Consider the following 141,989-nt stretch of genomic DNA (forward strand, 5'->3'; position numbering starts at 1 on the left):
CCTTCAATGCCTGGAGCACTGACGATAGCGCTGGATCACCGTTCCGGAGCGCCCGTTAACAGTTACGCTAAACGACCGAAGCTTCAAACGAAGTTGTTCGAAAATTGCTGATCAATTTTTCGATTTCGTGTGACCATGATTTCTTCAGTATCTTAGCACTCTCTGCGGAATCTAAAATAATTTCCATTAACTTTGATTCGAACTAAAACTGCAGGCAGATTTTTTTGAAAACTGAATGCTTCGTATAAAAGAGTATGCTTTCCTCGCTTAGTAATGATATCGCCAGGGCCTTTTCATACTTGCTGGTTTACCCTCTTTTATGCTGCAAACAGCACTCCACCTGCATGATGCGACAACTTACATGAAGCCAAGTACTGTTTCTCATCGGCTTCGTTTTTCCAGCAACTTCTCACTTCAGCGTCATCTCCAGAACGTGGCATCGGCAGTCGCTTCTGCACAAATTATTTTGGTTAATGGAACGACGGCCTTTCATTCCACCGCATCGAAGCATATGATGTTACGCAAACACTTGTGCGTGTTTTTGTGTGCGAATATGATTTCGCGCTTCAATGCTTTCAGCTTTGCTGCCTTCAAGCTGCAGAGTTAGCTGCCTTCAACACATTTTGACAACTCTGCTGATACGGCGCTCAAAGGCAGGTTCTTTGTACTCCTCAATAAGACAGAATTAGGTAATCAGCGGATGTTACGCAAGGTAACTGGGCAAGGATCTTTTGGTGCCGAGATAAAGGATCCCACTTATTAGATTAGCAGCTCAGGTGTTCAAGATTAAATCTGCTTGGTATGCGCAGCGCATTAATTACTGGGAACAAAATCACCAGAAAAGGTACGGAGCATATTTGTACAATTAACGGAGAGAAAGCAGAAGAGGTTTTGTCGAAGCGTGTGACGCTATTAAAGCATAAGGTGCTTACCCTCGAGAGAGTGGTTCTGAGCGCTGCAACGTGGAACGAATGCATGAAAGCTTTAAAAATATAGGTCTTTCCAATGACGGACTCGCAAGGCAAGGTGGCTGAAAAATTTGATCCCTTTGAGCCAACACCCGGAAAATCCAAGTTGCCAGCAGCGCAATCCTGGCGACAGATTTATGTCTTCCGCTCAACTGAACGTACTAAACAGCGCTTTTCTTAAAATCCCCACATTTCAGCAATGGCACCACCAAAGGCAAAAGGCACCAATGCTCGGCGTTCTCGCGCGGGCTAACGATTTGTCCGCGGAAGGTCATAAATCTCTGGCCCGTTTCCGCCGCGGTGCAGCAAATTGTGTTCTGTGATGCGATTGTTGTTGCACCGTTGCTAGTGGTCACTGGAGGGACCGACCACTGCCACCAACAACCTCGTTACCCGATTTGCGTGCGATGCTCTCCATTGCTGATTACCGAACCGTTTATGGTGGCGAAGAAAAATCGGAAACAATAATGGTTACTCTTTAAATTATGAGCTTACAAATGGGTTGTTTTCGCAGCACCTCTCACACCGAGCATAAATTCGCAATTCATTGTTTTTTAAACATTATGCTTGAGTTTGAAACATTGCTTCGAAGAATTGAGTGAACTGCCCCTTTTGAAAACATCGCAGTTTTTTAAAAGATTTTACCGTAAATACTAGGTCTGATTAAATTACAAGAAGTGTCCGTGACAGTAAGGTAACCCCGCCTTGCGTTCGGATTTTAGTTTTGTGGCACAAACAAAACTAATTAGGAATTAAATTAAAAAGGGATTCAATGTGTAGTTATGTTTCCATCAGTGCTGTAAGCCGTACGCTGGGGTTCACTTTTGCTATCCTGCCGAATCACCTGCACTACATACGCCAGCAACGGTGATGCTGTTGGTGCAATTGCTGAAAACAGATCCCGTTCGAGCTGAACCATCGAACGATGCCAGACGCCGTGGTTCAGTATCCTGCACACTATCCCAAATGAAAACTATTCCCGCTTTTGACGGTTCCGGCCACCCTGTCCAATACTGGTCGATGCCGGTAACATGTTTCGTTCGTTTCGAAGCGAAACTCCAACAGCAATGATCGCAATGCAATCTTCATCAATCACGTTTGTCTAGACAATGAACCATTTTAAACACGTTTTCGCTCCTCCATGCCACGATCCCGTGAAAGAAACATCATTCTTCATCCTTCAGCCGGCTTGCCGGGTCGATTGTGGTCACACATATGGGATGTTAGGTTAGGGTTTGATTCTGTTTTAATCGAATCGACGGACGCAATGTTTCATTAACTCGAGTCTCGAGTGTACAGAAAGTTCGATAATGTAAAGTCAATCCGGGAATTCTAATTAAAGGATAAACAGTACGGTTTTGGTTTCTCCTCCGCTATGTTACAACGACGGATTGCCTCTTGTGAATTGTCGAAAAAGAATCGGAATTCAACCGTACGAATACCACACGACCGGAACGATAGAACTGCCAAAGCGGAAAATTGAATTCCCTAATCCGGTGCGCTGGTTAACCGAGATTTTTTGTAAATCAATAGTTTTCTTTTTGTTGCATGCCGGTAACGTGCAAGAACTATTTAAATCGGGTGAGTGGTTAACTTCAAAGGCAGTGAATGATTTTATCTGCTGCGATTTGTTCCGTGCCTTTTCATTACTTGAAATGCATTTGCATTTCTTGGCATGTTATTGATTTATGCCCCAGTTGTGGTTTTGATCGCATTTATTTCGAAAACTGTCCTTTAAATAAAATAAATTCTTAAATTATTGCTTCCTTATATAAAATTAATAACATACTTGATAATACTCAGAAAAATCATCATTAAGCGTAGGCATCATTATAAGAACTACGAGAAAAGTATGTTTCAATCAACAAATGTCGTATTTCAATCGTTGTTTCGAAACCACAATAAAATACTAACAAATGATGCCCAATGGCAGCAAAAAAAAACAGGCAACACGATTCAACAATACACAATGAATTGAACGTGTTTGTGATGCGGCAGCCAAACTTTGGGCAAAGTTATGGCAATAAAACCGAAGCTCCATCTAGAGCACAGACACTCAACGCTCAACCGAACATCCTCCACTGTTTACTCAGGTTTTCCTTCGAAGGAACTTGAAGAGGCCGTAAAACCAAATGACCGGTAACAGGCCAAATTTCGCACCAAAGTGGTCTGATCTTTTATACTCTGTCGTTCTGTAAGTTGCGCACCTCGTGGCCCCAATATTGTGGCGACCGGGCAGCAAATGTCAACGATGGTTTTGATAACCCTGTTTGCCAAAGTTTGCAGTCTGTCGAATTAAAAGTAATGAATATAATTTTACTTTATTGTGTGCACAAAGTTTGGTCATTTATAAGAAAGAACCTAGTGTCCAATTGTTAATAATTAAAGTATTTGTGTTTTGGATGTTTTTTATCAAATAATTTACCATTCTCATGATTGAATGACTGTATAAACACAATTCTTACTGCCTCAGATATTTCATGTTCTTCAAAATATATTATTGAATCATGCCCATTAAATTGCAGAACTGTTGACGTGTTACGATTGACAAACAGCTTTTACTTACCGATCGGTTGTTTGTGGATTTTTGGCGAAACGGAGGCTGCAAAAGAGCATGAATCACCGATACTCTTTTATTCTTTTCCACTCGGTTGGGGTTGCCACATAAACAACAAAACATCACATTCTATGTCACTGTTATTTTTAATTCAATTCCTTTTTGCCTCCCTTTTTTCTGGGTGGCTTTCCATCAGCACAAATGATTCATTTGCGCTCTCGTCGTTGCAGCACAAAATATATTTTAATAACACCTAACGTGACGTGTCCGTGGATGGGTGGTGCTCCAGTGGGGTAATAAAATAAATGGCTTTTGATACGAAATTCGTTATTGTGTTCAGCATTTTGGGTTGGGTGTGGCTTCTTCCGAGTTTTTGGCACTTCTTCTATACCTCTGCAGCAATCGTGCATGTTTCAGATTTGGTTACTTTACTGTTTTGCTCGTTGCGTTGGGACGTCGTAAGACACCGAGCAGGTGGCGAAAAGTTGTGGTGTCGTTTTCTGCGACAGCATTTTCTCGGCAGCACCGAAAGATTGAAATTGACGGAGCCCCCGGTCCGAGGTCACTACCGAGGGTCGTAGTTGTTTCTGCTGAGCTGTGACCATCTGTCTACGGCACACTAAAAACAGTATCCCCAGCAGCATCCCGACATACGGGGATGGACCGTAAATGCACGACCGCATACGTTTATTTGATGAAAATATGGATCATGCAATGATTCTCCCGATTCTCCTTCTTTAGCCGAGTGGTATTGTGAGCCTTGCCAACAAAAAATCCTTGCATGCTTTTATGCATGGTTTGGTGCATTCGGTCAGTTGGCTGGATAGAGTTTTGATGTTTCCCGGAACATGGTCGCTCGAAATAATTGATACTAACGAACAAAAACTCGACTCACTGCTGGAATGGAAACTGTAGCACTTCTTCTCAGTTAACTGAAAAACATAAAGCACGAATTTATGGGCGTGAAATTTACTTGTATTATTTTGTACGGTAATATTTATGCCGGTTTCCAATACGTGTCATTTATTCGTAGCTTAAACATTTTCAGTAAGAGAAACGGCTTGTTAAAAAGCAATTAAAAATTTTACAAAATAGCACTGCTGAACAGTTATGAGAAAACATGTTATGGATAAAATGCAGACGATTCGCCTAAAAACCTGGTAAGAGTTGCTAGCTACGATTTTCGTTCAAAACGTGTTGAATGAAAAGCTCGAAGCACCGAACTGCGCAATCTCGGGCTCAGGTTGCCCCTTCGTAACGAACACCGAACAAGACTTAAATGGCACAGGAGAAATTCTCGAGCTCGAATGCTGTCAGTTATACCTTTGCGAGGCCGACCAAACCGAGGAGCTGTTCCCAGTAGTTGGCTGCAACCAGTCGATGGAGGCGCATGGTACCGCTTATTTCAATCGTTGGCATGCGTCATACAATACGCCAGGTGTTGTGGAGAAAAAGCAAACCCAAACGTTTCGGTGAACCCAATGACCAAGGCCAGTGTAGCGGATCCAAAGATATTTCCACACGGTTTCAAGGGTCGACTTGATCTGTTTACTTACAATTTTGTTCAATGGTCGTTCAGCAAGCAGCAAGCAGCAAGACTCTGTGAGAGGATGGCTTACGCTGCAAAAACGCTGGAAGGTGAACATAAATAGCACGGACCCCAAAAAGGTTCATGCCGCCTTAAGCTCCTGAAAGATGTGTGTCTTGTGGCTACTTTGGCACATCCCTTGGCATTACAGCTTAAATATCATATCCTGTTTTCAACGTGAGACCCTCTCAACGGTGTCGTTTCGAGTTGGTTGGTGACTTTTCCGTTTTCAGCGTTCAAACATAAAGCACACAACATTATGATTGGACCCCCCGTTCAAAGCACGGGCAGCACTTTCAACAATAACCTCGCAACAAAAGCCGGACGTCGATCGTCGGTACTTCCAAGAAGAAATCTTTCGAGAAACCGGATGATGCGAAGGGATTATCGTGAAGACTAAAGCACGCAATAATTATACGACGAGTTTGATGATGCTTTACAAGACCAAACATCCTTTCGGAAGTTCGGAAGCTGTCCAAACGACAAGCGACGGTGCAGGCTTTCACCTTCCTGCTCGTGTTAACCCAGCACCACAAAGGGCGTAGCGCTCGGATGACCAGGCCTAGCCAGGGTACTAGGGTCTAGCGTTTAAATTGCCTCACCACCGCCACGACTCATTCGGTTACTTGATGATGGAAATTAATGTTGGCCCCTTTATGTGCGAGTGAATTCATGGGCCCCGTTTGCAATGAAGTATCGAGCAACCCTCATAATTCCCGGCCGGCAACAGCGGCAATGGGTGCAACTTATTGCTTCATAAGTGCCACCCCGGAATGGGGTGGATAATTAGTTTCACAGAAGAAATATAACTATCCTCCCAATGATGTTTCGCAAACCACCGAAACGTCACCGAACAGCAGCAGCAGCACGGGTCCCGGCCATGCTTCGTTAGCTCAATTTATTCAATGGCGTGCACCCTTTGCTTGCTGGCACTATAATAACACTCCCGGCGACCATGCCCAGCCGCTCCACTTCGGCTCCGTGGCTGTATGACAAAATAACATTATTTCCGCACTTTCTATGCCGGTCAGGGGGGCAGCATAAACTCGGCCAGTCCTGTGCCACAGCATGTCTGCAGCGCACAGCTGGCCTGGCAACAAGTTTCACAGCCATCTTTCCAGCGTGTAGTGTGCCTTTTGCAGAGAGCGCAGTTCGGCCAGCTTGCCCAAGAATTGCCAACCGGCGAAAACGGCCCCTCCACGGACTGCCCTGAACCTGCTGAGCGTTGGGAGTGCACTCTCAAGGACACAAAGTCACATTTTCACCAGCCTTCCATAATGTGCACCCAGCGCAGCGGTTTTACTCACACTTCACTTTCGATGCTGCAGACCAGGTCAAACAGTGGCGCCTCGTACGGTCGCTTATGGCCATCGCAAGGAGCCCTGGCTAAAAAGCGAAGAAAAGAGAAACTTATTGCAAAATCATTCGCCGCTTCGGCATCGCCGTCGGTCGCTAACGCAGTCGCCAGTACTTTTTCCTTTGTCCGTCGGAGAAAGTTTTCCAAGAAAGCGATGGGGTTCCGCCCGACGTTCCGATGCCAGCAGACGACATCAAAGTTCAACGACGCCCATTTCCACCTTTATATGCGTCCAGCCGAAGTGTGCTTGCTGTGGATTCCTTAGACGTGCTTCGCCCGGCACGGCGGCGGTGGTCGAAAAGAATGGAGCTGCTTTATGAGCAGCATAGCCGAACTGGCATTGTTGAGAGTTGCATGCTGGAAAATTCATTTACAAAAGTGTGGCTTCAATAGAATACATAAATACCAACATCTCCGGGACGGTCCTTAATACCCGGTCCTCTTTTCGATGTCCCGCTTTATCCGAATTCGTTCTGGACCCAGTCCCAGAAAGGAGCTTTGAAAAGGGAATTTTATAGTCAACTCACGGAACTGACCGGACCGGTGCTGTCGGATGATGGAGAAAGCATAAGCTTCGTGTAAAGTGCAACCGTAGCGTGCCCGACACTGTTGTATTAAGCTGCTTCCGAAGACTGCACCGTTCGTTGGAAGAGATTTGATTAATAATAAATGAAAATAACATCATGCAGGATTACGGTGCGACTTTCCTGGCAAGAAAAGCCAACTACACGATTTCACCATCATGACCTACGGTAAGCAGAGAATCGAAATTGTCGATCGTTGTCGTTTCAGAGATACAGTGTCCACTCAAGTTTAGGCGAACCTCGGTTTAACATTTGAAAGGTAAACATTGGCGAACAAGAACTGAAAGCATTGTAGTAATGAAGAACCGTATAAAAGGGTGGATGTGTGTTGGCTTCTATTTCTTCGTTAGTCTGGCTTTTTGAAGTATTATGGCTCTTAACCTGACAGAATAGTTGTTCCCTATTAAAGTTGCTAGACTTTGGCAATCAAAATGTGAGAAAAAATTATGGCGGACTACCGTATCAGACGAAATTAACGAATTAACAAATGAAAGTGGTTATCGACATTTAATGGGTCCACGACCCATATTTTGATTCGTAGAACAATCTGTGGCCTCGTTAAAAAATTGTGTAAACAAAGAAAATATTTCAAATATTTTAAACTCAAGGACGTCATTTGTTGAATATGTTGTCAAAACTTTAATAAATAAATAATAAACCACTTTTTACCAATTAAATGGCTGTTGTGGAGTTGGCATTTTTAAGTAATAATCTTTAGCTATATCCCAACAAAGCGTTGAACAGTCTCATTATTTGCTTCACAGTCTGCCACACCGTTCCGAACCCAATAAATGTCATCGCTTCGCCAGACATTCGCACCATTTACGGAAAAGCGTGCGAAAGTCTCGGAAAAGTCTCGAATGTCCAACGAGCACTCGAGGCAACTGAAGAAAAGCCACTCACCAGCAGAGCAGTAAATAAAGTCCGTTTATGAAAATTTTATGAACCTTGAAAATGCGCCCAAAATGAAGAATCCCAACTAAACGGAACGAAAGCGGGCCGAAAGTTTATTCATGCGAAACGGACATCGTTTATTCAAACGGCGTTGCATTGGTTGAAATTCGGTGCTTCGATAGCAACTGCAAGTGGCCGCTTCCTTAACCCATCGAGCTACGGTTGAACCGTTTTTCAGAAAAGTTTTGCGAAAAGTATTTCGGCGATGCTTCATGCTCTTGAACACCACTCATGCCCAATATCCTTGCGTCGATTGGTACGGTATCGGCACTCGGTGTTCAGTGTTTGGATTGTCAACTTTTGGGAAAAACTTTTATCCTGCCTAATGACCTAACAACCTTTCCTGTAATATTTTGTGTAACGATGTAGTTAAATTTTGTGAAATACTTTCAATCGTCTGCAGCCTGCAAATTGTGCAACGATTCGAAATTGCTTGGCCATTTTGACAAATTTGCTAATAGACATTGACACCTCCCACATTGGTGGCTTACCTTTATGATTCCCATTTAGCTGTCATCCGACCTTCTTGTTCGGATGCAACTGATTGATTATGACAAAATCGTACATCTTCTGCCCCGCGACCATTAGGGTATTGCTTTACAGTGCTCTCGTCCGTTGGCCTTCAGTGAAACTAAGCAGAAAGCTTGCTGACAAATTGGAAATTTCCCACCAGCCCCACGTAGCTGCCGGCCGTGTGGGAAGGAACGTGGGGTGGCAAAGGATTGGGGGGAGGGGCGTTTATGGAAAAACACCGATTTGCTTATGTCACGGCTCGTTGCCACTGCCCTGTTTCTGTGCGATTGTTTTTTTGCGTTTCTGCGCCACATTCCAAATCCTTCTTGTGGCGGTTTCGTTTGGCGCAAACTTTTTGAACAAGATTTATGAATCTCTCATTACGGCGAAGAATTTTCCGACCCACCCCGGAATGCCCCGACAATGGTCCAATGTCTGCTGCTGCTAAAAAATTAATGATTCGGCAGATTCTCCATTCACGGGCCGGCCGAAAATGTCGCCAGGCGAAGTGAAGGCCGTTGGCACGGGAATCACGGGCCTTCGGGAAGCGTGCGACACACCACAATAAAGAAAACTGAAATCGGCACGAGGTGTCCCTGCCGTGTAATGTTTTATCTTATTTAGTGAAACGACGAAGCGGCCGAAGAGGAGTTTTTTCTTTGCATTTTTGTCAAATTTACAGCCAGACCGAAGCCGGTTGGCCGGACCGAACGGATGGATGGTGGTGGCTCTGCATGAACGCCACCGGCTAGCAAAATATCATTTCAACGGACAGCATGAAAAATGGACGGCAATTAGGAAGTTTTCGTTATCTGGAATTATTTCTGGCCGGGCCGCTGCCACAGCCATTTTCAGTGACCAGTTCCACACGGCGGATCCAAGTCGGTGGGCGTCGGTTCAGTTGGAAAAGCATTCCCCAAGTGGTTAAACAATATTCAAAAGTGGTTTTGGTGTAGGAAATTGAATCGAATTCTCGGTCTCTTTAAGCTGTGTTAGTCCGCCGAGTGTCGTTTAATTAGAATTATGAAGGTGGCCGCTTATTTTGACATGCTTTGTTCGTCCTTGTTGGCAGACTTTTCATTAGCTTATTGACACTTTTCTCGGGATTTTGTCAATTCTTAATTTATTAACCTTTCATTGCTTATTGATCGATGAATTTGATCCAATTACAGGATTCTTTGTCATTTATTTCACTCATGCCTTGAACCCACATGTCAACGAAAGAATTTCGATGGAATCTGTTCGTCCCATTGCGATTTTTCAGGTTTCGGTGAGATCAACTTACTTCGTCTCATTGTGTTGCTTTCAGTGGCCAAATGTTAGGACGCCATACTGACCTCAAACGAGGACAGCTAATCGGGCGAGCATATCAAATTGCCAGCATTGCCCGTCATGTAGATAGCACTTAATCCCTCAAGAAGCTAAAGTATAACAACTGGTTGGAAATACACTGTACGTTGCAGAAAGCTTCCAGACAGTTCCCCTGTTAATGTTATCAGAGCCAACCTACATGTATAGAAGAGCGGTTGCAACAGCCCTCAAAACGACAAAATATGTCTTTTTTCATGTTTTTTAAAACAAGTTACATTTAAAGCAAAACGAACTGAGCAAATCCCAACATCCAAACTGCGCACCGGCGGCGAAGGCTGTTGATTGCCAATTTTTGGGAGTAGCTTCCGTTTTGTCGTTGTTGGTTCATCCAATATTTACAACCACCGTGCCGAAGTCGCTCCAACTATCAACGGTGGTGACCTGTGTGCGGTCAGCATTAGATCATACATGTCACATTGCGGTTGTACTATAACACGGTACCGTGCCACAGTGTCACCGACGGACCGCTGTTATGGTGTTATTTTTTTTTTCAAACTATCAACCCCATCGTTCGAAGAATTGCTTTTGCAACCGACGGGATTTTGTAAATAATTCACACACTACATCCTTGCGGGCGTTGCATGCGAAGGGCAAACTCATCAGCTTAGTTTGCGGTGTAAAAAAGGCGCGATAGTAGAACGGCATTCGCATAAATTTACATTTTCAAACTGTTACTGTACATAGCCAAGCTTTATATTATTTTAGGGAAAGATCCAATAGTTATTTGGAAAATGTCGGTACATTGCCGGTTTGTTGAACCAAAAATTGTTGCTGAAAGTTATGAGTAGAAATAGACTTTTGTAAAAAAACAGTGCTTGTTGTAAAACTGTGCGTCTGTCGTAAATATTATTATTCGTATGTCCCCAACATCGACAATTCAAAGGCTTTATTTTCAAACCACAACTTTGATTAGCCTAATTTATTGCGAAATTGAATTAAGAGCTGTTTCCATCAATTGCATTAAATGCACTACAGAAATATTGCTCATGGCTACAGCGGTGACAGCTGTTTAGTCCTTTTTGCGCTATAATTAAAAAATCACATCACCGTCCCAACCGATGGGATGAACATTAAGTGAAGCTGGCAAACGTTCTACGTAAACGGCGCGAAAGGCGAATTCTATTAGAACGTACCCTAGCACCAACAACACTCATTCGGGAAATGAGATCATGAAACTCCGTATGGTTGGTTAGCATTACAGCTCAATCATTAGTTGTAATCGATTGCCGTTATATCAATAGAAGCTTACCGCTCATAACTTTATGTTAATTTTGTTGCAACTCACTGGTTGCGCGATAAGCTAAGGTTGCACTTTTTTTTAAATTTAAAACAAATACAGAGCTGTTTACCGTAGTAGTGCAGTTGTTGCATTGACCAAATAATTTGTATAACCCTTAGTGTAAAGCAGTGCCGCACCAGGGATCCGACTAAATTATTTCTAAATGGCACACACTGAGGATCGGTTAGCCAAGCAAACAGTTACGTCGCTTGGGACCAATTATAGTAGTTCGGGGGTACAGTTTGCCACTTAATAAGTTTTTGATAAAGCGCTTTTTGAAAGCGCTCTAGCTACAATTTATCGCACTCGCTGGAACACCATGTTGGTAAATATGCTTAACGGATTACAGTTTATGCAACAATCTGCTTTGCGGCTACTTTAAATCAATGAACCAACAGAGAGAAGTTCAAGCTGTTCAACTTTAGTGATGTAACGCTCCTCTAAGATTAAATACTTTAATGATGTACTTTTCGATTGTTGAGAACTAATGTAGTTTATTAGCGATGATGATGTTAATTAGGGAGAGAAGTAGAATATTTTATTGACATAAATTTGTTAATATTACTTGTAGGCATAACGAATGCATTAAAAACTCATCTGGTATCGACGACACACTATTTTTTTATTACAATAAAGTTACAAAAAGCAAAACAAAAAAAGAGAAACATTTACAACACAAATATAGCTATGCAAACGCAACTCAATGCATGCGCAGGTTTCAAAAACAGTTGAAGGAGCTCAGCATGAATTCAGCGAATTGATGATGTATCATTTCATAATCTGATTATCATCCGTCGTACACTTGCACTGGCCTTCATCATTATTCTGTGTAACAAAGCTTTTTTATCATCGAAATGAGATTTTTGTATCATCAATCAACGCAGCATTCACTAATGTGATTATTTTATTACTTTGTACCACTTCGAGAATACGTCTTCGCTGCATCCAGTAAGACCTTGCCCATTTTTACGCACCGTCTGTCAGCTGGAAATAATTTCGATCGATAATGTCCATTAAACGTCTTTTGTAGTCGTAAGTAAATTTTTGTGTCACCATTGTAAAATCGTCCTGCATCGGGCGGCCCGGAATTTTCAATCAGAATTGGAAAGTGTTTTTTCCCCCATAACCGCGCCGTTGTGTCGTTCGTGTGGCGCGACCGCGTGGTAAAATAAAAAATGCTGATCGATCGACGTACTCGCGAAAGTATGGCGAAGTCAACAATATTTATAACCCTCCATTTTTCTGCCATCCTTACGTATTTCGTTTTTGTATCCTAGCGGCCGTATCGTAGCATGAAGAACCCTTTGGCCAAAAGCATTGTTGTAGCATATTATAAAAGCAACAGTTGGACCGTGATCAAAATAAACTTGATTTTAATAATTTCAAAAATATTACGAACGTAGTTGGTTTTAGGCAGTTTTCATCTTGAACATTGAATCTATTGTCAGCAGTGATTTAAGTATTCATGAGTAATAAAATGTTGAGTCTCAAAAATTTAAGTAATTAATTTTTGAAACTCAACATAATGTGTACACGAATCTCTTTAGGTAGATAAAATGATTGTAAAGGCCAATAAATGTACATATGTGTATTCGTGTGCATGAAACAAAACAAATTTGCATAACGATTTATAGTTGAATTTAACGTTATGTTGCATTTTAATTGTCATTGCCAAATTGTCAAAAAATTGTCACATCGGCTTTCATTTAGAATGTATACAATTATCTACAACATTTTAATACTATTTATTCAATCAGTAACCAAAAACATTTGCTTTTGCATTGGTCATCGCAACTGAAAGTCTGGCGTTTTGCAATTCAAATACATCCGCTATATGACAAAACGATTCTACCGGGGAAAAAACATAAAATGAAAACTATCTAGCAAATTGTGCTGCAAATCATCCAACTTCAAACATTGCAAGTTTACCACATGGTTCATTTGAACGCATGCCAACATGAGAGAAATATGAAAATAGCTATTGCTATGTCATCGTAAAAGCGCAAATTTTCTAATGGTAAAAAAATCTCTCGTTTGAACTGATCGTTTCAAAAACAACTCTTAAATTTCGTGCCAAACAATTCCACCCTCGCAAAAACGGCCGGCAATGCAAATACTGGTCGAGGCATAAACATATCGCTTGCAGGGAAAAATGTCCTTTTCTCATATTATTAATTGACTACTACTTTCACCCGTGCAACGGTAAGCTTATGCCGCAAAAATTTCGGAACGGTAGTGAATAGAGCAAAAAATAATATTAATGTTTAGTCACAAAACAGTGAAATTAATATCAGTTCAGCAACAAAACGCACTAGAAAACCTTCCACGAATTCAATTTGAATCTTGTATTATTGCAATCTGTCCATGCTACCCGAATGCAGTAAACGTTTAAACATTTAAAAAAATTTGGCAACAGCAAAATATGTATGAGATGTATTTACTACATTTGCTAAAGGTTACTATGTACTGAATAATTAAAAAATAAGAATATGATATAAACCAATAGAAATGTATACATTTAGTTTTCTAAAATACTAAAATTCTTAGAATCGGCATAAATTTAACTTTGACTGAATAAAATCTCAGTACCTTGACCGACACGTTGGCAAGAACTTTTGGACACACGAATTCAGTTTTAGTTGGACACCCTACGAGATACGTTGCCTTATCCCTGACCAATCCCGTACGTTCTATTGGGGAGCATCCTTTCGTACTACCCCAAAACTAGGGACCTAGGGGGACCCTGGATCTAGGGTCTGGATGTGGCACTGACGAAAGTTTCGTAATTAACATCGACAAACTTTCTTTCAGTCGTTCATTTAGCCAACACCTAGCCCACCATTTATCCGACTGCTCGCTTGGTCCTACCTTGACTTTCCCCACGCTACCCATTTTTCCGACCGTGTCCTACATCTTTCATCAAACTACATAGCGTCTGTGGCAGCAGTTTCGTTTGTTCGACTCAATTATCCTACATTCAATCCGTACCCTATCCAGTTCTTCCGAAATTTTAGAGCAGAGCAGAGCAGAGCAAACAGTGGTCTTTTGGAATTGAATTGATTATTGTTAGCAAGACTTACCCTTACCGTTACCAAAGGTGTGTCGTTCCCCAAATCCAGCATACTGACAATAAAATTAAAAGATGTACATTCAATCTATGAATAACTGCTGCAGGCAAAAGAACCTCTACTCAAGTAACGCTGATCCCTTCAAAAGTCACAGTGGTAAAGCAGTGCCTAAACATCTATATAAGAAAAGAAATAAATCTTCGTATAGCTTTTCTAGACTTTTGGCTAAATATTCATTTACATTTCTTTAACATTTTTTTCATAATGATCCAAATATTCAATCTACGGACACCAATATTTGGCATAGTAAAAGGTGTCTAAACAAATCTTTTAAACACCATTTCTCGGAATGCTCGTGACCCAACCGGATGTAGCTAGGATTCCGCTTCAATTGGCACCCTGTAAAATGCAATCATTTGATGGCACGGCAGCGACAAAAAAACTAGAAATAATTGTAGCAAAATGAAATATTTGCCACTGCGCTATGAATCGCTTCCCGGACAAGCACTTCCGCCTCACGGGCAAGACGGAATGTTCCGGGATGGTCCTGTTGCGCTAAACATTTCAACCGGTTGCCGGATCTGACTGCAAAGCGGTTGCTGCTGGTGAGCGCAAAAACGTGTAACGATCCTGAGATACCTCTTTGCGCTACGACAACCCTCGGCACCGGCACCGTCAAAGGAGAGAAAGAGAGAAAGATTGAGCGGCAGATTGAGACAGTATAACGCCGACCGTGCAGCGTCGCCTGGGCCCCCGAGATGCCACGGATGCTCTGGAGCATTTTTCCCGTCGCTGCATAAAATGTAAATATTATTTTTATAACCCGGAGCAATCAATTTGCTTCACGTACGAAAGTGGGAATGCTCGGGAAAGTAACTTTGTTGATCCCACGTTGTCGGTTTAAGCGTTGTCAGGCGCTGTCGCTTCAACTGCAGCCACCCCTACCGAAGCAGTTGACAATCCCCGCTCAAAACGTGTGCGCTCTGGTCTCAGTCTTCCAGCTCCCAATCGCTGGAGCACAATTTCTTACCCTTGATATCAATCGAATTGCAACTGTCACAAAGTGTTTACACCGCAATTGCACCAGATCCATGCAATCTGCAATCTTGCTCCGATGAAATCCGCCGTACACCTAGGTAATGTTTGATCTTCAGGGAAATTGTGATCCGTGTCCAGGGACAAGGAAGGCAATGGGAATCGATATTGCCTCCCCTGGCATCCGTTTGAGCTACCGATATTGAAGCATGGTCGTGACATTACCGTTGCGATCACTTGTTGATACATCTTACAGAGGAGGAAGGCCTTACAAAATGTCTTTGTTGGTACGTTGCATGGAATCCTCCCCAATAAGTCTAACGAATGTTACGAATGACATAGGTTCATACGTGAACAGGCACGCCGGTTAATTGGTGACATCAAACGAAATATTGACAATGAAAACAAATGATGTGTGTCATTTGATGCGCGTATTCCGCTGCTTCCGCTTAGATTAATGGGCTTTAATGGACCAAGGCAATTATGGCTGAACAGGGAAAAATCGATGCACAACTGTCCGTGGCGTACCGTTAGCCTATTAACCATTTAAATGAATAAAAAGCCAAATAAAACAGGGTCGCGAAAGCAATTAACTAACAGGTCAAACCTACCGTTCTATAATCATGTGCGCTCTACAGCCCAGAACGATGTCATGTTGGCGCCACCTGGCAATATACTGAGCTTTATATGCAACTTCACCAACGCTATCACCTAGTGGCATTGTTTTGGCGGCAACCGTCGATGAAACCCACATCAAAATTGATTTTCGATGGCGACACAAAGGTCCATAGCCTTTGTGAACGAAACCTATTCTATTGCCCACAGTGGCTAGTTACGCGTCAAAATTAATGATGCAGAAGTCGTACACCTCCACGCGATTCGATTTGGAACTGCGCGATGGTGCAACTCTGAGCACAAGCGTCCCGAAACCACGCGAGTTATCCATTAAAAGCTGTCCACTGGTTTGACGTGCGAATTAATTTTTATACCAAACCTTGCCCAAACATTTCATAAAATGTGATGCAAATGTTCATCGATCAAAATTGCGAAACTCAGGGATTTCTGATCAATCAAGATTATGACTGAACTGCCAGTGACGTATAAAATGATCAAAGAAAATAGCTTACAAACCGATGCGAGTGACCAATTTAGGTACACCTTACACGATGGGACCATTTTCATATTTCTATGCAAATGATATGTTTTATGCTGAAATGCACATTGTTGCGTACCATTGACCATTGCCGATGTTGCAGCAACAATCTTCATAAAATGCGATTTTCCGTACTTTATCTAAATTGAAATTGATTCCATAAAAATATGTTGCCGATACAAAAATTTCCTCAATCCAAATATGCTTCACGTATCCACCATTTGGTCTCGTTGCATAAGGCTGGCAACAAACCTGACCGTTGCTGATCGATCGTAATCAAAAGATTGATTGATTATCAAACATTATACACCTATTTTTTTTAAATCATTCATATCATTTGCTTTATTCTCAAACGATGAGTGACGTATAACGATCCGTGCATCACCATCCGTGAACTGTTGAAATATATCGCTCTGAGAAATGCTTTTTTGCATATTTCCTTGTGGCTGAGTTCCATTTTTTGTTGCCCATATGCTGGTTCATATGCGAAAATGATTGGTCCCAAATAATTTATATCATTTCGGAAAGCGATGCAAACCGTGCGAATAATGAGTATGGCAAAATGTGTTTGCTGTTAGTGGCAGCTCACCGTAAACCGAATCGCGGATAAAACTTTTCGAGACGAATAATGACGAAAACGAACTACGATGAATCTGCTCTATCTGAATTGGACACTAACTAATAAAGTTCTCGTCGGAAACACATTCGCTTCCACATGCAATTTCAATTGCCAATCACTCCAAATGTGCCATTTCGCGACATGACACAAATCAGAAACGAAATTGGCAGACATTAACGTGGCACGAAGAATCAAATGGTACGTCGAGCCCGGTGAAAGACGGTTCTCGCAGAGACTCCGTTCACACATTTTGTAAATCACGGCCCAAGGGCTGTGGCTCACCGATTGCTGGAGATAAATAATTTATTCAAAACCACGCGATACGTGATGGGAATCACGGTAGCGTTTCGTCGGATTTCGACCAATGGTTTTCCCGCTTACATTTCCTTCGTCAGGAGTGCTAAAGGGGGTAATTTATCGGAAGCGTAGGTGAACTGGCCCTTCATTTAGCGCAAAATAAGCAGTGAAACGAGTTGAAAGCTGTTGACTAGCTTCACCTGGCACTCAGTTTTTAGATTCCTTTAAATAATCACTAAAAAATACCTTCTCGAGGCCTTTTCATAACAAAATTGCAATTAATAATAAATGCACTTATAAAACATAAAGTCCGTTAAAAGCCATTCTTCTACATTTTTTATAATAATGAGTGCATATCCGTGCGTTTGGTGCAGTCTGAAGAATACAGGGTTGTCAAAAGTTTGCTCACTTTTCGTAAGCATTTATTTTTTTACTCGTAATGGTTACTTATCCCTTACTCGATTTCTCGATTTCTGTAATTTCGGATTTCTGGCTTACTCGATTTCTGTAAGACCCGCATTAAATGTTTCGATTACACTTATGGACTCGGTGGAAAACTTTCTATTTTGGACATAAAAGTTTAAAACCTCTTCCATCAATACAAACACCACCATATGCCTGGTCATGTAAGCTAGAGAGCGTCCATTTTATTTTACATCCACATACAAGGCCACCCGGTTTTTCGTTTTTTGGGATCCCAAATATGCCAACAATTGCTGAAAATCATGACTTCCGTTTTGTCTTAATCAACCAATGCCGGCACTTTCCGACTATCAAACGATTTAGTCAATCGGAGCGAGAATGTTTCCGTCGACGAGGCTTGACGAAATGAATTGCTGGTTGGCGGGATTTGGGAATTTGGAAATAAAAAAATCATCCACCTAATGGATTTATGATTTCCAACATTTTCCCCCTTCGTGCGTCTGCCGATTTCCTGCTCGTCATCATTTCCCGGATAGCTCGGAAATGTTGTCATTGAGCACGGCTTGGGCATACGTGAAGCTCGGTGGAGCCACTTGATAAGGCCTGGAAGAGGCACTGCAACATATTGAATGCAGTAGAAATGAATAGTTGTGCAAGTCGCTGTTCAATAAATTTGAACAGTTACAGTTCTTTTAATATGGCTTTTAAAAATTCTTCACATTGAATGGCGCATGAGTAGTGAAAGGAATGTTGTACTTTGCGGAGCAGAGAGCATGACAAATATAATAAAACATGAGTAAAATACACATGAATTAACTACTCTTTTTTTAAGGTTGAGCACACACTAAATGAGTCTTTCGCGTAGTGAAAACCTTAAAGCTATTTCTCACCAACAGCACTCGCTAATATGAGACGTGTAAGACATTTTATTACTTCAATTTAGCTCAAATTAAATCGGATAAAATTAACCTTGTTAGCGTGACATACTTTATGATCCTTCTCCACCTTCTTTTTTTCATTCGAGCGGCAATGCTCGAACTAAGAACTTTAGCACCGCGAAGAAACTTGACGAAAGGCAGACTTCGCAGTTGTATAACACAACATCCTAACCGGCCATCCAAGTGGTACTTGGCTGTGTTGAAGGCGCGCCGACCGAGAGCACCTGTAAACAGGGAAAACGGGTTGCAGGATCGCGCCCAACGTGTTACCGCCTTCGGCAAGGCTGAGTTTTGCGCTGGCTGAGCACACGGCTGCTGGCAGGAACACATAAGACAGAAAGGTCCTCGACGGCACCCAGAGATGATTGCAGGAGCGCTGCAAAGTTCAGTTAAGGCTCAACTTACTCTCCCTCCGCACGCATACGGCCATTTCCTTTGTTGTCTTCAACTATCTACGAGCTCACGGGAGGTGCAAAATACACCGCGACTCGGGCTAGTTCTTTCCGGTTATGTCCTTGTCTTGGTTCACGTCACACGAAACAGTTTATTCAGGTTAGTGTTCCTCGCGAGCGGCATTAATCTCATATGCTGAAAAATAAAAGTTAAAGAATGAGCTCTACTATGGCGAAGTTTGTTTTATCACATTTTTAAGCTGCTAGCGCAATGCTCTTAAAAAATGTGTTGGGTATAAAGAGCTGTTCTAGACCTTAGCTGTTAATTAAACATTGTTTCAGTGAAACTAAGTGGAACATAAACATAAAAATAAACTAACGGCTGAGATAACTTAAAGTTTGCGTATCAAAAGTTGTCATTTCCTAACATTCAAAAATTAAATAAAACTAAATTTAAAACAACGCGAATATTGAATTTAAAACATGTTTTCCGATCTTTGTGTAGAGGATTGTTGTCAAATGAAACAAACTAAATTCCAAGTTAATCCGGTACTTCCTATACTTCCCTATTTGTGCTAGGTTCCTGCAGTGTGAGAAACTTTACCGCTCGTTGTAGAATGTTACGTACAATATTTCACTCACTAACAGCACCGCAAAACAACGGGGCCTCAATTTACGATTATGGATCGAAACAGCGTCAACAGTTGTCTTGTGGTCCGTGTCGCGCCGCTCCTTATCGGGGCAACAACAAAACTATTTCGCAAGCAGCCAACCGAGGAAACCCCTCCCCGGATGAAACTTGAGTAGATATCTGTGTCCCGCTTTTGCCGGTGCCCCGGTTGAACAAATAACCGTAAAATGTAAACAAAATTATCCCCCGCTCTAGAAGGTACAGCCAGCACCAGCCAGAGAACCTGGGGCCACATTTTGCTGAGTTCGCACGAAGAACGAAAACCGGAAACGGTAAATATAGTTATAGGCCACCGGAATTGCGTTTGCAAAAAGCATCGAACCTATCGAGCGAACCCCTCGATGCTAGGCTAGGCGGTGATCTCCGGCGTTGCTTTGGAGAACACCGGTCATGTTGGGGCAGTGTTTCGAAATAACAACATAGGTTCAACCCATTCGACCTACCGCCGGCAAAATCCTTCCCCGTTGCAAATGCCCCCGAAACGTCATTGTCGAACACGAAACAATGGCTTGGCAAGTCGATTTACCCAGCTGAGCCTTTTCTTCTGAAGTGTCCTCTCGTCTCGGCTTGAATTGCTTCACTTCACCTGAATGTGAGAAAATGTTGGCAAATTGGCAATAGAGTTGTATGTTTTATGTTGCAACGCCTATGAGCAGGATCAAGGTATTTCATGGAACATTGCTCCCTTTGATCATTATTCTATTTCACAGTATTCATAAGCCGTTTATCAGTCCATAGTTCATGACGCATTTCTTCACAACGATCTCACTCACCGTATCATGTACGGGAATAATAAAATTACGGTTTCACAGCAAACGAAGTCTGGAAGCATAGAGCGTTTAGGTGGATACGTATTTTATGTTACCAAAGTTTTATGTTATTTGAAGAATGCTGGGCAGTTATGAAAATTTCTCATCAATTCGTGCATTACTGTACGCTTCGCTTGCAGCACAAACCCAACGAACATTTTATAATCCACCATACTTTATTAAAACCCGAAACTAAGGCAAACGGAGAATTCTCCGAAACTCCGAATCATTAGTTTGACTTGCACATATTTTATTCAAGGCAGTCTCCTTAACCTGCCTGGAAGCCACACCAGTACCATTTACCCAGCATAACACATACGAATGGCTTAATATCATGAGTTGGGCAATATCCTCGCCAGGCTAGCCACAATGGAGCCGGCCTGCTGCCGTAATTCGTGGAGCCGAATCACAGCTGGCAGAATGAAATGCAAATTTCCGGCACCATTCGCATACACCTCCACATAATGTAAAACGGTCGTAACGAGAAAATACCCGCACATGGCGGAGGAAATTGTGTTTCCCAGCGACTTGAAGCCTTCCGCGCTTGGCTGCATTCCGTAGCGAAATTGTGCATAGTCGGCAACGGGCGAGAAGAAAATATCGATTGAAATCAATTTCACATTTTGCACGATATGAACCAATCTCGGATGCGGAGTGAGTGGCTGTTTTAAATAATACTCCATAAAAATCACGATATCCATTTGAGGAAATGCCACCATTATTCTCTACCACTCTAAGTCAGAGATTAAATATTTCAGGTACGATGTTCACTAGTCTTATTATATTATTTATCCTATATAAAATGAAGATTCCCTTGCTTTACTGTAAACTTGGACAAATTACCCTATTGTTGCTACTCAATAATTATTTTTCTCAGCTCCGAATTTACAACCAGGACGCATTTTTCGACAAACTAAAACTTATTGATGAAATAGTATTTTGTTAGTGTATCGGATTGCAGTCGAAACTAATAGCAAAGTATCTGAATGCAACCAAGGACGTTTGCTTCCTTTAACCAGAGTTTATATATTTCCTATTCATACTACGTCCAAGTATGTTTTGTAAGAGAAAGTTTTATGTTTACTATTTAAATTACGAATATATGGTTAATGAAATTATTTGTATGTAGTAAAGACAATAGAATTTTAAACTGTAAGAACCTTCTAAAGGTCTATTTCGTAACCATGTTTCGTACCTACCATGTATACCTACAAAAAACACGGCTGTGGAGTAACATCAACAAAGACACTATCCATCAAAAGAGTGGACCGAATATCCTTACGCTCGACGATGCCGTACGAAAAGTTAACTAAGAAAGCCAAAGAAAGTTTCTAATCACCATGTACACGATCCAATTGTTGAAGAACCTGCGCGAAACTTTAAATTGCTTCCGTAAGCACAATTCAGTTGCAACAAGTGACCGTAAGAATGGTGCTCCGACATGGCGACGACACAGCCATACATAAAGTTTTCCAAAACGAGTCAGGTATAGAATAACTACACTTTACGTGACATCGTTTAATGAATTCAATCATATCGAAATAGTGGCTGAGAGTGAGTTGAATAATGACGCCTTGTATGTATCATAAAGTAGTACTCTTGGCATAAAAATAGTTTTTCGGAAAATTCTATTAAAACACTTGAGGCATTGACAAATTCAGACGTTTCCAGCGTTGAACTGATCCTGGGGTTATTGAGGCCATTGGGACTTGTTAGTCCTGAATTTGGGAGACATATTCCAAAACTTTTATCTGTTCGTACCGAAGAAAAACAAATAATTTGTCTAGCAACCATATAAAAGAAGATGGAAAGCAGAACTTTGGGGCAACCTCTAGGTTCAAAGTTTTGAGATTGTATACTTCCGTTCTATCCTTTGAGTACCAAGCCTCAACTTTCTTTTTCGTTCATCTAGAAAGTTGTGAGAATTGTGCCAAAAACTAACAGCGAAAGGGGAAAGTAAACTTTGCTGTGCTGACTCATATCTCTAAGCAATCCAATACTTATCACTTGCTTAAGCTTGTCCTTGGGGACGCTAAAATTTGCCATCTGGTTTGCTCTTTATATAGAACTATTTCTATCTCAAACATAACAAGTTCCGTATTTCAAATTAAAAGCATTTTTTGAGTTGCAACATGGTTTCTTTACAATAAACCTTCAATAAACAACACTACGATCATAATGTTTGAAGCAGTGACGGTATATGAAAATGTAAAATGAAAATCATGATTAAGCTTTGAAGAAAAGGACATTTTACCTACCTATCAATAAACCCGAATTGGAGATAGGGATGCCGCGATGCAAATAACGCTTCAGAACTGATAGATGTTGTAAGATGTTAGGGCAACCATACAGTAGATAGTAGGTAATCAGAATATCATAACTAAAGAAGCTTGTTCGTCAATTGCCCTTCGGCAGCTTCCTTCTTCTTCATTCTCTGCCGCTTCCTGATACTGCTGGTACTCGGACACGAGATCGTTCATATTGCCTTGGTAAATTCCATCTCGTCCATGCCCTCTCCAGTGTACCAATGAATGAACGCCTTTTTCCCGAAACATGGCTGTGAAGTGTGTAGCGATCCGCTTGAATATTTCCTGAATCGCCGTCGAATTTCGATGATTGTCGACGACATCACATTGTGAGGTTCGACGTGATCCAATTTTTCGTTATAGTACGATATCGAAGACTTCACCACTTGAACCAACTCTTTGTCCCACAAAGGTTACTATGCTCAACAAAAACTATGTCCACGTTTCCAAAACAACAATCTGGGCTACTATGAGCAAAAGAGATTAATGAAAACAAATTTACGTATTTTCGGGCTTTTATCCCCTGTCCTTGCTCTAAATCCTAAAATCAACATAAAATGGATCTCGCATTGTTTATGATTTTATTTTATAAAATCGGTATTTGTCTACCATTGTCGTCACACGTTTTACGTCCCATCTGTGAAGAAGTTCACCTCGGTGCTTACTCGAGCCATTTAAAGCCCTTTCAAAAGGTCCATCTGTCCAGCACTAGAAAGATTACTGCATTTCCACTTGTAAGACAGGAATTTATGCGACATGAAGAAGATTGCCCCTGGGTACACTCCACTTCATCACGCAGCAATGTGTGGCAGTCAAGCGATCCCCAGCACTTCAGAAACTTACTGACGATGAATAAGAGATGCTTCATAATCCCTGCCCTGTCGAGAGAAAAATTATACTAAACTTGCTGTAACCCGAACTGGGGAAATACTCGCCAACGGACGATGCTCGGCATTGGGCCCCAGAGAGGCGAATCTTGCTCCTGTGGCATTTACTGCAAAGGGTTAAGCTCCTTCAACAACATTTGTCTAGAGTTTGCTCGAAACGGACCGTCAGGGTGACATAGCACTAAGCCCTTAATCTGATTGGCTCGATCGAACGGGGATGCATATTTTCCACGGCATGCAGCACACATTGCAGTGCATACCGATACTCAAAGCAATAGATTACGCATACTACACCGCCGTCATCGGATTATTTTGAATTTTTATACTGAATGATCGATTTCTATTCCACGTGAATCGTGGACTTCAATCTTAGGTTCATTTGAAAATGTGTTAGTTCATTAAACTAATGTGTTAGTGGGGCCACCTAATCTTTCAAAAACTGTGAATATTTCTACTTGTGTGTTCTTATCCGGCTATCCGGCTTCTCGTCACGCCAGACTCGGAAGTCCTTCGTATGATCAGCTGCGTTGCAATGACGAGCGTTGCCGATTGCTCCAACAACCGGGGAGCTATAATGTATAGGGTGGCCCATAAAGGTTTTTTCATTTGGTTATGAAGAAACGGTTACATATTTTTTTAGTGTTGAACATTTATTTGAATTCACCAAATAAATGTATAAAATACAATGTTGGTTGCAAAAAATTGGAAAATATGAAAAACTTATTTCCAAAGAAGGTTTAGGTAGGTTACTGGTAGGTTTGGTTCCTCGACGAAATTGAAGCTGAAAACTTAGACGACATCTGGTTTCAATGGGACTACGCTACGTGCAAAAAAAAAGTTACGCGAACAAATCAGCAACTATTGACGACGTCAAGACCGAAATTCAACGTTAACGATTCTAGGTAATTTATAAAAGTTTACTGTTTTCGGATGGATTTTACAAACACCACAATTTTCATGTTTAAGTACAAAAAGGCTGCTTACATCAATATTGCAAGAAACTTACTAAAGCCATTCTAATCGTCGGTGCGTGGCATCAAAATGACTAACCTTACTGGAGCGATATGTTTCACAAACTTCTTCACGAGAAGGTGCATACACTGAACGCCGTCTTGTGGGAGCGTCAAAGATGGAAACAGCACTCGCACCATGTGAATCGTATCATGTTAATCGAATTTTAATGACCCCTCTATCAGCGATGGCTCCACGAAGATTTCTCAAGACGTCAACATGTTCACGGCGCAACGTAAGCCTTCGAAGGTAGCATTGGCGCAAGAAGAAGCAGAAGAAACCCCTCTTCACGCAAGATGGAAAGATGAAAAAAACACGGCCGATTCGCGAAAAAGAAGATCGTTACAAATCACCCTCTCAGCACTCGGCACTGCTGGGCCGGCGCACAGGTCCTCGCGGTCCTGGCGGTCCTGGCGGTCGTATAACGTCGCTTAAAATCGAGCGCTCGCCCGTCGCCATCGATGGTCGCCAGCAGCAACAGGACACAGCAACCGGTGCGGAAGGAACCTCCCCGGGACCGCGCCACAAATGCATCACAGCCTGGCCCCACAAAACACCGCGCACGGAGGCTCTCAAAACTCCGAAAGCAACTCTCGACATCGTTCGGCGTCGGCCGTCTCCGGCCAGGCCTGGCCGGAACGCTCGGGGCGCGAAAATGGAAGCACCCGAAGCCGATAAAATTCAAATTTATGCTCCACTCCAACTAATGAAAAAAGCATAACAACAACAAGACCCCGCGCAGGGGTCGCCGCCGCCGTCCTTCGGGCGGGCTTACAAACTTGCCCGCGCGCTGGACTGTGTGTTGTTCGGGGCCGGCTCGTTATGTTTGTTGTTCCGGTTCGGTTGTCCCTCTCGTGGTCCGCTTCACGCGGTGCCAGGTTTGGCAAAATAGGTTCGATCTGTTCGGCCGCGTTTTTTGTTTCTCTCGCTCAGTTTCTGTTTCGTTTTGCGCCGTTCGCCAACATGTTCACCATTTTAATGTTCAACCCGCGGCGGCGGCCCACAGCTTCTCGTTTCGCCAACTTGTAGGTCATCATTTTCTCGTCTTTCGCTGCCACTCTCGCTGCGCTCGGCAGGACGGTTCTTGACCGATCCGGACCGCGGATAGCGCTGGGCGCTAGAAACGTGTCGCATCGAACACCACACAGTGGGGGGATTGGTAAAAGCAAGTTGGCATAAATTTTCCAACTCCAGCGAGATGCCACGGTTGCTCCTAGCTCCCAGCGCCGGCTTTTCATTGTCGACCGTTGTGCCCCGGCCATGTTCCTCGAGGACGAGGAAGCCTCAGTACGACCCCGGTTTCCCTCAGAAGTTACGATCTAAACGTTGTATTTTGCCTGGCTGTGACTTTTACAGCCAACTTTGGTCGAATCGACAACTCCGCTCCCGGGCGAACTGCCCGAGGATGGCCGGTGTGCTGTCGATTATTTACTTGAAAAGAAAACTCCGTAATATATCTGCAAACAATGCACTTTGCCGCCGCTTTTTGTCGGTACCTTTCCGTCGATTTTGCGCTCCATTTTTATTGACCAATAATTTTATCACGCTCTCAACCACAGCCGAGTAATGCAAGACAGTTTCGTAGATGCACTTTCTTTTTGTTGCGCACACTGTGCTCACTTGGAGAAAATATCTCGAAAATTAAGCTGACTCCAATATTTCAATTCAAACCGAATAGACTACAAAGACGGGGTCCTGATATTTATGAAGTCACGGTATATCCTTGATGCTGACTAAGCAAGTTGTTTGGCACAGCTGTACTTGAGTCAATATTAAGTTTTTTACTTTCTACTGGCGTCCGGGTGTCTATCCATTGGGCGCACTTCATCATTAGTAAGTATGCAAAATGTGACAAGAAAAATCAACTCCATGCAAAATCGACATCCAATGCTCTGGGAAGGGTAATTAGTGTTGACACATAAAAGTAGATTATAATATATCACAAAATTATGGAAAATATATGTTTGCATACAGCAAAGCTACAATCGCAAGGTGAAGGGCGTAAAAGACAAGATATTGATCCAATGTCCTGATTGTTGGTTGCCAGATATTTTGTTATCGTTTTTAATGTTGTACTTGAAATTTCATCTATTTTAACACTACCTATGCCACACTACGTGTTTCATTTCCTACCAAGAATATTATACCTTCCATGCCCTTCTATGCTTAAAAGAGATCCTCTATGCTTAAAAATAGTATCCCAGTATTCAATCCCAAAATGGCGCAAGTATCTCAATCTGCAAACGCACTTAAACCTCAAAACACTAACCAAAAATAAACAAAAAATTAATAAGTCAAACCAATCAATCATAGTTTACGACAAACCACAAATGACATGCTCTGGTTACACTTCGAATGATTATATAAAGTACTTGAACAAATGAATAACACAGAAGCTAAGCTCCGTGGCACATGCTAAACACTATAATCTCACCAAAACATTTTAAGCATCAGCAAGGCGCTTTAAGTTTCCCCAGGCGCAGCATCGTTATCGGCTCGAAGAACGAACTACGACCACCAGTGACGCCTTGGCCAAAGCTGAAGAAGAACTGCGAAACGGCTTCTCGATCCGAAGGCCAACATCAGGGGCACCAAGTCTTCGTGGCGCGGCGCAGGTGTTGCAATTGTCGGTACAATACCGAAACGCGGCCATGAAGCCACATGATGGAATGGAAAATGTTCTTCAAATTGCACTACATCATGTCTCACGCCGAAGAAGGCTCGGGCCTTAAGTACCGCAATCTTCTCAGGAGGAAGCAATAATGGGCCCGGGCTACGACCCGTCTCGGTTGGCCCTCGGGGCGCAGCTTCTCGCGTGAAAGTCGCAGCATCTTGTTGAGGATGTCCGGGAAACCGAGACGAGATGAAGCGCAAGGTGCGAAGGGAGCGATTTTAACGATTTTAACGAACGAAATTGAATCACTGAAATATTCATCGTTCGGTGCCTTGAGTGTCTATATGTGCGCCACCCGGAAAAGAAAGGGGTTTCCGTCGTCGGGCCTTCCTTGCGGATCGATTTCAACGGGCGCACCCGGGCGTAGTAATCGGTTTAATCGAGCGGAGCGAAAACTCAGTCGATCATATGTTATCTCGCGTAAAAACGGAACCCGTAACTCGTGCGTGGCGTTTAGCAACGTCTAATTAGACCGTTTCGGTAGTCGATTTGTGTAGGGCTGCCGGGCTGGGCGTAAATTGGTATTTTGAACAGAGATGTTAAATTTTCCCTGGTCCAGCTGAATGAAACTTTAACGGTTCCATTCTGAAGCGACGGTAGTTGCAGTTCCAAAATCAATTTGCAGTCGCAGAAGGCACAAACGTAATTCGCTTTTGGCCACGCTTTATTATCAAACACTTTATGGCCTCCAGCGCCCGGGCGTAACGGGTTTAAAAAATAACGAAATTGTTTTTAAAATCACCACCTCGTAACACACCGCACGGTCGGCCCCGGGCTCGGAACATTGGCCGCTCGCCGGGGCAACCATAAAACCGTATAACAGCACACCACAAATCCACTTGGGAAATTTGGCTGCATAATGGAAAGCGATTAAGTGCAGTTCGCCCCGCTGTTGGTGAAAACTCTATTCCGTGGCACAGCACAAAACACATCGCCAGAGCACCATAAACATGGCCCATTCGAAACGCGAGTGCACCCGCCGAGTTTGCATCGTCGGGGCTAATGCAGTTTTGGGGCTCGTGCGTCTGAAGAGAGTTCTGCCACAAAGTTCTGCCCACCGAAATTAACCATCTGTTGTTTCGGCGGGCTTCCCTCGCGTGAGCTATGAAGAAACGTGTCTTGGGAATTGAAGCACGGCTTTAAAACGGCCAGTAAGCACCCATAATGTCCGCCATGGGGACCGAAGCCGCAGACCCACACCGACGTCAGGGTCAGGGAATGAATTTGCAGTTATTGGTAATTAATAAAATTGAGCCAAAACTAAGCTCGTTCCTGGAACGGCAAGTTGAGGGTCCGAACGTCCATAAATTTGCCCCGTTCCGCCAGACTGGCGCTCGGTGGGAGCCACTACCGATTTGAAGGGTCTGTAACGTTACCAGTCAACCAGGCCGGCACTTCTGGCGTTTATGATTTAACCCAACTCCACCGTCCGCCGGGTACAGCTTATCCCTGGCAGATTGTGCTGACGTGCCGTTTCATTATTGTGCGCCAGGAGCAAGCACCTTGATCAAAAAGTTCCCGGAATTCATCTATAAAATGTATTATATGATACCTGTTTATTGCTCCAAATCAATATTGTATCCTTCAAAGCAGTCCCCATGGATGTCCGCTTAATCCGATCCTCAAAACTTGTTTAAACTCGAAGTTTGATATCTCCAACCGGGATTTGAACGGGATATCTGGGATTTTTTTATTATCTTCTCTAGGCTGATGAAATACGTTCATTTCGTGTACTTTCACAACTGATGATGAAGTGCCTAGAAGTGCCAGGATCTCCACACCGCGTTAGTTCCGAGAACTTTTAGATCATGGTATTATTTTGCTCCGTTCGAGCTTCTCGGACGGAGTTACGCCACGCTCGGGAACTCGCCGGCACACCCAAAGTTCGAATTATTGAAACTAAACTTCCGGTGTCCGGAAAACTAGCGAGACGCTTAATTTATGCTCATGAATATTAAAACGATAAATCTTTTGCCCTTTGGCCCGCCCGGGGCCAAACACACTCCCGCGAATGTACGGCCGCTCGGTGCGCTTAAACGGTTCATCAGCGTTAGACGACGGAAGCCGGCTTCACGCCGGGGTCACGAATACTGCCCGCCCCAGAATGGGTGTTTTGCTCTGCGGCGGACGTAAAACCTACGTACCGCGGGAGCGGCGGCAGCTGTAAAGCGACTTTCACAGCCTCGCGTAAGGGATTTGCGATCCGAACCGATCCACTTTTGATGCGTCGGCAATCAACGCCAGAACCGTAACGATCGTGGTTGGAGCCCGGACTACCTCGCAGCGAGCAAACAGCTGGAAAGATTAAGATAACAACCCTCGAGCGGGGGGCCTTCGGTGTCGATCCAATAACCGGACGACCGCCTCCGGAAGATCTATCGACGGCCGAACGACGACGGTGACGATATCGTAAAGCGAACCCCTCGGAGATGCCGGGATGCCTTCCGCAAAACCGCCCATTCAGACGGTTCGGCAAATCGTTTTGTGTTTAGAGCGTTTAATCTTCGCTACAGCCCCCGCCGGGGCACTTCCGGGGCGTAAAAAGTCGTCCCGCCGCTGCTGCAACCTCAAGTGACGGGCCCCACTCGGTGTCTCCTAATCCGCTGACGAAGAACCCGAGGGCGCATAATGATTAAAGTAAACAGCATGTGAAATAAAACCAGGCCGCCGTAAACCGGTTAAAGTGTCCGTCCCACAGCCCTCGAAGTACTAGATATCTGGCTTCTGGACTTCTGGATACCGGCCCTGCCCAAGACGATATGTTATGAAATCACCTTTGCAAGCGGTTTGTGGCACATGGGCATGGTCTCGGGACTGGCCATAATCATTCCCTGTAGACCCAACCGTTGCTGTCCGGTGATTAATCATATCCGCCAGTGAGCACGGGTGTGAGCCAGTGAGACAATCAGCGCTGCGAGGATCCACCGAGTACGCCCGGCGCTGCAGGACGTAGCGGCTAGGATGTGGCTGGCAGGCGAACCTCAGGGGTTAAATGATAGCTTATCAAGCCTTGCTGCGGGGTTTCCCCGGGTTCGGGTATCGCACAGTGTGCCCGAAACACGTCGGTCTGTGGGTCGTACCTGTCTGTGGGTTAACCGAACTAATTGTGCCATTTAACTCTTGTCTTTCGCTTCCAGCTGTTCGTTCGGGACATTGTTTGTTAAACGGTTCGGTATTGTTTTTAATTAACTTAAGCTTCTGGCTGGCTCATCTAATTAAGTTGCATTACTAACGATTTGTTATCCATAAAACCAAAATTAGTTTAAAATTAAAACACTTGATTCTTTACTACGTTACAGGGTTTTCCTTGAAAGTACGCAGTAATAATTCCCGTTTTGGACCAAACATAGAGCGATAGTTCCACAATGTTAGATTCCCGTTGGCCAGTACGTTGTCGCCTCAGCGACGGAAACGAAATTACATCATCATAATTCCGGAATGGCGTGGCAATTATTGACAATGTTATTATTTATGCCACAGCTGGGAGTGCAATTATATGACCGGGATTGCACATGCGACACTCCATGCCAAGGTCTCGCCAACAACAAGAACCGACACAATTCCGGAAATCCTGCAGTACGCCTGCATCTACCGGTAGTGATACAGAACATCAACGGTCGTTTAGTTGCATCCCAACATTAGCACCTCGTGGGCCTGACTATCTGTCTTTACATGACGATTTCAAAATAATAATACCTTATGATTTCGCACACCCATGGCTAAATGTCGTAATATTGAAAGTCTAACTTCGGGAACTCCGGGATATTTTTTTATTGAAAACAATTTCGGTCTAATGTCGACCACGCCTGTAGCCCATTAGATCGACCTTTTTTTATAGTAAATTTTCGATTGTCTCTGGGCCTATCTCGGCAATAGCAATTCGAATTGTCTAGAGAAGGTAAATGGTTGCTGGTTTGTTTGCACACCTATTATAACTGTTAAAATAACTATTACGTAACTATTAACATAATCACCGAGGTGGAAATGAGCTACAATGGAATGAGATTTCCAATATAGCACCGCATGAGTTGAAGACCTCCTACTTTGGAAATAAGTTTTTCATATTTTTCTATTTTTTGCAATCAAAATTGTATGTGATACATAAATGTCTCAAATGAATCTTTCAAATAAAAGCTCAAACGACGAAAAATAATAAGCCCGTTGTTTTCTATAACCAAATAAAAAAGTATATCATATATGGCTTAGTGTTACGTTAAAGCGCAACTTGCTCCTCTACTCTGTACCGTAGCACCTTTGCTCCACAACTGATGGACCGACGACCGATGTATGGCTTACTTACAGCGCACCATCCTTACCTTTTCAATTGAAAAACTCTCAACTGCTTTCATCTTTACACCAGCCGACCCGCCAGGGACCAGTCATGACAAACAGCATAATGTTACTCCGAAAGATACCCCGATTGGAACAAGAGCTTTGCGGTGAGCGGGCCAGCGCGGGCCAAAGTGCACGAACCACGTGCAATCCAGCGATAAATGAACCATTTGTTCAGATGCCTCAAGCCCAGCGCTCCAGCTTCCAAATCGATGACCAGCTGCCCCAGCTGCTGCATTCCAGACTCAAAGACACACCAGACTCAATATTCTAAATTCAGACCACGCCAGAATGGTAACGGATGCGAACCCGACCACACCGGACCACAGGGGAGATTCAGTCTATATATATTGAGCAACCCTCACCTCAGCTCAGCTCGGCCCCGAAAACGGGTTGCGGGTTGCAGAGAATTAAAGTACCGTATTTTTCCGTGTATAACGCGCACCCGTGTATAACGCGCACCCATATTTTACGAGAACAAAATTGGAAAACAAATTTTTTACTTTACATTTTTCAGATATGTGATATCCAACAAATATCGAATGATAATAATGTATTACTCTAAATACTCTATAAATATTCTAAAGTAGACTAAAGATAAAATGCGTATACATTGCAAAAGACATACTTCATCAAAAAGATCTTCAAAAGAGATCTTCAAACTCAGATTCACTGCTGTCTGACAAATTCATATTCTCCAATTGCTGTTCAATGTACTCCTCATTGTCACTCTCTGAAGAGTCCTCATAAATTGCGACATCTTCAGATCCATGCTGATGCCACATTTTTTAAATGATTTCACAACAACTTCTGTTTTAACTTCCTGCCATGACTTAAAAACGATATTGTATGGATAATTATATTCCTAACAAGTGTTTCATTTTATAATTTATTCAATAATACTATAGAATATGTACCTAAAAGGGCACATTTGTATGCTTGGAAGAGACAAAATGTTTACTACCCTTGTATAACGCGCACCCAGATTTTAGAGCTAAAAAAATTGGGAAAAAAGTGCGCGTTATACACGGAAAAATACGGTATGTTTCGGAGATCGGAAAGAAACTTACCCGACCTCGAAAACCCGGAACCATTTGACTTGGTCGTCGGCGTGTTATCTGGCAAATGCGATCGTAAAAGGTTTACTGTGAATGTGTGTGTTTTTTTTGCTCTCCTTGCACCATTCGGCAAGCTTCGGCAGGATGCTCCTCTGAACCTTACGCTCCAACGCTGGGTGGACACGATTCCTCGGGTCGATTAATTTAACTTACGGGTCTCTCCACTGCTCCACGATCCCTGGGCGGCAGACCCGGGATTGACCGTTTGGGGAAGTCCTGAAGAAACGGGGGTCGGGAAACTATTTTCTTCTCGATTAAGTTTAACCTTTATCGTCTAGCAGCGCCGAGCTCTTGTGGTAGATAATTTCTTTCCAGATTGCCCGGCTACGATAAAGAACCGGGAGATTACGAGATCTCCAATTCTGGCGCCCGTCCGGGGAATGCTTCCGAGGAATGTGTCCCAATTGCTCGGGGATTGCTCACAACGCCCGGCCGAGTGTGTCACCGGCGCTGCACTGGTTAATGGGGGATAGTTCGTTAGTTCAGATGTAGTTTTAATTAGTTTTATTGCATGTAAGCGCTCGAAAGTTTCATTCCAGAACCCCACCCGGGCACCCGGCAGTCTTGCTTACTCCGGGGGTCAAGTTCGTGTAAAAAGGCTGCCAAAGAATTTAAAGTGAACGTTTCGTGGGTCCCAAAAACTAGTTTCAATTTTCCACCGAAACAGACAGAAACCGGGCCGTCGCCGGGTTTTCAACATTGTTCCGACGCCAACAATACACGAACCGAAAGCGGCCATAGCGGAAGTAATACATGTGGTTTATTTGATGTGGAGTTAATTATCTTAATTTAATCTTATTTTCGTACGGCAACCAACGCCCGGACCGGAGCAGTGAGTGCCTTGCGGGCGTTTCTCAATGGAAGTAATGGAAACCCCCGTTCGGTAGCTAGTTGGTACCCAAACCCGGCTATCCACGGGTGTAGTTGGTGTCTTTTTCCGGTACGAGGTAGGTTTAAATCGGGAACCCCGGCGCGCTCACTGTTACTGCGAGTCGCCCTCGGGCTGCGAACTTGAGCCCGGACCAGCCCGGACCACCTCCGGGTTTTCGTCACCATCGTCGTCGTCCGATACCAGTACCAGCTCAACTGGGCCCATGGGAGAATACGGTCCGGGTAGCAGGGCTTCATTTACGGCGCCGGCGTCTTCTGACGTCACGGACGAGGCAGGTTCAACGCATTCGACCGATTCCTGCGGCTCGCTGTTGGTCTGGTCCGGAGCACACTCGGGTGATGGATTGCTGTCCGCGGCAGCCGGGACCTCGGCAGCATAGCGCGAGTGCAGCATGTCAAGCTTTGTTGTCAGGCTCGATCCCCTACGCATGGTCTGGTTCATCTGCCGCAGCAGACTCTTGCTGTCGTCCTCGAGCCGCGCCAACCGCTCCGACCGGGCCGAAGTGTACTCACGCTCCTTATCGGTCAAGCAGGACACATCTACGGTCGGCGGACCTGACCCACTGGCGGAGCTGGAGCTAGCAAGACCGGACGACCCTGGCACGGGGGACGAGCAGGACTCCGCTTGCCGGGCCATAAACCCACTGTGAATCTCATCGATCTGGGCCGCTATCTCCGTCCCTCGGTTTACCGTTTTTGAAAGCCGATTGCGGAACTCCTGCGCTTCCCGCTCCAGTCGTTCCAAGCGTGCGGCACGTCTTTGAAGATACTTCTCTTCGTCCTCACTCAGCGCACCTTCCGGCCCGCCCGGTGCTGCCCTCTGCTGTCCGTGGTCCGTGGTCTGCTCGGAGTACTGGTCGAGACGGGAGTTCAGTTCCGCCATGCGCTGCAGACGTGCTTCCCGTTTCTGCTGGAACAGCTCCTCGCTCGATAGCTCCTCCGGTTCCGGTGCCACTACGGCCACCTCCAGCTCTTCTTCGCTCAGCTCACTTGCACTTTCGTTGACACTATACTCGCCCTCGGCATTATCGTTTCCCGTGCCCTCCTCCGTCTCGTCGTCTTCCTGTTCCGGCTCCTGCGCCTCGTCCGGCAACTCCGGGTGCCCGAGATTCATCAGCCGCAAAAACATGTCCTGGGCGGTTTCGGGGCCACTCGTGTTTTTACGCTTCTTCCGGCCCCGCTTCCCCGTCGTTCTCGTCGTCCCAGTCGTCGTCGCCGTCGGTGGTGTGGTTGGCATTGTGGGAACTGGGTTCGCCTTCGCGCCCGGAAGCCCGGAAGCTTCCGTGTCAACGTCGTCTTCATCGTCACCGTCGGGAAATGGAGGCAAATCTTCGATTTTTTCATTACAAAACCGATTTGCCCGCTCGACGTTCTCGAGCGACTTCATATCGGACTCGCTGTGCACCTTCCGCACCGTGCTAATCGCTTGATAGATGTTCGTTAGCGAGCTGCTGAGAAGCTGGCGCTCGAACCGCATCACGATGGCCGGGGCCGGAACCAGCGAGCTCAACCCGCTACATCCGGCCGCCGGAATGGCCGCCTTCCGAGACACTCCGCCATCGGCGTCTTCGTCGTCGTCCGACGGCTGCTCGTCGCTGTACCCGCTCTCGCCCGAGTTGTTCAGCGAGTCCTGTTTGCGGCGCGCGGCAAAGTCCGCCTTCAGCGACCGCCATTGATCCTCGGACTCGATGTTCTTCTGGCGCGCGGCCGACCATTTCAGCCGGCAGTACTCCAGTTCCTCCTTCAGCTCGCACAGCAGTCGGCGCTTCTGCTGCAGATGGTAGCGCAAGATTTGCTCCTGAGTGTGGAGCTGACGATGCTGGCGCTGACGGACACATCAAACGAGAAAATGGGATGCGGATGAGCAAAGAGCATTACGGGCACTCGGCGTGCAAAAAATGACGTCAATGTCTCGTTGAAGGCTCCTCGATGTCACTACCGATTTGCTACGATTCGGCAGCGCCTCACACAAATAATAACGATGGGTCCAGTTAAACATAAAATTTAATACGAGAGGTCTGTTCAAACGGTATCGCGAAGAACGGTCAATGCGGAATATTAACGATGCTATTTAGTATCGACATGTCACAGTATTTTTTACAACGGAAAAAAACAAGTATCGTGCATTAATTGAATGTTTATTTTTGATGGGTTTAAAACCAAAGGAAATTTATAGCCGAATGTTGAAAGTATATAAGGACTCTTCGCCTTAAATTTGAAAATGAAAAGGGATGTTTCTGAGCTTAAACGTGGTCGTACTGGACTTCATGACGATCCATGTTAAAGATGCCCATAAACAGACACCACTCCCGAAATCATACAAAAAAATACTGGATGGCGCATTCGCTAAAAACGCATTCGAATGCATCTTTCTTGAGAACATTTAAAGTGTTTTCGATAGAGTGGATTTCGTGCACCGAATCATCACTATGGATGAGACTTGGGTCTATCACCATGATCCTGAATCAAATCAAGAAGCTAAGAAGTGGTGTGAACCGTTTTCTTCGGTTCCGAAACGAGTTCGCCCAGAAATCGGCCAAAAATATGTCAGTATCAGTTGTTTGGGAAGCGAATGAAATTTTGTTAGCGGATTACTTGCAAACTGGTAAAACAATAAATTTCTATTATCTTTGTAACCTTTCAGACCAACTGAAAAAGAAAATTCGTGAAAAAGACCCGATTTGTAAAGGAAAAAAATCCTCTTTCAGCAACTTTTTGAACACCCTAATATCTCACGTGAATCAAAAAATCAAAATTGACGATTTTTTTAACAGACTACGTAAAGAATAAAGCTTCGGCAGCTAGGAACTCCTGTAGCGTCGACCGACAACGTAATTGCCTGATTGCAGGGTCCTGCCAGTGTAATAGCTTAATTAATCGGTATGCGATAGCCTAACCATCCGGAAGCAGCCCGCGCCAGCTATGGGCCACAAAATTCATAGAACACGCCGCCGCCAAAGTTGCATGATTTATGAACTTCATTAAGCGATTCGGAAGCGATTCATTTCGTAGCAAAACCACCGCAGCCTCGAGTCCTGTCCCGGGCTCGCTGTCCCCCCTTTAAACTCACTCACCTGCATTTTCCCCACCAGGTGCCAAGTTTTCGTCAACTCCAGGCTCACGACACTCAGGCGCTTCTCCTGCGTTTCCAGCCGCCGCTCGAGGTGCACGTTTAGCGTCTTCAACCGGTTCGTTTCCCTCTTCAACGCCTTCTTCTCCAGTATCAGGTCCTTCAACTTGATGTACGTCTTGCTCACGCTGACAACCGTTTTGGGCCCGTTGCGTGTCTGCACCGACTGGAGGCACTCCTCGCTTTCTCCGCCCTCCTGCGAAACCGAGCACAAATTACGGGGGCAATCTCATCATGGACTTCTCGTCCCGAACCGCACGACGTTGACTTTGGGTTCCACGAACCAGACCACAACTTACCACAAACGGTACGGGCTGGGCCCGTTCTTGGTGATTCACCAACTCAATCAGCACACGCCACACTTTTGGCAACTTGTCAGCAATCTGTTCCGGCGAAGCCTTCTGCACGTCGGTAAACTCGGCGTCCTCGGCACCGCTTCCCTCACTGTCCGCTTCGACGGTGGCGTCCTCCTTCGGGGGTGCGTCCGCTATCTCGGACTCTACGTTCGCCTCCTCGTCCACCTCGGCTATCAGATCGTAGAGGGCCCGCGGCAGGAAGGCCCCGGTGTCGACGGTTTCCGCCTCATCCTTGGTCATCGCGATCAGCAGCGCCCGGTTCTCCTCCAGCACGGCCGCCAGCTTGTCAATGTTGATCTCGTTGGCCGTCGGCTTGCGGCTCATGCCGAGCAGGAACTTGGAGATGAACTGGTTCACGACACCCATCTCCAGCTGTAGCTGCTTCGTCTGCGCCTGCGAGTGGGACAGCTTCTCGTCCGTTTGCTCCCGCTCGGCCCGCAGACAGGTCAGATCGGACTGCAAACTTTCCACCAGTGCTTCCAAGTTTTTGTTCCTACAAGTGAGACACGGGCCACCGCAGAAAAACATCGTCATTAAGCCAGTCAGCCAGGCCGGCTACCATGCGGCCCCGCGGGCCAGACACAAAGAATCTTCGACGGCCAACAAACGTGTGTTGGCGGAGGACACAAAAATATCCCACCGTGTACGGCGCAATAATATTTTCGACGCCCCGCGGCGTGAGACAATGTGTCGGCTCCGGCGGAGGCGTGTTGCCCCGGACTCCACTCACCTTTCCTGCTCGGTCACCAGCTCGCTCTTCTTCAGGTCCAATTGGCGCAGCAAGTTGTCGCGCTCCATCCTCGAGACGCGCTCACGCTCCTCGTACAGATCTCGCAGGTTACGAATGTTTGTCAGCTGTCTGTCATACTCCCGACGCAAATCGTCGGACATAATCTGCAGCTCGCGCTCCTGTAGCGTGTCCTCGATCTGCCGCAGCTTCCCTTTCAGCTGGGGCGGAAAATCAAGTGGAGAAAGTCAAGTGGATTCTGAGTCACACGGTGGATTAAAAGCCACTTCAAGCGGGGCCCGGGTTGTTGTTTCGATTCACCGCAAGCTGATGAGTTTTCTCGAATACCAACGCCGCCGTTTTATTGCGAAATTCTGACGACTCATCGTCTCAAATATAATTTCCCACGAAAGAAAGCGATTTATATTCTACCCCATACGTCATTGCCCTGGAAAGTGGGGCAATTTTGCTTAGGAAATCTTCAATTTAAAGATGCGTCATTTGTAAATTACTCACATTTGAGCCACTTTTCTACAAGACGCCACTAAACTGCACAAACTGTGGTTAATAGCATATAGCTTTAGCACATAAACTTAAAAGTCCCGAGCCCGAGACGCTAGTCCTATTGCATTCATCGTCTTATTGCTTTTTTCAGTTAGTAGTAAATTTCGAAAGAAAACTGTAAAAAGTCTTCATATTCTAGTCATAAGTTGGTGAGTTATTATGTCAAGAATGAGACTACTTTTGTTATGTTCAAAACAATGGATCCAATACAATTTTGAGTTTCAATTTTACACTGCTTCTTGATTGAAAAACATTCCGATCAAACAAAGCAATGGCTTGAAAAGAGTTTTAAGGATCCTGCTCTATCAGAAACAACAATAGAACGTTCCATTTGCTGACTTCAAACCCAATCGACAAAATCGATTTAGTTGATCCAAAAATGAAATTCTTTGGGCTAGATCGTATTGCCTATATTGCATGAACATTTAACTGTGTGAAAGCTCTGTCTAAAGTGGGTGCCAAGGTTTGTTCAAAATGAGTAACAATGGTTATAACCTGGATCCATCACATTCCGCTTTGGAATCAAAACGATCCTCATCTGAGTGGAGAGCAACTGGGAAACCTCGTCCAAAGCGCCCGAAAACATAACAATTGGCTGGAACGGTTATGGTCTCATTATTTTCAGTTGTGCGACGTGTAATATTCATGGACTAACTGGAGAAGGGGAATACCATCAACAGTGAATATTATATAGCGTCATTGGAGCGTTTCAAAGCCGAAATTGCAAAGAAACGACTGCATATGGCAAAGAAACAAAATGTGTTTCATTGCTCTCACATCGACCTTATTCGCCAGATTTGACTCCCAGCGACTACAGGATGTTCTGAGATCTCAACAAAATGATCATCGGTAAGAAATATCGCTCGAATGACTGTGTGACTCTTGATGGAAATTTTGTTGATGAATAAAGACTATTTTGCACACAAAAAATCATTCCATCTTAGGACCGAGATTTTTTAGCCCTTGTGTTACGACAACTTTGAAACTTTTTAAACCGCTCAAACTGCGGCTCAAACTCATTTCAAACCAATCCAATACATCCAACCGTGCGGCGTCAATTTCAATTTAACGGCCACTGGCCACCAGCTCAGATTGCTGACCAAGCCAGACTTTATTGTCTTTAAGGCGAAACGAGACACTTCCGCCACTCGGCGTCCAGCGACATGCGCCGTTTCCCAGCGCCAATCCACTTCCATGTATGGAACGGCGCGTCGAAGGTCAACCGGCGCACACGCGATCATGCAAAGATCATTGCATCCGTAGATCATGAGCAGCGGCGATGCTGGGGTGACGAAGGTTCCGCGTCGCGTGCAGAGAGCAACGTGACCTTCGCCACACCACGCGCGCCACGCGGGTTTTGGCAGCGAGCGACACCGTAGTTCTCACGCGACCACCACCATCAAATTCACGCCACGCCACGCCACGGTCTACACCTGTCAGACACACGAACACACACGGACCACACATGGACCACAATTTGTTTACCTGCTCGACCTGATCCTCGCGGATCGAGATGATCTCTTTGCCGGCCTTGATGACGTCCTTGAGCGTTTGCACTTGCTTCCGGAGCTGCCCGACGTCGGTCTGCAAGGAGAGGGCCTCGGCTTGGGCGATCTGCAGCTGGAACTGCGCTTCGGCCAGTTGCGCCTTCAGCGCGCGGATCGCACCGTTCTGTCGACTGCTCTCGGCGAGCGTTTCGTCCTGCAGCGCGTGAAGCTGCGTCCGCAACTGAGCGAGCTCCGAGCGAAGCGCCAACGTTTCGCCGGTGACCTGCTGCAATTCGAGCTGTGACTCAGCGAGTTCTTTCTTCAGCGAGCGCCGTTCATCGTCAGTGATAGTAGTAGTATTAGTAGCAGCATCACTAGTAGTAGTAGTGATGGTGGTGGTGGTGTCAGAACGATCGTCACCGACGGCGGCGGTGATCGTGCTTTGTTCGAGCCGAGATGATCGCTCGCGCTCTCTCATCTCGTGCGCTTCCAGTGATCGGCGCTCGGCTTGACAGCCAAGGTTCAACGAACTGCAACTAGCTTCCGGGGGATGCGTTTTCTCTTGCGGGTTCTCCTGCTGCTGCTGCTGGATGTACTTGATCAGGGCCCGGTTGCGGCTCTTCTCCTCGGCCAGCGCTGCCCGCAGCTGTTCCAATTCTTCCCGCACCTGGATCAACTTTGACAGATGCACACCACGCTTCTGCTGCAAGTCGGCCCGGAAGGCGGCCAATTCGGTTGTCATTTTCCGGGCACGACACTTTGCCAACATATCGTCGTCGTCGTCATCATTCTCCGGCACTTTACCGCCTTCGTCGCCTTTTGCTTTGTCGGTCTCGGCCAGGATGGGCGCCGATGGAGGCGCTGCATCGACCGTGCTGTCAGTGCATCCATCCGGTGGCGTTTTTTCACAACCATTCGCCACGGAGACGAGCGTTTTTCCTACACCCACCACCGGCACCGATTCTCGACCGTCGACCGTCGCGTTGGTTGAACTTTCCTCGTCGGCGTCGTCGTTTTCCCGGTCAACGTTGGCCGACTGTATACCCCCCATTTAGCACCGCCTATACACTGCGCAGAAATAAGCGAGATAAAGAGAGAGTGTGAGAGAGAGATAGAAAGAGAAAGACGAAAGAACGCCGTGATTTTCACAATGCACACACAGCCGCACGGCATACACGGATTTCCACCAGCGTCACCGACAACGTCACCACACTTTTTTCACAGAACCAAGCCAAGACTTCTCTCCAAACTATTGCACAGTGTTAGATGTCCGATGTCCGATGTCACTAGGCTCCCGATAGTAAACCCGTCAACAGTGGGTTGGAAAATGCGTGCCCGCGGATTTGAACCTCTACTTATTTGCTATTAACTAACGATCGTGTAATTATGGCCATTGCGCCAGATGATGGCGTCAGTGGTGGATAGGTTTAGCGATTCAGAACTAAAACGCGGAACACGAATGGAAAGCCGAGACCGGAAAATTGTCGGAAAAGAAACGGTGCTCCAATGAAAACGGGTTAGGTACGAACCAACGCAGCGAACAGTAGCGCAGTATGTTGAATGCTGTCTTTTCGAGTGGCAGCGATCGTTGAGACTGATCTATTTTTGGCCGCCCACCGCGTATTATTTGGCCGAACCGCGAAAACACACGCGCGCCTAGCGGTGGGCTGCTCTGCAGGATGCTCTGCTGCTGCGTTGCGACGATTGCGCAGCCCTCCGGGACCGACCGGTGCCGAAGGAGTGTAGGAGCCCGAGCCGCATCCCCCCCACCGCGCCACGCCGGCAAGTGATTTTGTCTATTTATAAGAAAATACAAATACCCACCGTAGACTAAATATGAGAAAAATTCAAGTGGACCGCGCATTATGGTAACCTAATCAGCGCAACGCGCACGCAAATCGGCCGCGCGGAGCGCTGACGCCGAAACAGACGCGACTCTCGAGAATGAAACGGGGAGAAAATGAAAGAGAGAGAGCGAGGCAATTAAAATAGTATGAGAGAAAGACGCTAATTAGAGGATTAGTTCCTCGGTCTAGAGGTGGGCTGAGGAAACATATTTTCCAAACTCACCCTCGGCGAGATCGGATTGAGCAACGACCGTTATACCCTTGATAAAGCTGCGGCAACACGTGCATCTGCGATCGCGCATGCGACGGTCCTCGCGGCGATCGTACCGTTTAGAGCACAGTTTTCCACATTGTTTTCCTGCCGTAGAATGTGATGAAAAATGGGCCAAATCTTCGAGTCGAGAAGCAATCACATCACAATAAAATTCAGAACAGATTTTTTTTTGCCGATCTTAGAGGGAATGGACAACGCCAACAACGTCAACTTTATCTAGCTTACCAGTGTTGTATAACAACGAGACGTTGATAATGTACTGAGTGTATAAGTAGATGATGTATTGTTGTTGTTGTTGGAGGTTTTCTTCTGTTTTCTGTAACAATTTGCCCAATCTGGAAGTTTTAACAGCCAATAGGCTAAGCACCGTTTCTGATTGCAGATTCGGTCGACCATTAAATATATTGTAACATTTATGAAAATATCATGTATGAATAATGTCAGGAAACACTCGAGTATTCCCTTACATTGTTGATAAAATGCGAAGTCCAGTCGTAAAATATTCCACCCTGTGGATCTACTACATCACTCACATTCGATATAAGCCTGAGCTTTTCGAGCGCCGAACTCCTTCGAGCCTTTTAGGCCCTGAAAAGAGCACCACTTTGGCCTATCCTAGTCAGCCATTGCATTCATAGTCGAGCGATCGAGCTGCTCTATTTGTTGTGACCAACGTTTCACTCTGCTCCTTGTTGATGAGGATACTTAAGTTAGTTTCTGGTTATGACTATAATGTCAACAGTATAGAATGCGACTTTCTCGAATTGCTTAAAATGAGCTGTGTTGCTTCCGTTTTATAATTTTTTCAAAGTTATGTAAAACTATCCAAAAACAGTACAGGATGTACTACAATACTAGGAACATTTTGTCTAAATAAACACGTTTCCGTGACTATTCAGAAATCCTGATGCTGTCTAGGGCAGTTAATTCTCCACATTGTCCAACGAAGTTCGCGATGACCTGATCGTACACCGACCAGGCAATAAATAATTTCAAACAAAACACCTTCAACACTAACACACTGTACAACCGTTTCGAACCGATTCGACCGTTTTCTTCAATTTCCCCCAAACTGAAGTGACCACCCTGGGACCCTGATTTGCCACCTTTTGCCACTCTTGCCAATCGTACTGGCCGACCGTGTGGAAAATTTCTGCCAATAAATACAAACTTCGTCGCAAATGGTGGCCCAAGATTGAGATCGAAGGAATCCATTTACGTTCCCTTATTGCAAATTCTACTGCGCGGAGATTGTGCTCCACCTCCGCCCCAATCCATCGAATGGTCCGATGGCAAACACGAATGTCACACCTTTGCCCGCCCGACGGATGGATTCAAGATGTAGATAAATATTCAAATAAGGCTGTCCTCCCGCACGTCTTTCGTTCGCGGTTTGTTTCGTCTTCACTTTCCCCAATCCCGACACGGCTTCGGTGACTAAGAATGAGCCGTGTCGCTTTCTCAACGCCTTCGTCGAACTTTGGTTGAGTTTCGTGACAATTATCAGCAGCAGCGACACTGCGGTAGGGGACGGATCGACAGGCGTTGGAGCATTTTTATGGCCCAGGATGTCACGGTGACGTCTGGATTAAGGTGGAAGTTCGGAATCGGAAATGACCAGCTCAAATCAAATGGCATTTTCATAAATAATACGTTAACTTTCCCAGCTACTTTTATTGCTGAAAAGCCGCAACACTCAAATGCCAAGAATTTTCTCCATTGTTATGGCCGAGCACTGAAAGTGACACAAATTACTCTCGCCCCGCAGTTGCAGTGATCTGCCAGCATCGGTAAAGGCGAGTCGGTGAGATTCATTTCATTCAATCTAAATCACCGGGGCATTTGGTTTAATGTTCCAAACGACTTCTAGAGTCGTCGCTTCTAAACACGGTTCCGTTCCCGGGTGCTTTACGGTTGTACCAATTTCGCTAAGCACCATCCCCCCGGCACCTGGACCGAGCCCTGAACCGGATTGGACACATATAATGTTTCGAAAAACTTTATCTGTGCCAGTGGCAAGACAAGTGCCAAGCTGTTGGCCAAAGTGTGTTTACAGAAATAATTAACATACGAATCCAATAAAGCTTGCTTCCAAGGGCCGGCACCGGCAGCCTAGTGGCTAGCTGTTGCCCAGCGACAATGGACTCGGGTACTTGCGCCACGGACAAACTGCGGTGTGCAAAACACAATAATCCCAATCAGGCACACTCGAACCACTTTCCCAGATTGTCTCGGTGGTGGTGGTTGTGCAGTAGTCGCATCCACCGGATATCTCACCTCCCCGTGTCGTGGGTTACGAGCGCCTTCCACCCTGTGACATGATTCCATCGACCGAAACCACCGACTCAGAGGGAACCGTAAAAAGCAAGCAAGATCCTGGATAAAGTCGAGTGATGGGCGAACATCCATTCCGCCTCTCTCTCTCTCTCTCTCTCTCTCTCTCTCTCTCTCTTTCAAGAAGTGGCCTTTGTGTCGTTCGCTTCAGTAGCTCCCCGATGGACTACTTTGACGGTTGCGGTCCCCAGGACAAAGAGATCCCAGGTTCCAATTGTTAGCATAAAGTTGCCCTTGGTCGCGTACGGCAAGGACGCGGCAAGAAAATCAAACATCGCTCAATTCGCTGCTGGTGGTGTTCGGGAAAAATGTTGCCCAATAACCGGATAAGATTCACCGACGTAAAGGTCGCCCGTCCGCCCGTCTCGGAAGAGCTCCGTCTATACCGCCCTAGTTCCCTTTGATGTCGGGCGCGGGACAACATTTTCCGGCGTCGCAACACCTCAGACAAAATCGATCGGAGATCATACCGGGACTCGCATCAAAGCATCAAACGCTCCTAGTAGACCTCAGCGGCGAGGTGTCGGAACCGGACGCTGGTGGAGCCACCAACGGTCAGGCGCCTCGTTGGGTCGTTTGATAAAACTTTCACGTTTATGATTAAACTAATTTTCCGGCGAACAGTCAAAAGTGCTCTGCATACCAGATTTGCCCTGGCCTGGAGTCGGGAGCTCTACGTGCACTACATACGGTGGTCCACCTCCGGTCCATCCTCCGGGCGGTCCGGGAGTGGTGGAGCGTTGCGTTCACTTGACCCCGATGTAAGTAGGTTGATGATCCGGTTTTCCCACGAGAAATTTGCAATCCAAGTGCGAGTGTGAAAAGTTTGCGCCCTCCCCACCTCCAATGCCTGATCCGATCAGGCAGGGGCCCCTTGGGCGGCCATCATAATTTTTCATCCCTCCAGGTTTTGTTTCTGTAACAGGCTCCAGCAGACGGCCCGGGGCCTGGCTGGTACTTGGTTTATTATTTTTTTTATATGTACAAATTTCAACTTTGGTAATATCGTCGATTAGGAGCTGAGGCAGCTAACTTTGCCTCGAGTGTCCATCTCATTTGCATCCTGGCGGCGACCGCCGGTGTACCCCGGCGGCCATCCGCTCCACCGACAGTCGGGAGTCGGTCGTGCCGTGGGCGAAGCGGAAAACGCCGAGCATTACGTTCAATCGTTCGAAGCACTGGAAACCGGTACCGCTCGGTGGGTCGCCTCGCTTGGGAAAGTTTTGTGGGTTAGTCCTTTCTTATGTAGCCGTTTTTTTCTCAGTTAAAGTCACAAGAAGACGGCCGCTCTGGAAACGGCCGATCCCGCCGGTTCAGGTCGTAGTTCCGTGGAGAAAGTTTTCCAGCGAAGTGAAACATGATTAAAATGACGATGGCGGTGAGGTTTTCCTGGAGTGCCGATAACTTTCTTCCTACCGAACCCGGGACCCCAAGCGCTGTGCATTAAACGGCAGTTTTGCCTGATTGCACCGTAAAGCGGGCATTTCGATTTACATAGATCATCAATTATGTAGTTTCTGGTGCCGTGCAGCTTGTGTTTTGTTTCATTTATTGGACCACGGTTGCGCAGCTGCGTTGCTTCCGGTGCGTTTTTAATTTTATTTTTATAGAGAGAGTAGCACAGGAAGGGACGTTCAGGCTACAAAGAGAAGGTCTACATTTTATGTATTTAATCGGTAATGCAGGGTGACGATTTAAAATTGCATTCCTAGTGGTTTATTTAACGTTTAATGTTGCACATTCTGTTCATACAAAATAAATAAAACAAAGAAATAAAAGAAAATTATCACATCAAACAGTTATTCTTTAAACGAAGATATTGGATGTTGGATAATGGATATTTTCTTTTGGTTTCACTGCACATGAAAGTTTATTCACAAAATCATTCTGTTGATTTCAATAGCATTTATTGAAATGTTGCAGGGTTAAACTCACTAAAATATTTTCATCGAAACAGCACACTCATCGAAATTATTTGCTCCCTCAAATTTCTGAATCGCTTAGTATAAGCCCCATGCAACAACTAATTTGTTAAGTACAGATAATATAGCGATAGTTTCAAACAGGATTTTCGAATAAAATAGATTAAAACTTTTACCAAACAAAGAACCGCAGGTTTTTTATGAACAAGCGAATGCAGCACTCATTATGTCGCATTAATGACTAGACTGTGAACTATACTACCTTCCTCGTCAATATAATACCTTTACGTCAACATGGAAAAAATATAGAGTAATTTGATGTGTTTAAAGTTCATGTCGAAAATCCTTTTTAAGAAAGAAAAGTACAAAATCAAATTTAGCCAAGCTTTCATCAAGGCTTAGTTTCGATGCATAGTTATTGTTGATGTTTCCACAAACCTGCGCTGCTAACCTGAAGCTGTGCGGTCTATTTCTCTGTTGATCCTTTGTAAACAGGAAGCGCATGTTTCCTGATCCACCCCGCCCTGACACTGGGCCCGATCCGGACTGGGAAATAAACCAATTTTCTGCTAAACAAATCTCCATACACAACCCGACACTCCCTCGTCGGTTTCCCGATCGTATTGCACAGAAGTTCGTCCGGCCCTGCGAGAAAAACGAGCCCAGGCAGATGCTTTCAACGATTCCCAGCGCGAGCATGCAGATAAATTCGAATTAATTAAAACTTTTCCTCGTACGCCGAGGAGCAATGGATGTGCATAATGAGGATTGCTTGTCTGTTGGCCGGAAAAAAGCCCGATTGCAATACCAAATCTCGCTGCCGGAGGAGCGGCTGCCGTCAGCAGCGTGACGCAAGCCCCCGGAAGCCTCTCGGTGCCAAATAAATCGCAGCGGATCCTCGCCCTAGACGGCCCGAACCGATCCCTGTTGGGTGGAGTATTGGAGAAACTTGTTGGCTCTGATAAGCCAAAGCAATCTTCCTCGATCGCAGGCGCACACTGTGCTGATCCGTCGGAAAGAGAGACAACTTCCTAATAAGCATTTACAAATGTAGAAATAAATAAAGACAGGTGAAAATTATGTGCCAATGGTGCGGAGCATAAATCACGGGGGCAAGAAGTTGGCAAGCAAAATAAAGACCAAACACTCGGATGAGATAACTATTGCCCGGGCAGCCCCCTTGAACCTCCCGCTTCTGGTCCGGCCGATGTACGCCGTAGGTCTCTCTGGTCTCTTTTTCATTTTCCCCATTCCGTGTGTTGCGCCACAAGAAAACTGCCAAAGTCACGGTCGCAGGAAAGCTGACGAAAACGGAAGTTTCCCGATGATAAATTGGATAAGTTTGGATACGGCTCGCTCACTCGCAAAAGTTAGGCACGGAACACGGAGACGGTAGTCAGTATTTCCGTTCTTTCACGGGGACAACGTTGTACGGCAAAGGATCCGCCAGAGGACCGGAAGACGGTGGTGCGGTCCGTATCCTTAAGTGACATGTGACGTAGGGGTGAAAATAATACGCATTGTCATGAATATTGATGTGTCATGATTTGGCACACTAAATGGCAATTAGAATCGTTTCACTTCTTGAAATGTATATCCCGGACGGTTTTGCCGTGGAACTCACTAGCACAGTTTAGTGTTCGTTTTCTTCTTCTGAACAACTCTTGGAAAAGCCCGATCACATCCATGGCGCATGGGTAGAGTTTGATGCTTAATTTTTTTGAGGTACTCCGCTTGTGGTTTGCAACAGAAACAGGACCTTGTTGGAAAATATTACCTAACTTAACAACAAAGCCATGCAATCAATTAGTGCAGCATCACAGATAACGTGAGCTAACCGACTTATTCCTTAATGATCACTCTTAGATAATTCTATCACGGACACTCACGAGACAGAGCGGAAGTTATATCCTCGCAACTCTTGTCTGCGCGACGTCACGGAAGTCCAATCATGGCCATTTATCTGCATAAATTACCTGGCCGATGTGGCAAACTGCATCAGCATCACCACCGATTTCTCGCTACACAATCCGCGGCGGACCAGGGACTCCGCACTCGGCCACCGCCTTTTTCCCGCCAACCTCGCTAACAAGCCAGAACAGGGATGCAAAATGTGTTTCACCGATCGCGACTCGCTGTAGTAATTGAGATGATAAATTTACTACCTACCTAGAAGCCCCTACACTCTCGCGGGCCATCCGTCACACGCGTGTTTCCGGTTGCCTACGCGCACCGGGGCCGGGCGCCATCTTGCGATGCGATACGCGGAAATGGTGACAAACATACGTGGTGTGTTTCGTATGGCGTGACTCTCGGTGTCAGTTATAATTGCAACATACGTGCATAACTCGACGCTACGATTTCGATTAAACCGTGGCCGTGGCGCGAGTGCTTGAGTTGCGGCGATTATGGTTGTGGCGCTCCCCTCCAACTCCCTCCTCCCCAAAGTCCAGTGCTGCGCTCCGGCCGACACTGAGCCAATCCGAGCCATGACTGTGAGCAAGAAATTGCACTCTCGTGCACCGATGCACTGGAATATAATTAACTTGTGCTTTTTGTCCGTGCTTGTTCCGTCTCGGGTCGATTGCTGGTGATGAAATTTGAATGAGACTAGATGTGCAATGTTGCAGTCGCAATTTATGTTGCTGTACAGTTCGAATTTGAATTGAAATAAAAATGACTGATTTGCATTATTCGATCAACATTCTGCTCCCCAGACGAGTGGCAGAGAGCCGGTCGGGTGATGATCCGCCGGTCGGGGCAATGCTTCGAGACTGGCAACAAAATATGTTTCCTGTCACTTAGCATGGTCACACGTTATGGATTACGTGTATGCTGCCAATGCCAGGTCAAACTAAACGAAGTCTTGATCGAGTTCGAGTCTCGAAGCTCAGATTCGCGGACAACATGTGAAATTGTTCGGGCAGATTTTCAGAAAATCAATCAATCGAAATCGTGTATATCGTGTTCAGTTCTTCCTTCTTTAGTCTAAATACGATTCCAAAATATATAGAACATAATGTAAGCGTATGCTGTTCAGATTCAAAGTATTGTTTTGCAAATAGTTACGATTGTCCAGTTTCTTTAAATTATGATTAATTTTAATGCAAACAAACTGTAGCTTATACATGTGATTTTTGTTCCAACGACCTTAGCACTTGTGAAAACTTGTTCAACATTGTTCACTTGTTCAACTGCATGTGCGATAGTTATTTAGGGCCCAACTGTTCTTTTTTCAGCTCTATCGAAGCTCCTAACCAGCTTCTCAAAACCATTCCAGAAATTGTTGTATTTAGTATGTTACACTTTAATCTGCATTTATCAGCGTACGGTGGTTACAAATTTAATATCCTACAAGCGTCAATAAGTTTTATCTTGTTTTGTTTTTTTAACGAAGAATAATTTGTCAATGTAACAATTTGTCCCACCATACGCCTCCAATCGCGAATCCTGAAACAGCGGAATAAATCAATCCCAAAGTTGTAAACAATTTCAAAAACAAACCTACGTGTCGAAGGTTGAAACCTCTGAGTACAATTCGCATCTTTCTATTGGTCTCTCTCTCTCTCTTTTTCTCTACCCATCTCTTTCCGTCGCTCGTTCACGTTTTTGAACTGTCCCTACAACGAACGAAATGCAATCCATTAGCGAGATGGCAAATGAAATTGTGTGCCAAAATTAAACTCCGCAAAAGCGCCACCGAACCACGATGGTATAGGCTCTATCAATCGTTGGCAATGCACATGGACACAACCGTTGGCAAGCTTGCGGTTCTTCGCACCCGGAAGTAATTGCTTCACAATGCTCCGATAAGTCAGCAGCCACGGAGCGGTTGAGGAGCATCGACCGCACGAGAAAACCACGCTTCTTCCGGTTGTTCTGACCCCGTAACCACCATGCCCTCCAATCATCATAACCATCAGCAGCGTGGTTACAACAACCCAAGCCAGCTACCGGCGGCTGCCAGCAATGCCATCAGTAATGGCATTGGCCACCGAACGGTGGGTTTGTATATTTAATGCTTCACAAGAGCCGGTGAGAGGGAAATAAGGCCAGCGGGGAGAAGGATCCGGACGAGAGACGGCCACGCCACGACCAAAACGGTTATGACATCTGGAACCATGCCGGCAATGGTGTAACTAGTGGCTTAATTGTGCAATCCTCGTAATCAGGTATTTGCCATTCCCATCACTACGCTGCCTTATGGGCAGCCGGTCGGCAATTGCCGTTTCCTCCTCTGCGGTGAAATGGTTCCGCTCAACCAAAATGACTCCGAAGACCACTACTAGTCCTGCCCATGACGGTGCCGCTGATTGCAGTTTCATCTGCCAGGGAATCGATGCTTATCTGTTGATATTTCCGTCCGTTTTGTGGCTGAAAAACGGAGTGGCCTTCCATCCTCCTCATCCTCAGCGCTCCAATCAAATTGGCCAAATCATTCCACCCATCGCTCGAAATCGCTACGCGTTCAACAATTTCTGCCACACGCATTATGGTCAGCAAAAACCTTCCTTGGCTCTGCAGCTCTGCAAGAAATCGGTTCCTTGCCTGCGGCACCGAAACGTCTGCATTACGACTCACGATGCCATTCCACGAATATTTTTTTCCCAACTCTCGAAATTCTCTGCATGCAATGAACGATGTAGGATGAACCAACAAAAATCCGTTATGGGGACTGTTTGAAAAAAAAACACGTGCAACGTTTACATACAACCATCATGAACAGCACGCAACGGATATTGAAAAATTTGTTTGAGTTTCTTTGTCAGAAGGAGGGACTGGACAACGCCTATTTTGTTTCTAAAACCCTAGTTGCAATACGATGCCTATTTGTCGTGACAACTGTTAAAATTGGTCACATTCTAGAAAGGGTGTGCCTCACAGATTCTCACACAAAAATTACTGGCCAAAATTGTCCACTGTTTATCAGAACTACTCTCATTTTCAACTAAATTATTACTTAAAACCAACGGTTAAATGTCTATGGGCAATAGAAAATAGGTATGTTAGCATTACAATTTAGCATTTACGTAAAGAGATATGCTTCACTGTTTCGCTTGATACTTCACAGAACATCGGCCAACTAATGCCCAGTAACGAAAGAGAATATCTAATTTAACCATGAAACCTGTCCATTATGGCCATAAATCCGATTTACGAACTTGTGATTTATTAACGTGAATGAACCACCAGGCTGGCTAACTGGTTGACTTACTAGTTGAGAATGAGTGATATGCTCAGGCCGTGAGTTGAGAGTTTAAAACTAGGTCCTACGGTACTGCCTGACGAACTGAATTATTTCACAGCTTATGAATATCTAGCACCGGTCGCGTCACATCACCACCTTGTCACGGGTAAAATGTGACGAATCCCCTGCCCTTCACTGACCTAACTTAATCCACTTTGTACGGAAAACGTGGAAACTGCAATGCTTCCCGTCCCGTGGCGCTGTACCACTGCAAGGATGCTGACCGTTAGATAGCTTGCCGAAAACTTGCCCTTTGCGGTCTTTGGCCGTGAGCACTTTAGACACGTACCAATGCAAAATGTGCATTATTTATTATGCATCAAGCAGTCAGAATTGCAGATGCATTCCATTATACGGTTTACGGGAAAATCGTACGAATCGCATGAGTCATTGCTCGATCCAGATGGCAGAAGACCGTCGTTCATCGACCAGGTAGGAAACTGTGCAAAGTTCCATTCACTGTGGGAGGATCGATATATTAATCTCCATATTCTCTTTCCTATACCCAAAATAATAAGTAACAACCGGGTAAGGGCATTTCTAGATAGATGGCAATCTTCAGAGCAAATATTCAAACAAATATGTTGGTCGAACTGCCTTGTTAATAGTCCAAAGGATCACGCAAGGACTTTATTTACCCAAGCTTAGGTGTACGCAATACGTTTAATTTAAATTAATGTTTGTTTTCAATGAAATCTAAGGTTTCTTGTTTCATATTCTCGATCATTTCCAGTTCCTTTTCTTCTTTTTTCATAATGTCCATAAACATCTCGTCTGTTTCTTCCAGTTCTGATACCTCTGTCTCCAACGAACGTAGTTTTCTGAAATCGAAATAACGTCTAAAGAACTCATACGAGCACATGAAACTCTGCATACATACAGAACGTGTTTTTGTTCTACTTTCTTCACCACTTTGTTGCGAGCGTAAAATTCGGTTTGTTTGTCGGCGATGTACGCTTCCATCTCTTTACAACTGTTCGTTAGTCCATCTGAAATGTTTTTCAACTTCTGAAATCTTTGTTCCGCCTGATCGATCGATAGCTTCATTTGTTTCAGCTCGTTTTGCAATGTCCTGAAATTGTAGTTGGCAACTTGTAAAGGCTCAAGTGTGAAATGTCTCATGTAGACTCACCGACACGATGTATCAAACTCGTATTGGGACAGTTTCTCCAATAAAATGATGCATGGCTGCATTTTGTGAATGGACGCCGCATGAATGGCATTATTTTCCTGTAGTTGATTCTCATTTTCCGTGAGCATAATAAGTTCTCGTTCGAGAGCTTCTTTCTTCTCTATGAGTGCCAAAGCCTCGTCGTCTGTAACTTTATGTTCTGCCAATTGCAACAATTGCTTTTTCAGGTTTAGTATTTTCTCAATCATATCCTGGTCCTTTGCTTCAAGTACTGCCAGTTTTCCGCGCATCAACTTGTGGCTCTCAACAAGTGCTTCAATGTGCTGATTAATCTGTGGAAGCTTGTTCTTTAACTCATCGATGTCGCGGTTCATCTGTAGACGAGAGTGCAATTATACAAGTTGATATTAGAGCCGTTATCTCATACAGAACATCATTTCGTATTAAACAGTTCAACTTACATTATTTGCCCGAATTTGGATTTCTTCCTTCACTATCTGCTCTTGGTTGAGTTTTGACTTCAACTCGTTGTACTTTTCTGTGCACCGGTTAGCCTTTTCCAACACAGTCTCTTTAACCATGTTGATGTAAAACAGATAGTTAAGAAGGATCTTAAGTAAATGCTTCACTTTTTTGGCAGCTACAAGAAAGCAATAAAAGAACCAACTATAGGCGGCAGGAAACAGATCTACGTTCAGCACATACTTGGTTTGACAAGATCAACGAAGAAATACGACGTTTGTTTGGAGTCCGAACAAAGTTGGTAAATGTAATTGATACGGGCCACAAACTCCACTCGCCTGACCATTAAAATATCGAATGGTTCGTTGTACATCTGCAATGAGGACAATCACCAACAAAACGTTTCCACTTGGGCGTCGTCCAGTTACTTACATATTCGTAATTAGACACATCGTAATGCATAAGCTTGAAAATACTTAACACGCACTTGAATAGAAACTTTTCTGTGGGTGTTTCCAGCTCATTGGCTTTGATTTTGAATGGAATAATGCTGTTCCAATCCTCAATTAAAGCGGCGTCGTTCATGTTGATATTGCGTTTGCCGTTGGAGGAACGGTTCAAAACAATCTGTTTGACGTCTTGAACCGCCTGCTGAAACTGGTATAACTAACTCGTATAAAACTTATGACAGTTTTTCTCACCATCCAGCTGATTGGAAAAGACTATGATAAGTACAAACATTCTATTAGCCCATCAAATAACGTTAAAAGAACCTTAATGATAATTGGTAAAATAGCTTATTTTTCGGATGTCATTTCAGTGAAGCACACAAGGAGGTTTATTTAAAATTTAAGTAACAACACCCACTGCTACCTGCACGAGGATAGAAATGAATTATTTGGTTTGAACTTTATTTCTCTACACAATCTTCAATGTACCGGCTCACCATTAAAACGAGCTAAGCAGAAGCGACTCTTAAACTGATCAGCCTACCAGATGTTTGGGGGTCGCGTGACCCACTAAATTAAATGGTTTTACACTGAGCCGCATTTGAATTCCTCTTTCTATCTCTCTCTCTCTATAACTTTATATACATTGCGCGAAATGTAGCTACGCACGCACAAGAAATCACGGTTAACTGGAAGAACATTTAAAACACAAGCTTCACAATAGTGTTCTTAAAATGCGGGACGGTTATAACAAAGTGAAACAAAAAAATAAAACATCCGCAATCATATACGAAGCACGAGGATTCGAATCCAGTTGCTGGGTAAAATAACCGAAGTCGGAGAGAATAAAAACAACCTTTCACTAAACAAGATCACTGAACATCACCGCGTCTCGAAGGAGGGACGGATAATGACCGTAACAACCTCAAATTTAGTGCGACTTACGTCTGCTTGATGATGTGCCGCGAGATCAGTTCGGTCGCTTCGCTTGCGTTCGGTATGAGGAACCGATCCATATCCGTAATGACGAGGTTTTCTTCGTCCGGATAGCCATAGTTGAACGTGATCAAATCACGATGTCGCTTTTTGGCCGTAATCTTTACGATGCTCTGCAACGACCGACGAACGATGATACGAGCCCTGTCTTTGCGCCCTTCGAGTTCCCGTAGGACAAGCAGGTGTGTTGCCGTGACGATCAGGTAGCTATCGTACATGTATCCATTAAGATGCACCTCTTGGCATTTGAAATAGCGTATCACATCTGAACCCTTCAGGAAGCTCTGTATCGACACTTCATTTTCGGCCGGGTCGATTCCACCTTGGGCGTAAGCACGAGAGCCACTCGGTGTTGTTGCAGAATTTTCACTGGCCGCCGAATTGAGATCGTCATCGTCCTCCTGATCCTCGCCAATACTAAACACGGGCGCCACATTGCGATAGCGTCTGCCGTTGCGATCATTGCGTGAAACATGTTTCTCTGCCGCTCCTCCAACCGCACCCGCGCCAGCTGCATTCGGATTGGAAATGTAGTCGAACAGCTTCTCGCGAACCTCGGCTGACTTCGTTTTCATCGCTAGAGACAGTTTGCTAAACAGATCTATGGTTGACTTTCGATCGCCAGCGGCCGTGCCGTTGTTGTTTGCGAAACTACCAACTTGCAGAGTTTTGGGTGTGGTTTTTGTGCTGTCGGGCGCACCGCTGTTAATCATTCTAGTTTCTCCGTTGGAGCTGCTATTGTTGTTGTTGTTCAACGTTCCTTTCGTTGGACCACCTCGGTAACGCTGCCGGTCGCGGTTGCACACTAAACACTTGAGGGGATCGTGATCCTCGAGGCAATCGACCATCCCTTCTCCGAAGTACTCATGTATTGCCTCATAGCCACCCGTAAGCAGCGACACGTACTTGGTGCTTTTTTGCAGAAACGAAGCCACTACCATGTGCGTATACTGATCCTCCTCCAGTCGACCGGACCCCAGAAAGCACAGATGCTCACCACCGGCGTTCGAATTGGCATCGATCGCGTTGCGCTGCGAACGCAACAGGCCTTGCACGGCCGTCTGGAATGCTTCCGGTTCCGACAGCATCAAGTTGCTGTCGAGATGGAATGCAGTTGAAAGGTGACCCGAGTTGTACTGCTCTGCCGGGCGGCAATCGACCAGAAAAAATCGCACAGCTTCCGGGTGCGGATTTTCCATGGACGCATTCTCGATTAACTCGTTCACCGAAACGGGTAGACAGAGCGCCTGTGAAACGATCGACGTTTCTGTCGCACTGTTCTGGGCACCGAAGAGCACGCTGAAGAGGTCACGCTTGAATGAGGCCGGCGTTTTGACGGAGTAATACTGAGCCAGGGAGCAGAAATCAAGCACATCGTCCGCCTCTATGTTGCACGGCATGTTGACTAGGAAACGGGTTAACTCCTCTTTCGAGGAGCCCTTCATGGCAAGAATCTGATCCCGCTGATTGATCAGCACGATGAGACTGAGGAAGAACACAAGGAACGGATCGGACTGCTGGAAATACAGGTCCCACATGGACAGCACGACGGGTAACGTGCAGGTGGAAGCGAACAACGTTTGGAACCAGCCAATCGCGTAGCAATCTGGAGTGATGCGCTTCGTATCCAGTATCGTGCAAAGTTCCGGATCGTGGTACAGCAGCAGCAACCGAAACACATTGAACACGGTACCGTTCTTGGCGCAGCCCTTCGGAATGTAAGTGTCCCGGATCGCTTCGAACAGGTTGTAAGTTTCCGAACGAACGAGCTTCAGGGAAAGGAGCGGCAACATCAGTTCTACCCACCCGTTGTTGGGCTCGTAGACCACGTTCCGATTCTTGCAGTAAAACGTGAGGATCGATTCCAGATCGCAGACCACCGACACCTTGTCTTCATCTTCGTTGCCTAGTTTGTTGACAAATTCTTCGCAATCGTTGCGCAGTTGCACTTGGAAGGGAAGGTCGTAGATCTCGTTGAATTGCGCCAGCTGGTCGATTTTGTTTCGCACTCCCAGGCATACTTGCCACACGTCGAGGCGAAGTGCCTCGGGCAGCGTTCTGCCATGGCATATGGCGTAGATTTCGTCGACCGTACAATCGTCCTGCAAAGCTGCCTCTAGCTCAATAAACCTGCCGTGTACAGAAAAAATGTTGAAACGGACAAGGGAACAACATTAAAAGACGATCGCAACGGCTGCGTAGCGTAAGGAATGTGTGCATGAGTCAGAAAGGGGCTTATCAATCGCGCTTATCACAAATGGAAAGGTAACGTCACGTCTTACCACAAGCTGTTCTCCATCGAATAGCGGTGCAAGAATTGGGTAATCGGGCAACTTTCACGTTGTCCCTGTTTCGGAGGCTTGCAGTATATTTCTGAACTGTGTTCCCGTCTCTCACGTAGTGAAACGATGAAACACTACCATCGCTGAAGATCGATTCTTCGAGCAATCAATCAAACCGAACGCGAGGAATTACTGATCCAGCACAGAAAAGAAAAGAAAGAGCTCAATCAATGAAAAAATCAAGGTGGATGACAAATGACACAGCTGACAGTTCTTTTTTGACGTTCCACGGGGATTGGTTGCCTGGTGAAAAATCTAACAGCTATCTAAAAGCTTTTCAACCATTTGGAAATTTGAACATGAAACTGAAAACGAACAAAATGTAGTATTATACATTTATATGTTTTACGCAATTTTTCATACATTTTACCATGCACAGTTATTCCTGGCCATATTGAATAGCAAAATATGTTGGACGTAAAGAAGCTACTATTGCACAAATATTGCATGTGCTTAAAATGTGACGTGAAAGTATATTCAAAGAGAACAAACAGAACAACCTTTAACGCATACAAAACAAAACGCTTCACTATTGTTGTTATTATTCTTACAGAGGACTTTGAACGTGAAGCTTCTTTCATTCGTTAGCCAAGAACAGTAACGAAAAGCTTCACCTTCACCAAAAAGCTTAGCCAGCAACTCAGGAAAAGTTAGGAAGCGAAGTCAGGTAGTGGACGAAACAAGTATATATCGCAGGAAAACGTGCCGTGGAAAATCAGTTCAACGGTGCATTTCCACCAGTTGACTTCGAATTTGTGCGGCATCAGCAGCTCTTTCGAATACCGTACAGTTAGCTCAGAGCAACATCTTCTGCAGTTCATTTCGGGGCGAAGACACGGATACAGTGAAATTTACATGTGAGTTGCTGTTAAGTGGCTTTCTGCGATGGATCCAACAACTGGGCCCTTTGTTTTTTGTGATTGTAACAAACTTTGATAAAACCTATGCTTATGTCAAACGGTTATGAAAATTTAAATTTTGTTACGTAGAAAACACAGCCACGGCGCAATGTGATTGCTTGTAATGGAGAACCGTTTGTAACCTTTTTTCTTTTAATCTTTAGGGTGAAGCGTAAAAGTTTAAGTGCTGTGCCAAAGTTATTCCGTTTTTTATTTTAAACTAATGAGACACATCGCAATCCGACAAGTGGCCGTGGCCGTGCTGCTGCCACTTGTGACCAGAATCGTAGGCGTGCCGCTCGCGAATTCGAAAGAAACTAATGGTGAGTAAACAACAAATTACATGTGTGTTGTACAAATTGAAATACGAAAAAAGAGTCGACTGCAATACAAAGAAAATGAGAAATATAAATTTTTGTTTGTTGGATCCTCACAACGTTCCTTCCCATCTGACCTTAATCAAGCCATCAATTATTAGTACAGTGTAGAAACATCTTTTATCTGCGTGATATACTAAAAGACTTAAGGAAGATCTTTTACAAGAATTTATCACTGTGACATTACTTCAAACATGACTATGAGTAAAAGAATGTGGCTTGTATACATTATAAAATATGCTTGATATGGTTTGATTTACCAAAAACAAACAACACCACATACAATTCTTTGCATTACTGCAATATTGATTCCTCTATGCAACATCTATGACTAGGCATAGAATTCACCCTATGCCATTGATTGCACTGTGGCCCTGTCGCATAGTAACTCTGTCCTTCACGTAACGCTATCTGAAAGGTGTGCAAATAGTCCTTGCTTCCATTTTTCTCACTTATGTTAGGTGTTAACAGTATGTCTTCTCTTTCATTTGTTTTCAAAAAGGATACAGCTTCCTTTCAACGCATTTAATATTTTCGCCTAGACAATAGGCGTAAATACCAGGAAAACCATAAAGCTCTGAGTTCAGTTGCTGCATAGTACAATAGATAAGAATGATATATCCAGGCTTACAATCCTTCAAACGTGAGTGCATTCTTCTAAGTTAACACCATTTTTAAATCATAGATGTTTTAATATGCATAAAATACTACTTTACTGCTTACAATTATGTGTACAAATAGCTTCACTAATGTTCTTATCCAATATACAGAAAACACAAGAAGTAAAGAAAACAGATGAGGTTTGTGGATTTAAACTAACGCAAAAAGTCTTTGGTGGTTTATAAAATTAATTGTAAAATTTCCCCTCATTGTGAAAATCATATTTCTAAAGGCATTCATGGTTTGTCATGGCATTTAGACCGTTATAAAAATAACTATGACTAAGATGGAAAACACGAAACCAGTACTCGGGGTGAAGGTTTTATTCTATTGGAATATCTACATCAAACATGCGAGTATCTTGTGGAAAACCGTGGTTATTTTATGTTGATGACCATATCAACGAAGGTCTAAATGCCCGACGGATGACCAACTTGGGTCGGTCGCAAGAGTCTTCCGGAAACACGTAAAAAAATAAAATCATAAAGTGACATTGATGGTCTTTTCCTCTCCGTTAATAAGTCACAGATTGCAATACCCTTGTGCAGTGATTATGCTGTAAATGAAGTACCGCTACCAAAAGGCAATATGAGGACACCGGTAAAGTTCAGAACTATTATTAACTGGCAGTAATTTTTTAAATTACTTCTCAGTAGCACGTTTATAGTATCCGAAAAGTATCCATTGTAAGAGTATCCCTTTTTATTCTGTCAAGCATACGGTAAAAAGTCATACGGTATGCTGAAAATGCATCAGTTGAAGATTTATAAATCGACAAACACTATCAAGCAGCATTTTGAACAGAAGAATGGTAGCTTTATGTTTCAACAAATCTATTTTTAATGATAAGGTTATGCTAGATAAAAAAAATCCCGTAAACATAGTTCTTATGGCAACATTTAATACATAAATTTTACGAAGGAAGGTACGACGTTCTTTACACATTGTGCAGATCTCATACAAAACCGCTAGCTGGTCATGTTGGACTGGATTCGATTTTTTCTCCCATCAAACAAAACCATCCTTGCAAACGTTTTAAAGTCATCATTTATTAAACCTTGAGGAAAAGTGTAATATGTTTGTGCTGACATTTGACACACTATTAAACACTTGTGCTATTACAAATGGCAGACAGCTGACTGTGTGCCAACGCAATATATGCACGGAATGCTGTTTCCGCCAGCGTCATGCAATTGATATAGTTGTCCTGAATGATGGCTAGATCTTCCAACAACGTGTCGAGTTCTTCTTGCATGCCAGGCAACGAAGGGCCAATTGTGCTGTTCAGATTCGCCAGTTTTTGGTGAAGTTTCGTCACGATGCTATCGGGTGTGTAGAACACGTTATCATTTCGGAAAACGTCCAACAGGCGCAAATCCGAAAGCGATGCTTCCAGATTAGTAATGTTAGCGTAGTACGATTTCGCCGTTACATTGAGTGCCTCATCTGCTGCGTTCACGCAAGAAGTGAACGATACGCCTACCAAGTTGACGTTTGCATTCTCCGCTATCGAGATAAACTTCGTGCACTCTGCTTCAGTCTTCACAACATTTTGGTGATCTATGGCGGCTTGCAACTGATCCTCTTGCCGAATGATGGATCCGACAAACGTTTCCTTCGCAGTGATAATGTTGGTGTGGAACATAGTGATCTCGTTCATTCCCTGGTGCTGAACCTCAAATATCTGGCCTTCGTTTTGCTGAAGCAGTCCAGCGAACTGGGGAGCCACTTCCTTAAATGTATCGATCACAAGCACAGCACCCGGGCGCTCAGCGCACACCACGCAGGCAAATCCTAGGAGCACGACAAGCAGATTCATGTTCACTTTCAATTAAACGCGGTCGGAAAGGAAGTCGTTCGGCTGTTGCAGGATCGCCTCTATTAAATACTCGAGCTACCTGACCAGTATAATCTACCTCACCAAATGCGTTATCTGTTTTGTTTGTAATGAAGAAGATTAACGACACCCAACCGGACATTTCTGGGAAGATTTAAGTCAAAGTTTACATATCTGTCTCTGTGAGCTGCATTCAGGTGCTTCCAGGCGGCATTTTAACGCTAACATGGATTTTCGGTCCTTGGAAGAGGTCCGCCTGCTTTTCACCTACCTTCATCGCAATGAGTCACTATTTTCGGTGAACCTGCATATTTTAAAATTTGACGAGGTTATTGTTCCTTGTTAAACTAAAACGTAATACATTTTGTGGTACTTCACAAATAACTTTGCAAATAACACAATCATTGACTAATAAGACATTTTAAAACCAAAAAGTCCTACACGCCCAAACGACTTCTCACCTAACACCGCGCTAATCTGAGACGACCTAAGACGACTTTTTAAGCATCGATTACATTTAAGCAGACGATTCGTAAAAGCATCAATCTATTCCAAAAACGTTTTGGCATAAAATTTGAAGTTTGAACATGAAACGAAAAACTAAATTCTGTTTTGAAAAACCAAATAATATTAAACTGCAATAGGCTCCATTGTCTTATAATAGACTAATACAGTAAAAGCTTACATAAATTATTAATCAAATATTTTGCATAAACATCAAATCAAAATCAAAAGTTAGTCAACTTCATTCTCACAATTAACACATGAAAATTATTCGTACAACTGTTTTTTGTGGTTGCATGCATTTATTTTCCAATAGTCAGATTACTCCTTTTTTAGGCTTAATATTAGCCCAAACGACCACCTATTGCGAACGCGGACTGACGGCGTGGTCAGAACATTCAGTTGTAAGAGGATTGCATGTCGCAATCCGCAGAGTGGCTCCACAGATCAGGGTCATCTGGCTAACGCACATATTCAAGCCTTGTTCCGCGAGACTGTACGCATTTTTCATGCAAACATTGTAGTCATTCAGAATGGCACCCAAGTCCTGCGACACGTGATTTACCAAATCTTCGATGTCTTTCGCAGTTAGTCCAGAATTTTTCTGCAGCTTTGCCAGTTTGTCGTTTAACTTTTGCGTAATGTTAACAGGGCTGTAGAAAATGTTGTCCCCCTTGAAGACATCAAGCAGACGCATTTGCGACAGCTTCGTTGACAAATTGCCTAGCGATCCCGAATATTCGGCCACCTTGGTATTGAGCGCTGTGTCGGCTGTATTGATGCAGTTGGTGAAAGATACACCGGCCAGGTTGACATTCATATCGCTGCTCGTTTTGACAAAACCGAGGCAAAGTGAATCGTCTTGTGATTGGAAATCGATCTGCTGCAGTATATATTCCTCCTTCTCGATAACTAAATTGACGAATGATGCTTTCGAGTTGATGATGTCCAGATGAAAATTGACCAGCTGTGACGTGACGTTACTCTTTAAAGCAAAAAGAGTCTTTTCTTCCTGGTCCAGTGTTTCCTTGTACATTGGCGCTATTCTCTTAAATGTGGCGATCACTTCCGCAGTTTCTGGGCGGTCAGTTAGCACTGCTCCCACGAGGGACAAAAATAGTACGAATGTCTTCATGACTTGTTGCGAACGTTGGTACACCGAAACACTGAATTACTTCTGCAAGTTGGTGGAACCTTATATACGCCAGCTGCTTGTTTGAAGAAGGCTACAATTCGTAACTGCAACCATGTTTCTACTAACGCTACCCTGAATTTTGTTATCCACAAAAAAGGAAGTCAGTTGATTCTGTTTACATATGTCATCCTTGAGGCTGATCTCGATGCGAGCATCAAGACGGGGATGGTTAATGCCAATATTTGCACGGTTAATCAGACTTCTTTTCCTACACGTGTCTGATAAACAAGCGGTGAACAAAGATCTAGATGCCCCAAACTCACAAACTGTGTGTTCAATAAACAATAAAGTAAGCCAGAAGTTCCCAGAACCTGGAAAGGAGAAGAAAAGGAGACGCTAATACACAAAAGTAAACTATGCGATATTGTTAAGAAAGATTCAAGGTGATCACAAGCAAAGCAACAACGCGAATAGAAGCTTCAGTCATAACATCTGTTTCCCGGAAATGCCTTATGGACATCTTTCGGGGAAGTAAAATACCAGAGGCAAAGATAAATCTAGTCAAAAGAATTCACTGAACCAAGTACATAAATCCATTACAATCAGCATTGATAACATCTTCATTTAAAAAATTATCTCGCACAAGAAAAATCTCATTTTAAAACCTCGCTGTGCGCAAGATGCTGTTTATACAGTAAAGCACAAAAAGATTACTGAATTAGTTTAAACCAAACCCAGCACCTTCTCACGGTTGACACCTTCTTGCTTGTTAGTGTTAATTTTTTTAATTATCCTATATGGTTGTATTCGGATACTTTGAACTCTTATACTGATAATCGGCTACTGATTGACTTATTGGTTTGGCTGCACCAAGCTATCAGAACTCTCTTACTATCTTTATGATGTGCTTGAGCTCAGATATTCATACAGTATTTTACAATTATCGAACTCGTTATGTAGAGGGTGTTCCATAACGACCCATACTTTTCAAATGTCTTCACTATTTGTCAGTCGTTTTTGGCAAATGAGCAAGATTTATTTGAGGTATAAATTGCCGTTTATTAACTAATTACTCAGAAAACAATATCGATTAAAAAACTGCCTCCATTAGACACTCAAAAAGTGGCCCTTTTAACAATTTCTCGTTGTGTTTGACACCATATCGGCAATAGAAAACGTAATAGCAGCAATTTCCGCTGTGACATTAGCTTCCAATTCTTCAATGGTCTTCGGTTGTCTGGCATGATCCTTACTCTTCGAATAGTCCCACAGAAAGCAGTCAGAAGAACTTCGGCATAATAAGCACACACAGTTTTAAATGTTGAACGATTATTTTCAATGCAAAGCGCTACAATTCTAGTCCACTTTTTTCGTAATTTAATTTATGACTAAAACGGCATAGACTAACGTTTCAAAAGCTTGCTAATTTGTAAAAATCTAAGTGAAAAATAGTGGAGTTATTTAACATTTCAATATTACGGAACTTGATGGAACACCCTGCAAGTCATCCCGTTATGCTACTATAAAACATCTGAGTTCACCACCATCTGCATTACAATATCATGAGTTCATTCAAGATATTGTAAAAAGCTTAAAATGTGTCATAAAAAAAAATTATAAATAACCAAATGTTTCAATACTTTAATGGTCCTTGTCAACTTTTGTTACAAATATTATCGCATTGAACGTCCATGAGATACCATTTAGTGAAAGGTTCGATCCGTGTATATCAAAGCAAAAATATATTAGATTCGATACATGCTATTTTCAGCTACGACGCCAGTATGTACTAATGACTCTAATTACGTTTGTCAGCGCACACTATCTTCAGCTGTTGCTCCGTTGTGCTCAAACTACTCTCGAGACCTGCCCGTGCGGTCTTCATGCACTCAACGAAGTCGTCCTTCACTTCGTTTAGCTCCTTTCTTAGTTCAGCGATCGCCTCACTGCTCAAACTAACCGGAAGCTTGTACGTGCCGCGCATTCGCTCGTTGAGCTTGCTGCGAATGTTTGCCGGGTCGACGAAGATGTTCTCACCGCGGAAAGCATTCAACACATTGGCCTGATCATACTGTTCACGCGAAATGGCCCCGTTAGTGGCGTCCGAAAGCTCCTTGAACAGTTCATCGTCCACACGCTTCAGGCAGGATGCGTACGAAATGCCCGCCAAATTCATCATGATCTCTGCCTTCTGCTTGACGAATGTCACACACAGCGGACCGCTTGTTAAGGCATCACTAGTTGTCAGCTGCTCGAGAATGCCCGACTCGCTGGTAATCGACGAGCGAACATATTCCTCTTCCGCGAGCAACAACTCCGACTGCACGATCGACACAAAGTCCTCATTGCCCGGCGAAAGGACCTTCTTGGTGCGCCTCAGGTCCGTGAAGAGTTGCAACGTGGCCGCACGCTCCGCTGTGACGTTCTATTAGCCACGGATGAAAGTGTTCAAGATGACGTACATTTTGTCTCCATCGGAGCCAGCTAACTACTTACCGCCACAGCGAACGAGGCCACCGTTAGCAAAAGCAGTGCCCTCATACTGCGTCAATATTTTTCGGGTTACTACTCCTTTCCTGGGGAACTCTGCTTCTTTCGTGACCACAACGACGAATGAGCGGGTGTGAAGCGTAAGTTTTCATTTTATAATGATCGCTTCCCACTTCCCACTTATCGCAGGGGCGCCGTTTTCAAGTGACCACCACCGATATCGATAAGATGGTATCGCGTCCAGTTAAAGCGGCAACCAAGATAAGCAACCACTGAGCGCTGGATCCGCAACCGTTTCGCAAGTCGAAAGGAAACCTATGAATCAGCATCTGTGGGAGAGGCAGTGCTTTATCTCAAACTGCTTTATCTTCTGCAACGTAAATCGGGTGTGAACCACCCGATTCGAGGACCGCTACTTAATTCTGGGAACGTACCTGTGGCGATGATCTATCGAATGCAAAGCAATCAATAATAAGCCTTGAAGACAACATTCAATCATGTGCTGGAATGCACTTATGATACTCCCCTGCTTTGGGGTTCACGTGGAGGCGTGATTTGGAAATATACTTTGCTGCCTGAATATCGATCTATTTATCGGATACCTGGTGTCATAGGTAAAATTGATGTGAGCCACAATGCACTTCTATTTCCATTCGATGATCTTATTAACTGTAAAGCTCAAATGTAAAGTGGGTGGATAAAATTAACTAACGATCTAATAAACCGAAATATTATTCATAGTCATATGTTATTGGTAGTCCTTCGAAATTTAATAGAAATTCAAATAAGAAATAAGAACTATCGATTAAAAACCAAATGAAATAGGAAAAGTTGCTATATGGAAAACAACTTACAATCAACCAACTGCATGGAACAGTAGATTGGTTTATTTGTTTTTGAACTTAGAATCGAAATGAACTAGTTTTCATTACTACTTAACACTCAAATGCGACTAAATGTATCACGATCATCGTAAGTAAGACACAGCCCGATCCTTTAATTTAAAAAAATACGATCATCGAAGCAAACTGTGGAATGTGTACTTGATGTATCGACCTCTCATTCAAGAACTCTATTGGCTTTACTTTTACAAGAACTTTTAATCATTTGCGAATTATTTTATACAATTTAAAGTAGAAGTATTAAATGTTAAGTGTTTTATTGGACGAAAAAAATGATATTGATTTTCTATACTGATGCATTCACTCAAGGCTTATATCTAAAAACTGCAGGTGCAGGGGTCTCCGGGTGTGGATTTTCACTCTCGGCTTCTGTCGGTTCCGTTTCTGCGGGTTCTGTCTCAGCTGGTTCGGGTTCAGTCGGTACCGTTTCCGCTGGTTCGGTTTCTGCCGGTTCCGTTTCCTCGCTGGGATCGGTTGTAGGTTCGGAGGGAACATCCGTAGGGTCGGCAGGCAGCAGAACACCGAGACAAATCTGCTGCAACTGCAATAGCACCGTGTTCAAGGTACTCTGCAGAAGCTGATCGTTCTGAGACAAACATCCTTCGTAGGCCGCCCGGATATCAGACAGTCGGGCTTCGAACGCTTGCACAAGTTCGGAAAGCTCTTGAACCAACTCCACAGGAGCTTGCTGGAGGGCCGAAAGTTTCTCCATCAAACGATCGATGATCGTCTGCGGGTTGACGAACACGTTCTGTCCCCGGAACACGTCATACACGCTGAGGTTGACGTACGACGTTTCGTTAACCTGAAGCACGTTATAGAAACTGACGATTTCCGACGAGAGCGTAGAGTCGACGGTATTGAGACAGTTCGTAAACGATACACCGGCAAGGTTCATGTTCACATCGACACTTTGGCGCAGGAAGCCCAGGCAGCTCGTATCAGTTTCCAAACTTTGGCCATTCACCTGGCGCAGTACACCGGCTTCGGCACTGATAGCACTGTTGAGAAAGGATTCCTTGCGCGTCGCTACCTCCACGTTGAACTTGTACACTACTTCCGAGCTGTTCAGCTTGGCACTGGCCACTGCATTGACGACCTGGTTTCTAAGGTCCCGAAACGCTGGATTCACCTCGCGCAGCGCATCGATTACTCGGAGCGATGTGTCTCGTTGTGCCAGCGATGCCTGGAATGGGTTTTATTCAGATCCAAAAAATTAGCTCCAACAGAAAAGCTATGCCATAAGCAAACAATGAACTTACACCAAAAACTGCCAACAGCAGGACGACGGGTAGAGCAAACGATGTCATTCTTCCTCGGTGACTTCTCGGTAGTCTCCTGCTATTATGTCTATCCGATTCGGCTGAACCCAACTGTTTGTGCCGTCCTGGGTCCACTGAAGTTTTTATACCAAGTTGGAATTAGTTTTCAAGTACTTCATCATCGACTGTCTTTACACACGAATCAGCACTCGAACATCATTCTAACCCAGGGAACCACCTCTTGTGGTGGTGTTGGTTCCGACGATGCTCCACTCAATCCACCCTCGTGCTATGCCTTTGGCGATCGTTGAGATATCTAAAATATCATTCGGTATCATCACCCCAAAACATAGCCCACACTTTCTACCGGTGGGTAAAGCAGGAAAGAGACAGTACATTCGACAATCGCTCATTCTCAAGGCCCCAGTAGTTGCCCCGTTATCAGTTACCGTAACATTTTCGCACCCTATCCTTCGGCGTTCGCATAATTAGATGGTAATTGATGCATGATTGATGCATTATGCTTTGCTCGTGAAACCCAGCGGAGCATATGGTCCAAAATCGATACAACTATTGGAGAAATTATAGATAACGGCACGATATTCTTAGGCAAGGTGGTGACATTCGGATTAGGTCATATTCTATTAATGGCATTGTCTTTGATCGGCTAGCGTCAGTTCCTTAAGAGTAGTACTTGACACTCGGATAAAAAGGTACTCCGCGGTCAAGCTAGCCTGATAGAGACTATCAGGCTATCTTCAGGCCTAGACCTTCATAAACCGGGGGTTTTCGAATCAAAGTCATTCTCAGCTGGACGAAGCAGAAGAAAGCTTTCTAGGAAGTCTATCACAGGTTCACTAGCACTGTACACGTGCCTCAATATTGCGGTACCAGTGAGGCTCCATTCATTTGTACCATGGTCTAGGTTGAGAAGACAATCGATGATCGATAAGTAAGGTCAACATGCGGTTATAAGATGCACTTTGTTGTCTTGCGCATTAAGCGACTGTGACGCAGGTAGGTTTTGGAGTGTCTATTAGTTTACTGGCACAACGTCACACGTAGATTCAACAGTGGAAGATAATAGTCGGCGTAGGACTGTTAAGTATCAGCGACTACTAAAGTGTTGATAGTGATGGTACGTAAACATCAATAAATTTACTCTTAAATGATAGGTCCTTCTTACGGATTAGGCAATGCTGTGATTCATTGATCGATTTCTATCCTTGGCCCAGTTATTACTTAGTGCATAAAAACCATCTTTTTCTCGAACTCAGTTTGAAGCATGCAACGAAATCCAAATTTCTACCTCGGAACCAAAGCAGGACATTGTAATCGACTGCACGAATTCTATTCTGCCTTCTTCATAATCCAATTTGAAAAACAATTTCCTTCACTATACGAACAATCAGTTTGTTGAGGTTGGGTTTCAAGCCGAACACTAATCGAGAAAACCGCCATAGCGAAACCGTCGACGAGGGTCTTTTTGGATTGTGTTCTCGGTCCTATGTCTTGCGCTTATTTCCCAGCTATTCCTGCCAACAATTTCAGTGCATTGCGAAAAACTTTCCCAATTTCAAAGCAAGGGCCGGTTGTTGTTTTTTCATCTGCTGCCGCACTGTCCTTGCTTGCTTTCGTTTCGAAGCGAAACGAAAATGTCTGTAATTTACAGTGACCATGAAAAAATTGTTAGCCACCGACCCGATATGAAGCTTTCAAGGTACAGCAAATTTACAGTGTTTTTGCTGTATATTTTAATATTATTTTACTTGCTTCTAGCACATTGCTAAAACTAACAAAATCTCCCCACTATGCACCTCTTCTACAAAAGCTCCCATTCTATCCTGCGTGCCACTTACGTATGGCTGGCCATTTTCATTCATTCAAAAGGCCCCGGCTTATCAATCGTGCCACAGAGCGGTGGCTGGGTTATTTTTAAACATCTTTTAAAGTCTTTTAGCACCAATCTGGTGTTCAAAGGTATCACATCCTTTAAAGCACAATAAGTCATCGTGAAATGGCACTAATTTCTTTCATTGGTTTTTGGGCGGCTATTAATAGGCGGCAAAACAAGTTGTGCACATGCTTGTAGAAATCGTCGTTGCCCAAAAAAATCGTCCGCGGATGATTAAAAGTCGCCAGATTAGATATTTTTTGGCCACAAAAAGTTTATTCCTTCCGCTTGCACTGGTTTACAACCGACGGCGCGGGCAGTGTCTTTAGGTTCTGTGATTGTAAATCAAACAACGGCGTGACGTCATGCGATAATCTGTGTCGCCGCGGTCTTATCGATCCCTGGAAGCCCGTGCGGCCAAATCATTAAAGCGAAATCACACACAGTACGGTAGCCCGGCCGTATGGTTATCTACCGTATCCTGTCAATCAAACCTGATCAATCAGCTCGGGGACCAACTGTTGGCACTGTCGCCCCGGTAGGATCTATGAAAACAATAACCGCCACTCGAATGAAACCGACGTTTCGAAGACCTTTCCCTTTGCGTGCTCATTATTAGTGACCTTCCTCAATTTATGCATATATCGAACGGATGCTCACTGTCTGGGTCTATGAGCAACCCTCAACTGACCCAAATTCCAAATTCCAGTGAATTGATAAGTGGGAATCCCTAAGGGTGTCTTGAGAAGCGCCCCTTTTCTTATGTCGATACATGAATCCACAAAGAAGTTCACATTTGGCTCGGGAGGGGATGACCAAATGCACAAGTCAGGGCCAGGGCAGATATATCGAGTATATAATGCCATGGTACTGATGGAATGGAGATCATACTCCTAGTTGTCTAACAATCGCAGCAGTCACTTGCAAATCAGTCTCAGCAGAAGTTTTCACTCACTCAGTTTCAAGCAAAAAAAAATGGCGACAAAAGTAGTACTTTTCGTGCTTGGCAGCATCTTCGCGATGGCGATAGCCCAGCGAGAGAACTCAACTGAGGTCATTGTGGCACTGAAGAATCTACAACCACGCTACCGGGAGGTGCAGGACTTTGTGATCCGCGAATTCACGGAGGCACGGCTCAACAGCTCGCAGGTCGTGCACAACTTCCAAGCCAACATTATCGACGCCGTAGATCTGCACGTGCACGGTGCCATTCGCGAGGAAACGGGCATCTTTAACGTCCTGGACCGACAGCAGCCAGGGGTCGATGGAACGTGTCTCGGTTTTGTGCGAAGCATCGTCGATATGAACGTCAACCTCGTCGGCGTGTCCTACACAAACTGCGTCAACACCGCGGACGATCAGCTGGCCGCTACCGTGCAGAAGTTCTACGAAACCATCCAGCAGGACGAGGCACAGTACACAGGTAGCGGCATTTTTGGTGTATTCAGAGGAGAAAACATTTTCCACTCGCCTCAAAACATCATCGAGCGTTTGAACGAGCTGCTCGAGACAGTGCGTGACAATCCGTCGTACATTGTGAACGAACTGTTCGACGTGGTAGTTCAGGTTGAGAAGAAGCTGGAACAGGTGGAACAGGAGTGCCATGATTGTCTGGACAGTGGATCTGAGCTACTGCTGATGACGCTCAACTTAGCTCGGACTCAGATCGTTCAGGTGTGCCAGGGTCAGCTCGATATTGAAGTCACCACTGAAGCTACAGATGTTGAAGCTACCACCGACTCCGGTCAGACTCCGGTTGCCTAAACAGAGCTGACTGAAAACGATGTGCGAAAGGTGTTTGGCGTTGAAGTTCGCTTCCTAATCAAACATTGAACTAATGTCTGTAGACAAACACCAATAAACCATTGTTCGAAACCCCACAAAACCGTTCCATTGAGTGAGCAGCAGTTCGGAGAGATGCCTTTCGAACATTTACTTAACTGGCTTGAAACATTATTTAGTAAATGTGAGCGGAAAACTTAAAATACATTATACATTCCGGAAAATGGCTGCACAGTGGAGAAAGGTTCGAAGGTACCATTTCGTTTTCTGCCCCACAAGCCTCTAACTTGTACCAAACATTTTCCTTTTCAGGGGCCAAAAACTTTCCTTTGCCAATGAGTTGTTTTGATAAAGCCCCCCGGGATAATAAACACACACGTGTTCGGGTCGTCCACGTGCGGCAAACATTTTTGGTCGTGTTTCTTTGCTCGAAACATACGAACTTGGCCGTCGTATACGCAGCTCAGCTTTCAGCGGAAGAAAGCTTTACACAGTACAAAACATGATTGATAGGTTAACACACGGTGTGGTTTTCGGGGTGCCCGGTAAAACTCCAGGTAAAATGTTTCACACACTTACAGGGAATGAAAGCGACAGCGATAGGGCTCAGGGAGCGAAGTGTTGCATCAGGATGAGAAAATCTTTATACAATCAGCCTGATTGTAATCTCCATCTTCGATGGGATAGAATTATTCCGACGTGAAAAATGGAATCACTTCCTGTCCACTTTTTGCGATGGTTTCTTCTTCGTGGTCGCCGTCTTCTTCGTTACATCGATTGCCACACTCGGCCGAGATGGTCGGTAAGCCGGAACATCCTGTCGGCTTGCGGCTTCTATCGGAATGACCTGGCTACAATTGCTACAATCTCAAAACGCTGCGGAAATAACGCAGAACGATCCTAAAAATTGGGCAACCGCTTAGCCGGGTTGCCGGTGCTCGGCTTACGCATTTTATCTGGACAATAAAATCGAAAAGTCTAACATTCGAAACAAATGGCGATAAGCCGTTTGCAGATATCGATTAAGGAATGTTGGCCCACCCTCTACCCTTTGACGTTTCGACCATGTATAAAGAGTCAGGGTCTCGGTGGACGATTGCATTATTCGGTGACCAGTTAGCAAGCAGTGAGCAGTTCGAGCGAAGGCACAGGCTCTCAAAATGAAATCGTTCCTCGCACCGATTGTTCTACTAATTGTAGTGAGCGTAAGTAGAGCAGCAGCACTGTCACTGTGACTAGCAAAGTGATATAACTTGTCCCAAAACGGTATTGGACCCTAGGTGGCTAACGGTCAACGCCCGGACACCGTGGCAGTGATTGACAAGCTGAACGAGATTCACCCGCGGTACAAGGAAATCCAGGACTATGTGGTTAATACGATCTCCGATTATCGGCTGAGAAGCTCGGCAACCATCTCCCAGTTCCACCAGAGCGTGATCCAGGTGAAGAACACCTTCATCGGCACCTCGATTAAACAGGAGGAGACCCTGCTGACGCAGATCAATGGACAGCCCTCGAGCGTCGACCAGCAGTGTCTGAGCTTCGTTCGTCAGAGCGCCGACTTGAACATGAACCTGGCCGGCGTCTCCTACACCAACTGCATCGTCACGGCGAACGATTTGCTGACCTCCACGGTGGACGACCTGTACAAAAAGCTGGACATCACCGAAATCGGTCACGTTAACGTGGGCCTTTTCGAGGAGTTCCGCGGTGAAAACGTGTTCTTTGGCCCGCAGCGCATCGTGGACAAACTCAATGCCAAGTTGAGCGAACTGGAGCAAGTGCCCACATTCATTGCCAGCGAGCTGCTGGACGCGGTCACAGGATTCTCCAGCTCGCTTGATAAGATCCGCGTGGACTACATCACCTGCATGACGGCGGGCGAGCAGCTGCTGAAGACCACGCTGGAAACCTCCCAGCTGCAGTTGGAAGTGGTGTGTGGTGGTCATTCCGTTCAACCAACTCCACCGAACATGGAAATGATTTGAGCGAAGACACACTCGGCAAAAGATGACTGACACTGAGGGGTGCTTGTCCAGCAGGGGGACGTTTCTCCAAACTCTGAAATTAAGCATTATGAAATAAATTTAGTTTTAATACAAAATTTATTTCAAATTTGATTGCACAAGAACATTATTCGATGATCTAAATCAACGGCTTCATTTCTAACCTTCAACTGTAAGCGGCTAATTAAAGGGTAAGCTAATTCGTTCAACAAATTTACATCCTCCGAGGGTCAACACAATAAACTAACAATGATGTGTGCCGCTGAGATGCTCTAACTGTGCGATTTCGAGAAATTGTTTCGTCACGTGATTACAAATTCACGCACAGTTTATCATTCTTATCATGTTAGCTTGGTTGGTTCAGAACGAGGTTAAGGACGCATGAAGACAAATATTTACTCCTGTCCCGATGGTGAGCGGAACATCTAGACATTTCTGGTTCCATCGAGATTACTACTTATCCGGGATCGGAACCGCCGTCCGGTCGTGGCCTGCAATTCGAGATTGTCCACGGAGATAACTAGGTTTTGTTCAAGCATCTTTAGGCTTGTTTTTGTGACCAAATTCAAAAAAGGGATTGTTTCCCATTTCTGATGCGTGAACTCGTTTGTCGTAAGGACCCATCGAGTTATTGTTTTCGATGCTTTTCGTTCCTTTGCAGGGCACCACGACGATGGTATGGCGACGACGGGATTGAATCAGCTGACTACCGACGACGCGACCTACGGAGACGGTAAACCGGCGGGATCATCCAATCCGCAAAAGCGTGGAGGTACGTTGTGGTGTTGTTGCTTCACTAGACGAGCCCATGGTTGGCCTACAAACCCCGTTTGGTGTCTCATTTCAATCCAGCCAGCCCGCTGCTCTACCGGGAGGCGGAACTGCGAAACGACTACTCGGGCAACTCCATCCCGCAGAACGGCGTCTGGGAGGACGTGGAAGTGCCGCTGGCGATGCCCTATCCCGGTGACCTGTTCGACGACGAGACCGGGCGACCCCAGCGCACGTACGACGTGCTGCAGAGGCTGTTACTGCACCGGAACCCGCAACCCCTCAACGGGATGGTCGGCCCGGTGTCCGGTGGCGGCGGGTTCCCCCTACGACTACATGCTTATGGCGACCGGAAGAAACGAACTCCGGGCCCGCTGAAAGCCCACTCCCATGGGCACAGGTAGGGGTCAACTGTGTGTTTGTCTTCGGGCAAAAGTTTTAAACGAATTCACCAACCGACGGCACTCGGACCGCTCTGACTTGTTTCAATCCCGGCCCGGTGAGTCCGAATCCCCGCCGAGTACGGCGAGCGGTGAAAATTACTTTCATCGCCGGGTCAGGTGTTTCTCGGGACCCTGAGCCTGCGAATTAATTAGAGGCTCTTCACCCACATCCTGGTGCTAATTGAAAAGCTCACGAATGGACTGTGCCTTTCTCACGGAGCGCCAGTCCGGCATGAAATTTAAACAGCCATTCGGTGTGGGTGCCCAATGTTGAATACATTTTGGGGGACAGGTTAATAGTTTGTGGGAGGTTTTCCCTAACCACCAAATTAATCAACGTTTCCAGCGAATTTGCTGAAATCCATTCGACGGCACAATCAATTTATTCACGTTGAAAGATTCGCTCCGTTGGCCGGTGTTACCGAACCACTGGCCCCGTTGAGCACAATCCGCCATCGCGTAACCTGTCAGTTCCACCAGCCAGCCAGATGGGTTATATCCATTGTTTTACCCCACCCCAATCGACTGGCATATTATTCTTACAATCCGCCCAAGAAGTGGCCATTGAAACAGACGCTTTCAAGAGACGAAATTGATTTTAAACGATATTCTCGTCCGAACGACTCAGCCGATCCGATAAAACTGAGCTCACCGCACGGACTGCGTAACAGGCCGCTATCCTGGTGCTTGAAAAATATCCTTTACAGAAGTAATGAAATAAATCCTTCCCACCGGGAGACACAGCTGTGCGATTAAGCTTTATTTGTGCAATCGCCCGGGCACTTAATATAAATTTCTTCTCAACTCGGCACGGACCAATTTACGGCAAACGTATCGTCAGCCGAAGGAACGAAACGTATCACCATTCTCGTAGGCGTGTGTGAGTGGACAGTCTGGCCCCGTCAAATAGTGTCGAGAAAGAGCCGACGAAAAAGCTGTTCGAAAAGTGTCAAACATAATTCGTGATGAGCCGTTCAATTTCGGTAGAAGCCTTTAAATCCACGGCCCAGCAATGCTACGGATTCTCCGGACTTGATTTGATTTGATTCGAACTCACTCCGGTGGCCAGTGGCACTCGACTGGCCGACCGAAGACGATGACAAAGTGGCAACTTAATGACCTTAGGACCTTCCCGGGACTACCTTCCACCAACCGTCGGGGCCAGGGTGTGTCTCCAAACCGCTTCCAAATCACCGCCTTGCGCACAAAAAACTGTTATAAACTGCGGACGTAGGCCGCATATGCTGCCATTTTCAGCGGCCCAATTTACAATGGCCGCCCCAGCAGCCGGTCGGGGCCATACCTTCGTCATCTTGACGCTTTTCTCTCACGATACACAAGACGCTGGGGTAAAGAAACCACCATGTAGGACGGGGCCCACGAGGTGGTGGGCAAATAAAAATTATCATTTGGCTCGCTCCAACCCGCCGGGTTCTCGGAACTGTCACAGTGGCTCGCCAGACGTTGACGTCAATCATGTTGGTGCTGGTGCTCCCACATTATTATTTTTCTTTTTCTGGGCGCCTACTGAAATATGTCAACCGTTTTTGCAACTAATCTGATTCGATGTTGCCTCCGGACACAAGCCCTCTCCGGACCGCAGTAGCACCTCTTTTGTCAGTACGTGCTTCACTCTCAGACGAACGGAAAGCCTTGCCTTATACTGCATCCGAAATAGGAAACATTATCACGGCGCCGACCCAATGATATGCAGATGCGTGTTTTGATGCTTCGTCCGCATTAATATTAATGGGCGCCTGCAGCCCAGGGATGCTGCCGCTGGGTGACGAATGTTTCGCCCCGTGGCGCTGATGTTTATTTATTTTTATTTTCCAACAATCTAATGAAAGCGCATTTAAACACCGTGCCGGGCATGAATGCTTTCGAAACAACGTCCCCCGACAGTGGCTCATCGGATGATGTTGGGTACTTCCACGAACATGGGCAAACCGGTCGGTTCTAAGACAAAAAAGCTGTTAAACATTGAAAAGAGGTTTCTCCACCGACTTGTCGTCTTGTGAAAACTGACGTTTAACCATCAGTTTATGGTAAAGCGACAAGAAAAAAATCCAATTATGCAAAGCTGTGCAAACATCCGATTGCTTGGAAGCAATCTATGTGAACGATGTTTAGATCTTCCAACAGACTGATGATACCTTAGTCTAGTGAAGTGAAAATTTGAAATCTTGTTAACCAACACATTGGCAACGAAAATGAGACACTAGGACTTGAAAATGAGGCTGTTCAAAAGATGGTTCTAGCTGCCAATAGTCAATAGTTTAGCTTTTTTGGCAACATTACTTTGTTTTGATATCAGAAAAATTATTTTAAGTCGAAAAAAAATTGATTTAGTTTGCAACCGATTTTTTGAAAGAATTAGACAATGTCAACTTTTGTGCCTGAAATGACGTTTTTGGCGATTTTTTTTCTGCTACTTATTGAAGAAAACTGTTACAGAATCGCATCAAATGATTGTTGAAGGTTGCTTTTGGAAGATCGCAGTACTTTAAGAAGTTTAAAAAATGTCATAATGGCGACTTTGACTTAACAAACAAAGAGCGTCGAAGGACTCCAAAAAACGGATTTTCTGATGGGACAGAAAGGTGTGGTGCATCAACACGCTCATAGAACCTGATGCAACTGTAAATTCAGATCGCTACTGACAACAAATGATCAAATGATACAAATGACTTACAACAAATGACAACAAATGATCAATTCGAACCATGCATTGATCGTAAAACGCCTAGAATTGCGTGTCTAGTGGTCAGCCATGGAGGCGCCAGGTGGGGCTCAATGAGCACTGAACCTGGCGTCTCCATGACATACAAAGCAAAACTGGTTCAGGATACTATCAAATCACTTGGATGGGAGCTGCTAAAAATAGCATTTTTCGTTTCAATGTTATAAACATTTCATTTCTTTGAAAAAAATCACTTGCTTGAAAATATAGCAGGTCTAGTGTATTTTTATGCAAGTGATCTTCAGACATCACTTTTGTGACTACACGAATTTTAAGCATAAAATAATAAAAAATCATTACTAAACAAAAAAACCCTCGGTAAGGCTTTCCCACAGAGCAAAGCTGAAAAGTTTTTATCCACAATTTCAACGCTGCATTACAAAACTTTTTAATCCATCACGCTTAAGCACTGCCACCTTAGCGGCCACAAGTCGCAGTCCACCACCCAAAGAGATAAAAAGTCCCTGCCGACCCTCGGTTTTGTTGGGATTCCTCGCCCGTGGGCTAACCGCTGTCGAAGGCTTCGCGTACTGCACGACCTCGCAACGAACGCTTTTAAATATTGCTCCCCTAAGCCAACGGAAGCGAAATCGGGTTCCATAAAATCAAATTCATGTCTTTCGTACGTTGCATTGCCACTCGTTTGCCCTCCACGGCTTAACTGTTTTCCGCCTATCTCTTCAGCCCGCATGACTTTCGGGGTCGAGTTGTTAACCGATCCTGCACCACTCGGCCGTGTGCTGTGCTTCGGAGCGTGCCCACGTAGCAGTATGTGGAACATGACACGTGCTGTACGACGCAAGAAAACTGAAAATAAATCGAAAACAAAGTTTGCATTCCGTCGCATTCCGTAGCAGCTGTCTTTTCGGATGGCGGCCCCATTGCAATGTTTGGCAGTCGAAGAATTAAAGGACCGGGTCTCGGTCTCGCGTAAATCGATCCCACATACGTTCGTCTCACACACTCTTCCCCCACAAATTCTCGGGTGAAACTTATGCGAAGAATTCGCCGGTGTGGCTGTAGCCCGCCCCGTGACGAAGATGAAATGAGTGGATTCGTTATCGCCGATTAGACAACGAAGCGCTCTAGGTAAATGGCTGGTCCCATTTTACAACCGGCAGCGGTGTACGCGTTTAAAAAATGGTCCCTGCACATTCCAGTATCTAAAAAAAATGAGAGAAATCGAGGAATAGCCACGCGTGACGCTCTCTAAGCCGCCTGTTCGATACAAGTTGTTCATAAAATCAATGATTATTTGTGCCGTTTCTAAGACCATTTAGTTTTTATTTAGTCGACTACAACGAGCAGACTCCGACGCAGGCAGCTCTCAGCCCGGCCCGCGCACGATGCGCGTGTAAGGCGATAATTGCGAATAATATTTGAATTCATTAACAACGCGCTACAGCCAGACGCAAGGAATTAAAACAACGGCTGAGTTTGGCTGCATCCGACAGCCGTGGATGCTCGTTTGCTGCGGCTCACTGATTTTGATAGCGATATGCAAAATGGGAAAGAAAGCACAGATACCAGCGAACAGTGGCTGAAAGCGGCGCCGTTTAGCGTACGTCACCATGCGCCTCCATCGCATGGAGCTTCATCGTTTTCGTTACTCTTTGTGTTGTGCGTGAATGTGCTCCAATAAGAATTGACTCTGTTTGAGCAATTCGATTCAACAGATGCTAAAATTCATCCCGTTCATACTGTTTGATTCGTCCTTTTTAAAAACTCACAAACGTACGCGACTTGTGCCATGTGCCTCTTGGTGTTCTGTCAAAGAGAAAATGGTTTATTTTGCCATTGTTTGTCTTTTGTTTGGGGAATTGTTTATTTTGCAACTCCTTTCCACTCGTTTCCATTTTTCTTACCGTTTTCTCATTTTGCAGCACGTTCCAAACTGCTGTCTTCAAACTGTCTCTAGCGACACCGTCGCAGCTTTTCTATTATGTATACCGTCCGTGTGTCCTCCGTTCGGTGTCATGCATTCCGAGGCGCATCTGCTTTCCGTTCCTGTTGATAAATAGTAACGGTGTCACCATTGGCAAGACCATTTCATTCCACGCACACACATTGCCACTATTCGCCGCCCACAATCGGGTACGAATGATGAATGATAATCTCCTCGGTTATAGCGAAATGGATGACACTCGCCTTCGCGTGATGTAAATATGTTTTATATTCCACTTTTCCTATGAATCAGCAATGTGGGTTTGATTCTAATCTTTAGCCTGCCACACCACACGTTGCATCTTACCGTTTTCTACCTCCTTTTTCGGTACCATCTTTTGTTGCTCATTTTCACATTTTCTTCCTCGAAGCAGCTGTGCGCACGGGTTGACTACTATTGTTTGGCCGTACAGACATACAGACGACCGGGGCCGTCAACCAGTTGCTCCTGGGAAATCAGCAAACCGAGCGACCCAGCGACCCAAGTGCACAGAACATCGCCAACGCCAGCAGTGGCATTGCAGCACAAACACTCTAAATACAGCAAAAAAAAACTTCGGAAAACAACCTCTTTGGCCAACACCTCGTCGCCGTCGTCGGGCCATTGCAGAAGGAAATGCACTTTCCACCGTGTGCCAGACGTGATGGTCGTCCCCGAGACGGTATCCGTCGACGCATCTGCTTGTGGAGGATGTGACCAAGAAACCATTATGCTTTTATGATGTCACTCCGAGGCACCTCCGAGCACGGCCAGCATTACCGCGGCAGCGGGGTGACAACTTTTGTCACCCAAACCCCACGGCACCTGCCACCGATCCCGAGAGCTTCCCGATGTTGGGACTTGGGTGGAACCGTGAGGCGTGGCGCCTTTCAATTACGTGTTCCAGCGAAGCAGTCACCGAGACCTCGGGAAGTAGCTTTAACCAAAGTGGGACAACGAAGCTCCTAGTTCGCGGAGGTATTTAGCCTATCCGAAGGGACTTTGGAGCGTTCCGAAACGATCACGAAACCGGTGCCACTTGCCGCCTCAAACCGGTCAAATAGGATTATTGCCATTCTGCCGCAGCCGGATCGTGATCGTTGGTGAAGAAAAAAACCAAAACGGAGCAACGCTCATCGACAACGCAGTCAACTCAAGGGGCGTACAAATATTTGACCTTCCGGACCTCCAGTGGGCGGAATCCACTTACGCCGGAAGCTCGTCATCATCGACTGCCAGCACGGGCCGAGTGCGTTTGCATTTCGGATTTAGGACACTCCGAGTGCAGGACATCGGGGGCCGTTAATACTCGCTCTTGACTAGGGCACCAGGAAAATGAAAGCCGTTGTCTCCGGGGGCCTCTTAACATCCGTGAAACATCCGTAGGTGTCGTGGAACAAATTATTCATCCACCTGGGAAATATATCATTTCTAATTAGTGAGTTAGTTAATTATCTGTTGCTTCGCCCCGGCCCCGGCCCGGAAACTAATCGCCAACTACACACCGGGACCTGGGCGCCATTTTACGCCAAAACGATACGCCTGTCGGCGACGGCACGCTGGTGATAATGATGGAATGTAATTCGCTAGGCCTGGCTGCCGAGGCGAACGTCGCAACTCGATTATGGTGCTCAAAGTGTACGCGTAAATTATGTAATTAGAAAAGTGGCAACCGGCTTCTGAAGCAATCCAGGAACACCCCAAGTATTACGAACCGGATAAAGAGAAAGAGGAAACGGCACCTCCCCCCGGTGGGACAGTGGAAGGCTCTACCTGATCCGATTTGAACGATGGCGTTCCATATGGAACATTTACATCGGACGAATCAACACTTTTGAGTGGCTTTGGCGTGTTCCATTCCAGACAGCGGCCAGATTTAGGCTGCACTGGATTAGAGTTTGCGGTTTATGTTCAGACGGCCCAAAAAAAACAGGCTGCACTTGTCCACAAGGTTCGAGCACGTTGTCGGCCATCGTAAACCATAAACGTCATAAACGTCCCGGGGGAACCCGATGGCTCGCCAGTTGACCACAGGTTCGGTCTCGGTCTGGGGGAGAAAATCAATTAACCGCCAGCCCTGTGCGCCTTGCCGTGGTAAAAATTTACTTCACGTTTACGACCCCGGTTCTTTGCTCGCGGAAAGGGGAAGCTTATTCCGTGGGCTCGATTTGCAGCGTCCCGAGCCGAGGCTTCGGATGGTTGATTTTTGCTTCCGGTGCGTGTGCGGTGTAAAATGGTGAAAAGGTTGGTTGGCCACTTCCGCGCATTTGCGAAACGAAACGGTGAGAAAATCGATGCCGTTCTCGTAACCGACAAAACATTCAGCCCAGCGACTCTGCTGAAGCCACACATACGGGAGAAAGTGATGAAACTTTGGCAGACACCGGTCCAGTGTACCCAGGTTCCAATTTTTAAAGCCTATTCTTTGTAAGTTAGATAACAATGCTTGACTCTCAGTGCTCAGTTCCGCCCAAAGCAGGAAACTTTGGGCATTTTTCACAAGAAACTGAACCGAAAAGTCCGGTGAACCTTTTTTAGCGTTAAAGGATAAAAAAACAGGGGCTGTGTCGTAACGGTCGACCGATCCAGACCATCGGTCGGAGTGAAACAGAAAGCTGAACACGTTCAGCTTATCTGGAGCACGCAGTCTGCTTCTCTTATGCCGTGCATCCTTTCATCTTACCTGTCGAAGAACCCGAAACTCGGGAAAACCAGGCACGAAAAACCTTGTGCCATAAATACTACACTTTTTATACTGGCACACTATAGAGCTGATTTACGTGCCACCATTTTCTCATTTCCACTCGACCACCGACAATCATCGGGACCAATGGCACTCGGCCGAGAAGTGATTTTTTAATTGAATAACAACCCGTTCCAGCTCCATTAACGTTCCGCGGACGTATTTCTGATGGAAAAACAGGGTTTGTAAGGTAGCAGCCCGTTTTTTTCCCGTCCCAAGGACACCGGCGTTGGCCACAAACAGAGGAGGTGTTAGTGAAGTCCCGGTCACCGTTCCGACTAGCTGATGGCACTTGCTGATATCGCACGTTTAGGATAATTGGGTTTCATCAATTTGTTGATAAATTACACTGTTCATTGTCGAGGCAGGGTCTACAGTGTGTATGATGGTGGGTCGATCCATGGGTGAGTTTATTAAAATACTTTCAAAAAGGACAGCTATTGTGGTCAGTCAAATCAAACCGTTCCAGGCCACTGACTCGTGTCTCTGACTCAGCAATATTATTTAGGTACAAAACTATCTAAATTTTCTTGCAATTTAGAAACAAAGAGCATAAAAGAGTTTATGTTTTTTTAAATATTCTACCAAATCTAATCACAGCTTTTTTGAAGAATAGTGTACTTGGGACCATTAAGCAAACGATAGCCACAATTCCCTAAAGTATCGTCTCGCTTCTCCTCAAGTGAGCCCTAGGCGTTGGAATGTTCGTTTATGACTCACGCAAGTGGCAAAGCACAGGCTAGTCACAATTAGCAGTTGATTAAGTAAACGCAATTAGCAAATAGATCCAACTAGTACGGACACCCCTATCATATATTTCCCATGCTGTGAAGGTGGTCCGAAAAGGGACATGGCAAAACGAAACGAATGTCTACAATGTCGGCAAGAACAAGCTTGTCATCGCACTAATGAACGTCAGCCGGGGTCGTTTCGACCACGGAATCGGATTCTTATCTCACAAGCATGACTTTATCTCGTTGTGCCAATCGCACACACTTCAGAGCACCAATAGTGAAAGTATGTTTATCGTGAGCTGTCGTGCGTAAAGCGCTACAGATGGTTCACACGGAACGGGTTCTGATGTCCTTCGGCTGCTCGCACGTCTGAAGGTTCCCAGGACAACCGATACATACGCTTGCCACTTTGGCTTCCTTAGTTCTCGATTGTTGCTTTGTCATTGTCGATGCATTTGCCGCGGCTGGAGAATTCGATGTCCTGCGATTCACGTCGACAGCTCTCGATCGATCCTAAGATGGTACGGCTATTTCCTTTGCCATTGGACCAGCAAATGATAGCGCCAGTGAAAGATTGTTTATCTACTTATTCGCTTAGTCTTCAGTAAATCAGCAACACGATCCAACTCAAAACAATCACGAAGACTTTTTGCTGTCGAAGCCCTGACCCATAACTAACGTGTCGCTGGTTTCTGGTTCCTAATTAAAGACGAATGCTACACTTGACCGAGCGAGTCCCACCTTTGTCAATCGTCAAGCTAGTTAATCAAACAGGTGGTTCGACACCGATAGCTAATGGTGCCCCACAGTGCCGACTCTCAGGAACGGGAACGAAAACATATCTCGGACAGGGCGACCCGGAATCGAATTATGGTCCACATTTCTTCACCATTGGAGTCGCAAACGGGACGGTAAAATTTCTGGGTTCCATTATCGAAACACACTCACTGCAAATCGAATTAAATGTTCATCTTCGAGAAAGGCTCGCTCTCGAGACTATTTTTTCGGTGACTTCAGGCGAACCCAGTGGCGGTCGGAGCAATTGCATTGGCGAAATCGATACGCAGGCTAAATCCCGGCGGGCAGCAAGACGCAGAAGCTGAAAGCCTCAAAACTGTGTATTTTTTGTTGTTTACACGGGGGCTTACCATATGGAACGGAAACTCACTTGTTACTAGAGAGAATGTTTGAACATCGTTTTAAATTGGTCGAATTTTCAAAACCTTTTTTTCAGTGGAAATATACGTTGGCTCATCAAACGAAGCGCTTACAGGCTCGTGATGGCCTAATGATAGCAATTGCGATAAGCTCGTGTTGCAAATTGCGAAACTGTGATTTTATTGTGCGTCTCTGTGTTTGACGCAGACGATCAAGATAACGCTAATGCTATAATTTGGCCAATACGCATTTCCGCGGGGACCGACTGTACAAAACAAGGATGAACTGGGGCAATTACGTGTAATTTACCATGCCTTTTACGCTCCTGGAATCGAAATCATAGAGTAATACATTTGTTTTGAATTGCTTGCAATCAATTCTACATATTAGAAACATTTTATTCCACACTCATTGTATTAAATTGTTTTTATTTATTTATTCGTTTATTATTATTAGAACAGAGAGAGCACCATTGACACCAACTTAAAGTTTTGCAATCAAGTTGATGCACTGTTATCTGAATTATTTTAATATATCTTTAAAATAACTTTGAAACGACTTCTTTCTACATGACGGTACAATGTAGAGTTTTGTAATAAGCATCAGTTATTGTTTTATTCTTCGTTTACATGCAGCGGGTAAAAAACAGTTTTTAAGCTCATAAAAAATAAAGGATAAAGGAGTAATAAGGGTATTCAACTGGAGACCTCATTTTTGCATGTGAATTCTCCGGCGTTCATTGAATAACACATTCAATCAGAAATACACGTCATATTACAAACACACATTACAACGCGCATAATTAATTTCGTTGGCAGCGGCAAACGCTTTTGGAATGTGGCGGATGAGTGCAAAAGCCTCATTCCGGAAGCGGCCGCCACTTGTATGGAAAAATAAGTTCATGAATTCTCTGCCAGTTGAATACGCCACGATTGATTTAATTAATTGAACTCCAATTTCAATTAATTCAACTCACAAATCGAAATGAACCGTACGATAAACAGTTAACCAAACTTGACGTCACTTTCAGGCCAAAGCGCAACTCCAACAAACTGTCCCCGGCGGAAGTGTTCTCTCTGCTAGCATTGATGGATTCCCGCGATTCCTACCGCCCACTGTCGGCTTTACCGGAGTACATGCCCGATCCTCCGAACGACGTTCTGGCGTACGGCCCAAGCGGACTCTACCAAGACGTACCGTTACCTCTGGCTCTCGAACAGTTGCTCACCGAACGGGATGAAATGCCGACGGATGGTTTCGCGTACGAGGATGCCGGAGAATGGATGAACGGATGGACAGAACCTTCAGTCGATTATCTGGGTCTACCGATGGGCGACGTCGAGGCGCTGGGTCAACTTAAAGATGGCTTCTTCAGCAAACCACCTGGCCCCAAAACTGGTAAAAAAATGCTCTATTATGTTCGATCACCATTATTTAGTTTAAAAACGTATTCGTGATAAAATTATAACGTATTTGGGATGTTGTACTTCACAGGATATCTTCCGCAAAAGCGTTACATGGTGTCGAAAAAGAAACGCAGCGCTGGTGCCGGCTGCAAGGCTGGCGATCCGAGCTGCAGCTTCCAGGGGACTCGCTACGGAACTATCCAGGCAGCGGCCTAATGCACCGAAAATGGCTCCCAGCAAAAATGGCGTGTGCAATGTATTTGCTACCCCAAACGAATTCACGAACGGCGAACAGCAGTATTCAAGGACCACGAGCACCGGAAACATCAACCCAATGTACCAAGTGTTAATTATCATTGTATTACCGTTCCGTATTGCTAGCTCGATCGTATTAATCACAGCATCCCAAAAACTTTTGATGAGGCACATCAGATATCGCTTGCGTTTCTTCGTACATATCTTTCGTTCAAACTGGGCGCGTTCCTGCCTTGCACGGCAATGTGGCAGCGCGCTGTTTGGGAATGGCGAAAAAAGTTCAGTGTGAAATTGATTGTGACAACATCCTCGCATTCGGCGGGGGGCTCAAAGTAGCATTTTACTCTCTACATTTTTTCCCCGCGGTAAGCGAACACGACCACCTTTTGTCAGTACCACAACTAATGGTGGTAACAGAACTTCTTGTTATCGCTCATCGCTCGTTCAATCTTTTTTAAACGAACACCAAATAACAAGCAGTTGTTGCTCTACTACAACCACCTTCTCTCAACGTTGAATGGCTACCATTGCAGAAGACATCCATGTATTGCTCTAATGGATTCGTATACTACTCGTAATGTATGATGATGCAGAGAGAAGCAGAACAACTTATTAGAACAGACATAGATGTATACAACAATGCATACCTTCGTATATTACTCGAGATCATACTACTGTTTACCAGAAACATCATATATCAAGGCATATGAACGTTAGACGTATTTGTCGTAAATGAAACTGCTCTTCTATACAATAACGGTTCCGCACAAACCGTGTACACATGATAACATGACAAGAAACTGGCTCAGAGGTAAATAATTTTTTAGTCTAGTAAGGATAAGTCTGCAAAGAATTTAATCACCATTTAAACAAACAAGAGGCAAAAAGTAAAACACTCTCATGCAACTATAGTATTGATAATCTTACAACTATATTCGTATATACAAACATACTATTGAAATGTAGTAAATGAATTACCATTGTCCTTACATATTGTATGTGGTGAATAAAGGAATGAATCAAAAAGCTACATACAGATGTAAACACTAGGTGTAAATGGGAAAACCATGGACACCATTGAGAATCAACATCCGCACCATTCCATTGAAGATGTGTACTAAAACGTGGTTAATCCATTGCGTGCCGCGACTCGCCCTGACGAATGGACGGAGTATTCAGTAGACGATCTCAATTGGTACAAAATTGTGGGTGGAAAAAAGAATCAATTAGAACGTAACCCATCACAAACAGTGTTTCTGAGCGCAAGGAATGGCCAATCGGAGGAGATTAGGGTGTACAAAGGGAGATGCCTACGGTTCCGGATTCAATGGCAGATCACACAGGGAAAGGAGCGCAGATCTTTGCTTAATGTAAGAACCAACGGTAAGGATGTGTTGAAGAAATAAAACGATGGGAAGTTATTAAGAAATTGAATGAAATGCAATGTATCACAAAACGCGAATGACAACGCAACGGTTTTTTGTGGGAAGTTTGTTAAATAGTTTTTCCTTGGCAACATCATCACCGTGTTGATACAAGCATTTGAGTTTTCTACATTCTCTGTCACAGGCCAAATAAGTTTGGGTTTTGGTGCGCTACGGTGCAATGAAATAATTAGGATTTATTATGAACGACCAGTGCCGTGCTATGTGGTTGCAGTACCAAGTATTGTTATATTCTGTAGCTATGTTGAATTACATATTATTATTTAACTTACACCGAATACTTCGTGGCGATACGCAATTTAAAATGACGAAAGAAATGAATGAAAGAAGTACTGGTGCGCCCCAAGCCAGAATGCAAATTACACTCAGTTGGAACCGAACCGAATTTCTGAGTCCGGCTGCTAGCGGCAAAAACCGAGAAAGAGTTTAGCTTCCATCAATCCATACATCAACAATGATTCAAAAAAACAAAACAATTCTCATATACATTGCGTACAGCATAACGGTTGATTCAAATTCGAATAAGCAGTGTGCTGATTCGAGAATGTAATTGTAGATGGCGCTCGAGAAAGCTCGTCGGGGCATGAAATTTCCCGAAAGCTTCACGGATGGCGCGTAGAAAGGGGACATTTTTGACAAAGTGGTTATTTACAAAATTGACGCCAACGGCCAACAACACATAATACACTAAGAAATATTCTACAATCTTCCGATAACTTTAAGATCAACAGCACTTGACGAAACAAAATTAATTATCCCTTTTTAGAATAATCAAACTACCAATTGCTGAGGAAGCCAAACATTAGACAACAATACATCAACATTACGTATTCATTTTTCGGATCTTTACTAACGGAACAAGTGTGTGCTATTGAAGATCTTTGTCAATTTATTCAGATTCGGTTCTAATTTTTTCCCCATTCCCCATTCTCCCCGTAAAAACTCTAATTACATTTCAGTATTCTACAACAATCAAAATATTTATCAGTTTTTTTCTCTAGAATTACACTCTATTTACTAAAACATAAATATTGTACGAAAGCGAGGCTTTGTACCTGGACAGTGTATTCTTGTTTGAAATGCATTTTGCGGACAACACAATTCATAGTATATCTTTTCACTTTCATACCTCATTTTCTTTCTTCCATTCATGTTTTTGTCTTTCTGCCTATCTTACCTATTTGGTGCATTCGCGGTAGGTAGCCAAATAGGTAGCTACCTATTTGGTGCATTCGCACAAATACACTCGCTCGTCTTGTTGAGTATGTGGCCTAGTACAGGGGAGCATCCACACCGACTACTAAACTATCTACACAACAAAAATAAAACAACAACGATCCCTAGCTACGAGAATCCTTTTGGTATCTTTTGTTCTCCCCATTTACCTTGCCAATGATACGTTCCCTATAAGCACTCCTTCATTTCATACCTGTGTCAACGGTCTTTACACTTTCACTTTCTCTTCGTGGCCCATTCTTACCCCGTTTCATTCTTATCCATGGTTAGCGATTCTGGAAGTAAAGGATTGCATCCAAAGGGTTTGATTAAATTTTGATTTCCATTGTTTTTTTAGTTTCTTGCGCAAACATACACAAACGAAGCACACTGTGTCGAAAGTGACGGTGATTAATTAGCGTACGTTAAGTGAAGCAGAAAGCGGCCACGACAAGCATAGGTGAAGCATTCTAGCAGGGCGCGTACACAAAGCCACAATAAGCAGTGGGAAGCAGCAGTGATAGCAGGCGATAGTGGGTTAGAGGCTAGGGCTAAGTGTCTACTCTAAGTGTTGAGCGTTCCGCCATTGCGGCTTTGTTGGTGCGAAATATTTACATAAACACACGATCACTGTTCTCCGTCAATCGCTTAATCGCGTGTCCCGCTTTTCTCATTCATGACCTCGTCCGAGAAGGTTCAGAGGGATGCGCTTGACGATCTGAGAACGCTTTCCTCTCGTAACCGTTTCATCTCTTCCAACAGCCCTTCGCATTACGCCAAAGGTGTCGATGCGTAGTGCTACTTCTGTAGTTGTGGTTGCGCTGGTTTAATAACAGAGTCCACTGATAGTCAGATTTAGTCCATGTGCGCCTGACCACTTCCGTTATCAGACGCAAAAGTCGTACCGGCCCTTCTGATGCTAGGGGTATTGGAACAATTACGATCGTAGTAGATCGAACCACGATCATCTCTCTGAACTTCGACGGTTAGTCTTAGTTTTCCTTATGTATGCCAGTTGTAGACCCCGGGCATAGTTCTGGACATTCGGAACTCGAATAACACCATCGACCATGGGACAACACCATGAAGTAACGATTAGTTTCTATGAGTGCAAAACGTAAACACGAGTGAATTGCTGCAGTCATTTAACTCTTGGTCAACCATCTTATAGTCTATAACTTCATCTACCGTGACAGTGAAAAGGTTAGCTTAGTTAGAAGCGACTGCGATTGAGCATAGTCAAAAGCGTAGAAGCGAGATCACACAGGAAAGCCTTGTTTGGGGAAGGAAGGATGGCTCCGGGCGAACTAGAGGTTGCCGTAACAATACTTGCGCTCGGCGTACGACCGAAACACAGGATTGTCCGCTATGTAAGCTTCAAGCACCAGGGACGACACGGGCGCATAAGTGAGTAGTGGTGATTTTGCATTAATACCTGAACTGGCCAGCGTTGCCCGGCGCTCGAGCTGCAGCTGCCCTCCCAGCGACGGCTTGACATCGGCCGGGTTTTCTGTAAGTAATAAAAGCAAAATGGCGCATAGAAGAGAAGCTCATTCAGCATGACCGGTTATAGAAAAGATGGATCGTTACTTCCTATCTTTATGATTTTCTTAAGGTTATCACAAAATAATCAAATAGATTGCAGATTTTAGATTGGGTAAAAATTGAGATCATATGGCGTCAGAAACAATTATCGTAATTGGTGAAGTGATTTTTATCATAATGGAGACAGTTAGTAGATTGCGTTTTCTGCCATGCTGCTCTTGAATGGTTACTATACTAAACAATTCCTACGCACATGCTTGCAAGTAGTCATCTATACAATATTGTCATCAACCATTGTGCACCTACCAGCGTCCCAGGCATTGTGGGCCAGAGGTTCCAGTCGCGGCTCAGCTACGCTGCTCTTCTTCGACTCATCATCCTTCACGCACCGGATCAGGAACATCGTGCTGGCACCGAACAGTGGCGGGATGCCGGCCAAAATGAACGGCAAACGGTACGAACCGGTCTGATCGTACAGCATACCGGCAACGGGTGGCCCAAGCGTCAGTGGCAACGAGCACATGCCCAACAGGAAACCAATCGCTTGCGTAGCTCCACGTGGTCCGCAAAGGTCGTACGCAATGGGGCCCAGTAACGAGATGAAGCATCCGTCGAACAGACCCATCGCCAACGTGATGGCCAGCAGCAGCGGAAATGAGCCCGTGGCCGGAAGACACATCGTAAGCGTGCCGATCAACACGAAGGACATCTGCTGCAGAAGCACCCGGTTGACGCGTGGCAAATCGGCGATGAACCCAAAGATCAGCCGGCCCAACCCGGACGTGATGCCAATGCACATGACCGGCAGGTTTTCACCCTCGCCCGGGAAATTATCCTGCACGAACTTGCCCATGTGCACGTACGGGACGAAGTATCCGAACAGAGCGATCGGGATCGAGACGGCCCAAATGATGTAGCGACGCTTCTTCCAGTTATCAAAGTTGATGAACGACCGCAGGAAAGTGTTCACGGCGGAACGGCCCGGCTTTATCTTCGGCGGTGGTGGCGGTGGTTGCAGCGGCTTGTAGAGCAGAGCACAGAATATCACGAAGCTGGAGATGATGGCCAGGATACGGAAGGATGTGGCGAGTCCCGTGTGCTGCACCAGGTAGTCCAAGCAGACGGGCATGATGGCGGTGAACACACTGGAGCCGGCCGTGACGACACCGTTCACCAGCCCGAGGTACCGTTTGAAGTAGTGGCCGAGGATGGCTAAGGAGGGCGTGTACGCTAGGGCGGCACCCAGCCCGAACATGATACCGTAAGTGAAGTACAGTGCGGCCACACTGTGCGTGAAGAATGACGAAAGGAACATGCCGCCGCACGTTAGCAGTCCGCCAATGAAGGTGGTCCGCCGGAGCCCAATCTTGTCGGTGAGAATGCCGGCAACGGGTGATAGCAGGAATGTCGTGCCGATGGTAAGCGATCCAACCAGTGCTGAGAGGGGTAAAGAAAACATGTCTTAGTTGGAATCCGAATTGATTTGATAACACTGTGTATTTTGCGTTCTTTTCTAACTCGACTAAACCGATTGAGATTGATAACTCGTTAACAACAGTCTCTTTGTCGTCCGCATTTTTTATGTTTAACGTTTAACAAATACATTTTTTATTCTTTCTAGAACTTCAATGTCTTGTTTACGAATGTTCGGTGTTTTTGATCAACTGTCGCCAAGCTTAGCTAAACGGTTGGCGAGCTATTATCACTGATGAGAGGAAGAACATTATTTCCATGATTCGCTTTACTTCGCTGATTCCAGTTATCAGCAGACGCATAGTTTTGCTGTCCCAGCGTACAGTCAGGACAATGTTGAAGATTATTTATTTTGTGTACCTCTATTTCATAACCGCGTCGCCAACATTAGACTCTAAGTCGCTTTGAACTTCCAGTTGAGCACGTGACACTGCAAAGCTACAGGGTGGTCCATCAAAGATATTTTTTTCATTTCGTTATGAAACAAAAACTGCTTAATATTTTTCCGATGGTTGAACTCTTATTGAAAAAGTTCATTCATTTCATTTTTTTCATGTTCAACAATTTTGATCAAATGTCTACCACGGCTGGCTTAAGCATTCCATCGACCTTTTTTTGGAGTGCATTTTCGACTAACTGTGGTTCGGTCTTGAAGTCGTCAGTAGTTGCTGCTTTGTTCACGCAACATAAATATCGATCGTGGCTGTCGTTGTATCGCACCTAGCGCCATCCGGTTAACATATCTCTAATGGACCACCGTATAGTAGACAAGCGCATCCCGAACAGTTTCCAGAGAAAGAGTTCCAATGTTCCAGTTCCATTGTTTTTCGCCAACCAACAACAGTTCACTAACCGCCAGCTGACCTGATGGCTGATACTAGGCTATGATTGATTGGTGGCGTAATTGAATTTATGCTGTTGTTGTGCTAAACGCTGTCGGTCGTTCATGTCCAACACAGCAGTGTCGTATAGCAACAGAACCGAGTGGAACACCAAATCTGGACGCTCTGCTCTACGACGGATCAGAGCAAACATGAAACATAATCCGCAGCACGACGGCGACAAGGCTTCCGATCGGCTTAGGCCGATTGTTCGTCTTGTCCGCTAGCTCGGCGCGCCTCCAGGGTTAGGTGGACGATAAAATGAGGAACAATGTTGCCAAGACCGGTGAACGGTAAAGGTGTAAAACGAGATATGTTGCTATGCTTCAGTGTTAGTGCGTTAAACTTTCTGCAACCTTTTTCTGCGTTTGCACGCAACTAAAACACGGTGGTCAGCTGTGTGCGTTGTGGTTTTTACCGTGAAGCCTTAGTATGACTATTGCCACCACACACGGTAGAGTACGTCAGAAGCTGACTATAAATATTTACGGGAGCTGCTTTACGTCGGAATGGAATTTTCTATGAATGAGCAACAAACGATGCGAAAACATTGGTATATATTTTATGCTGGATTTTTCACTTGCTAAGTTAAAAAAAAGGTAAAAATCTAAAATGGGATGCAACCAACAGAATTATGGAAAACAGGATTCATCATTGAAATAAATCAATGCTGAAAAACAATTTCGGCTTCTCGAAAGTAACGGTAACTTTTAACATTTATTCAACAGTCTCAAACCGGGCGCTAAACCGATAGGCAAGGTGATGCAAATTTTGCAGCCCTGGCTGTTCTAGTCACATATCAACCTCTCTAGCCGTATGCCAATGTGGATTTAGCAAATATGAGCCACGTCTTTCTACAAACAAGCCAACGCAATGCGGAAACAGACGTGACTCACACAAACTCGATGCTATGATAGAGAAAATAAGCACCTGCAGTCCATGAATTATTTAGAAGATCAAACGTGTTTAGACCCTGTTGACGCTTCCACGGCTGGCGTTACGACATTCTGGGACGCGATTCGCAGCAACCTTCTTAGCGTCATGCAACTGTTGAGCTGTTGGGTTGTGATTACATTCTACACTTAACCTTGGCCATATGAACGCGGGAATTCGATGTGCACCGAAAGCACATAGCATAGACAGTTGTTAGTGAAACTACCATTCCCAGGTTCACCAAAGTTTGTATTGAAATTGATTTGGGCGTATCAAAATCATCGAATATCCTTGAGTTCTATTCCAGGCTAGCAATTATTTTGTCCACCATGCAACAAGTAATAAAAAAGAGCCCACCCCGCGGGGCGTTACTAAATTTGGACAATTGTTTCGATCGATACGATGCAACAGTTGTATTGGGACAACACGCGTAAGAAACGGCCGCCCCTCGCCAGTCAAGAAGTCAATCGAATAATCTATCAATTGAGCCAACCCCGATCGTATCGCAAGTCGCTCATTTGACCAATCGACCAGACGACGATCGAATGGTGGGATCGTTTCAATTTCTTAAATTCCCCTTCCGTCTCCAACACAGCAAGCAACGGGACGATCAATTGATCGTGGATGATGAAATGGACTCGCAGGAGGCGTAGAAGTCTCGTACTACCGCTTGACGCCAGTCAAAGAATGATTGTCACTTGTCAATGGGCCGCCGCGGATGCTTTATCACAGACGCAAGTGGCCCCAGTTGCGCACTTTGCTGGCCTGACCTGCGTAAGAGTTGGGCGTCTGTCGATATCAGCGGAAGTACGGCGCCGAAACACGTAGTCAGTCCTGTATCTGCCCAGTACGGAAGAAGTCGTTCATGCGTCAGCTTTCCATTCAAAGTCACAGAAATTTTCGGCACCCCAAAGGATGTCGTTTGACCTCAGACTCCACTCCGGGCGGTTACGACGACAAACCAATTGACAAGATCACAGACACGACGGGAAAAGGTGTTGGCATTTTTTTCCCCACAAAGCCGAGCCGACTGCCCTGTGGGTCGCCGGCCTGTATCGGCTTGCGTCTGAAGTTGCGAATTGTAAACCATCACCGCCACACGAGGGTCCACCACAAACACTTCGTCCTGTTTGTGGCGTTTTGCGGCGTAAAAACTGAAAAATCTATTTTTATGAGTTCGTTGTTTCTCGCCGTCAATCTTATGCTGTGATGCTGTGCGCCAATGCGTCGACGCCACCACCCAAGAAAGGGGGCTCGTTCGACCACGAATCGGATCATTTATTTGTTTTCTAAACAGTCAGCCGGTGGGCGGGATGTTTTCTTACTCATTAATCGATTTTTTTTTTCGGTGTCTTATTCATTGTTTGTCCCGCGTGGTCCGTGTACCATTATCGAATGCATTGTTTCCACAAGAAACTGGTCAGCACATTTGCTGTACCGCTCCGTGCCATCTCGGCAGATTATTGTCCACAAACTCAGCGTTGATCGATGGCCCAGGTGCACGACTCCAGCCACCATGGGGCTCCGTTTTCCAGCCTCTCCACCACTTGACCATCGGTCACTCTAATCGCTCCTATTAAAAGACGCGGTCTATTTAAAGTGGGTTCAGTTCACTTGAGATGCGTAAATTTCGGCTCGGAATGGAAACAGCACAATAATCGCAATATCTACACTCAAACAAGCAGATAACGGCTCCAAGGAGGCGCGTCCACTAGACCGTAAGCCTGGCAACCTGTCCATGTCCAGGTTCTGTTGTTGTTTACCAAAATGAGTTAATCCCGCCTGCAAGCTCCACTCCCATCAGGTGCGCTAATTTGATGCGAATTATATTTGCATATAATTTTGCGCACACACCCCAGAGGCCGCTCCTGGAGTGGCATTCCGGAGGAGGTTGGGTGTTTTGACATAACTTGCGCCCACCGGTCGTAAATATACTAAGTTTAAGTACAGCGCTTGAGTGGTGAGATCTTTAGTGTACGTCCGCTGATAAACCCAAACAGAGGCTAGGTGCGCATTTTATATGACACTTGGAATGTTAGGCATGGGGTTGCTAACTCATCGGTGGTTGCTAACAAGAGGTGTATTTATTGCAAGCTCTACTGCCGGTCATTAAACTTAACGCTGCCTGTTATGAAAGCGTTAGCGGGCCATCACTCGCCGGTCTGCTGCATTTGCACGCGGGGTAATTGAGTCTGCCGCAGATGTAAGTTAATTGCTGATCCTTACCCCGAAAACCGTTCCCACCCGGAGATAGAGTGCCGGGAAGCCGTCCGTTCCTATCAGCAATCAAATTATTGCATGGCTTATCGCCTCTCACAGCACTACTGAGCACTCTCTGGGTGTACCGCCCGTAAGTTCCCGTTTCCCTGGTTTACTGTCCCATCTCCCATCTTCATGTGTACGTATAGGTCACGTTCGGCAGATGAACTTCTCCGAGCTTCGGGAATAAGCAAATGCCGTTAATTAAACTAAAAAAAACTCGATTACTTCGCAAAGGATTGCTGGACTGCGAAGAGTTTGGGAATCTTCCATCAATGTTACATCAGCCGGCAGGGATCACAGTCGGTCGTCGTTCACCAGGAATGGTACGGAACTGTGATGTCGCCGGAGTAAGTAACCATCCGCCTCCATCGACTCACCTGCTTTGCTGGATGCTTCGTTGTCACCGATCTCTTGCAGTTGCTTCTGCAAACTGAGATAAACCACGCTGTAAGTGTTGATCACGCCGAACAGGACACCGTTGCAGAGGAAAGCGCCCACCATGACTAGCCAGGCGCGGGTTCCCCCATCCGGTGGTTCGTGCACCCCACCATGATCAAGCAGCGGGACGGCCGATTTCTTGTCTCCCAGACCCCCATTCAGCTGTGGGTGATGTCCGTTCGCCGTGGCCCCTTTCACGATCACCGGTGTCACACCGGCTTCCGCAACGATACGCGTGTTCTCTGTCATACCGGACACCACGATCTTTTGGCAAGAGTTTGAAGCTTCACTTCTGGACCGAGAGCCAGCTAGATCGACCGATCGATTATCAGTCCGATTGAACACTTTCACTCACTTCACAGGGCACGCACAATCTGAATGCTGGTTCCACCTGAACTGACAGATAGTAATTCAGAGGGATCTACACATCCTTCGGTACAGGAAGATCCGGAAGCACTCGAGTCCCGTGGGCTGGACACCCTGATCGATCAACGACGATCGCACCAATTGAGGACGGGCGGACGGCCGAAGTTAAAGGCGAACTAGAAGTAGACTGGCTGCTGCGGTGTCGAGCTGGTAGAAAAACCTTGTCCTCGCCCGACGACCAGAACGCAAGTGAAACGACGACGTTGGCGTTATGCGAACCGAACATGTCCCGGCCGCAGCTTTAAATAGAAGCAGAAGAAAGCGAATCAGTTGGCGCGACTTGGCGCGGACGATGAGTGCGCGTGAGCTATCACTAAACTCCGCGCAAGTGTACACGCACACCCGCGAAGAAGGTGACACGTTGGCGTGTGCGTACGTTACGAAGTTAGTAGTCGCACGCGGTCGATCGGTCCAGCTCGTTCGGAAGTGCTGTTCGGATCCGAAGTGGAACCACCCCCAAAGCGCCCTTTGAGGGAGACGAATTGATAAGTTGCTACACGAGATGTTGCGCCCATGAATGGTGTTGCCCACGGTTGTCAGCGCTAATTTCTTTTAGATTTGAAAATAATGTTTCTATTTCAAAAAAATTCAAACACTGCAACATTCTTTTAAACATAGCGAATGCAATGTGCTTCGTTGTTTGAGAAGTCCTAAATTATTCTCCGATTAAACGAAACTGAAGAAACTTTTAAAAACACGCTGCCCGGGTACGTGGTGACGACGCGCTCTGGAATCTTGTTTATGTTGGGTTGACGGGCAAACAAGCGGCCACAGAACGGTGAACCCATAAAAAAACCGTGACTAAACCGCGACCAAACCGCACCGTAACCTGGTGTTTCCCATCGGTACACTGTCTGTCCATCGTGAAAATCCGAGAAGCACGTGCGAAAATATGAGCCACAAGACGACACCATGGCAGGCGCACCTACCCGACGACACTCTCTGTCTTGGCGTTTTTTTTTTTTCATAACATTTTTTTTGCAATGTTTGTCCATTTGAAACCCGCGCATTGTCCAAAGAAAACACTGAACGTTGAATGGTGGAATGAAGCGATTAAATTTCCAGACTCTCCGTCGTGGGTGTGATCGTATCTTGCGATAGCCCAACATTAGCACGTTTGAAGGAATTTTAGTTGACGAGCTATAGCAACACGTTGTAGCAATAATCTCTTTATGATTGGCTTACATAAGGAAGGTTATTGAAAAAAAGTTTTCAGCCTAAGTGACAGATCCACTAAAAATTTCCGTCAACTTAAATAAATTAAAGGAAATTCAACTGCTCCTTTGGAGCAATACTTCATTGATAATACGATCTCAATGATAATTTCGTGAGATATGCGGGAAAGTTCATAAAACAAACGGTACGCTATTTAGCGGCGTTACACTATAACTATTTTTGTTACCAGTCTGTGTAACTGAAATCAGTTGATTTGTATAAAAAATCTTTTTTTCTCGAGTCGGCGCGAACAAAGGCTAAGAAGAATGAGAACTACTTCCGTAACACCTCATCGAAAAGTAAATTCCCCTTTATCACACATCACTCTGGTCATCTACACGTGTTCTCCATCAATGGCTGCAAACAATCGTATCATTGCGTGAACTTCATCCTTTTCGAATTCAAAGACGATCGTAAACTATGGAAACGATTTTTCTAACATCGCCTGTATGTTGAGATATATAAAAAATCACAACCAGCTGTTGGAAACCGAAACATTGCTTACATTCAACAGGATGAGAACGAAAACACTAACCAAACAAATGAAAGCCGGGCGGAAGTTTCGGTCTTATCTTGCTACCATTCATTGGCGACATTATGCAAGCGACCGTCGCAAGGTGGTGTATGTGCGCGATATGGTGGGCGCCGGCGTCTATAATTATCGATTCCTAAACCGTCGTCGTCGACGGATATACTATTGCTTGCCGGTGCTAACGGTTACACTACACTCAGTTCCGGTAGACCGTGAACGGCGCTGCACGATAAAAACGTATACCGATCACAACATCCTTTCTTCCTCCGATCGATGGGAGGAAAGAATGGGCACTGTCGTGACGCAATATCACAAACGCTGTACAGCAGACTAGCGGTGACGGCGTCTCGTTTAACTATTTCGCCCGACCCTACTCAGAGTCTATTTTTAATTCCAAAATCACGTGCGGCGGACACCGACTCCTGCGCTGTTCTGGCGCCCAACACTGACCGTGAAAATGATGTTTGCGAGCACCCTCTAAACACACCACAAAAAACGTGTTGAACTACGCAACCGAACGGCGCGCGGCCACCTCACGAAAAAAACGCACAACTGAGTCACTTATCAACCACAAGCGAAACTCCCGTTCGAATTGGGAAGGCCACGGTTCTTATCCACGATCGCCATACGGTGGCGAGATTATGGCGGGTTTTTCGTTACGCACCTTCATTAACGTAGATTCCTTCGGGAATACGATCGTTATCTTATCGCCTATCACCATTTACGAGAATACAAATCAAACAAGCGAGAACCGCTCGTCGTCGTGCTGGCGTAAGCAAAGTGTGTACGTTGATTAGCAACTCACGTCAATCAAGGGGCGATTTCTGCCGAATCGAACACTCCACGTCTCCACGTGGTGGTTCAAAACGACTGAAGAAAGTGCCGTTGGTGCCGCTTTTCCACTTCGCGCTGGCGTTCCTCCTTAGCAACGCGGCAAAATAGTAGAGTCAATACAAATAAACGAATGCACTACTCGGCACGACGAGGAGCGACCTATCTAACTCACACCGACAACCCTAAAAACGCATACGCGCCTTCGACACCACTTTTCTCGCGTGCCACGGTTTCTTGTTGGGACCTTTGGCCTACTCGCCAGCAAATCAATTCGCATGTCAATTCGCGCTCCCTCTTCCTCACACAGGCCAACATACGTTCGGAAGTCTGATGAAACATTAGTGGCCCATTGAATCACACCGCCGACCCACATTGGCTGCGTACTGCGCGGTGTACAGATTTTACTCAACACTCGGTGCTTGCGTTTCCGGTCCGCCCTACTCCGCCGGCAGTGACCACCACACAATGCAGGAGTAACGTTCCACGTGCACACTCGATGGTCGTCAATTACAGCCGGAGCCAACACGCGGCAAGATGCCTTGCATCCGGCAATCAGGTAGGAATCAAACCCATGCTCCCGCTGGCCAAACCACGACTACACCGGTACGGTCCGGCTCATGAGAAGCGGTGCAACACTTGAACTTCATCGTAGCTCAATTTCGCTCTGAGCCCATCCAAAGCCTCTCCCAGTATAGTTCCCTAGGCGACCACTGAACCACCATTTTAGCGACCTTCAGGACCGTAAGTCTACGTTCGTGGACACGCTAATTTGTATACAAAAGAAACGATATAACACTGAGATGTACACAAATGCCGGTGCTGACCACGAGGATGTCGTCCAATTGCCGCCGTCGAAACGTGTTGCGATCAGGGAATTCTAGGTTCTAATCAGTATCAGCGTCGACGAGTGTTGGCGTTTGGCATCGTTGTCACGGAGCTAACAACTGTCCAATCAATAAAAGACACCTGTTGCTTACGCTATATCGAACGCGAATCAGAAGCTTTATGTTGGACAATATTATAGTTCTCATTTGGTAAAGAAGTTGTCCAGCTCACGGATACGTTTGTAAAAGTTAAGTAAGATCGAAAGATAAGAATTTGGACAAGACAGGAAAAAATCAGTGAACGTATGATACGATGCCTTCGCACCTTCGGGAAGATACAAAATAACATTCAATCCATTCGATAACTTAAATAACATTGATTGACTCAACAACAATGATCACAACGATCGTCAAGGAAAATGCTAAAGGTTTATTGCATCTTCTGCATCTACATAATGAAAAATATAAACCTATAAACAAAACAGTAATTAGTTTTATTCATGTATCGCAATATCAAAATAACATACAAGCTCTGGACAGTGTGTAGCAGCATGACGAAATCCTTACTAGCAATTACCTAGAACAAAAGCGACCCACTGTTGGCTAAAGCAACATCAACCATTATTCGACCGTCGTTACACCGGCTTTCTTAAAATTGTGGGCAATGTCCTTCACGAGTGGTGTCAATTCGTCCAACTGCTTAGTAATGTCTTCGACGTTTGCCTTGCTTTGATCGGCGGCGCTCTCTGTGCTTAGCAGTTTCAGAACCAAGTCTAGACGGGAAACAAAAAGGAACGGAAGCATCAAATGTAGACTATTTAATATAGGCCGGCTGATCCGAACGTAACACTTCAATTACCATGATATGTGTTGAACAACTTCGAGTGTTCCCCGCTGAGCGACGGCTGCAAGAAGTTCAGAATTGCCGACACGTGGCGCCCGGACGCATGGAGCATAGTTTGGGTCGAAATGGTGAAAACGATAAGGACCGTTAAATGAAGTACAAGTGCCGGATCGGTACAGTTGGCGAGCTGCTCGAGCAGTCCATGTTTGTGACCCAGAATGAGAGTCCTGTGGTGGGAAAGAAAGGAGTGGCTTCAATGAACGAGATGTATTATGCTCGGAAGAGAAATGTAGCGCTATACACGATAATGTGTTTCTTCTCGACCTACGACCGACCCTTCGACTAATCTTTTTTAATTAATGATCAATTGAACGGCAACACAGAGTGAAACATAATGAAACGATGCCATCGAAAATGTATGAAGCAAACAAGCAGAGATGCGGTGCGTTCGGTCGAGGGTAATAGTGAATTAAAATTCGTTATCTGCTTAATTGAAGCTAATCGGATCACCAGACGGCAGCCCTAACCCAACGTACCTATCCTTTTTCTTGTCGACCTTCTTCAACATCATGCTGCACGTTTGCATCGCCCTTTCAGTAGCTTCGAGAAAGGCATCAACCGTTTCGCTGGAACCGAGCAACTTGTTGAGTGCTTGCAATGCTTCACGATATTCGGAATCACATGCGCTGCTGATTTTTATACGTTGCTCGACCGTGAGTGAGTCTCCGTAGTTCGTATTTAGGTTGGACTCGGCCGCCACGTACAAACACAGCTCGTTGCAAATGTCCGTACCCAGCGATTTGAGCAGATACTTTAGCAGTTGATTCTGTACATCGTCCGAAAATAGTTTTAAACCCTTCTCGTACAGCCGAATGTCGTTGTAGAGGGTATTTAGTTTCTCCTGGATGCTGGCGTGTGTTTGGCGTCGATTTTGATTGTTCTTCTGCAACGACAGCTCATACAGTTCGTGCGCCTTGACCAACGCCTGTTTACTAAGTATCCTATAAAACCCAAAAACAAAATAAATTGCGGTAATAAACGATTTTTTTTCCTTTGTCCTGCAAAAATTAACTCACGGGAAGTAATGATTAGCAACATCCTTCGACAAACTTCCCAGTCCTTCCTCGTCGAGTGCTTTCTCTACCACTTTAGCGATTTCTTTCGAGGTAATCAATTCGAGGTGCGGCTCTTTTCCGGACTTCTTTCCACCGGCGGTTCCACCTCGGCCGATTACCGAATCTTGTTCGTCATCCGAGTCCGACACGTTGCCCCGATTGCCGCGATTGTGCTTCTTGGTAGACTTTGTCTTTGTCTCACGCCCTTGGGTACCACCACCACCCTTACCTCCTGCGGCCTTCTTGCGACGCTCTTCACGCTTATCCGCCCGTCCTTCATCAGCCGCACCGCCTGGGTCCACGTCCTGATGTTTCATCATCTTCTCAGCCATATACTTCTGATAGGTACCACTTTCGACCGCACGTTTTGCATGTTCGTTCACTAGCTCGTGGCACGGTTTCACCGCTTCGTCCATGAAGTTCACGGTCAAGATGACCGAACCAAACACGAACGTTTGTCGCCGCATAGCCGGAGTTAATACGTGTGCTACGATCTCATCAACATCTTCATCGGTCAAAGCCGAGGGCAAAATTGTGCTAACGTCCAGATAAGAGCTAGTGGCGATGCACTCCTCCAATGACGCCTTCACCTGCTCGATGAGCTTGTTGCCAATGAGGCACTTTTTCAGCGCAACCATCTTTTCCCCCGGCAACTGATTCTGCACGAATGCTTTAACATCGCTTACGCCAAGGTTGGCAACCGATTCATGCATAAGATATCCGTTAAGCTGATAAAAGTCGTTCACCCAACGAGCCTGCATACGCGAGTAGATGTGCGGCACATATTGGCCGGCCGGCGACCGCGCCGTTACTGTACCGAGGGACGAAACCTCGTTCAGGACCATGTACAGAAGCCGCTCGGGCACTCCAGTCAAATTCAAGATTGCCGACAGTGGAGTCGGCTTCGTTATTGCGGCCAGGGCGCCCCTTATTTTTGCCTTGCTCCGGTCGATGTACGACCTGGTAAAGAAAACGCTCGCGTTGGCCTGATCCTGCTTGGCGTGGATGGAACGGTTCAAATTTTTCAACACCACATCGTTGAGTAAGAAGTCGGCCGGAAGATCGTATGTCACGGTTAGCTTTCCTACGTCGATCTCTCCCAGTTGTGTCAGTTTTTGGTTTATCTCCGTCGCTAACCGTAGCGTGTAGCTCTTGTCGATAAGCTGACCGAGCAAAAACTTTATGTCCGGTTCGTCGGCACACACTTGCTTCGCAGCATTTTCCACTTTACCGAAATCCACGTTCAAGGCGGCAGCGAGTTCCACTAAATTCACACGACCACCGCGCAAATACAATTCGTCTTTTATCTCCTGCTCCAGGTGCTCTTGCGTAAGATATTCTTTTCCGTCGTTGGTGAAGATGACTTGAATAAGCTGTTTTTCAATCAACAATCGAACCACCTCAATGCAGTTTCGTTCGGAGAGTCTGCGAAATGCAGAAACATAAGAATGGTAGGAAATTCGTCAAACGAAGGGATACTTTACCTTTGCAGGCTCGTGGAAAGCTGTGCTTTCTGAAAATCCGCAGCCAACCGCTTGATTTCATCCCAATCAGACGACATTTTAGTGGGATGAATCGAAGAAAAGGGTTTGGAAAGGACTTTCGATCGAAAAGGAAAGGAACCCGAAAAAAAAATCCTTTCTGTTCCACGCACTCAATGCAAAACGTCAAACTTGTTTATTAATGTGACATCTGATTTCACCGAATGCAAAGTGTTGCCAACTAATACGTTATGTTTGTGAACTTATAAATGAAATCATTACTCAACGATGAACAGCGTAAAATAACATTTAACAATAACTAGGCAGATTCATGTAAACTTGGTACCTGTTTTCTACATATGTGTTGATGTGTGTTATGTGCTGAAGAAATGTGGTGATTGTAAAAAGGATAAACGAATAAAACCATTCCTCCTGGCAACACTGCTGAAATGTTTTGATGGTTCGCGCGGTAAATCGGCTTTTTAGTTGCACGAGAGGAATTTTCATTTGAGAAAAGGTTTTCGTATCCATTTTTGTAATTTCGCCACAATGGATAAAGAAATAAACACTGATAGGAAAGAAGAAGCACAGCCATCGAAAATAGACGGTTTGGAAACACTAGGACCATACATTGTGCAACAGGACAATGCTAAAAACTTTGTCTACATGTCCAACGTTCCACAGCTGTGCCAGGACGAGCCTTGCATCCTTGGCGTCGACGAAGCAGGCCGAGGACCAGTGCTTGGTAAGTGAGCTGTGCTTTGATTTATTGGCAGTATTTGCAACGACTTCTTGTGTTCCTTTGTAGGTCCAATGGTGTACGGCATTGCATTTTGCCCGCTTTCCAAAAAAGAGGTTCTTAAAACACTTGGCTTTGCCGACTCGAAACAGCTAACGGAGGAAAAGCGAGATCAAATATTTGACGACATGAACCGAAAAGATTACGCCATCGAAGCAATCGGTTGGGCTATCGAAGCCATCTCCCCGAACACCATCTCCACGAGCATGCTGAGACGCACAAAACATTCGCTGAACGAAGTTTCCATGGATTCTGCGATCGGACTGATCCAGGCCGCCATCGATGCTGGGGTGAACATCTCGGAAGTTTACGTGGACACGGTCGGGCCGCCGGAAAAGTATCAGGCTAAACTGAAGGATATTTTTCCCAAGTTCAAAATTACTGTGGCAAAAAAAGCCGATAGTACTTATCCGATCGTGTCGGCCGCCAGTATCGCTGCAAAAGTGACCCGTGATCACGCGTTGAAAGTGTGGCAATTCCGTGAACGGGAAAATGAAGCACAAAACACCTTCGGAAGCGGCTACCCCGGCGACCCGGTGACGAAGCGCTTCCTTGATCACGAAATTGATCTTGTTTTCGGGTATCCGCGACTGGTACGATTTAGCTGGTCCACGGCTGGCAAAGCACTGGAGAAAAAAGCGTTCGATATGGAGTTCGACGATGCAGACGATGCAAAAGGTGCCCAAGCCAAGGCCACATATGGTAGCGAAAAATTATCGAAGTACTTTTCTGCATCTAAAAACGAGACCAGGAAAAGGAACGAATATTTTCGAGAGCGATGCTTAGAGCATGTTGAAGACTTTTAGACTTAATAAACTTAATTATTTGATGGAACACATAAACATCCTATCTGCTCTCTCAACCATCCGCATTATTGCTGAAATGATGGAATTTTTCGAATGTATCCTACCTAAACACGTTTGTTTTCGCTGATTTACATCAATGTTTTATTCAAATTAATGTTTTGAACCAAATATGCACAATACAATTGTACACGGAATTCAAAAATGCATAATAGAATTATGCATAAAATGGCACGGCAAAGAGATCGGTACTCCCTTTGACCGTCGCGCCATCCAGCACGGTGAGAAAGACCTAACCGAAGAGACCTGCGGGAAGAGTCAATTGACGAAACAGCGAATTAATTAGCATGCCAATCAAAGAACGGTTTATACCGGACTTCTCAATGCACTTACCGAATCCCATGTCATCATCGGATTCCTCTGGCTCTTCTTCCTTCTTCTCCTCCTTCTTTTCAGCAGCAGCCGGAGCAGCAGCGCTAGCAGCCGCACCACCAGCCGGGGCACCGCCACCACCGGATCCAACACCGGAGCCGATGCTCGTGATCAGGCTCTTGACATCAATGCCCTCCAGAGCCTTGGCGAACAGACCAGGCCAGTACGGTTCGACATCAACGCCGGCAGCTTTCAGGATGGTCGAGATCTTCTCATCCTGTTGGATAGAAGGGGAACGATTTGGTATTAGAATAAGTCACAAGTAAACATTCTCTAGAAGCCATAACCTAGTATTCACACTCTGAGCCGGTGCATTGTGTGGCACTTTCAACTCAACAAACTAAGTTATTCCACTTTGAGCACCGAAGGATTACATCGATTACCATTAGTCTCCTCACTCGTATCGAGTCACGAGATTAAAAATAAATGCGATTTCTAAACGCGGTTCCGCACAGAAGGTAACATTCGCTTCCGAACCAGGTGAATAACAATCCCTAGCACCGAAAACTTACCGTCACGGCAACATCGTCATCGACGAGAATCAGTGCCGAGTAAACACAGGCTAGTTCAGCTTTGTTAAGAGCCATTTTAGAGGTGGTTTTTATTCAGCAAAACCGTGCAAGTCGTCAAAAATTGACCTTAGCTCGGTTGAGAACACTGCACAGTTTCACGACACAATCGAGAAAGAGAAGGCTTTCACGAAGTTGGACAGCTCGTACCGGAAGCCGGCAACGCGTTTCGTTTGACAGCACGACGTTTACTGCAAGAAAATTTCCCGGTACATTTTTCTGTCAAGAAAGCATCGCTAAACGCTGAGTTTGTCACGTTCGAAAGAGCATTCCTTGTTCACGAAAAAAGAAATAATTGATTTGTCTTTTGTCTACCTTAAAATAACAGAAAACTTTTCTAAAGATAAGAAACTGCTTAAGCATCTGTTAGTTTCGAGGCTTGGAAATGTTGTAGAATTTTTGTTTCTATTGCTTTGTCAAAAAACGCACTGCTGTCAACGGTTCGCGTCTTCGCTCAAGAGTGACGCCTTTGTGATGTCAGAAATGGCTAGGCAAAGCTAGGCAAAAACAAATCATTTATTAGTGCTGTAATTTAGCGGAAATTTCTGTGAGTACGTTAGTAAATCGCAAGGAGATAGTTACAACATTGCACGGAATCGTAGAAGCACATAACACGCTAAAGTGAAATGAGCTTCTCCAGTGACGAAGTGAACTTTTTAGTTTATCGCTATCTTCAAGAATCGGGTGAGTGTGCACCGCCTAAATACCAGCAATTAGATAATTAATCCTGCGACGATAACAATGTTGTAATTCCAGGGTTTTCCCATTCGGCGTATACGTTCGGTATCGAGTCGCACATCTCACAGAGCAACATAAATGGAGCGCTGGTGCCTCCGGCTGCCTTGCTGAGCATTCTGCAAAAGGGCCTCCAGTACACGGAAGCCGAGATAAGTATCGGAGAGGATGGAAGCGAGCAGCGGCTGGTAGAGAGCCTGAGCCTCATTGACGCCGTGATGCCGGAAGTGGTTGCTATCCGTCAGAACATGCAGAATCAACAAAAGCAAACGATTAAAACAGAAGCTCCCGAAACGAATGGCACTGCGGAAGAACCTGCCCCTCCGGCGACCAGCACAACCACTACCTCCTCCACGACACCGGCCCCGGCCGAAACGATGGAAGTGGATCAGAGCATCGAGATCCCAGCTTCCAAAGCCACGGTACTGCGTGGCCACGAGAGCGAGGTGTTCATTTGCGCCTGGAACCCCAGCACCGATTTGCTGGCAAGTGGATCGGGCGACAGCACTGCTCGCATCTGGGACATGTCGGACAATCCGGCCAATCCGAACCAGCTCGTTCTACGGCATTGCATCCAGAAAGGTGGGACTGAGGTGCCCAGCAACAAGGACGTCACTTCGCTGGATTGGAACTGTGACGGCACGCTGCTGGCCACCGGATCATACGATGGCTATGCTCGTATCTGGCGCACCGATGGGTTACTGGCCAGCACACTAGGTCAGCACAAGGGCCCGATTTTCGCACTCAAGTGGAACAAGCGCGGAAATTACATTCTTTCGGCGGGCGTTGATAAAACCACCATCATCTGGGATGCGGCCACTGGCCAGTGTACACAACAGTTCAGCTTCCACTCCGCACCGGCCCTCGACGTCGACTGGCAATCGAATCAATCGTTTGCTAGCTGCAGCACTGATCAGTGCATCCACGTGTGCAAATTGGGCGTAGACAAGCCGATTAAGTCGTTTCAGGGACACACCGTTAGTGAAATGGATCGAAGGTAGATTGGCGAACGCCTCACTGATTCTTAAATAATTGCTTCTTTACAGAACGAGGTAAACGCGATCAAGTGGGACCCGCAGGGCCAGCTGTTGGCATCTTGCTCGGATGATATGACGCTGAAGATCTGGTCCATGAAACAGGACACTTGCGTACACGATCTACAGGTAATAATGGCAACTAACCTTTCGTTTCAGCACTGCTTAATAAGTATCATGTTTCCGTTTAAAAGGCGCACTCAAAGGAAATTTATACTATCAAATGGTCCCCCACTGGTACGGGAACGCAGAACCCGAACATGAACCTGATCTTGGCCAGTGCATCGTTCGATTCGACCGTTCGACTGTGGGACGTCGAACGAGGCGTTTGCATTCACACGCTGACAAAACACACGGAACCCGTTTACTCGGTCGCCTTTAGCCCGGACGGGAAGTTCCTCGCGTCTGGTAGCTTTGACAAATGTGTCCACATTTGGAGCACGCAAAGCGGCCAGCTGGTGCACAGCTACAAAGGTACGGGAGGCATCTTCGAGGTGTGCTGGAACTCGCGCGGCAGCAAGGTTGGGGCAAGTGCCAGCGATGGAAGTGTGTTTGTGCTGGATTTACGGAAGTTATGAGCAACCGTGGCAACCACGCCACCGGCAGCACCAGGGGCAGCACTGCAGTTGATGACTGCTGCTGAGAAGAAGTCTTAAACAATCACCACACTAATTCAAACCCTACACACAGCAAGGATTCCAAAAGTGGAATTGGTGTTCTTCCTTAGCAGACAGGGTCAAGAATTGATTACGACTACGAAGGGCATCAAGAAGGGCTTTCCCTCCTCCAGCGCAGCATTTGATTCATAATTTAGATAGTTTCGGGTTTACAATTTAAGCGACAAAAGTGCATCCACGAGGGGCCGACGTATATTTTAATTATTACAATAAAAATCCAATGCACCTACTTTTAGCGAATTATCTGCATTTATTTTTATTTTGAATAGTCTTCCAGATTAAATCGATTGAATAGTACAGTTTGAGTTCAATTGTTCGAGTTCAAACATACATTCTAAACAGAGATTGATTTGTAATGTAAACAATGTTGTCACTTAAACAAGAAGATGCTTGAAATAATTTTGAATTCTCGAACTCGTTAAACCGTATTCTTTGTAGTCTTCCTAAACTTAAATCAGATCTATTACACATATTTGCAATGAGACGTTCACTTACAATGCAGGTTACTTCAAAGTATTCAACAAAGTAAATTACAAGTAAGAAGTTAAGTAAGAGTTTGACTTCGGACGATAAAAATAAAATTATGATCAACAAGTGTGGCAGCAAAAATATTGAAACGAAATGTCGAATGTGTTTAAGTTCGTGTTTTTGGTCCGAGAAAATCTCAAAAATCTCTTTCAGACTTTGCCCCAAGGAGGTATAAACTCTTTCAGAGTTGACCTTCGCTTCGGGCCCTTGCCGACGAACCATAGTCACCGACTTCCTCAGAGCCGAGGTTTACTTTTACTTCCAACCTTCCTGCCAGTGGAAGTCCTTCGGAAAGTCCAGGGATTGCATTGCCCAGGTACCCTGCGGGACGAAATTGGCAGTAGGTTTAAGAATTAAATTCAGTCTTAAATTTAAATTAAGGTAGTATCGTAGAAAGAGGCTAATGTTAGCTGCTGACCAACGCCTCTATAATACAAAATCCAATCCAATCCAAACTGAACGCACCGTCGGACGTGCGGAATGAAGAATTGTTCAGACATCACTCGACGGAGTACAGCAGCTTTAAAGCCTAAAGCAGGTCGTCCTTGGTCGTACTGAATAAAGAAATTACCCAGTGCGCGATGCTGAGCCATTTTCATAGTCATTTCAGTTCCCCTCGGGATTCCCTCTTTCTCCATTTTGGTCCTGTTGCCGCCCTTAGTGTGTGCCAAAAATTTGCAGGCACGGTCAAAAAAGGAGTAGAACCGGATGGAAGCGTTTAAAAATCGATAAACTTTTTCCCACTTTACTTCGCATTCCTTATTTCCGCACTCCTTTTGATGGAGGAAGCGATGCCGATATGTTGTGTGAAGTAGACTCGCGTCACAGTGCGTCGGTTGGTCTTGCGTCCGTCCGCCTTGCAATCGCTTAATTTGCATTTAATTTCATTCCATCGGAATGGTGGGTTTCTGCCCCGTCCTGCCTTGGAGTCGTTGCTCTCCCGCCAGTCTATATTTTGCGCATGGATGCAGCAGATCCTGTGGGGAACCGCACAGCGGGGGCTGGCGACACTATATTGACGAGACGAAATGCTCCCATGATGATGAGTGGATATGATGATGGGGGCTGAATTACGACCACTGCACGACTCCGCGGGGAACGACTCTATAATGTCATTTCATATGCAAATGAGTGTAATATTGTTCGCCCGACCCGGTGGTGCTGTGGAGGGCTGTCGTGGAGAGCGGATGTTGATTGCTGCAACTTAATTCCTTCCATCAGCAGGACATTGTGCAGTGAATTATGTGATGATGAATTGGCGTCAGTTTGCCGCGTGGAAAGGGAACTTTTTGTTCTTCGCTGACACCGTTTCCATGACATTCGGATGGTTGTAAAAATGCAACTTCAATGTGCGGGCAAATAAAGCAAAATTCCAGTCATTTCGGTATATGTATACTAATGTATACGGGTGTATACTAAGAAAATAATTCGTTCCATAACTAGTAACGATTTATTGTACACGGACTGTTTCGGTCTTCGAGAGAAATTAATTAATAATAATGCTAGAAGTTACAAAAATATATAAACTTCAACGTGAAGAGTATACTAGAAACAGGCTAATTTTAATGGATGAAGATTTACATTTACATAAATAATTTTTATATGGTGAAGATTCACATGAACGGCGTTCGGTTGTTTTTCGAATATTCGGTGTTTAAGAAAATCGGTCGCAAATTTATACAGAGCGACCCCAGCAAGTTCTTTGTCGTACTATTTATCGCCAAGAAAACCGTTTTAAATTTGACCATACAATCAACCAAAAACGGTGTTTCGATGTTACATGTCTAGTAGTAATTCTCCTGAACTTTATCGTTCTATTTACAAGTTTGCTACACCACGGAAAGCCTGAAAAGCGCTCCACGGTCTCGCTACTAATTGAGATAAACCATCTTCTTTCCTCCTGGCAGTTTGCGGTTTATGTACTCGGATAGGCCCCATTCATCGACGGGAAATCGACGCCAAATCATCACTGAACCCCGAGAGCACACCACTTGCGGCATGCGATGGCAAGTTCCGAGTCAATCCTTTCGAGTGCGCCATCAGAACCAGTTCCACCGTTGCACCGTTCGTTGAGTCCATTCATTGGCCGGTCCTTTCGACGTTGGTTGAAAGTGTTATCATTTCGGTGCCAACTCGAACGCGGCCAACTGTTGACGAGGCAGCTCGGGTCCGGTTTCCACGATCTTTGCTTGATGCACATCGGACTCGGCATACGGCCATGCGTTACGCTGTGCCGACTGCATTCCAAAAATACATTTCCCACCTGGAAAAAAGACCTAATGGTATGGTTCTTCGTTTCGTCGATAGCAACTTAAACATTGGTGAATTGTGCACGATTACGATAAACATATTCCATAAATAAAGTTATATGATTGTGAAACCTTTTTGCCATCTGTAAACGGGAACAATTGGACCAGTAGCAACACGGTGAATCGGTTGATATTTTCCCTCATTTCCGGCAAGCGGAGTGTATCATAACTTAATCAAAAAATCAACCTCCGCCAGACGCATACTACGATTCGTCCTTCCACCATTGTTGTTGTTTGTTGTCGTACGGCGGATCCTGCGCACACCGTCTCGATCCGTGCGAAAACGTAAAAAGGAAGACCAAGACCGGCACCGGATGTAGGGGGTTTGGGGAGCGCATTCTATCGCTCAATCATGGTTCATTGCCAAATGCAGCGAAAGATGTAAAGGGTTAGGTGCATCGGCAATTCGGTTATTAGCGGTGGTTCGAACTCAAACAAACGTCGCCGGCTAAAATTGATGAACATATTCCGAAACCGTCCCATTCTCAAAGTCGAAAGAGTGATAAAAATGGCTCCCTAAAACCAACTTTTATCAGTTACTTCAACGCGATCATTAGCACAGTCATACACGCATAGCCCTCTAACAAATTGGTAGAATTTACTCTAAATCGACTTCATTTAGGTAATTAAATTAAGTATGTAGGGATAACATTTTTCAAAGATGCAATGCAGCCAGAGCTGTTTGAAATGTTCATACGAGTTTATTGGGGCTTGACCAGCTCGCTAGGCACATTGCTTCTCCGGGAAGCTGCATTCCGGAAATCCGGAAATCCGGAAATGCGACGAATTATCCGGTTGTAAGTAATAAACAACGAAACGCCACGTACCATGGAGTGCATGTACGCGAAGGGTTCACACTAAGAACCGACAAGAGTCCTTCTGACTGTTGGTTCCTGGTTAAACCCGTGCCACCCGCCGAATCTCCACGCATAGTTAAGTTTATATCCGCTTCCGTTGACCCTTTTCTAGTAAAAGCGGATCCCCTAGTAAGCCAATCGGAACTATACCACATAAGATGTGAAGGAAACCTACCCAAGGAGCTGAATGTATTTAAATCTCGAGATAACACCAGAACTCAGAACTCGCCAATTGAGTATCCGTTGCAGGATATTCTCTGCAAATTGGTGATGCTTCGGACAGGACAACGTTCGATACCTTGCCAACCCAGTGAACAAAATTGAGTGCCTGGCCGCAATTTCAGGTTCATCTTTCAGGAACTTTTCACGAACCGTTGAGGATCCTATACAAATTTTGTATGGGAAAGTTCCTCTGAATCGCGAACGGATCGTGAAACGGCGCAAGAAGCGTTCGCGAAAGATGAACTCTCCAGCGTGACCCCCTTGTCTCCCTCTCTCCTGTGTGTCCCCTCTCTTTCTTCGTTTTCTTTCTCCCCCTAGCCAAAATAACACGGTTAGTTCGGTTTCGAAGCGTATATTTTCTCTCTCTTTTTTGGGTTTGCGTTCACTCTTCACACTTCACTATAGCGGTCGTAGCAATTTGGTGCGTAGCTGCCTTCGACGCCTTAGACGCGTTGTAAAATGCATTGCATCGAATTCTTTGCATCCCATCTGGACATCTGATTGGACATCTGAAACGAGCAAAGCGAAAACATTTCAACATTATTTGATATTCACTGAATACTGTCCAATAAACTTACCTGGATAATTTCTATCAGGATCACCCGTGATCGACAGAGAAGCACAAGCACTTGGTACTTTACACTTGGCACTTAGAAAAAACAGAGGCAGAGGTTTCGTCCCGATTCGCCTAAGTCCACACCAAAAGTTAAAGAGAGACTGTCGCACCCTCGGAACTTCGGGACTTTGCCCCGATCTCGCTGTCTCTGTTATTTCTATTCCTTTCTCTTTCTCTCCAACGTTCGTCTTCGAACGTTGGAGGTCTTGCACTCTATGGTACGAATTAGTTACAACCGGATAATTCGTCGCATTTCCGGATTTCCGGAATGCAGCTTCCCGGAGAAGCAATGTGCCTAGCGAGCTGGTCAAGGTCGATTGCTGCCCGTGCCTGTTCACAATGTGCCGAAGGGAGTTCAGCATCGTACGACCTCATCGACCAGATGCGTAAGGCAGTGAAATTTATAGCTTATTTGGATGAATTTTTCATTGTATAATCTGAGAAATTGGGTAAAAAATGTGTCTGCAACCGGCCAATGAGCTCTGAAATAGCTCGAGCTTAAAAGGGACATGCCCCAATAAACTCGTATGAACATTTCAAACAGCTCTGGCTGCATTACATCTTTGAAAAATGTTATCCCTACATACTTAATTTAATTACCTAAATGAAGTCGATTTAGAGTAAATTCTACCAATTTGTTAGAGGGCTATGCGTGTATGACTGTGCTAATGATCGCGTTGAAGTAACTGATAAAAGTTGGTTTTAGGGAGCCATTTTTATCACTCTTTCGACTTTGAGAATGGGACGGTTTCGGAATATGTTCATCAATTTTAGCCGGCGACGTTTGTTTGAGTTCGAACCACCGCTAATAACCGAATTGCCGATGCACCTAACCCTTTACATCTTTCGCTGCATTTGGCAATGAACCATGATTGAGCGATAGAATGCGCTCCCCAAACCCCCTACATCCGGTGCCGGTCTTGGTCTTCCTTTTTACGTTTTCGCACGGATCGAGACGGTGTGCGCAGGATCCGCCGTACGACAACAAACAACAACAATGGTGGAAGGACGAATCGTAGTATGCGTCTGGCGGAGGTTGATTTTTTTGATTAAGTTATGATACACTCCGCTTGCCGGAAATGAGGGAAAATATCAACCGATTCACCGTGTTGCTACTGGTCCAATTGTTCCCGTTTACAGATGGCAAAAAGGTTTCACAATCATATAACTTTATTTATGGAATATGTTTATCGTAATCGTGCACAATTCACCAATGTTTAAGTTGCTATCGACGAAACGAAGAACCATACCATTAGGTCTTTTTTCCAGGTGGGAAATGTATTTTTGGAATGCAGTCGGCACAGCGTAACGCACGGCCGTATGCCGAGTCCGATGTGCATCAAGCAAAGATCGTGGAAACCGGACCCGGGCTGCCTCGTCAACAGTTGGCCGCGTTCGAGTTGGCACCGAAATGATAACACTTTCAACCAACGTCGAAAGGACCGGCCAATGAATGGACTCAACGAACGATTGCACGAAAAATACTGAATTGAACGAAAATGAACTCATGAATTTTTCCGTTGATTCGATTGGTCATTTGATTGACCAATCGCAGAAAAGCACGAAAAAAAAGGTGGGAGAAAATAGTAGGCGTATCTAAGGTAAAAAATGGCGGGAAGGGGAAATCGTGAAAATGGCGGGCAGGGGAACGTTTATATACTTATGTGCGCAGAAGCAGAAGTGGTTTTGTGGGTACGGGGGACAGGGTGGTGGGATCTCTCGTCTCTCGGCAGTCAGTCAGTTTCTTCGAGTTCAGTTCGAACTACATCGCGTGTGCGTACGTGTCGGCGGTTGCGTTGGTGCGTTGCTGTGTCCTGTTTATTTCGAATTTCGGCATTCGGCCGAAACCTGTTGGTCGCGATGCTGCGTGAAGATCCTTTCTCTGACTCACAATAGTCAGCGATGTCAATGAGTGAAACTTCGCTACTTGTTGTACGAAAGCTACGATTTGGGAGTTGTTTTGCTGATATGATCGGTGTGGTGTGATTGATAAAATCTCGTTCCGAGTTCTGGTGCTAACGTATTTAGCGTTACACAACGAACCGCGCTACACGGTGGCAAAGGATTAAACCGAACCAGCTGACTAATCCATCGAGATCGAGATCGGTGCTCAATGCAGTCAAAGCGCGCGAATCGCGTTGCGTACGGTAAGTTTGATGTTTTAATTCCACGTGATACACATTTTCAAAATGACAAGCGGAACGAGCCGCACGTGACAGTTGGTGCCACGCGTAAAAATCCACGGGGCGGCCACAGCCTCTCTGGTCCCCATCGCTCTACCCTGCGCCGTTTCATTCGCGTTTCCCTGATATCTGTCTCGCCACTAACAAACACAAGCCAGAACCGGCGCACAGCGACGCGTCTGCCGGTCTTCTGGCAGCTCGCAGGACATTCCTCTGCACGAGTGACGAGATTTCGTAGATTCCTTGCATCCGCATCCGTGAGCGGATGGAGTCGAGCCACAGCGACCCGGCCGAGGCGTCCTTCGGGATAGCAGCGGGATCCACAAGCGGGTCAACAAGTAATCTGAAGCGTTAGGCTATTCGATGTGCGCCGAAAATGTGCCCAAATTATTTTGGGGCCAACAAAATCCCCCAAACAGCTGTGACACGAGGAAGTTTTTGGGGTGGTGGGAGGCAGGAAGGTTTAGAATTTAGAATGAAACAGGCGCGCCAGGGAATCCATCTTTATCGGAAACGGGTCAGGGCGCATGTGTGATGTTTTCGAACACAATGATGGTTCTCGAGTGTCTCGGACAGTCGGAGCGGCTTTAATATGCTCGAAACAGAATATTTCCTCTTTAACAGTTTGAGCCCTTGATTTGCTTTCGGAACCCAGCGCGATGTTTGCGCTAAATTCAGCATTGAGAATGTATGTAATTTTTGGGCAAACAAAATATTGAACAAATGTTTCCCACTCGTGATTTTCAATTTGAATTGTATTAGGCAAGCCTGAAAATGCACCGGCCTTTTACCACTAAGAGAGAATCAAAGCAGTAAAAATGTAGAAAACGTAGAATGGTTGGCAAATGGAAAGCGTCAGCGCTTTATTGGCTGTGCAGTTAAACAATTCCAACCGGTTCTTTGTTTCCCTGGGGCATCGATTACGACGGCCCGATGTGCGAAATACAACGCTTCAAGCGAACCGTTTCGATTCGGGGCGCGCCAAGGATATTTCGCGCAAAGCAACCGATAGCCTTTGCCGAGCGGTCCGAACGCCTTCTGGCTTTTCTGGGGTGTTATACGGCCTCCGGTATCTGAGTGGTTTATTATCGCACGGCTCATGCAGAGTTATGGCACCTACTGCACTCTGTGCTCCGCGTGGTTACTGTGAAATATTGTGGCCCTGCTCCATAATCACTCACCCAATGCAAAGGCTGAGCTGCAGCGCATCGCTATGCCGAGATGCAACGGCAAGGCCGTTGCCGGGTCCGACCAATGGCACAGGCAATGGACTTGGTGTGGTTTGCTCTGATTCAATTTTTTGTTGCTTTTCTTTCATTTATGCCGGGCCCTGTACAGTACGCCGTGTGTGGAATATTTTTGATGCATAAATATTTACATGGACAGTGGTTAGGTAAAACACCACTAGCCGTCATGTTAGGGTCAAGCTGGCGTTTGATGAAGGAGCATCGCATAAAAGAAGGCAGTGAGGTAGTAAATCAACGATAGTAGCCACTCACCCGTCCTGGCTTCCCGAAACAGCATTCCAAAATAGTTCGCCTGCTGTTCGTGTAACTAAATGGCGAGTAGCTAAGTGCACCGTACTCGCCTCGTGTGCGTTTCAATTGGGTATCTTATTTCGTCGATTGTTCATCGCTGTGAAACCGATCGCAGCTCGGTGCATTGTTGCTCGGCCCTTACGGCTAACTGTACCGTATAATGAGCACATGTTAATGAGCACCATTTGGCATTCCTCGCGCACAGTGCGCGAATGACTGCCGAGGAGGCTCGGTTTGCGTGTGCAGTTGAAGCTCGTCCATCCCGCGGCCTCTTTGTGTCCTGTTGGTAAAAACCGGTAGATCCCGCCCGTCAAATGGCAAATGAAAGAAACATCTCCCGCACATCTTGACTGAAATCGCTTTTCTCACGTCGGCCGCTGTTTACGGCCCCGGCGGTGGTATAAAATCTCATCAAACTTCCGATTTTTTACGTCCGCATCAGCATCAACGGAAAGAGCCATCCGCCAATGGCTCCGAGGCTGGCGGCGGGATTGATTTCCTTTCTTTGAGGAAGAAATTTGCATTGTTGAACCACATAATGGGATGGGAGTACGCGCCATTATCGCCTCGCAAAACTTTAGTACACTGCGAGTGTCTTGCGAGAAGGGGCGCTTTCTTGCCCCCACCTTGGGGAGTTTTCCCACTCGGAAATGGGAGAATTGGCACTCCTGGAGACCAGCATTGTTCCTTCGGGTGGGTTCGGTTTTACAACGGACAACGACGACGACCGGGAGTTCAAAAGCTGCGACCAGCCTCGCATACTAATTACGGTCTTTTGTGCGCGCAGGCCCCAGGCCGCTGGTATGTCCTTTCATTTGCGTAGAAATTAAAATTTAAAACCAGCCACAGCCCTAGCTGCCGTTGGAAATCTTCGACCTCGACCGCGGTAAATCTAGGCAGTGGCGAGTAATTACGGTTTCGGGTTCACTCACGGATAACTTAAGGGTCTAGGAAAGGTTTGAACTTTGGTACCTAGGGTTGTGGTACTTTTCTCCAGCACAGGTTTTTTGTGTGTGAGGTACTACGGTTGAAGGAGTAGACAAATCTGTTTTTTCACCTTGAATTGAGTGATCGACTTCTTTGGAAGAGCTTAGGTTTTTCCTTTTATATTTTTTTAATTCGTACCGTCGACACTTACTTTCAAACTTAAAACTTAGGGACAATCAAATTAGAATATGCAACAGTAAAAGCAATCAGATGTGATAAAATAAAATAGATACTACTTTTGCACTGGTTGCGTTGAAGTTCAGTATAGGCGATGCACGGTTATAAGCTCTAGCGATATTGTTTAACGGGTTAGTCCTAGAGGAGGGATGACGAGAGTAGCCATCCAACTGAATGACCCGCTTGGGGACGAATACCGAGCGAAAGACATTGTTCATTATAACGAGGAAGATTATTAAATGCTAATAATTATGCCAACCAAAGGAGTTAGATTGCGTTGCAATTTGTGTTGGTTTTGCGAGTCACATGTTTTTCGTTTTCTTATGATGCTGTAGCTAATTTCTAATAATTATTACTACTGCAACTGCTCTCACTATTACTTTACTTTAGAGAACTACCTCACAGGCCCAAGGATGTTGCACTGAATTGTGTGTTCGAATTGGAGGTTGCGATCGGTCACATCCCACGGGGCCTTCCGGCGTTGTCCGTTGCAATCCCTAGCTGCATCGGAGGCCATAAATAAATGTAGGATTTTGCACCCTTCAACACCGGCTCGGTGAGCTCATCCCGATTAGTGGCGGCAAGAGATACGTCTTTTTCTGTGCTCAGCCCGAGTCCGAATCGCGTCACCATAAACTAAGCGGGGCTGGTTCGCGGCCCCGGGGCAGTGCGAAGCCAGAATGCCGTCGGCACCGCGCGGACAGCATAAAAACTAACCGTGATCGATGGTAAACTAACCGAGATGATTGGTGGTGCTGGTGAACGGCGAGGTCGCTAGTGCATAAATTTGCAACCATTTTGTCACCACGGTGCCACGGTGCCACGCTATGCTGCTCGCTCGGCGACGGCGTGCGCGGATCTTGGAAGCATAGTTTCGCTTTTTATGTATTCCCCATGCTGCTGGGCTGGCAGGGCCCCCGTAGCTGATAGTAGGACCGGTGGAAAGCTAATCGTTTTTCAATCGATCGTACCGCTGATCGAAAGTGCAGTCGGCCGGCGGAATCAAGATGCCTCACGCGTGTCGCAGTGCATCAACAATATGCTTACCTTTCTAACTGCTGAGCTGCGTGTGTTTATAAATTCCCTCTTCGTTTGCTTTCAGCTAGCTGCCAAGCTGCTGCCCGGAACTGAGCCGGTCCTGTGGATTGAAGCGTGTGTGTATTCTGCGATTGTCAGCGGCAACGAGCAGCGTGGATGCTGCCGGCGCCACGTTCAGAAGTGCATCGGTTTCGGTCGAGTGGAGAAGCTGGTGCTGATGGTGCCCGTGATTACGATATACTTTAGGTGATTCGATTCGCGATGCGTTCTTACGACAAGAGTTGCTAAAATGTGTTTAAACTTCTGAGCTGCATTCGGTTTGAATTTTCCAATCACAAAGTGCAATAGTGTCGAGTTAGTCGCCGAGTGCGCCGAGTGGTAAGTGTTGAATTGAAACGCAACAGTGGACCCGTTAACGGTGTAGTGACGGGTGTTCGGTTCGGGTGTGACCAGCCCTAACCCTCCGAAAGTGAATCTATTGATTGTTGGAAGTAATATAAAAACCGAAACTTCTAAACCCGTCCAGTCGCCCCGTAATTAATTAGTGCAACCCTTGTGTAACCCGGTGCAACCGGTGCAGTATGGTGCAGCAGCAAACGCGAAGCTAGTGCCGAAGGGTGCAGTGGCAGTAACAACACGAGAAAGCTGCCGCACGAGTGATGCAATCGAACGGCTGCTGCCGTTGGCCTTAAACGAAATCTCAAGATCAGTCTGAAGTGACTCTGTGGCAACCGGGGCCGGGTGGTTCGTGTGGAATTGGACGAAGGGCCGTGGGGGCTCTGGGTGGTGGTCCTCGTGTGGTCCGGTCTCAGGCGGGCCGATTGAAAAGGGCTTTCGGTGCGATCGACCGGTGCGAGCGCAATGGCAGTGTCCTGCCCGGAAGTTATGTACGGTGCATACTATCCTTATTTGTACGGCCGTGCCGGACCCAGTCGCCCGTTTTATCAGTATGAAAGGGTAAGTCTTTGTACTGTCGACTCTTTATTGTTATTGCATTTGGCGTAGTTTATGGCGTATCATTCTGGAAAGCAGAATTCTATTACCTTCGAATTGCGGTTCCCACAGAAAACAAAAAAAAACTAACCGATGGCACCGTTCATTATTGCATCATTAAAGGTAACGAGTTTTTAACGTTGTGCCCCCGGGCAGAGGCCTCATAGATTAGACGCTAATTAATCAACCTGCAACCATTTAAAGGAGGTACTAATTTTATCAACTCCACATTTCCACGCTCCCGGCCAGCCCAGCCAGCACCGGTGGGCCGCTTGCTGAACAGGTTGTCTAAGCCCAACAGTGCTTCGATTTCCTTCGTGTATACACACAAACACGCACGGACCTCCCGATGCGGATTCAGGTTCTCGAACCAGTTCCGGCCGTTCGGAACCGGTAGCGATATGGAGATGTTCGCGGGACCGTAAAGATGCTACTGGAGCGATTAGTCTACAACAAAGTTGTGAACACGTTTGGCTCGGCACGCCTGTGTGTGCGGCAAAGAGCTTAGCTTTACTTTAAAAAATAAACTTCGGCCCCCTGGAGCGAAATGGAAGGGAAACTTTTTCTCGCAGAAATCGCAGGAATATTTTGTGCGAACTTCCCTAATGATCGCAAAATGAACGCTTCACGTTAAAAAACCCTATAGCTCTGCGTCCTATGGAAAGACGTCGCCGAGAAGCGTTTTTATTTATGGTGACACTTAGCACCTCGGAACTAGCACCGAGCCGGGTCAGCCGGGATGGTGAGGGATATAAAAATGAAGGCCAATCCGTCAAACGAACGGGTCGGTGACGCCACCACCGTCACCTGGTTAAAAGTTTTTGTGAGAATTTATCAGCGCACTAACGTCAAGCGGTTGGAAAAGCGGCGGGGTGAAAATGTAGTGCACCGAGGTTATGCTTTTGGCCCTGCCGATTGATGCCCCTGCCGGTAGCTCCCTTCATACCGCAGCATACCGCAGGCGAAACCACCGGCTAACGCCTCGGCCTCGGCGAGGTGCAGGTTATCCGACGACGTCACATTTGTTGCATACTCTCATAAACTATGCTTCCGCTCGAGAGGTCGATGGTCGAAGCCGAACATTTCGCGTACATGCGCATATGGGGCCCATGCCCAAATAATGTGGATTGTTTGAAAAGAAAAGTATGAATGCGAAAAGAACATTAAAAGCTCTACACGAGCTGCGGTATAGGAGAAAAAAAGTGAGCGTCTTAAACATTCTTTAAAAAATAAACAAAGTTAATTGTCAACCGATAATGATGATTTGATAAAAGGCTGGCTAAAAAGTAATCCATTGTTTTCTCAGTAGATTACTTTAGTGATCGATATCTCGCGAAGTATTGATCGTACAGTTTCCAGCTCAAAGCTGGTTTCAAGATCGCTGAAATTTTGCATGGCGTTTATGGTACCGATACTCAAAGTTGATCGGGATGCGAGTAATCGGAGCATAGGTTAGGAGCTAAAGATCGACCGTAAAACAGTTTTAATCCAATTGCGCAAAGCTAGATTGTAAAGGAAGCTCGTTGTTTGGGTGTCATCTCAATTACCACAGAAAAACATGATTGATTGAATTTCCAATGGGAAATGGGCACAGTTCGATGCTAGCTATTGACCAAAAACGGCCAGAATCGGCTAACAGAAAAGGTGTTCTATGACAGGGAAACGAAATGTCACGCATCTTGCACGTCGCTAGAAAGTCCGGGAGCTTGGTTGGGAAGTTTTAATGCATCCACCGTATAGTCCGGATCTTGCACCAAGCGATTGATACCTTTTTTGCGCATTACAAAATTTCCTGAATGATGAAAAATTGAAATCAAGAAAGAATTGTGAAAAAGATTGCTAGAGTCTTTCGCCAATTCTATTCGCCACCTTCTATGAGACTTCTATGAGAGAGGCGTTCTTTGGGCAACACATTTTTCAACAAAACGGTGCATATTTGACGAAAACTCGACAAGTGAAAGCATCATAAATAAAGTTATGAAGTACACGCAAAATAATGGATTACTTAAAGTTAGGCACGGGATCCTTAGAACGGAGATTTTTTATTTAATAAAAATGCAGTTAAATATTTGTTTTCTCCCATTTAAAACGATGCACGTTTTGCAAAACAAGAACCTGAGAACCAATTTTTAGTGCTGGTGCACTTGCACGAACCATAACTCATCTGACGGTTTGTTAACATCAGTTCGCTATGTGGCCCCCGGGGGGGCTGATAAATTCCTTCGGACGCATGATAGTAAAATATTGACTGCACCCAGAAGTCTGACTGGGGCTAGTCTGCTGGTGGTGGTCACACGTGTTGCTGTGGGGATGAGGAGAGCCCACCAAAAAAAAACCATGAACCTCCACTCGGGCCAATAACTGCGGTGTCCTTGCACTGCACTGTGTCATTACGAGGAGGGCTCTCGGATTCACAGACCGCTGTGACAGACGGCTTGCATTGCGATGCAGTTGCAGTGCACCACCGCGCACCGGGCACACTTTCCCACTCTCGGCTAGGCCCTCGGCTTTTTATGGACCGTACGCACCGTCAGCCGCACGTTACGCCGCTGAGTGGCCGTCACGCGAACCCCGCGCCAAACCCATTCGCAGGAAGTCGGCTGGTCGGCAATCTGTGGCGAATGGGAAATATTTTTATTGCAAATCGGCCACAATTGCACCAATCCATCCTGCCCTGTTCGCGCGAAATGATTTGTGGCTCTCAGGCTGATAAGCTCGTGCCTCATTCGGGGTGGCTTCGAGGTGGTAAATCTGAGCCAACGATTGTGCGTTTGACTTACTTTAAATCAGCCAGCCACTTAGTAGCCTCTTAGCGGTGGATCCCCGGGAGACTTACGGCGTTTTCGGTGGCCCCACCGAAAGTGTGCGAATTAAATTACGCATCCGAAGCCGCACGGTGGAACCAGAAAACCAACCAATTGATGGCTTTTTTGAAGTGCCCATGCTGCGGTGAACTGCGCTCGACGATTAATTGAATCCGATTGGGACCGAAATTTGTTGCGTTTCATTTCCCCATTTCCGGATTGCAGGCTTTCATTAATACGCCGCCGCGTAATGAGTCGCGGGACCCGTCGTCCGGAGCGACAATTATGTTTTTAATTTATCAAATTTACTGCCTCATTCACTCACGCCGCGTTTTGATTTCTCTCCTCGTTCGGTTGGCCCCGGAAATCCCGGACGACAATTTATGCACCGCGAACGCGACGTGATAATTTCGCTGTATTTATTAGGCAATCCGAATTAGGGTTGCAGTGCGCTTGGGCAATCAGAAATCAGTTCTAAGCCGCCTCGCGTAATTGATTGGAGTCGGAGTCATGGAGCCGAAATTAAACCCACCGTGCGTCGGTCGGTGTTTGATTGATGTCCTGGCTGGGGTTGCGTTGAGTTGCCAAACTTCACACGCAGAACGAAAAGCTCTTCGTGGCCTGCCTATTCGAGAAACGAATGCGCCCCGGACGAGGCGGATGTGCCCCGCGTTTTTCTTTCTTCCAGACCCCAGGCGTATTAATATTTAATGAGTAAATTAATTATTAATTTCACCAAGAACACGAACACAGTGGCCGGGCGGCCATTTTCAAGCGTTGATCCGCGGACAGCTCGGATCGGTTGTTGGAAACCATTTTGTTGCCCTGAGGACGACCGGAAAGCCGTGGTGATGATGAGGATGACGCTCGCTGGCTAGCTGGTTAGCTGGCCGCTCCTTGTTTGGGCCCATAATTGGCCCCCCGGGGGGCGAGGTGACCGGAAAAGGGAATTAATTATGCTCTCTAATTACGGGCAGCCTCGGAGGGTTTCCACGAAACCGCGGCCAACGGAAGCCATCTTGTGGCCGGCGAGAGAGAGAGATCTGAGAAATAGTCTTCCACCATTTACGCACCATTGTGCGTGCGGCCATTGTTTGCTAATTTGTCTGTGTTGGTCGGGAAGCCCCGGGAAAACCGGGGTTAGGGAGCCGCTCCGGGCAGCTGAAGAATGCGATTACCGGGCGCAGGAAGGCTGCTGTTTCTGCATCTATGCACTCACCGTCCCGTATCAGCCAAATTACAACATGATAACGGACGATCCGATACGGGCGATCCGTTGCCGAGGGCGCAGCAGCAGCTGGTGTGGCTGGAATTTTGATGAACCACCAACACCACGCCAGAATGGCCCCACAAGTGGAAAACACTGGAGGATTCATAATGAAAAACCAGCGCGTGAGGTGCGCATTTAAAAAGCGATCAAATTATGCATTCGTCGTCATCGACAACCACCGCCGAAGGGGTAAGTTATTGAAAAACCCGTGGAAAAAAAGAGGGGCGAAAGAAAACATCCCGCAAGGTAACACCGCCAGGAACAAGGTGCTAGTATTTCTGCGCACCCGTAACGGTTGCATTTTAAGCGGTTCCTTCTTGTTGTCCGACACACGCTGGCCATTTCGGAGGCCTTACCGGTGGGAAGGAAGCACATTGTTTTTACACTGAATATGAATTACATGGCCTCCCGGCCGAGAAGGGAAGCCCTCCTGGAAGTCTGGCTGGCTGTTCTTGGGCTGACTAGAAGAAGCTCCGATATCCTATGGGACGCATAATTTTATGGACGAATAATGCAACAATGGACTAACAATTTACAGACTTAACTTAGAAACGAAGTTCCAAAGGCTGGCGGTTTCGAAGTCCACGAAACACGGTTATTCCTAGTGGCCTCCCACTACGGCCTGTAGGTCTTGGGAGATCCTCTTGATCAGTCGCTGACGTAGCAGCCGCTGCATTTGCTGCCAGAGTCGCAACCGTTTCATGACCGTCGGTATCAGATCCGTTTGGCGGAAGAACGACTCCTCCGGACCGTCCCGACGCTCCACCGCGCTCAGCAGCTCGTAGTCCGGCTCGTAGCCAATCGTGCGCAGGAAGTGATCGAACTGGACGGAGCAGAAGTTCTGGTAGATCATGTCGATTTCGAAGTGACGTCGCTCGTCCGGCGTCATCGTGGCTCCATCTCCGAACGCCATCCGAAAGATGACGTCCAGCTTGGGTACCCGGGGTGCCGGGACCACCACCGGAACCTCCTTCCGATGAAGTCGCGATCGGCGTGGTTTAAGCTTTCCCGCCGGCTTCGGTGGACGTGGAGCTAACGAGCGGCTCAACTGTGCGGCCAGCTGACCGATACGATGTTGCTCATCGGCGGCCCGGGTAGCTTGCCTCAGGAGTAACCGACGCCGGAAGCGGACCTGTTGCTCAATCCGACGACTTCGATCCGCCGGCAGTCGATCGAAGTCGGCCAACAGACGGAGGACGATGTCGAAAATGAACCCGAAACAGACGCCAGCGGAAAGCGTCACGGAACCGAGGCGCTGGTCCGGGGGCAGCAGCTTCCCGTAGGCCACCGTTACCAGGGACTCAATTTCCCGGGTGCGCCCACTCTGGACGCAATCCTTCAATGGGCCGTCCACGAGCTGGCGGAACAATTCCCGCAGCTCGATCGAACGCTTCTGGTGGGACCGGCGCCGCTCGGACGTGTCCTGGATGAAGCGCCGGATGGATTGAATCTTTTGCGCCAACATCCGCTGCGTGTCGGCCGACTCCATTTCGGCGTTGGTCTTTACCCAGTTCATCAGATCCAGCCGGGACAGGAGCGTCATGGAGTTGGTGTTAAGTTCGGCCACACCGGCCATTAGCGCGTCGCTGCTGGAGAACGCCGCGTGGATCGGTTTGTCCTTGGCCAGGTACTGCTCCTCGTAGAACCGCTTCACGGCCCAGATGTCGTTCCCTTGGGCGATGTCACGGAGGTTCACCACATCGCGCCGGGCGATCGATTCGGGGAAACTTTCCAGCCGCCCGGTGGTCGTGTCCTGGTGGATCCAGTCGTGCCGTTCGCGCCACTCCTTCGGCATGATGAGGTACTGGAAGTTCTGGAGCTTCAACCGGCGCACCCAGACACTCTCCAGGTGCACCACGTGGTTCCAGAGGCCCGTCATTCTTTGCCGGAGGCCCCGTAGGTGGCGCTCCAGCTGGGCCGAGGTTTCAAAGTACGGCTTCATCGTGTCCAGCACTCGCATGGTCGCACTGAAGCGCTCCTGACGGATGGTGGCCATCGCCTGACGCAGCTCCGCGCATCGTTCCGCCAGCTGCCGGTAGCAGTCGGCCTCCTCTTCGCGCTTGCTCGCCTGCCGCAGGATGTACTCGCGGTGATAGAACGACTCCAGCCGTCGGCGGCAGGACTCGCGAAGCTCGGCGATGGCATTGGTGCGCAAAAAACGGCGAATCCGCGACCGGTGCGTCAGTTCATTGCGATAGTGTGCATCGAGCTGGGTGGCCAACCGTGACGGGTATTGCTTCCGGCACGAGCTCGTGCCCAGCAGTTCGGCATCGAACGGAAGCTCGGCGACGTGAAGCCGTCCCGGCACGTCCTGCCAAGCCCGAGACCGTGCGGTGTGGAAGCGGCTTCTATTCACATTCCGGCCCTGGCGTGTGGGCACCGCGTACGGATTGGCATAATCAACGTACTCTGCCGTTGGGATCGTTCGGTCCTTTGGCTGGTGCACTATCACTTCCGGCTCCACCGCGAGATTCTTGTTGCGGAAAAATGCCAACGGAAATTTGCGGCCATTCAGCACGATGAAGCTACCGGATGCGTCACTGGTCGTCGGGTCGAGTGTTGCATCGGAGGCTGCCGGCTGGAGATCCGGCTCGGCGGCGGCGGACGTCCGGTGTAGCCAATCGTGCTGCAGATTCCGGAAGAAGCGTTGCTCCAGGATGTCCCGATAGGCGGTGCGCAAATTGTTCACCCGTTCCTCGAACGAACCGCGGGCCGATTCCTTCAACTCTTGCGATCCCGAACTGGACGTTTCGGTGGAAGCCATTTTCGGGGCCTTTCAGGACGAAACAGGACGCGGTGGTTGTTGTTGCGCGTTGTGTTCGCGTAGGCTACTGCGTTTAATGAGTTGATGTGGCGGCTTTTTTATGGGGATCGCATCCCTACGCGATTGGGCACTTCACTAAAGCCTCCAATAGTGAACTGTGATCCGGGAGCATAGTGGCAAAACCGACACACTGTTCATTGGACGGTCTCTTCCGTCAAGCCATTGAGGTTATTGCGGTGACTAGGCTCAAACATTCTCGAACAGAGAAAGCACGAAGTTGCTCCTTCAGATATAGTAATTCGGTAGTTAGTTAGCTCTTCCAAGTTCATTAACGATAAATGGTTGGAATAAAGAATTAATTAAACTGAGGACTTGTAGAATAATCTTAATTTTTCATCTGATCCGTGCTTCATTTGAACATATTTTTTCCAATGCTATAAAAACTAACCAAGCAAGCCTGGCACAAGCATCTTGTTAAGCATTGTCAAAAATGTGCTCAGTAAAGTGTAAAGTTTTGAAACGAGTGTTATCCAAAAATTTCAAAAATAATATTTATTTAAATTGTACGGATTGTACAGGGTGCGTAATCATGACAAGATATGTTGAAATGTTAAATAGCAGTAATTTCCGCTGTGATGTTAGCTTTCAGTTCTGCAATGGTCTACGGTTGACTGGCACAAACCTTACCCTTCAAGTAGTCCCACAGAAAGAAATAAGAAGAAATTCGGCAACAATAAGCACACGCTGTTTTCATAGTTTTCACAGTTTAACGATTATTTTTAATTTACGGCGCCACCATTTTTTCCCGCTTGGTTGGCATAAATCGATCTATGACTAAAACGGCATAAACTAAACTCTTTGAATCTGGCTGATTTTCCGGAATCGATTGAACGATGGTTGAGTTATTAAACATTTCAATGTGTCGGGTCATGATTACGCACCCTGTATAAAAAATTATTGAGCTGAGTCTTTGAGTCTTTGTACGTTTCATTTCCATATCCGTAAGTATTTCGCAGCTTCTAGAGTCATTTGGGGAGAATTGGTTAGAACCTCTGTAGCTAGTAAGCACGTTTATATTTTCTGCCATTCTTCACGAGTCGTGCCATCGTGAAACTCTGGGAGTTACTCTTTCGGGTGGAACGAATTACACCATTTACGGACGTTCTGCCACCTCGTCCCATGGTGCCAATTTCATACCCGCCCGCCAGAGGTGTACCGTAAAATCAACCAACCAAGTGTGGATGTGCATGTGAACCGCACGGAAGGGGCAAAAAACCGGCAACCATAAATGCCAGAAAAATCCATCACAAACACTTCGCATTCGCAACCGCGCATTTTTGCTATGCATTTTGATCCATTCCGACTGACAAGCTTCTCGTTTCTAGAGCCCTGTTTGGGGCGCAGGGCACCCAGACACAACGATGGTGTGCTTAATTAATTAATCAAAATTCTTGATCCTGGTACGGTGGGTACGGTGTGTACCTTCACCAGCGGCCAGAGCCCGGTTCAACTTCAAAATATCTATTTCTTCACCGCGCTCGGATCGGGGATCGCTGTCTCGCGTGGTCTCGAATGCGCCCGAAGTGCCATCAACATTTACCATCGAGGGAGGAAACTATGCGCATGATAGAGTGACGTATGGGACACCAATCGAGGAGGAACTTAGAATTCCGGACGGACGGTAGCCCTGGATCGGAAGCGGTCATCAGCGGACCGTACGTAAACGATATCTGTCACCTGGTGGCGATGTGTAACGGTGACCAACTTCAAGCTGCGGATCCTCCGCTTCCTGCTAGACGGGTGGTGGGGTGATGACAGGCGGTGTCAGCGGACTCTTGATCGTTTCATCAATTCAAGGATTGGCACCTGAGGCTTTATTATTATGGTCCGCGACCCCGTGGCCGAGCGAGGCGTACGATACGCACCCAGGTCCTTATATGAATTGCAGATCACCATCCGCCTTCTGTGGACGGATCGACCGACACGAGATGCTGGCGGCAGTGGCGGTGATGGACGGAACGGCAGGTGGTGCCGCTACAATGGCGATGAGTGACAGTGTCTCGTCGAACCGTGTTTTCCACCGCGTGCCTAGCGATGCACTTGGAACTAGACAGACAGAGAGAGACCAGTCGTCACCAGAATCGTACATTCCTAGAGAAGACTTCCGAGTTTTTTCTCCGCTAATATGAATAATGGTCATTACATTTTGATCACGCAAAAACTAACGACGCTACGTAGAACAGCGATGGAAGGTACGACTTATGGTAACGAAAGTATTTCACTAAAAATATCTCAGATACTCGTTTTAGGTAGGCCAGTTTACTTGGTGATTAAAAGGAATACTACGAGCCAGGAACAGAGCTAAGAACGTTAGCAATGGCTCGGAACTATCATGGCTCTGCAATGAACTGATGAACCGGTGTCTGCAGACTTGGTTATGGATATTTCAATTTGTACTCAACACTAATGCCATCCAAATTGGAATTAAAAATGTGACCGACATAGACCTTTCCATTGAATTTTATATTGCCACAGATCTGTTTGATCCACAACATACTCATTTTAGCTGGCAGTTGAAGCAATGGCAATATAATTCAAATATAATTCAAGTCTATATGGGCTTGAAGTCTGCACTAAAATTGATGATTGACCACACGCGACAGCGATTCTTTCCGCGGCCGCTCTAAAGGAGGTAACCCTACTGGGTAACGTGCGACAAACCGTCGCAACAATCATTCCATCATCCTGCCAACCTCCATCACCTTGGCTCGAGTTGAAGGCCCGCAACGATGGCGATGGCGGGCTGTTATTACCGTTGGACGCGGTGCGAATTATATTAATTTAATAAGAAAGATATCGATAATTTGTTCTTGGGCCACCGAGGGTCCAAGTTTGTTTGTATTGTTTTTTATGCTCCCGTATCGTGGCGTGTGTAACCAGTCGAAGAAACGGTCCACGTGAGCCGTTCGATCCCTACCCGGTTATGGGAGACGACCGAGCAGCAGTTCCTGGAGCCGTCCATTCCGGGAACCGACCTTAGCAACCCCATGCCGCGGCGAGCCAGAGGGTGAGGTGGTCCAAGAAAACCGGTCGTGCCTGAGCCTTCGATCCGGTGTTTGTACGCTGTGCGCGTTTCGCATCTGGATTGCCTTGCGTTTCTGCAGCTCTTCTGCAGAAATGCAGCCAGAGGGCCAGATGCGTGCGCGAGAAGCTGTAACTGATCAGTCAATCAAAATCCTCTCCTCCAAATCGCGACGCTCCGGCCAGAATTCTTTGTGCACTCCCCTCCCGGATTATGCTTCCGCGGCTGCCAAGGTCTATCGCTTAATCCATCGTCTCAGCACAATTAATCGTCTCAACGTCAAACGAGCCGATCGGCACGTTAGAGGGACGGAAAATTGCACACCTCAAGGAATTAGCTGATTTTCTGCTTCGGTCGAAGGCTGGAGGTTTCCCGTCTACGTCTACTGCCCTCGAAGTAGCGATTTTCCGACTTTCGCTTCGAGTTTTTTGTGTGAGCCTCTTGGTCTCGCTTGGCCATCGCCTATCACCGCCGGTTTAACTCAAGCACCGCTCAGAACCGTCGACGGAATAATCAATTCCGTCTCGGGAAACGCGGGTCCAATCGCGAAGCCCGGTGCGACCAGTTTTTCTCTTACTTTCTGCGTCGGCCAAGGTGCCGTGTGCGATGCAGCAGCTTTCAACCGTCAAGAGCCAGCCAGCGTCAACCTTTTTCGCCGATTGTCATCGTTTAATCAAGATAATTGACTAATTGACTGGGTTATCGCAAGATGCGAATCTAATTGAGCAACGGCGTCGGGGCGCCCGGAGCAGACAGAAAAGGGTCAACACAAGGATCCCCAGACACAGAGCGCCTCAGCGTCCGCGTGAGACAGTACTTGGTTTACTGATTAATGGGTGATGGAAAAATTTAAACATAACTAAATAGGCAACAACAAAAAAGTAACAGAATATCATCAGGCTATCCGGACACCGATATGGTCACGGCCGGTGAAAGGCCGATGGGGTTTCGTTTTCAAGCCGCCGAAGCAGTAGTGTCCGCTCTACACCGGGACTAAATAAACAACTATTCCTATTGCTTCACTATTGCAGTGGCGCATCGATGCGTATCAAATTAATTGTGTGTCTGCCGTGATATGGGTGCGAAAGGACAGGTGACGGCCGGGGTGCAGCCACGTTGTCTGGCCATCCCAAGGGACCATTTTCTTTTCAATGCAGCTGACAGCCGATGGGGTTGTGTGTTGAATGTGAATCAATAGAGCAGTCATTTTGCGGAACTCTGTCGAATGGTCTGCGGAAGTGTGATGGTGAAAGTATCCCTTTCGAATTGTTTCGTGTACAATAATTTAATTTATTGACCATTATCTTCATCGGCTAATTTTAGCCTAAAACTCTTTTTAAGTTACGTTTATCTCACTTTCCGTTACTCGTTATTTTTTTTCGATATTATCTTCAGATGTAGTTCTGATAGAATAGTTGTACGTACACTTTTTTATGACGTGAAGATATCCATGTACGGAAAGAGATCAGAAAAGAATTTTGCTCAAATCTTGCTCAAAACTACATTATTCCAAAACCTAACATGTTAAGCTTTATACACAACAAAGTACAAAGGATAATGGTTGAGGAGCCAAGCTCAATAGTTTTCGGGTTAATGTAGTGTATTTTGTAATACGTAAAATGTGAACCATAGAAAACCCAAGAGCAAAAAACCGATCGATCGTCGATCAGTGACCAGCACCCGCGTCTTGCAATCGGTTAATTGAATGATAATTTATCATTTTTTGGGCGCTCCTTCTCCTTCAGCTAGTCAAGTATTAATTTTCGAACCCTTATGCTCCCGCAGCGCACGGAATGCAGTCAGTGATCAATCGAAAGATCGTGCACGGTCAAAAGTAAAGTTGGAAAGCAAAGTAGCATCAGGCCGAGCCGAGAACCAGTTGCAGGGTGTCCATTTTAAAGCGAAACTTGAATTTGTTTCTTGAACGTGTCATAATCGTGAGGCGTTAGCTCGATCGCGATCGCGTTTCATGCAACTGTTTTTTCGCTGTTCGTGCTAGACTTGCTCAAAGTGATTAATATGTTTAAAAGAATGGATCTATGCAATGATATCATAGGGGTGAAAAAGTAAGTCATCGGAACCTGATCGCACCGTGGAGTTGCCGTAATCATCTGGAAAGTTACACCTTACCATTAAGGAATTCGAATCATAAAGTGTGCTCGGTAGTATTGATCCCATTCCCAATACTTCAAGTCAATTCCAATTCAATAGGATTTCCAATAGCGTTGAATCCAATTAAATAAAAAAAAGGTTTTTTCTAAAGACCGTTTTTATTGAATAAAAACATTTTTGTCCATTACGAAAAAACTATACAATGACTCCGAAGGAGCTAATCTAAAACCTCAAACGAATGATACAAGTAACAAGTGGCGTCTATATTTTGCCAATTATCGTAGGATTTATTTAGAAAACATTGAGTATTTTGCTCCTATCTCTAATACAGCTTTGGTTCAAGCTGAGGTGCTCCAGACGGTATCTACTTTTACATTTACATACATTTCAATCTTTTCCTCCACCTAGAGCGCAGTATTCTTCTATTGTTTTGGGACGAAACTGAAGATGTTGCTACATCTGATAATTGCATTCAGTTGAGTGTTAAGTGAATTCGTTTCAATGTTTTACTACACTCATATTGTACATTGATAACCGATCATTACGAGCGCCCTGTAAGAAAACCTAAACCGTTTTCAAAGTGAGTTGCCTCGAAATGCAAATTTTCCAATGCAACCGCTTTTCGAGCGACACGGCTTCAATTGGCGAGATAGGCGGGTAACGAAAGAACGCTGGCGTTCGTTTAAGGATTCAATAGTTCCATTATGCTGTCAGGTGGCCATTCCGAGAGCTGCGATAAAGTTCAATTAGAGTGTGTTTTTACTGATGTGGGGGAGATCAGGATGCGACTCCATAAAATAGCCGTGAGAACGTCTCCGATTCGTGTTTTGGAAAAAAAAGCCCTTAAAACAGCTTGTAACTGGCAACTGATTAACCCCCCAATTCTGGTCCCTTTCTTTCGATTGCAGTTCAATCAGGATCTCTACTCATCGTCCGGGGTGCCGCTGGCCGCGTCATCCAGCACCTCGGCCGGATCGCACTCCCCATGCAGTCCCCTGCTGCCGCCCTCGCTGCCGTCCAACATGGCGGGAGGTCAGTCCACTTCCACGCTCACCTCCTCCGTGCTCAACGCGTCGGCCCTCAACGCGTCAGCCCTCAACGCCTCGGCCCTGAACTCCTCGGTGCTCAACTCCTCGGTGCTCAACTCCTCGGTGCTCAACTCCTCGTCAACGATCGGCTCCGTCAACCACCCCGCAATACCGACCATCCCGCTCGGGGCGCTCCAGAGGCACCTTACCAAAGAGGAAGACATCAGCACGGTCCGGAGCGACACGGAAGGTAGGTCCCCGCCAAAAGTCGCAACCGGAACGTGACTAAACTGTCTCGCGCCCACCTTCCTCTCGGCTCCAGTCTAATGTCCAAATGCAATGCAAGGAAAGTGCAAGAGAGAAACGTAGGAACGAACAGCGTTACGACGGGTGCACCATATATTTTATTTATGATTTGATGATTGATAACGATCGAAGGACAATTTATTTATTGAACGATCCCCCGGGTGTACCCCGGCAGAATCGGTTTTCGCCGAAGAGCAAAAAGGGCGAATTTCACGTGCTGAGGTGAAGACAAAAACCACGCAGGTGACGCGCTGCCGTCTGCCAACCATTGTCATTCACATTGTTTTATTGCGATCACCACATTACGCGCGACAGGGTGGTGTGCGTCATGGATCAAAGGGTAAAATATTAACCCCCTGCCGGAGATCAATAAACCAGAAAGGCATCGCATCGGTCAATGAAATGATGCCGAACGGGTTCAGCGAATTGCAGCTGAAATGCAGCCCTTTAATAGCCCGTTTGGCACAGTTTTTGGCGCGGGCGACACATCGCCGTGGATGACGACTCCAAACGGAGCGGAAAGTGAGTGTTGTGAGTCCGCAAGACGCGCAAGCTGCAAACCGGCTCACCGTCCGCCAGGGTTTGCTTTTCTTTCGCGTTTCGCGTTTCTTATGCTCACTAGAAACGCGACGCGCAAACGTGTGCCCTTTTGTTTCAACGAGTTGGATGCAACAGCGGGCGGAAAGCCAAGGAATTCCGGAACCGCAGCACACAAACTGAAGGATGATACATCCCGGGGAATCGGGTTGCTTTTTTGACTATTCGAACGCAAGCTGATCTGCGAAGTTTAGCATACAATTTTGCTGAGTTTGGTATGTTGGCGTCAAAGGTTAATTTTTTTATGTCCGAAGACCCATCAAAATTTGAGCAATACTAATCTTTTGAACATCTTGTAGTCGCAGCGGAACTAAGCATTTTCTTAAATACGATCCGCTGTTCAACATGAGAATGGCAACATTAGTAACTGAAGGCTAATGAACTTGAAACCGAAATTTCATCCCGTTGAGACACTAAGTTATTGTGTAACAACCGTTTGTACGAGTTGATATCAGTGTTGCCAAAGTTCGCCTAATGTAGTTAGATAACCACCGGATTAGGAGGTTGAGTAGAGATTATAAACATGTAAAATTAACCTGTTTGGGTTTTAAACTACAGATTACTTGTCTTTTAAAACGTCAGACTTTATTCTGGAAATTGTAATCATTTAGTACATAGAACGCTTTATATGCTTTATACGCTTGCAAAAAATGGGAAATTTAAAAAATCTATGTTCAAAGTGGTTAATAAGTTAAAAAGCTCGAAAATCCCACTGAAGCTGAATCCTGGGACGACATTTGGTTTCAACATTCAACAGAGTCAACATTCACACATGACAAAGTAGTCCGTACCATCACGGTTGCTATGGTAAAAATGGGCAACTTACGGTTTGAACCAGTCGACTCCCCAGATCTAGCTTCAAGTGACTTCCTTTTTTCCTCAGCTGAAAATTGCGCTCGGAGGACAGAGATTTCGGTCAATTGGAGAGGCAATCACCTTCGTGAGTAATTATTTTGAAGAGAAAAAGTACTATTTTTTCAAGTAATATCCGGACGTGTTACATCGCTGGTAGAAGTGACAGTCTACAGGATCGAACCCTCATCACATCACCCTCGTTAAAATATTTTTTTAATGTTCACAAATGTTTAAATGTTTTCAAAAATCCTATTCACGTGCCGTAACATTTCGGTGCAGCTGTTCACTCAACGGTAGCTGCATCCAGAGTGCATTGCTGCCGCACGAAAATCGTTGCAACTTAATTGTAATTTTATTGTCCGTTTCGAGTGCGCCACCTGCACTCGATGCACCCGATTGATGCAGTGTCAGTTGCAGATGAATGTAAATTGTAATCGCCCAGTCATTGAGTCCGGCAGGCCGCACCGGAGCGAAGCCGGAACACACACAGACGAACCTGGGTCGGTCGTCGGTCAGGAGGCGTGTTTTTATGGCGTTGGCGTTAGATAAATTACTCAGCCAATCAAACGAATGCTCCCACCCCTTTTTCTGCGCCACACTCCGATGGCTCTCGCTCCACCTGCCCGACTGCTTCGACTAATTTATGGCCCACTCGATCCATCCATCATGGGGCCACTCGGAAAAGCCCGAGCTGGCCCCGTGAGTGCCTCTACGGGCTGGGTGGTTTTAATTAAACGCCTCCGAGGCATCGGCTCCACTTGCCCGTGCTAATTAATCGAAACGCGTCCGATATTAATGGGGGGAGCCGTATAACCGAACCGAAATTGATTGCAACTTGCCACTATTAGAGCGCGTTCCAGTTAATTGATGGAAGTTTGAAAATCCGAACACACACCACCATGTACAATCTCACTTTCTGACTGTTTCGCGCAGGAACCATTTCCGGTGTGCACAACGACAGCTCCTGCTCGTCCGGACCCGACTCCCCGCATAACCTCAACCTCCGCTCGGATGGTGGCGGGCTGGCGGCGGTGGCGGCCGCAGCGGCCGCCGTCAGCGGGGGCATCAGTGGCGGCGGTGCATCGTCCAGCGGCGGCGGCGGCGGAGGTGCGAGCAGCAGCAGTAGCGGTATGGCGATGGCCGGCGGAAGCGGAACCGGCCGGGCACAGTACCTGTCGGCAACGTGCGTCGTGTTCACGAACTACTCCGGCGATGCGGCCAGCTCCGTGGACGAGCACTTTTCTAGGGCGTTAAATTTTAGCGATAAAAACAATAAAGGTAAGTCCACAGTCGCCGACCGAACGCGGTTCGGATTTGGAGCAGTGATCATAATTAGGTGCGTTAAGCGATTTTACGAACCCTTAACCCGGCCGTCAATGAGACCGTGGTTTTGTGGCCTTCCACGAGGCCGGTCGGCCGGGTCGTCCGGGTGGGACCGTAAAAATAAATCACAAAACATGCTCATAAATGTCACGTGCGTTCCGGAGCGTAACACCCGGAGACGGCGACACCGCAAACCTTCTTCAGTACACTTCCGACAGTTGGTCGCGTTGAAACGTGGGCCTCCAAAACGGTGGCGGGTTAAACGACGTCTTCCGAAAAGTGATGCCCTGACATCCCAGACCCCAGATTGTTTTGTGTTTCTTCGGATGTTGCAACTTCAGTTGCGCGGATCGTGTCACCCGTTGACGCTTCCTAGACAGGCGCACCAATCGTTGTGCGATTGTTTCATTCCCATTGCTGCCCGTGGTGTTTTGCTTTATGTGACATCTTTATAGTTTCGGTGGTTTTTATGTTGCCACATAATTGAAATCCGAAAATAATCGACGTTCACGGCGTCGCTTTCGGTGGTGGTGGTTGTGGTGGGAACGTATTGTTATGAGTGGATTGGAAATGAGTTATTGGCATTTGGAGTGTCCCAAAACTGTGTTCGGTTCAAGATTGTAAACGAGAACTGTGCCGTGTTGCTGAGTAATAAGCGTGCGATTCTAGGGATCAACCATAAATACAAATTGAATTATAGAGTTACTGTTGACGTTACAAGGGTGCTTTGGAATGGTAAATCGCGAAAGAAAAAAAAAGAATATTGAGGTGCCTTTAAATATTTGAGTTTGAAAGGCAATAGTCTACACAAATCAAACATGAGATGGGCTATGTATACTAGTGTGTTCAATAAGTTCCTAGCCTCGATATCAGAGGGTGATGCTACTAGGCCAATTTTGTTCTTGTATGAACGTATGCGAAGTTTCCTTTAAATAGGTCACATAATTTTTTTTTTACAAGCCATTTAGTATACCAAGCCAATAGAAAAAAATGAAGTATCGTGCAGTGATTTAAATTTTATGAGGCTTGAAAATACTTAATTTTACTGAATGTGGAAATTCGTGAAAAAAAACCCGTTTGAAGAAGACAAACATCCGCTTTCATCCAGGTAATGCACCCTGTCACAAGAGCATTTTGAAAATGCCAAAAATTCATGAATTAATTGTTGGGGTATCGACTTCGATCTGTTTTCAGACCTAAAAAAAATGGTGCACGGAAAGCGTTTTTTATCAAATGATAATGTCATAATAGCTGCGGAGGCGTTTTGTGAAGTCCTTTCAGTTTCTTACTTCAGAGATGGAATATATAAATTGGAGTCTCCTTGGAACAAGTGTATGTTCAGGAAGGCCATAATGAATAATAAATTGTATTTTATACCATAAACCATAAATGTATTTTCTGATCAAGGCTAGGAACTTGTTGAACAGCGTAGTATGGGGACCATCGTTTTCCGTTGGAAATTTTTCGGGCAGCTAAATTTAAAAGTAGTCGTAAGGGCTTGCAGAACGAATACCGTTCGGGACGACCAAATACTGCAACTACCGGTGGAAACCAAATGGTGCTTAGAGGTTATTAACACCTAAGCAATGTGTTTGTCACATTTGAAATCAACATTTCGATATGCGAAAGCTGTGTTGAAGCGAACAAGTTCAAACCACCCGCCTGAAATTATTAACTAGAGTAAATTTTAGTGTGAGAGTAAAAGAGTAAATTTTAGATGAAGTTGTGTGATGAACTGAAGTGCAAATGGAAAATTGCATTGCAAGCATAGGAATTGTGATCGTGATATCCGACTCTTCCGGTTCGTATCTTGGCTTTGCAAAAAATCAATCAAATCATAACATTTCTTCGACGCACGATTCGATTGCTCATCCCAGCCGATGACTAATGGATCGATGCATTTCTTGTTGCATTTCTTCAACACTTCCAAATCGCTGCAGGATGAGCAATGAAATTGTAGGCGATTTCATTGTGACTCATGGGGTTTCCCCCTCGTTTCGAAAGACAATAGGATTTGCGGATTGCATCTGAATCTTCTGGATGCTTCTCGAAAAACGGAAGGCAGAGTTTGACTAAATAAAATGTACCGCAAAACCGTCACACCTGGCGTGCTCTGGTACAAGATTGCAAACACGAGAGATGATTCCGCTAAGGTGATTCCGTGCTAGAACCGGTGTGCGTCTTCTCGTTAGCAGACCTCCCGCCGAGATGAGCGAACCAAGACCAAGTAGTCAGTGACGATAAAAGGGAAGATTGCTTTTCTTACTCTTGCCATTGTTGTTGTTAATAACGCCAAAGTTGAAGCGCGGATCCTGTCGCTGTTCTTAGCAGGTAGCTCCGGGGGTCAATGATTTATTAACCCACAAATGGGACAATTACCGGGCCGCGGTGAGGCCCATAATAAGCTTCCCGCGGTGTGTAGCGGTTTTTGGTCGTGGGACCGATGTTTCTGCGCCCCTAAACTGTCGCAGACGGTGCGCAGAAGATGACGAATGCTGCTCGGAGTTTGGGTGTATTAATTCCATTTTAAAACATTTTAATCACCAACCGTTTATTTTAAATCTTCCAATCAAAATAGGTTAATTAGTTTTATGACTCATACTTTGTTCACAATTATTATGCGGCAGTAAAGCTTTGTTGCAACACCACCACCGCGGGAAGGTGTTAGAATCACGCCCAGCGCCCAATGTAACGGCTCCATTAGCCGGCGCAGGCGTCGAAAGCAATCTACAATCTTAACGGCGTCGTAAAGATGGCTTAACACTTTTTTACGATCCTGGCCGCTGCCGCCACGACGACGAACGGATGTGCATCGACTTTTAAGTCGGCGAAACGTAGGCCCGGTGGCGAATGCTCACGGATCACTGCACCACGGATCACGGACGTGCTTTGTAAACAGGTGTTCCGGAATGCCCCGTGCCGTTAAAAAGCCATAAAAGCTTAAACTTTGCCGGCGGTCGGCGCTGAAGGAAGCGATGTTTTCCTTTCCTTTATGATTAATGGGACCATTGTTATGCCGGGTTGGCTGCAAGTGCACATGCAAGTGCATCCGGTCGCCGTGCGCAAGTCCGTGAAACTCGACTCTAAGAAAATGGCGAGCGAAATGGCCGTCGGGCCAAGGTGCGTGTGAAATATTTTAATGGTGCTGCTGCAACGCCCGAAGGATCGCGTCATAAAAATTAAAATTCTCGACCGTTGTGGCCGACCGACCGACCACAACGAGCTCGGGTTTGCATTAATTGTGCAACAATTTTAATTTCAACCCCATTGAAAGCTATTTGAGGGCGCGGATCGCGTCAATCTCGGATTTGCTTCTAGAATAATGCCCCGCGATACGCGATGTGCCAAAAGTTATGCTAATGCTCGTGGCGAGTGCAGTGGAGGAATGTAATTTATGTTACCCAGCACTACGGTACGCCACTAAGGTTGCCGTCCCGGCGTAAACTAGTCGCGTCCGAAATGGAACTGGTTGCAGCCCGAAATCACCGGGGGCGGGTAGCGACAGAGAAAGAGAGAGATTAAATGGCGTCATTTAAATTTAAATTAAGATGATTAATGCCTCGTTTGGCAGACTCGTCGCGGCGAGGAGCTAAGAAGTGCGAAGCGACCGGGAAAAGTGTCTCGCGTCTCCAGCGGGTTTTTGGTTCCTTTTTTCAATGTGCCCTGCGGTTGTTTCGGTTAACACACAGCGAGACAGCGAACCGATTTAAATGGTTCCATGATGAATGGCGGCCCGGCGGCTCAGCCAGCATCAAAGTATCAAAACATATGTCCAAAAGATTTCGTGTGGGAAGAGGTGTGAGTCCGATGGGGCACCGACCGGGCAAGGCCGGCACCAGCCGACCAGGATGATGTGTGCCAACGTTTTGCACGGATGAGATGGAAAAGCGCGTGAATTATTACGAGCTCACGGCGTACCGTAAATTATCTCTAATGATGCAAATTAAACTGATGATAATTATTTGTTCCCGCGCCCGTTCCTGCATCCGGGTGTCCGGGTTTTCCACCAGCCATCGACCAGAAAATGTGTTTTGTTTATCCGCGCCGAAGGGTTCCGGCCGAGTGGGAAACACAACCGGCATCGCGTGGTTCATGAATATGCTAAAGGATAAAAAAATAATTATTTTTCTGATGAGTCAGCGCCACTGTTGATTCGTCTCGTCTTGGCAGGTCCGACCGAAAGCATATTCATGGGGCCAAGAAAAAAATCTTTCATTTTCCCCAAGAAACCAAACCGTTCGTTGGGATGCGAAAGAACTGCGCTGAGACTAGATACACCGCGGGGAATACGAATTGTTTCGTTTGCCCAAACGAGTTCGTTATGAGATAATTAATTCGTATTGCGTATTCCCAATGCTGCCCGGCGGTAGAGGGTCCTTGCGCGACGACGGCGTCTGCTCAAACTTCAAGACTCGACTCAACGCCCCGCAACGCGTTGGAATGTCGCATTTCAAGTGTGATCGCGGCCCGGATCGTGATTCGTCAAAAATGCGTTGAAATGGGCCACAAATATCAGTCAAGCGAGCGAACAGGGGAAAAACAGATGGACAGCCACAGCCCAGCCAGCCGTCGTGTTCTGAAGGAAAACTTTCTTTAGTTGTGGACCGACGGGGTAAAAATAGTGTGACTTGTGTTTAGTACAACCGAACGAGGGACTTTGAGGAAGGCTCGGTTCCGCATATTACTCCTCATTAGGTTCCCTTTAAAAGCATAGATTTTGCATTCATAATGTTATTATCTAAACAGAATAGCAATTGTTCTTCCGGTTTATTTGAAGAATATTTGTCTATTATATCTATTTCTTTGTTGGTAAGGTTGCAATGGAGTTGTGTTTAGGTGATTTAATGAACAACTTAAGCTGATGACTCTTCTTATAGTCTTATCAGGTTGACCGAAGATGTTCGCTTTCTTATAGTTATCTTCCGGGGCAAGTTCTTTCTTTCAATTTTTGTTGGTTTGGGGTCCTAGAAGTAGTTCTTTTGCTTCCATTAGTATTCTGGGAATTTTAGCATTCGATTTAGTTTTGATTAAAGGATCTGATAGGATCTGATATTAGGATCTGATAAAAGTTGTGTTAAGTAACTAGAATTTTCATTTGGCTCCTTTAGCATGAAAGTTTGTTAGGAAAATCATACCCCTGAATTTAATAGCATTTATTGAAGTGTTACTGGGTTTTAGATTTCCTGCAGGTGGATTCACAAACAAATCTGACGGTTTTTCAATTCATGAGCAGCTCACATTATATTGACCGTGGGAGAACCGATCATTTCTGGGTTTAATCCACCAACCCGTAACGATTGTCTCTGTGCCTTGTTTATTGTCATCGTAAATGCAATTCGCACAGGAAACTACATACGATTAAATTAAAAGGGAACGTCCGTCGGCCAAACCCCGGAATAATGGAGCATCTTCCCATTTAAATTTATGGTAAGCACCATCACCATTTCAAAGTTTCGGATTTTCTGTTCGGCGGATTGATAATTTTTAAAAGAATAAGAAGTTAGGATATTCTGTTGGATAATTTGCTGCTTCATCTTGATTTGATACAGTTTCACTTAATGTGAAGATCATATTTAACTTCTCTATGTAATCCATCTAGAATTCTGCAGTTGATAGTATTTATTTCTTTTTAATGCTGCTACCACGTTATACCACGTTTACACAGCATTCATTTCTATATACATTATATTTTTCTATATATTTATATCTGAAAAAAGTTTTTAAGCCCTCAACTTTATGTAGAACGGCACTGTTCTGGGAATACTTTAATCATGCTCATTGAACATAAATTCAGCACAATGAAAGTAAAATTCGTCGTAGGTGCGGTCAATGCCGGGCCATGAATGAATTTACGATGTGAATGAATTTGAACGAGCGACCTACCGACTGATGAAACATCCACAACAAATACTGGCGGGCGGCCTCATGAAACGGCAGTTTGTTTGGCTCTGAAACCATCGGCACCGCGTATGGTACATCATTACTTCAATGTAAATTACGCGTGTTGAATACTTGACGCGCCTTGAGAGCAAACCGTTGGGGCGTAAGAAAAGAAACCGGCTTCGTTCAAAGGTCACCCTTTCTTCATCCGAGAGCAACGCAATTCCTACCGTTATTTAGTGCAAAATTTAGTATTTCTTTGTTCTTCGGACGACGCCCGTCAAGAGCAACGCCCGAAGCGCCCGAAATTGCACCGTAAATTCTGCGGTTGGCAAAGTGAAAAAATAAACAACCTTAACTCTTTCGCACGGCGCCTATCTGGGCTCCGGAAGATATTTCTGTGCATCCGCCGAACAATCCGTCTTCTGCAGCGGACGAATCCACCGGATCCGGGGGCACGACGACGATGCACGTATAAAGAAGCCGAAATTATGTCTAGCAAACTTAATTTAGCCGTTCGCTCTTTGATCGAAGATAATAAATTTAATTTTGTTGGCGAACCAATTTTACGCCGAAATAAGTACGTTGCTGCCGCGGGCGCCGTCGAGCCGGAAAAGCCAAGCCACTGTCGTCGGTGAACGGTGTTTTCTTCACTGGGCTCACATTTTCCCGCACGCTTTCGGTTTTCTTCGACTTTTTCGTTGACTTCGTCATTTCCTCACGGGCAGCGTGTTGTTCTTTTCCCAACTCTTTTAATTACACAACAACATGAAACGCTGAACTGTAACAAGCTACAAACTGTACGAAAACCGGGGCGGTTCGAGGAAAATGCTTCTCCCAAGACGCTTCGGGCCAGGCTTCGGTGAGGTATTTTTCTCCCTTTTCACCCACGCTGGCCCGGCTCGTCTACTACTTTTCACCGATTTTCCACTCGACATGCGCCATCACCGTGCACGACCTCGAGGGACCTCGTGTTTTCCACGTGACGACGGTAACCT

At 45.7% G+C, this 141,989-nt stretch overlaps 12 protein-coding genes across 15 annotated transcripts; 3 read left to right on the forward strand and 9 right to left on the reverse strand.

Moving 5' to 3' along the window:
• Positions 1-33,588: 33,588 nt before the first annotated feature.
• On the reverse strand, positions 33,589-41,663 carry LOC131208583 (uncharacterized). The gene is made up of 6 exons (XM_058201381.1): positions 41,609-41,663; positions 40,078-41,147; positions 38,032-38,249; positions 37,245-37,794; positions 36,890-37,141; positions 33,589-35,640 (listed from the first exon to the last, which is right to left on the reverse strand). The coding sequence occupies exons 2-6, from the start codon at positions 41,128-41,130 to the stop codon at positions 33,907-33,909; spliced, it is 3,807 nt and encodes a 1,268-aa protein (XP_058057364.1). The 5' UTR covers positions 41,131-41,147; positions 41,609-41,663; the 3' UTR covers positions 33,589-33,906.
• Positions 41,664-52,377: 10,714 nt separating this feature from the next.
• Positions 52,378-53,889, reverse strand: LOC131207783 (putative leucine-rich repeat-containing protein DDB_G0290503). Its single transcript, XM_058200412.1, has 6 exons — positions 53,731-53,889; positions 53,542-53,671; positions 53,298-53,476; positions 52,837-53,210; positions 52,585-52,776; positions 52,378-52,525 (listed from the first exon to the last, which is right to left on the reverse strand). The coding sequence occupies exons 1-6, from the start codon at positions 53,881-53,883 to the stop codon at positions 52,378-52,380; spliced, it is 1,176 nt and encodes a 391-aa protein (XP_058056395.1). The 5' UTR covers positions 53,884-53,889.
• A 281-nt stretch (positions 53,890-54,170) lies between these two features.
• On the reverse strand, positions 54,171-57,206 carry LOC131212285 (TBC1 domain family member 23). Of its 2 annotated transcripts, XM_058206088.1 has the most exons (3): positions 57,026-57,206; positions 55,480-56,873; positions 54,171-55,344 (listed from the first exon to the last, which is right to left on the reverse strand). In XM_058206088.1, the coding sequence occupies exons 1-3, from the start codon at positions 57,040-57,042 to the stop codon at positions 54,689-54,691; spliced, it is 2,067 nt and encodes a 688-aa protein (XP_058062071.1). In that variant the 5' UTR covers positions 57,043-57,206; the 3' UTR covers positions 54,171-54,688. The 2 variants fall into 2 exon arrangements, with proteins under 2 accessions (XP_058062071.1, XP_058062070.1); XM_058206087.1 differs by having other exon boundaries at positions 54,171-56,873.
• A 625-nt stretch (positions 57,207-57,831) lies between these two features.
• LOC131211610 (uncharacterized) lies at positions 57,832-86,727 on the forward strand. Its single transcript, XM_058205163.1, has 6 exons — positions 57,832-57,942; positions 58,149-58,307; positions 73,495-73,605; positions 73,686-74,004; positions 84,380-84,747; positions 84,844-86,727. Exons 2-6 carry the CDS (start codon positions 58,208-58,210, stop codon positions 84,969-84,971), a joined length of 1,026 nt encoding a protein of 341 aa, XP_058061146.1. The 5' UTR covers positions 57,832-57,942; positions 58,149-58,207; the 3' UTR covers positions 84,972-86,727.
• LOC131211612 (uncharacterized) lies at positions 64,119-65,112 on the reverse strand. The gene is made up of 2 exons (XM_058205165.1): positions 64,994-65,112; positions 64,119-64,922 (listed from the first exon to the last, which is right to left on the reverse strand). The coding sequence occupies exons 1-2, from the start codon at positions 65,036-65,038 to the stop codon at positions 64,296-64,298; spliced, it is 672 nt and encodes a 223-aa protein (XP_058061148.1). The 5' UTR covers positions 65,039-65,112; the 3' UTR covers positions 64,119-64,295.
• LOC131211611 (uncharacterized) lies at positions 66,122-67,257 on the reverse strand. The gene is made up of 2 exons (XM_058205164.1): positions 67,152-67,257; positions 66,122-67,075 (listed from the first exon to the last, which is right to left on the reverse strand). Exons 1-2 carry the CDS (start codon positions 67,197-67,199, stop codon positions 66,194-66,196), a joined length of 930 nt encoding a protein of 309 aa, XP_058061147.1. The 5' UTR covers positions 67,200-67,257; the 3' UTR covers positions 66,122-66,193.
• A 617-nt stretch (positions 86,728-87,344) lies between the features above and the next one.
• Positions 87,345-95,861, reverse strand: LOC131208479 (monocarboxylate transporter 10). 2 transcript variants are annotated; one of them, XM_058201249.1, is made up of 4 exons: positions 95,142-95,861; positions 89,522-90,652; positions 89,106-89,180; positions 87,345-87,966 (listed from the first exon to the last, which is right to left on the reverse strand). In XM_058201249.1, exons 1-4 carry the CDS (start codon positions 95,449-95,451, stop codon positions 87,932-87,934), a joined length of 1,551 nt encoding a protein of 516 aa, XP_058057232.1. In that variant the 5' UTR covers positions 95,452-95,861; the 3' UTR covers positions 87,345-87,931. The 2 variants fall into 2 exon arrangements, with proteins under 2 accessions (XP_058057232.1, XP_058057233.1); XM_058201250.1 differs by lacking the exon at positions 89,106-89,180.
• A 3,657-nt stretch (positions 95,862-99,518) lies between these two features.
• Positions 99,519-102,591, reverse strand: LOC131209247 (E3 UFM1-protein ligase 1 homolog). Of its 2 annotated transcripts, XM_058202267.1 has the most exons (6): positions 102,477-102,591; positions 100,954-102,417; positions 100,414-100,878; positions 100,179-100,224; positions 99,893-100,104; positions 99,665-99,806 (listed from the first exon to the last, which is right to left on the reverse strand). In XM_058202267.1, coding segments are annotated over exons 1-6 (2,265 nt in total). In that variant the 5' UTR covers positions 102,554-102,591; the 3' UTR covers positions 99,665-99,805. The 2 variants fall into 2 exon arrangements, with proteins under 2 accessions (XP_058058249.1, XP_058058250.1); XM_058202266.1 differs by lacking the exon at positions 100,179-100,224 and having other exon boundaries at positions 99,519-99,806.
• A 379-nt stretch (positions 102,592-102,970) lies between these two features.
• On the forward strand, positions 102,971-104,084 carry LOC131210481 (ribonuclease H2 subunit A). Its single transcript, XM_058203739.1, has 2 exons — positions 102,971-103,218; positions 103,282-104,084. The coding sequence occupies exons 1-2, from the start codon at positions 103,023-103,025 to the stop codon at positions 104,076-104,078; spliced, it is 993 nt and encodes a 330-aa protein (XP_058059722.1). The 5' UTR covers positions 102,971-103,022; the 3' UTR covers positions 104,079-104,084.
• A 107-nt stretch (positions 104,085-104,191) lies between these two features.
• On the reverse strand, positions 104,192-105,211 carry LOC131208429 (large ribosomal subunit protein P1). The gene is made up of 3 exons (XM_058201176.1): positions 105,020-105,211; positions 104,469-104,724; positions 104,192-104,381 (listed from the first exon to the last, which is right to left on the reverse strand). The coding sequence occupies exons 1-3, from the start codon at positions 105,092-105,094 to the stop codon at positions 104,368-104,370; spliced, it is 345 nt and encodes a 114-aa protein (XP_058057159.1). The 5' UTR covers positions 105,095-105,211; the 3' UTR covers positions 104,192-104,367.
• Positions 105,212-105,657: 446 nt separating this feature from the next.
• On the forward strand, positions 105,658-107,732 carry LOC131209692 (F-box-like/WD repeat-containing protein TBL1X). Its single transcript, XM_058202815.1, has 4 exons — positions 105,658-105,760; positions 105,833-106,788; positions 106,858-106,974; positions 107,040-107,732. The coding sequence occupies exons 1-4, from the start codon at positions 105,703-105,705 to the stop codon at positions 107,421-107,423; spliced, it is 1,515 nt and encodes a 504-aa protein (XP_058058798.1). The 5' UTR covers positions 105,658-105,702; the 3' UTR covers positions 107,424-107,732.
• A 15,913-nt stretch (positions 107,733-123,645) lies between these two features.
• LOC131207784 (uncharacterized) lies at positions 123,646-125,808 on the reverse strand. The gene has a single exon (XM_058200414.1). It carries the CDS (start codon positions 125,806-125,808, stop codon positions 123,646-123,648), a length of 2,163 nt encoding a protein of 720 aa, XP_058056397.1.
• Positions 125,809-141,989: the final 16,181 nt, after the last annotated feature.

Source organism: Anopheles bellator, chromosome 2, assembly GCF_943735745.2.
Source record: "Anopheles bellator chromosome 2, idAnoBellAS_SP24_06.2, whole genome shotgun sequence".
In the NCBI taxonomy this organism is placed as follows: Eukaryota; Metazoa; Arthropoda; class Insecta; order Diptera; family Culicidae; genus Anopheles; species Anopheles bellator.

Coding starts and splice junctions, on each gene's coding strand:
- LOC131208583 (XM_058201381.1), bottom strand. CDS start 41,130: ATGGGGGGTATACAGTCGGCCAACGTTGACCGGGAAAACGACGACGCC. Junction 37,142..37,244: donor CCCAGCCCGTACCGTTTGTG/GTAAGTTGTGGT, acceptor TCGGTTTCGCAG/GAGGGCGGAGAAAGCGAGGA. Junction 35,641..36,889: donor ACCTGGTGGGGAAAATGCAG/GTGAGTGAGTTT, acceptor TGTGTCCGTCAG/CGCCAGCATCGTCAGCTCCA.
- LOC131207783 (XM_058200412.1), bottom strand. CDS start 53,883: ATGAACGACGCCGCTTTAATTGAGGATTGGAACAGCATTATTCCATTC. Junction 53,477..53,541: donor CGTTGATCTTGTCAAACCAA/GTATGTGCTGAA, acceptor GCTTTCTTGTAG/CTGCCAAAAAAGTGAAGCAT. Junction 53,211..53,297: donor TCCAAATTCGGGCAAATAAT/GTAAGTTGAACT, acceptor TCTCGTCTACAG/ATGAACCGCGACATCGATGA.
- LOC131211610 (XM_058205163.1), top strand. CDS start 58,208: ATGAGACACATCGCAATCCGACAAGTGGCCGTGGCCGTGCTGCTGCCA. Junction 58,308..73,494: donor GAATTCGAAAGAAACTAATG/GTGAGTAAACAA, acceptor GTTCCTTTGCAG/GGCACCACGACGATGGTATG. Junction 74,005..84,379: donor GCCCACTCCCATGGGCACAG/GTAGGGGTCAAC, acceptor CGTCACTTTCAG/GCCAAAGCGCAACTCCAACA.
- LOC131211612 (XM_058205165.1), bottom strand. CDS start 65,038: ATGAGGGCACTGCTTTTGCTAACGGTGGCCTCGTTCGCTGTGGCG. Junction 64,923..64,993: donor TGGCCTCGTTCGCTGTGGCG/GTAAGTAGTTAG, acceptor CGTGGCTAATAG/AACGTCACAGCGGAGCGTGC.
- LOC131211611 (XM_058205164.1), bottom strand. CDS start 67,199: ATGACATCGTTTGCTCTACCCGTCGTCCTGCTGTTGGCAGTTTTTGGT. Junction 67,076..67,151: donor TGCTGTTGGCAGTTTTTGGT/GTAAGTTCATTG, acceptor AACCCATTCCAG/GCATCGCTGGCACAACGAGA.
- LOC131208479 (XM_058201249.1), bottom strand. CDS start 95,451: ATGACAGAGAACACGCGTATCGTTGCGGAAGCCGGTGTGACACCGGTG. Junction 89,181..89,521: donor CCACAATGCCTGGGACGCTG/GTAGGTGCACAA, acceptor TATTACTTACAG/AAAACCCGGCCGATGTCAAG. Junction 87,967..89,105: donor GGCAACGCTGGCCAGTTCAG/GTATTAATGCAA, acceptor CTTTACTTCCAG/AATCGCTAACCATGGATAAG.
- LOC131209247 (XM_058202266.1), bottom strand. CDS start 102,553: ATGTCGTCTGATTGGGATGAAATCAAGCGGTTGGCTGCGGATTTTCAG. Junction 102,418..102,476: donor CTTTCCACGAGCCTGCAAAG/GTAAAGTATCCC, acceptor TGCATTTCGCAG/ACTCTCCGAACGAAACTGCA. Junction 100,879..100,953: donor GTTGCTAATCATTACTTCCC/GTGAGTTAATTT, acceptor TGGGTTTTATAG/GATACTTAGTAAACAGGCGT.
- LOC131210481 (XM_058203739.1), top strand. CDS start 103,023: ATGGATAAAGAAATAAACACTGATAGGAAAGAAGAAGCACAGCCATCG. Junction 103,219..103,281: donor AGGCCGAGGACCAGTGCTTG/GTAAGTGAGCTG, acceptor GTTCCTTTGTAG/GTCCAATGGTGTACGGCATT.
- LOC131208429 (XM_058201176.1), bottom strand. CDS start 105,094: ATGGCTCTTAACAAAGCTGAACTAGCCTGTGTTTACTCGGCACTGATT. Junction 104,725..105,019: donor ATGACGATGTTGCCGTGACG/GTAAGTTTTCGG, acceptor TCTATCCAACAG/GATGAGAAGATCTCGACCAT.
- LOC131209692 (XM_058202815.1), top strand. CDS start 105,703: ATGAGCTTCTCCAGTGACGAAGTGAACTTTTTAGTTTATCGCTATCTT. Junction 106,789..106,857: donor AGTCGTTTCAGGGACACACC/GTTAGTGAAATG, acceptor GCTTCTTTACAG/AACGAGGTAAACGCGATCAA. Junction 106,975..107,039: donor CTTGCGTACACGATCTACAG/GTAATAATGGCA, acceptor TCCGTTTAAAAG/GCGCACTCAAAGGAAATTTA.
- LOC131207784 (XM_058200414.1), bottom strand. CDS start 125,808: ATGGCTTCCACCGAAACGTCCAGTTCGGGATCGCAAGAGTTGAAGGAA.